Source organism: Ochotona curzoniae, unplaced genomic scaffold (assembly GCF_017591425.1).
Source record: "Ochotona curzoniae isolate NIBS_2020 unplaced genomic scaffold, NIBS_Ocur_1.0 contig_3432, whole genome shotgun sequence".
In the NCBI taxonomy this organism is placed as follows: domain Eukaryota; kingdom Metazoa; phylum Chordata; class Mammalia; order Lagomorpha; family Ochotonidae; genus Ochotona; species Ochotona curzoniae.
In genome coordinates this window covers 20,690,321-20,834,499 of record NW_024465859.1, presented here as the reverse complement: position 1 = coordinate 20,834,499, position 144,179 = coordinate 20,690,321, and the positions used below count along the sequence as shown (strand labels likewise).

General features: G+C 48.7%; 2 protein-coding genes across 3 annotated transcripts in view; one reads left to right on the top strand and one right to left on the bottom strand.

Annotated features, from left to right (window-relative positions):
- The first annotated feature begins 74,596 nt into the window (after positions 1-74,596).
- Positions 74,597-115,248, top strand: SYT13 (synaptotagmin 13). Its single transcript, XM_040980326.1, has 6 exons — positions 74,597-74,821; positions 104,575-104,800; positions 107,865-107,999; positions 109,045-109,346; positions 112,316-112,445; positions 114,916-115,248. Exons 1-6 carry the CDS (start codon positions 74,639-74,641, stop codon positions 115,218-115,220), a joined length of 1,281 nt encoding a protein of 426 aa, XP_040836260.1. The 5' UTR covers positions 74,597-74,638; the 3' UTR covers positions 115,221-115,248.
- Positions 115,249-128,955: 13,707 nt separating this feature from the next.
- The window catches only part of PRDM11 (PR/SET domain 11), a 77,387-nt gene continuing 62,163 nt past the window's right edge, over positions 128,956-144,179 (bottom strand). The window contains exons 6-8 of one of the 2 annotated variants that reach the window (XM_040980151.1): positions 136,884-137,071; positions 132,364-132,990; positions 128,956-131,262 (exon numbers count right to left, since the gene is read on the bottom strand). In XM_040980151.1, the coding sequence (XP_040836085.1) occupies positions 129,098-131,262; positions 132,364-132,990; positions 136,884-137,071 (2,980 nt within the window). In that variant the 3' untranslated portion in view covers positions 128,956-129,097. Of the gene's footprint in view, positions 131,263-132,363; positions 132,991-136,883; positions 137,072-141,375; positions 143,433-144,179 lie in introns of those variants that run through there. The other variant, XM_040980152.1, reaches the window with a different exon arrangement.

Sequence of the window (144,179 nt, the reverse complement as noted above, 5' to 3'; positions counted from 1 at the left end):
TACTGTTGTAGTAATGTGGGGAATATCAGTTGGGGGTTGGGAACTTGGTGGAGGAGAAATCACAGACCCTTTGGAATTGTACCATAAGACTCAAGATAAAAAAAATAGAAAATAGAATTTAAGAATAAGTTTATTTTGTTGCAAAAATATTTTTAAAGAAACAAACAAAAAAGGCAGTGTTACAGAGAGAAGATATAGACAGATCTTCCATTGCTGGTTTACTCCTCTAATGGCTACAACAATCAAAGTTGAGCTGATCTGAAGCCAGGAGCCAGAAATTTCTTCCAGGTCCCCCACATGAGTATAGGGACCCAAGGACTTGAATCGTCCTTCACTGCTTTCACAGGCCATAAGCAGGGAGCTAGATTGGAAGTGGAGCAGTGAGGACTTGAATCAGTGCCCACATGGAAAGTTGAGGCCCTAGGTAGAAGCTTAGGCCACTGTGCTACTGCACCAGCCCAAGGAGATGGGTCAGGTCAGATCACACATGAAGTACACAAGATCAGAATAAAGGAAGAGGCTTGCCCTGGGCCGCACGGGCTTCCAATTAGTCTGCCCCAAAGTGCTGAGCTGCGGTCAGCACCCAGGGTCTGTTTATTAAACATGTCCATGGTCTGCTTATTAAACATAGCTCTTCAACATACAGGCCAAGGCTGGGGGTGTAACAGGAAGGAGGAGGGAGAAAAGATCTAAAGGTGTCAAGTGGAGGCCAACCATAAGATGCACCTGCCACATGCTGGCTGCTCCACCTGGGGTTCTTAACTCAGCTGGGGGAGGGGGCATGGGGGCACGTACCACCGACAAAGGAAGAAAAGGAGGGTTGGTTACCACAAGTGCCGCAATCGCACTCAAGCTATGGGCTTTGCACTGCTTTAGGGTGGTGCCTCCCCAAGAGGCACAGAATCTAGGTTGGGTCTCAGCCTGAGGAGGCCAGTTCACGAGGCAGCAAACCCTGCTTTTTCAAAGGGGCTTCAAGAATAGCTTACAGCTTAAGTTTTTTAAATTTGTTTTTGTCTCTTCAGTTTCTTTTCTTTGAAAGAAAGCGTGACAGACAAGGAAGGAGGAGAATGAGAAGCAGGAGGAGGAGAAGCAGGAGGAGGAAGAGGAGAGACTGGTTCACTCCCCAAACATCTGCAACACTGGGTCAAAGCCAGAGGCCTAGAACTCGAGACAGGTCTCCTACGTGGATAGCAGGATCCAAAGTGCCTTAGCTCTCATCCAGCGCTTCCCACGTATGCTGGCAGGAAGCAGGACTGGAAAGAGTCTAGGCTCTGTTACAGGATGCAGACATCCAATACTGCTGCTAAGCTTCCTGACTCACAACGCCCACCCCAAGTTTATGATGCTTATTTATTTGAGAGTAGAAAAAGCGAAGCTTTAAGTTAAAAAAAAAAAAGCAAAAACTCTGAACAATATGATCAGAAGGAGCTGGTAGAAACCTGATCAAGCCCAACTTCGTGGATTTTTTTGTTTGTTTGTTTTGTTTTTGTCTTTTTCAAGATTTATTTGTTCCTATTGGAAAGGCAGAGTTAGGAGGGAGAGATCTTCCATCTGCTGGCTCATGCCCCAAATGGACCAGTCTGAAGCCAGAAGTTTCTCCTGTGTCTTCCATGTAGGTGCAGGGGCCCAAGCCTTTGGACACTTGGATCATCTTCTACTTTTGTCCCAGGTCATTAGCAGGGGACTGAATCACAAGTGAAGCAGCCAGGACTCAAACCAGTGCCTATATAGGATGCCGGCACCACAGATAGGGGCTTAACCCAATATATCCCCCAAGTATTTTGTATTTTAAAGTGACGGATAAGATGCTGGAATCCCTAGGCCTTGGAGATACCACTGGTAGGGCAGCTAAGGCAAGAGGGAAGAAGAGTATAAGGATGCAGCATAGGGGTGTAGGTGGGGCTCACTCCTAGGGATGAGTAGTGGATGGGGGTGCAGTAATGCAAGTGACACACACTGGAGGAGGGAGGTAATTAATCTGGCATGCCTCCTTCCCTCCCAGAGGCCAAGCACAGATCTGAGCAAGGGCCACTGCTGGGCCTTCGTGCTGAGAGAGCCACTGGCTGGCTGACGGCAGAGAGGACACAGCAGGACACCAGGACTGTCGTTACCACCTCACTGCCTCTCCTGTGGTTGAGCAATGAGACAGATTCCTTTGGGCTCTGAGAGCTGCAGCAAGGATGGGAGGCAGCTGGGAAGGGACCATGGGCAGGCCTCCCTGGTTCTCCCCTCTCCTCCCGGAAAGCTGCATGAAAGGAGGAGGCCTCCATTTCACGGCGTGCTAAGAGGCTGCTACAGTGAGGTGAGGCAGCACCTACTTAGCCTCACCTCTGGGGAGGCAGGAGCATCTGGCCTTAAAAGATTCTCATTTTAAAGCTTTCCCTGGCAATACATTCCAGCATTTGCTGATAATTCAGACGCTTTAGTGGCACATCCAGAAATTTGCCTAGTAAGCTGATTTGGATAAGTGGCCAGGTATAAAAATGTCGGTCTGAGGTCATGGGGATGGCACTACTCCTCCTGTTTCCCCATCCTCTGTCATCAAGACGCTCAGCCCCTACGCAACAGACCCTGGCTGGCTGGATACTTTTCCATCATAGTCTTCTGGGAGAATTGAGAACCAAATCATCATATTGTCTAGCCTGAAATAACATGGTAGGGGAGCAGTGCCTCTCCTCCTCCCTGCCCCACAACCGGGCCTCAGGACGGCTCTCTGGAGTGTGCACCGACAATAAGACAATGGACAAGTATACTGTCCACCTGACTGGGCCGTATTGCCCAGGTATATGCCCAGACCCCATTCTGGATATTTCTGTCATGTTGCCTTTGAATGTGATTTATGCTTCCCCTGGTGAGCTAGGTGTAAGGCAGACTGCCTACTATGATGTAGAAACAGGTGCACCTCCACCAATCAATGGAGGCTGCAGCAGCAGACAAGCCCGACCTCACTGGCAGCCTTTGAACCTGAGCCACAGCACTGGCTCCTTCTGGGTCTCCCATCTGCCAGCCCACTGTGCAGATTTGGGACGTGTCCGTCTGCAAAATGAGAAGCTGCGTCCTAGACGCAGGCAGTCTGAGCAAGGCTGTCAGTAAGAGGAGCCAGGCAAGGCAGCCTCTGTGTACCAGGAGCCACTGGATGCTGCAGAGGCACAGGGGAGGGGCCGAGTGCTGACCCTCAGGGAGATGTGGGTGAAGGGAGTTAGCAGTGGCTGATTGGAAGCACAGGCCTCAACCTGTCCAGACCCAGGAGGGGAGGAAGGGAGCTGGCAAGGAACGTGAGAAAAATACACAGAGACAAACCCACAGAGAGCAACTTCTGAATCACCAAAGGAACAAAAGGAGGGTGCCGGCAGGGAAGTTTCCTTAACTTTGAGACCCAAGTCCCCTGAGCCAGAGATACAGAGAGTGGTCATCCAGTGTGACCCCTGCCTCCCGAGATGACAGCTGGCAGCCCAGGCTGGTGAGATCCTTCTACTGGGAAGTATTTGGAAAGAATATCAGAAATGGAGGGACAGAGCATCTTGGTGACCGAGAGACCTTTGTCTTGGCATCTTTGGAGCATGTGCTGAGGGCTGGGCCCTGGGCCAAGGGTGCCCTGTACATTGCATTCATGTCTTTTACACACCAGCAATGACATGAAGTGGATGCTCTGCCTAGTCCCCCTTTATAAAGGAGAAAATGCAGGTGTTGGGAGAGGGAATGAAGTGTCCACTCCGAAGCCCTTGACTGCACCTGCTAAGGAAGGAGGGCAGTGGAGGGGTGGAAGCAGAGGGAAGGAGCACAGTCCCATCCTGTCACCAACAAGGAAGCAAGCTGGGGAGGATAAGGATGTTCTGTGGAGGGGTAGGGGTTGGGGGAGGCAGGAGCGAGGCTGGTAAAGGGTCCATGACCGATGGCTGCTGAGCTGGGCTTGGTCAACAGGTCCTGGAAGGAGTGGGCCCCTGGGAGAAGTGGGGACCAGTGGGATGTACCACTAGGAGGAGTGGACCCTGATGGGGTGGGTCTGCCAGCTTCAGCGAATGTGTTTTCAGGCCCTGGGGAAGGGTTCCTGCTAAAGCTCTCTGCTGGCAACCCAGGAAGTCTGCTCACTTTTGGCTTTCTTTTGGCTTTCCCTTTAAAGTCTGAACATGACAGGGTGGGCAACTCATTGAAGTTCAGCTTGAACATCTGCAGCAGGAATGTGCACCTGGCGACCTGTCAACTGGTGGTGGTGGGGTGACAAAAATTAGCATCCCCGGAGGCTGGTACCTGAGCTGAGGTATAGGGAACAAGATTGTGGGGACCCACAGGAAGAGCTGCCCACTGAAGGTGGAAGGCCTTCTAGGTATGCCATGAGGTTTCTCCCGGACTCCTGAGGTCAGCATTTCTTAAATCAAACATACTTCTGTTCCTCCTTGCACCTGCTTGTCTCAGGATGCTGAGATTCCAGAGGGCATCTTCCACTCTCCCTCCCCTGCACCCATCAATAGCCATGCTCCGCCCATTCCATCTCCACCTGAGACACAGATCTCTACGGCCATCACATAACCAAAGCCATCATCCCTCTCAGATGCTGCCACCTCCGAGAGAGAGAGAGAAGAGATCTTCTATCCACTTATTCATTCCTCAAATATCTGTAATGGCCAGAGCTGGGTCAGTCCAAAACCAGGAGTCAGGAACTTCCTCTGTGTCTGCCACACAGTTGCAGACATTCTCTGCAACTTTTCGAGGCACATTAGCAGCGAGCTGGATGGGAAATACAGCAGCCAGGACACAAATAGGCACTTAGAATGCTAGTATCACATGGCTTAATTCACTACACAAAAATGCCAACCCCTCAAGTCATCTTTTTAAAATACAAATTCTGTCACCTCTTTTCTTCTCTAGAAGCCTGTCCATGGAACCCCATTGCCTATAGGCAAAAAGTCCAAACCACTGAACAACACTTACCAGGTGTCCTGTGATGGGTCCTCCAACCCGCCTCCAATTCCTATATTGGCCCCAACACCCTCTGTTTGTTTCTCAGCTCCCTGGGGCTCCCTCTCTGAGGAGCCGCCTTCTGTACCCCCTTAGCTGTGCACATGCTGTTCCCCCTTTATGAACTGTTCCTCTCTTCTTACCCCCTTGCCCTCTGGGAAACATCCTTGACGACATTAGCCAGACATCATCACCTCTGGGATCCGCACCCACCCCACCTACAGACAGGTTCCCCCTGGGCCACAGCACATCCCTCCTAGGTATGCTGTAATTACTTGTTGTCTTGTCCATTGCTACTCCATAAGTAAGAGGAGGGATTGTATCCTTCTCATTACTGGTGACAGCTGCAGAGTTAAAGCTCAATATCTAAAACTATGATGAGAGGTATGGGAAGGTGGTGGCCTCAGGGAAGGGTCCTAAGGATTGGGTTGAAAATAAGGGTGGGAGAGCAAGAACTCTTGGGAACCCTGCCAAGTGCTTCTATAAACACATGATAGATACTGGCATGGCAGTTCAGCCCCAGGTCTGGGACTCAGCCTTGGCACCCAGGCTGGAGGGGCCTCTGACTTCTGCTTGCAGCCACGATAGTATTAGGGTGGGGGTGGTTCCTGCTTTCCCTTTGGGATCGATATGGACACCTGTTTTCTCTGACCAAATTCTCCAACACTGTGGTTCACTGCTGGTAGTTCCCGTTCCATTTTCTCCTTTTCTCTGCTATAGGGCCACAGCATTGTAAGCGGCCGGGATGGAACCAGAGCTTTGGGGTAAAATGGACACTTGCAAGGCTGTTGACTAGGCCTTCCCTGCTGCTCCCTGAGGTTCCTGTATTCTGCAGAGGCTAGGGAGGAACTGCGTTAAAGAAACCATTCAGATGTGTAGATGAGGTCTCTGTGATAATGAGAAACTTGAACAAGTGTTGTGAGAAACCCACCAACAAGAAGGTGTGTTTTCCTTCCACATTGGCTGGTGGCCTCCAACAAGCTGGCCTGGGGGTTATGGAGGCTCAGATAACACACGTGTGCTGCTGCGAACTGAACAATTGTCATGAACAGTTGGGATCATGTAGCCTGGCTACAGTCAGCATAGTTCGGTCCAGTACCAAGGCTGCCCTGATCCCCTGGGTACTGCTGGTGCCTGCAAGCCCGGGGACAGAAGACTTGCCTCAGTAGGCGGCTCTGTCTTGCTGTTGATATAGGGGTAAAAATAAAACACAGAACAAAATGAAACAAAACAAAAAAAGATTTAAGATGCAACTGTCAAGTGGGATACATTTTTAAAAAGATTTATTTATTTTGATTAGAAAGGCATATTTACAAAGAGAAGGAGACACAGGGAGAAAGATCTTCCAACTGCTGGTTCACTGCCCAAGTAATGCAATGGCCAGACCTGAGTTGATCCCAAGCCAGGAGCCAGGAGTCTTTCCCAGGTCTCCAATGCAGGTGCAGGGTCCCAAGGCTTTGGGCCATCCTCTACTACTTTCCCAGGACACAAGCAGGGAGCTGGATGGGAAGTGGAGCAGCCAGGGCATGAACTGGTTCCTAGATGGGATCCTGGAGTGTTCAAGGCGAGGATTTAGCCATTGAGCAATCATTCCAGGTTTTTGGGGGTACACCATTAAGTGAGTTTTGTGGGGTTGGGGGTGAATAAGGAGAACTCATTCATGGTTTCTGCCTGTCATTGTTGGGGGCTGTTGATGAAGAATGTGGGGGAAAAGCAGTGACCACAGGTAGCAGCCAGGTCCTCCTCCTCCTCAGTGCCCCCTCAGCAGCACACTCATTTGGGACCCAGCAGGAACTCCATGGGCAGAAGTTTGGGGGAGTAGACCTGGGCCTGACACTGTGCACAAGCGTGAGAACCCCTCCTTCCTTACAGCACCCCTACTGTCGTGGCTTGGGGACAACTTGGGGTGTCATCTCCTACAGGATGTCACTGACATGCAGAGAGAAAGCAGAGCCGACCTATGGCAATGACCTCTGGATATTCTATGTGCCCAAGGTCAGACTGCAAGAGAGTGACAGGTTAAAAGAGCAACAACAACAAAACAGCAGTGTGAATTGCTTCATGGTCCCTTTTAGGGAGCAGACATTGTGGTATAAGGGGGTCCTTTTGTTGCATGCAGATACCCACAGCCCAAGCAAACGGTTCCAGCACCGCTTCTGTTCCAGCTTCCTGCTAACATGACCTTTCACTGGGAGGCAGCAGGCGAGGGCTGTAGCACTCAAGTCCCCATGTCACCCACGTGGGAGTCCCTGGCTCCTGGCTTTGGCTGGGCCCAGTCCTGGTTCTTGTGGACAACTAGGTGAATGAATCAGTAGATGCAAGACCTCTGTCTCATATCACTCTACCTTTCAAGTACATCAAGATCCATAATCATCGGAAGCATCTTTGTCCTCAGGGGCAAAGTAGGGCTCAGTGACTGTTTCCTATTTTTCAGCCGCCAACCTCGGCTGTCTTGGGAGAAATCTAGGTCTTCTCAGGCCTGGACAGCCCCATGTGCTTCACCATCATCGCATGGCTGGCCAAGTTCTTCCTCAGCAGTCCCATCTTCCGTGTACCTGGGGGCTTAGAGATTATCCTGCACCCTGGACAGCTCTCTGGTCCTCCTTGCATGCCAAGCCCAGACTGGTCCCCAGGGATCTGACGTTGTCCTGGATGCAGCCAGAGGAGCCAAAAACCCTTGTTGCCATTCTGCAGGAAGTGCAGTACCTCTTCCAGTGTTTGGGCAAGGTGGGCAGATGCAGGGTGCCTGGGTCCGTGGCTCTGCGTGATCCTGCCACAGCCTCCTGTGGACTTTACCTTGACTATCTAAGAATGGGGTGTACCACTTAGGTATGGATTTAATGAACACAGTCTCTTTACAATTTGGATCTCAGGGGAGTCCTGACAGGCTTCCCACCCCCCCCCCCCCAACTAAGAAGTGTGTCTGGTGTCTGATGTGGCCGGGCTGGGCCTGAGAGGGAGGCAAGGGTTACATGGTATAAAGGGAGTGGGGAAAGCCTTGCTATGCCTTTCCTTCTTCCTTCCCCTGGCATTCTCTCCCCCAAATTGCTTGGGTTAGATGGCTCAGCCCAAACCCACGCCACCAGGAATGCAGAGAAGGCTGCCAAGAGAGCGGGGTGCAGTGGGGGACGCTTTGAAAAAGATCATGGGAATCCCAACAGGTGTAGAATCCCCAACAGCAGCTGAGGAGGAAGCTAAAGGTGCTGCACCCCAAATGTGACATGGCTCCTGATCCTGGCCTTCTGTGAGCCGCTGAAGGTAAGGTCCCCAAGAAACATGGGTTTAGGCCAGGCTGCACGCATGAGCCATTTACAATGGGCTTGCCTGCTGCTCCTGCCTTACAGGCAAGGACCCAAGAGAAAAACATAACTGCGAAACCGCGTGTAGAAGCGCAGGAGGCGGGGATCCCTTCACCTCTGCCGGCTTCTCCTTGGAGGCGGAAGACAGAGCCTGGAGCCACAGCGCCACCTTCAGGCATGATTCTGCGTTGCAGCTTCCCTTCCAACGCCCCCTTTCTGCACGTAACAGGCCTGGAGTGGGATCACATCCACTCCACTAAACCTGCCAGCTGTTGTGCTGCAGAGCGCTCAGATGAGTGCGGGATGGAGAGGAAGATGGTTGCTAACAGGCATATGGCAGCCAGGGTGTCTGGGCTCTGTGGCAGGCAGGAAACTGGCAGATCTTAGAGACTGGGAAATGGAGGCTGTCCTGCGATATGGGGAGTCTGCCACACAGATGTGACCTGACCCCAGGCTCTGGACTTCCACAGTGACACCTGCAGTGGGTCTGCAGCACACACCTAAGGGTGTTTGTCCTCCGGAGTATCTGAGCATGAGGCCGACTTTAGAAGCCTGGGCTCCGGAGGCATGGGGGGGGGGGGGGGGGGGCTGAGGATCAGCCCCTGTCTCAAGGTGGTTGAGAAGGGAGTCAGCGCAAGGATCGCCCTTCCTTCACACTCACGCGATCCCTCTGTATATTCTTACTCGCCCATCACAGCCCACTCGCACACTGTCTTGCGAGTGCATCTCTGACTTTTCCCCTTGTCAACATACCCTCTTGAGACATTGCTCATATGTGTGTCTATTTGTCTAGACAGAGAAGTCTGGCCAGAAGCCAGACTTAATTCTTTTCTGTGTCTCCAAGAGCCAGACACAGTGCTCAAAAAATGATCAATGATTGGCTGAGTGGCTGTGTGTGGACGGGGGAACGGGTGGTGAGCGGATGAGTGGACGGATATGTGGTGGGTGGATAGATGGATGGATGGATGGATGGATGGATGGATGGATGGATGGATGATGGATGAATGAGTAGGTGGATGGATGGATGGATGAATGGATGGATGGATAAATGGATGGATGGATGGATGGGTGAGTGGAAACGTAGATGAATGATGAAGGGATGAGTAGCAAATCAAGTAAGTCTAGAGAATGGAGAAACCCCCCCATAGAGCCCAGATGAGGATGACAGCTGTTTCTAAGGAGATGCACATCTCAGAGTACCAGTCTGCAAGCCACATGCTAAGGACATCGTACAGGGACTGTGCATGTGGAAGAGATTTTGCTGACCTCACCCTCTTCCTGCTGTCACTCTCCCCGGTGTTCAAGGAATGAGCTAGAAATCAGTGGTTCCTGGAGAGCCTGAAGGACTGTGGGCCTTTCCCTCAGAGATTCTGCCTCAGCCTGGGGACCTTAATTTAAAAAAAAATATTTTTTTGATTATTTATATAGGAAAGGCAGATTTACAGACAGAAGGAAAGACAGAGAGAAAGATGTTCCATCTGCTGGTTCACTCCCTAAGTGGTCACAACAGCCAGAGCTGAGCTGATCCAAAGCCAGGAGCCAGAAGCTTCTTTCGGGTCTCCCAAGTGGGTGCAGGGCTCTAAGGCTTTGGGACATCTTTGATTGCTTTCCCAGACCACAAGCAGGGAGCTGATGGGAAGTGGAGCAGCCAAAACACGAACTGGTGCCATATGGAATCTCGATGTTTGTGAGGTAAGGATTTAGCCTCTGAGTCGTTGTGCTGCATCTGGGACCTGACTCTTAATCAACAATCCACATGCCTGTGATGGCAGGGTGAGTGTGCCAACCACTGACAGAGAAGGATCAGCACATTGGGATGTGGTAGAGGTTGCCCTTGCTGATGCCCATCCCGAGAGGCTGAGCAATTGACCTAACAGCCTAGGATAACCAACGGTACCAAGCACAAATACCAAAGAGTCCTCAAACAGGAAATCCCAGAGGAAGACGAGGGATTCTGGTTCCCTCTTCCTACCCCATGCCTGCCCCGAGCCCCAGTCTCAGGGGCCTGGTCTGTTCCCTGGAAAACCAGACTTTCTCTAGCCTGCGAGGCCCCTGATGAGAAGGACCAGCCTTGTTACCTCCTCCCTGGTGAAGCCAGAGCAGCAGGGTTTCCTCTGTTGGCCTTGCAGAGACAGATGCCAGGAGCAGTCCTTGCTGCCCATTTCTGCCCACACAAGCTCGTGTTCTCGGGCACAGGCTTTGCCAGCCAGCTGCATCAGTCCTGGAACACAAGCCCTGGTCATGTTTGAGCTGGAAAGGGCTCAAAGATGGCAACAGGACCAGAGCATGGTCCTGGATCAGGGCACTGCCAAGCAGCCTGGCAAACATAAGTGTGTGAACGGCCCTCCCAGACCAGCTGGTGAGCTCCTGGCAGGGGGAGGAGGGGAGAGCCCAGGAGAGGAAGGAGTGGCCCAGGAGAAGAAAGGGGGGGCTTGAAGAGGGCAAAAGCAAGCACACAGATTCCCCAGTGCTGACTGGCCCCAGGGGTTGGAGACGCTGAACTCCTGCCACACTGGGTCTTCAGGTGAGCACCTACTACCTGCCAAGTCCCTCATTTGGCATCACCAGTTTGACAAATTCTCCCTTGTACATATTACATTTCATACTCAGCATTGTACTGGGAGATAGGTAACATCACTCTGCCCTTGCCATATATAAACAAACTAAAATTCAGAGAAGTAGGACAACTCTTCCAAACTCTGAGCTGATCACATCAGCTGCTGAGTCTGAATTGCAATTTAACATCTTTGCTTTTCCAGGCTCCCTTGCAGCTAGCATGCTATTCACCTGTCCCTGGTGGCCGCAGACATTGTCCCCTACCTGTTTCAGACCCACATCCTAGGCCATGTCTTTCCCCAAACCTCCCGGGATTCCCTCCCCTCTTGAAGAGAAGTTCAGTGGTACACTTGGTCCCCACTTTCAACTCACTCTCCACCTCCACCCATCCACCCCCTAGCCTTCATTTAGCAGGATCTCAGGGGAATGCCGTGGTGAAGTGTGCAAGTCCAAGACCATGTGTAGACTGAATCCTAATTAACTTGCCTCTCCCAGCCAGTGGCTGCCGGCCATGACCAATCTAAAGGAATAGAACTGGACTCTAAGGAGATCTGTTTCTGAACTCCATACACCATGAGGCCTTGGCCAAGCCTGGAAGTACCTTTGGACCTCAGGTGCCACCTGGAGAATAGGTGTGTAGAACAGATAGATGATCATCTCCCTGTCTTGGGGCTCTAGGGAGTATTTACCGTGCCTTGGATGGAGGCATCCTGAGTGGGCTTTGGTGTCTGAGCCGGGCAGTTTGGGGGTGCCTGCCTGGGGGAGACTGAGGCTGACTCAGAGCAGGGGATTAGATGGTGAAAAGGAGAAAGGGGTTGAGTGAGTCAGCTGAAGGGCCTTGGAGTTCAGCGAAGGGATGTGCAAACTGAATTAGTGTAGTGGGAATGGCATGGAAGGTGGGAAAGCAGGGATTTGGGAAGACTCTTCTGCCACTGATGGAGGGTGGGGGAGTGAGAACCCAGACCAGGCAGGCACCTGCCAATTACAAGATGAGGTCTGGGCCAAGCGTGTTTTGTCCAAGCAAGACTCTATGGGATTCCATGATGTCATTGTGTGGTAGTGGGCAGGAAGCAGACAGGATGGCTTCAGAGGATTGATCTGTTCATTGCTGAGTTATGGAGTGTGATGAATCCAGGGGCCAATGGAGAGAAGCAGGGAACTCACACAGGGGAAAGAGCTGGGGGCTGGTATCTCTTGTTGCCTTTCTCCTTGGACACATCAGCTCTACTTGGAGCTTGTCTGATCAGCGGGAAGCATAGCAAGCAAGTCCTGCCTGTGGGACAGGGATGCCATGGGGGTTCTGCTGAGCCGCCGGCACTGTGGCCTGTGCACAGGACGAGCCATACAAACAATGCCAATTGCCAGGGCTGCATGCTTCCAACCCACTTGTGGTGCACAATGTGACCCAAGCAATCACTGCATCTTGGTGGCCAGCCGGGCGCCAGGTCCTGTGATAAGGGATTTGCTTCTAGTGATGGATGAGCTGATGTCTTCCTCCCAAGAATTCTACAAGATTCCCTTTCATTTAGCATTGTAGATCAGAGAAATGGGGTGACTTGGCCTAGACCTGACAGCTGTTAATAAATATTTAATGGCATACATCAGCCTCTCCCCACACCCCATTGGGGAAGGACCCTGGAGGTCCTAGCTGAAACATGGCAGTAAGTAGGGATGGGGTGGATGAAAACCACTAGGTGTTGAACAAATGCACCCCTGGCTGGCTCTGCAGGTTGGGGAAGGGCTGCAGCACGGAGTCCCTGCTCCCCCAGCCTTTTCTCCAACTTGGCTGGGTGCTATTATTCAGCTCAAGCCATCACCAGGAGCTGCAAGGCAGTTAATTACACAAGGATAATCCCCTTCTTCACCAGCAGCTGATCTTCCAGGGTTGTGAGGAGATAAGATTTATGCCGCTTTCTCTTCCTTTCTTCTCTCATCAGCATAGATTCATATTTCAGTTTCCCACCTCCGAAAATGCACACACAAAAAAACGGGTGCCGGCTCAGCCCACCGCTGCCGGAGAGAGATAAATTAGGCGACTACAAAGAGCCAGTCCTCTAAACTCCATCTCTCTCCCTGCCTTTCATGTGGGTGATCATAAACAGAGTCAAGAGCAGCTGAAATATATCCTCTACCGCCTGCCTGCCTCGTCCCGCTCAAAGAACGGAGACAAACGCGCTGATAACAATGTGTGTGCAGTGTCAGTGCGCGAGAAAGGCACACGGGCCCCCCGCCGGCCATCGCCAGCCTGGAGAGCAGATCAGATAGAAAGGCCTTTGTCCAGAGCCATTCTCCAGTCACAAAACGGCTTCAAGAGGCCACCCGGAGCAGCCGGACGCCGGGCTGCTGCAAATGCTTTCATTTTCTGGATGGCAAAGTGTGTGATGCTATTTGCTCAAGAGAAAGAGCCTTTGGACTCCGTGGGCTGTGCAGCACGACCAAGCCACGTGGCCCTGGGCCAGCTTCTGAAGTGTGTGGACAGAGGTCACCTGCAGATCAGCCCACGGAGCCAGGCCAGGGTCAACCGGCCCAGTTGGAGCAGATTCTGGGCTCTTGGGAGAGATGGGTCCTCTGAGGTCATTGACATTAGCCTATCAAGGAACCAGTTTGGGGTGCTGAAGGCTACTGTTGCAGCACACTGGCTTTTGGTTACATTTTATGTGGAGAGGGAGGAGGCTTCACCGGAGTTCTCAATGGTAAAGAATTCGATTGGCACATGAGGAATGAGGGGACCCCAGAAAGAAACCAGTTTGCCTGAGGAAACAGAGCAAGTTGGCAGTAGACTTGGGAAGGGTGAAAGTCCTGGTGGATGCTGGCACCTGCCGAAAAGCGCTGGGCATGGTTGTCGATATCATTGCACCTGCTCATGACAGCTAAGGGGTCTCAAGGATCACCTGCAGCTCCCCACAGGAATGAGGAGTCAAGTTCAGAGGAGGTGGGACAAAGGCTAAGGGTCACACAGCTGGTGCCAGTTCCAAGCCTGCAGCACTCACCTTCCTGTGGTGCCACCTTTCCCAGGGACTCCTGCCTGCTATCCCAATTCAGAACTGGGGGAGGGGCAAATCTAATATTTGAAAATGGTGGTGAAGGGCAGAGGTGTATGTGAGACGAAAGCAAATACAAGAGCTGAGAGTGACCCCCGTAATACAATGTCATCCCCCAGGACGTGAGACAAGGGTCTTTAATGGACTTTGAGATTCAATTATCCCTTTTATATCTGCAGCCAGACTGGCGGCCTAAGTCATTCATTCACTGCAAACACACCCTAATTCACAAATCGAATGCCAAGCAAATCAGGTTTGAAAGTCGCCTTGCTTCTGAACCATCTGTTGTCAAAGTCGGGCACTCAGCAGTCCCTCCCAAGGGAAGAAGGCTAATCAAAGCCTTAGGCACCGTCTCTAGTTCAAGGCCTGGGGCTTGTCTCAGACATAACTCGGGCTGAGTGGAGCATTTCCACTCTGCAGCTTTTAAAGCAGGCCCCCCGCTCTCCTCCTGGGCCACCTCGAAGGGAATACCTCCTGACTTTCTGGATCACTTCACACCACGCCCCCTAACAAAGACTTTGCAAGTGTGTTATTTTAGGGGAGAGCCAGTGCGCTTGAGTTTTCTTATGGCTGCCGGGGAAAGGGCATGCCCAGCCCCACTCTCCTATGAGGCTGCTCCTCCCTATAGAGCCTGTGCCAACTTGGTTAAGAGGACAATCTGCCCTACACACACCCACTGTCATGAGCTCCACACTTCCCTCCTCTCTAGCACTTTTGAAAAGCTTTCTTCCTCTTTGTAGGTCACAAGAGTGACACGTGTTCATTGCAACGTATTCTTTGATAGAGAGGCATGAGTTTCCTCTACTTCCATCCCACACTATTGGGTGGGCAGATTCGGTTGCCGGCAGCCTGATATACGTCCTTCCACACATATCTTTTGCTTCACATGGCTACCAAATGCCTACTTTTTCTTTTTTTAACAGACAATGGATTAAAGCATATGTGTTCTTTCTTTCTTTTCTTTTTTTTTTTCAAGGTGCTCTTCTGGAATTGACAAAATATCACGGACATTTTTTTCAGGTCAGTGGAGACATCTAATTCATTCTTTGTAATGATGTTGCTTACATGATATCATGCAGTGTGACTGTGGTATAACTGCAAACCGCTCTGTCGCAGTTGGCCCTCCCAGACGTTATGTCACGCCTAACCACTCAGAACTATGAGTGTCACACTTTCCCTCCATCAATAAACTATCTGGGACAAGACCTTTTGCCAGTCTCCGTGACCCCTTCCCCCACACAATGCTTTTAAGAGCAGCCCCCGCCAAGGTGAGCTCGACCCTTTCAGCAGGACCCAGACAAACTTTCAAAAGCAGGTTTCACTGCTGGGAGATCTGATGTTCCTTTTTAATAAGGGATAATGAAAGTAAAGTGCAGCCAGTGCCCTACAACACCCGCAACAGGCACACTTTACAAATGGGAGATTTTACAAACACCAGATTTATTAAAATTTAAAAAAAAAAAGCATCTGCCAGACACACTTAAGAATTAACAAACCGAGGGAATACAGAAAGGGCTGATTGGGAAAGAGTGAGGTTGAGTGGGCCTGCGCTCTTTCAGAGAGGAGGGCCTGCTAGGTCGGGGTAGGCAGCCCGTGTCTGTGTTCAGTGAAACCCAAGGCTAAAACACTCCGGTCTGAAACACAGCAAAGCTGCACCGGAACTCTCCCAGGCACTCAGGCTTTCTGAGGCTCCTCCGTAAACTGGTATCCCAATTGAACAGGGTTTTTGTTGTTGTTGTTTAACATGAAATCAATCAACTAATTCGAAATTTACCAAATATTTTAAGTTGATATCCTTTAGAAATCATTATCCCAAGACTCTATGCTGCACAAATAATCAGCAATGTTGGCCAAGATGCACCTACCTGTAAGGATGTTGATCCCAGCATCACTTACAATGTTTGAATTACAATAAGCTACATGGGCTACAACAGGGAGTGTAATATTGTATGTCACTATTTAAAAAGATATTCAGAGAGCTGGTACAGTGGTACAGCAGGTTAGTTTTCTACCTATGGCACTGGCATCCTGTATGGGTTCAGGTTCATGTCCTGGCTGATGGCCTGGGAAAGCAGCTGAGGACAGCTCAAGCCCTTGAGCCCATGCACCCCTGTGGGAGACCTGGAAGTGGTTCCTGGCTCCAACCTTTGATTTGCCCAGCTCTGGTGTGGCAGCCATTTGGAGAATGAACCAGCAGATAAAAGATCTCTCTCTTTCTTTCCCTCTCTCTCTAATTCTGACTTTCAAGTAAAATAAAAAATATTTTATTCACAGTGTTGAATATCAAGATTAACCTACTCATATTATGATGTCAAACAAGAGAGAGATGAAACTATATTAAAATGACAAGAAAGCATACTTAGAAGCACGCTGAAAGGAAAAACAACAGTAGGTTAGTGGTGGTTTTCTCTGAGTGGTAGTGCCATTCAGTACTTTTCTTTTTTCTCTTTCACTTTTCTGTAATCTAAACATTTCTTCCAATGAACTTGTATTGCTTTTTGAATGATTAAACCATGCATGAAAGATGAAGTGGACTCTGCTAACTTTTTAAGACCATAGGATGATGTTTTTGTTTTGTTTTTGGTTTTTTTTTTTTTGCTTCCCAAATGTATTTTTTATTCAGGTTTTTTCATGGTGACAAGGGATGGGAAAATGTGTCTGAGATTTGACTGAACTTAGGAAGTGGAGAAAGGCTCTAAAACTGGACCTTGATGATATTACAACTTTATAATCCATTATATATTAATTGTACCATTATAGTTGGTGATGTTTAGCATAAGCATTATTATTTTCAAATGACAATAGGCTCTTTTTAAGTTAAATAAATTGTTTTAATTAATATATGGAGAAAATTTTCACGTAGTTGAAGTATACAATTCTAACAATGTGATACTTACTCCCTACTTCTGTGTATTGGTCAATTCTTCCCCTTTCTTTCTTAACTTCTGCAAAAACATATTTTTATTTTACTTCATGGTAAATGCTCCAATTGGATAAGTTCCAAATTTCCTCTTAAAGAAATAAAGAGCTGGAAAGTCATCATCATTTGTCTATACAGAAAAAAAGTTCAGCAAAGTGAAAACTGACAATTGTTGTTTGATTAACTAGAGAATTAAAGTTTCAAGGCAAAAATCACCCTGAGAACTAGAGAGGAATCATAGCCCACCAGGAATAGAAACTGCTAGAGCAAGCTGTTGGTTGAAACACTTAAATGAAGACTATGGGATGATGTTACAAGAAGAGTTGGGTAGGAATAAGACTAGGGGCTTTTTCAGGTAGGAGAGCATCAATGACAAAACTTCCTCACCCTTTGTTGTCTTTCAGGCTGGGGGACTCTATCATGCAATATCTTCTGCTTGGAAAATGACACACAACAATAATTAAATGGCACCATAGATCACATTGCACATGTATTCAATGCTGAGTATCCACTCACCATGGGCCAAACCGTAGGGCAGATGATCAACTCTGCATTCCACTTCATAAAAATGAGACTACACTATGACCCTGTTACTGAACTTGGCACACAGCACAACTCCCTCAAATGTCCTTCTGCTTTTCTCAGAAAGGTACACAAAGGGGAAAATGAACAAGCGGAGGCATGCAGTGGATGTCAGGTGAAAACACATTGGCAGTAGCCCCAGGATCTCTGCTAACAGAGTCTATTCTTCATGCGCACCTGCTCTGGGAAGAGCTGCTGACAGGCAGGCCACCATCACACCAAGATCTGAGATCTCTGCCATCTGTTCTGAAAGTTCTGGACCAGCGAGTGTTCTCAGCAGGACCAAGAGACAGTTATTAACCTATCTGTTTCGCAAACTCCTCCGGTGTGTCACATGCTTCAAGGAGCTGGAGTAACACAGGAGAACCAAGTGGAAGTCCTTGCATTCTATGGCAGGAGGTAGACCACACATAAACTACAAACTGATACCACCTAGGCCATGATCACTGCTATGAAACAAATGGCAATGAGACAGACCAAGGGGACAGAATCTCATGAGGTTCCTGCCTAGGTCCGAGAATGAAGAAGTCCTTAGGGCCCGGTGCTTAATCCTCCCCTTGTGAACACCAGGATCTCATATTCAAATGACTTACCCTTGAATCCTTGACTCTCTACCTGATCTGGAAGAAGCCAATCTAAGATAAAGGAATAAAGAACAACCTCCAATTCCTTACACCCTTTCCCTTTCCACATTCTTCTGGACACAGATGGCTCATCTCATCTCTTCACCATTCTGTCCGATGTCTTTCACCAGAGCAATAGTAGCACAGCCAAGACAATCAGTAAACCATGTGTGGTGGGAACCAAAGGAAATGAACTTAAGAACTCACCTTGCCAATAAATCTCTCCCAAATACCTGTATTTGCTTATCATCAGTTTCTTTTTATCTCAGCCACCCTGTGCACCTGCACCACCTTGCATGCATATTTCCCAAACAAAGAAGAACACAAGGATGATGAGGTGAAAGGATCTAACAGCAGCCAAAACTAGAAGTGGCAAGAGACTGAAGGACCCTTTCTGTCGCCTCCTGCACTGACAGCTCAGCAAATGCCTTGAGACAGGGAGGCCACACACTATCAGCAACTGCATCAAATGCTATATATTTTTTATTTTTAGTATTGACTCTGTGAGGAACTAAACCTTCTCATCAAAAGTCAGGGGACAAAGAAAACTGACATGCCATATGCTGCGTCTCTTAGGGCAGCATGCTTGTTTACACAGTAGCATTTTATATGTCACCGGTGATTCCGAATCATCACTTTTCATTTCTTCCTGCTGACATGGCCTACTGTAGAGGGAAGGGGTATATGAAAACAATAAAAGCTGCACAAACATCGTTTGGTTTAAGCAACACACTCACACACGCTTGGTTCAAATGAACTGCCATCAATATCCTTCAGACACTTGGTAAATATGATCATCCTTTCTACAAGCATGAAGGTAACAGGTGCACAGTCCCATCAACAGGAAGAATGCTGGAAGCTATACCTCTGACATATCACAGTGCTGAAGTCTGGGTCAGGCTTTGGAGTCAGTCCGAGCTGGGTCAAACTCCCATTGAGCCAGCCAGCAGCTGTGACATTGGGCATGCTGATCAGACTCCTTGGGCTTCATTTTCCCCTTGGCTTAGTGGAGATCATCCACCCACTTGTGGAGTAGCTGAGATGAATGGCGACCAGCAATGAACAGAGCAGGCTTTCCACAGATGATCATTTCCTTCTTTATTCCACTCCTCATAGCTGGAGGCCACCTAGCAAATCCATCCTGGTGTATTAGAAGTCGGAGAAAAACCAGTTTAGGGATTCTGGAGCTATAAGGAATTGTCACTGAGAGGTAAATAGTAGTACCCGTAAGTAAAAGTTCTCCCCTGTGCCTTCTATGCTTCTGGCAAAGACCTCTTAGTTGGAATATATATGAATCAGAACCATCCTTCTTAGTTTTGTCTTTAGCATGAATTGTAGGATCTGGCACACGCAGGCGAGCAAGGATGGTTCTGTGGAAATAACACACACTTTTGAGTGAGGTAGGTCTGAGTTCAAGTCCTAGTGGTGCCCCTTGCCTTTGAGCAACTCATTCCTTTGGACCTTGGTATTTTTAATCTATAAAATGGATAATTAACAGCTACTTTAGGGTGCTGTGAGGATGAACCGAGGGAGGAGAGGTGCACCCTAATACAGCACCTGCCACTCCTAGGCACTGGGAAAACATTACCTTTGTTTGATGCATATCTGCTGAGCGAATTCATGAATAAAGAGAACTCGATCCACTTGGCAACACACACCTTCGACCCCACCCACAACACAAACATCACATTTTCCTTTATGTGTGTCAACAAGTAGCTATTCCTGGTAACGGCAAGAGTTCTTCTGGTTCTGACTTTGTGCTAAACAGTCAGAGCGAGCTCTGGTTCAGATCTGGGATGGACAATACCAGTGGAGCCCCTGCTTGGTCCCCACTGCTACCCCAACACACATACATAACAAAACTCGGCATACAAGTAAAAGGAGGGTCCCAGCACCTATCCCCACTGCCATACTTTATGAACACACAAGGAATCCTCCTCCATCTGACTGTGGACAAGTCAGCCAGATGGTGCTCTAAGTTACTAGCACGAGTCACGCACATTGAGTACCCTGAGGAAATGCTCTTCTTAGTACCATTACTTCTAAGGTGTTCTTGCAAAAGCTTCTCAACTTCAGTATGGTTACAAGGGCTCATAGACCAAACCCGCATGAAGGATGGCCTACAGGGTAGCTGAGAAAGTAACTGTCCAGGTCCTGACAAGCAAGGAAAACAAAGATCTGTCGAAGATGGGAGCAAATAAAATCAAGTGCAATGTGGGATATTGAATGGGATCTCCATAAAACTTGCAATTTAGCTGAAAAAAAAAATGGTAGTCTCAGAGAGGAGAAAGATGGACAAGGTCTGGCCAAAGGATGTATGGGAAATGGACAGCCAATCCCAGGAGAGTCAATGATTTATTAGGGGTGAAAAAGATTTTCGAAATGATTCAAGCTTAACCCTCACCTCCTTCTTTCTCCATTTGATAAAACCTGAGCTCTGGTGGTATGTCTCTTTCATCCCCGGCCCTTCAAATCCAAATCCCAGTGAGACAGTAAACATGAGCCACTTCGTCATAGTCTCCCACAACAGGATTTGCTCCTGACACACCAGTTATCAATATAAATTTGGCATTAGTTCAGATGGCTTTTTAGACGAAACACATCGTGTAAGTGAGACCACCAAATTGAGATGCAGCCCCGTGCCTGGGTTTTCCTAAAAAGTAGGATAGAGAGGACCCCCAGGTCCAGTTTAAGTTAAGTCTGTATTTTACAGTTGCACAGAAGTTCAAGTAAACCTGCATTTGAAAACAAAAATTATTTATGTTTATTTATGTTTATTATTATTTATTTATAAAGATGCACAGAAAGAGAGATTTTCATCTGCTAGTTTGCTCCTTAAATGCCCACAGCAACCTGGGCTGGACATGTCACCTAGGTCTCCCATATGCTGGGCAGCAACCCAAGGAAGTGGGCATCTTCTGCTGCTTCCCAGGTTATTAGCAGGGAGCTGATCTGGAAACATGTGTAAGCAGGACTCAAACCAAGCAGTCCAAACCAGGGACTTTGATACTGGACTTGGATGTCCCAGATGGCATCGTTATCCCTAGGCCAAACACCTGCTCCACCTTTCACTTTGTATCCGAGGAAGTCTGGCAGCCAGGCAAGAAAAGTTGCTCAGTCTCACCCAATGCAGTGGTTAACAGATCCACAGCAGGAAGCCACCTGATTTCTCCCAGCTGCTAGCAGCTACAGCATCCCTGTGGTCTTGAGCAAGAAGGAGACACATGGACTCGCCCTGGACCTCTGTCTCAGTCAGACTCTCCACCAGGAGGTCACAATGTCCCTCCAAGGAAAAGCATTCTGGGGGGTTCAGAGCACACATTGAGGTTCACCGTTCCTCAGGCTGGGATATGAGCATGAGCGTACAGGCAATATGCTTATTCAAAGTTAAGATTTTTGGAACCTGTCGGTAGATTGCTTCATTGCCCTCTGCTCTCCACCACCAATGATTCTCTTGCCTCTCTCTATTATGTCTCTCAACTTCCGTTACTGCAGGGTGCATTCACATAGCATTTTATCCCAGTATTCCTATTTGAAGAGCAGTAGAATCTACTCACTCACCCCTTCATTTATTTGTCCTGCATGCAAACGTTGGAGGTCATTTGGGGCCTGGGGGATATAGGAACACACAAGTTCTTCACTTTAATGAAGCTTACATGTTAGCTGGGGGAGATGAGCAATAAGAAAAAAAAAAAGATATGTGAGTATGGCAATAGTGCCGACTGTTAGGAGTACATTGAATCAGGGTGATGACAAAGGCTCTAACGGCGCCCACATGGGATCCCGGGTGTGCAAGGTGAGGACCTTAACCATTTGTGCCACCGCGCCGGGCCCCAACACTTCAGTTTCAACCCCCACACCAGCCTGAAACTCAAATCCAGGATCAGCTCGGATCTGCGGGCTACTTTAGTCTGGAAAGACCATTTGAAGAGGTTACATTTAGGGTCAAGAGAAGGTCAGTCCTGAGGAAAGAGAATTCTGGGCAAGGGGCAGCACCCTGGTGCAGAAACCCTAAGGCAAGTGGAAGACAGGAAGAGCAGATGTGCAGGTCAGGCAGCAGAGAGCCGAGGGACAGCATGAGCCCCTGTTAAGACCAGGTCGCGTGGGGCCTTGAGGGGTACAGTAATTAACATGGGAAGACAACGTAGCAGGAGCAAGGAAGCGACAGAAGGTGTTCTGTGTTTGAAACAAATATGGCTACACTCTGTGGGGAGTGAGCTGGGATGGTGGCGACATGTCACAGGATCAGAAGGAGGAAGACCTCATGAAGAGAAGGTGGCAGCTAACCAGGTGAACGATGCTGGTTCCTGGCTTAGGGTGTGCAGCGGAAAAAAGAGAATGGAAGAAAACCTGATAGAACCAGCTAATGCATAAGCTATGATGGGATAAGGGGAGTGAGTCAAGACGGTTCTCAGCCTTTTGCACAGGGTGCACTCAGGAGCAGCGTCGTCTCTGGTTGAAACAAGGACTTCTGCATCCTCCCCCCGTATCGTCCCGCTTAAAGGAGGAATTGGGAGCAAGGGATGAAGTTTTACGAACCGACTACAGTTCCCACTGTATTATATATGTATCAGCAAAGGACTAGGAAATCCCAGATGTTGCCTTCCTTTTCAATTACTCGTTAAGCAAGAATAGACATGTGAGTAAAATACTGTGCTCTTCATAAAATACTCTTGCTTGCAGACGTTTGGCAGTAGAGCCACAGTTTTCCCAGGCAGGCCTAAGTAACCAATCCATCACCACATCACAGCAGGCAGCCATTCAGGGAGCAAACTCATTAAAAATGCAATCCTATGATTTTCATCTTAATCTCTTTTTCCCATTAGCTTTGATCAATGCCCACAAATACAATTTAGCATAACTTTTCATTTAGATGAATGACTGAGTGGGGTACCTAATTAGTCTGCTACAAGTTAATTGATAACTAAAATCGCTCTGGTAATTATGAGAAACCACATACAAATTCTGCAAACATTTTATTAGCATCACAGCCAGGTGACTGCTAAAGGCCCCATTCGCGGTATACCCGCCAAATGTTCAAAACTGTTTCTTTTGGTTTTTAGTTGTTAGGTGACAGAGTGCTGTATGGATTATAGGTCTGTATATAGGGAAATGGTTGCATATTCTGATCCCACACTATAACACAAGCACAGGTCAAAGTTGGGCCAATTCAGAGTCCATGAACTTCTCTATTATCCTGCAGTCTTCTGTTATATCCTGCCAAAAAAGAAAGTGAAGGAGGGAGGAAGAGAGAAAGACAGAGGAAGGAAGAGAGAGAGAGAGAGAGAGAGAGAGAGAGAGAGAGAGAGAGAGAATTAGGCTAGAACCTATGTGTAGTTAAGTAAAATTGAAAGTGGGTGCTGGTTTGGGCAAGGGCAATCTTTGCAGCCTGCTCCAAGGAGGGGGACCATGTCTCCACTTGCAAAGTTTATAAGTCAGGAGTTACACATGTGATGATTTTGATACCAACTCATCTTTCCTACCATCTATGAAGAAATTTCTATGGCTTTCAGGATCCAGAGCATTTCAAAACTCTTTGCACCTAATAAAGTCATCTATTACTTCCATTTTCTTCTTGTCCTTGTTGTTTCATCTTTTTTAGAGTTATATTAACTTATTTTTGAAAGGCAAGAGCGACTGAGATTTTCCATCCACCGATTATAACAAAGCATTTCCTTAGCACAAAAGCTATGTGACTGTTAGGAAACAAAACGTCCTTTTCAATTACATTCACCAATTCTTCAAAAACTGCTTCTCTTGATTCTTGGTAGTCAAGTGATAGCATGTTACATAAATCCAGGACAGGATGTAAAAGCTGGGCTAGGTGGAGCCACCCACCCTCCCACCCAGGAGCCAGGAGCTCCATCTAGGTCTGTCCTTGGGTGACAGTGACCTGTGCAACCAGCCATCATCTGTTCCCTGCAAGGGGATGCATTAGCAAAAGCTGGATAGGAAAGCAAAAGCCATCACTCCAATACGGTGGGTGGGCATCTCACCGGGTAGCTTAACATTTGCACCACAACTGCCTGGCCCTAAATTGATTGCTACATGCTTTTTAAAATATCCTCTTATTTGATTCCAACATCCTTGAGTTCTTTCAAATAATAGGCATCTTTAGTCAAAGCTCAAAATCAGTGGCCCTGACTCCTATTGATTTCACTGCCCCTGAACAGTGGGTTCTCCACTTGAGTTTTCAAAGCCATTCCAAGAGTGAAGAATCGTGCCCACCATTAATGATGATGATGATGATGATGATGATGATGACAACTATCCTCTAAAAAAGCCCCTCCTCATGGTCTCAAAAAGAGGGTGAAGATTAGAAGGGTTGGTGTGGGTGGTGGCGGTTGGGTCCGCTTCAGTGGGCAAACACCACAGAGCAAGGACCTGGGTTTCAGGCTGTCGAGGTCTTCCCGAGCATCACTATCTGTGCACACAGTGCACCTACCCAGTACCATTCGGGGACTGCCCTGCTTCCCAGCCTCTCTCCAAACCCAGATCAAGGCTCCTACCCTGGAGCCTGTTCACTATGAAGCAGATCAGCCTATGTTCATATTGCCTAGAGGTAGACATTAAGAATTCATCTCACAGGGTGCTAGTTGACTCCAGTTATGTAGATTAAGACTGAAAGAACATTGCTGGAGGTGGTGTTGGATTGCGCATGTAGCGACAGCTAGGCTCCTAGGCTGACTACCCACAAGAAAAAGCAGACTTGTGGGAACTGGTGACAGTTCCTTAAGCCTGTGGGACTTGCTAGCAGAGGTGCACGGCAAGCACATGGACATACATACCTGCTTGGGTTTCTTAGCCCAGAGGCCCAAACAAGCAACCTGTGTCTTAGATTCACGCAGATGGTTGAGGATGGAGCTGGAGCGTGGTGAAGAGAGCACCTTTTGAAAAACAGGTCCAGGACACAGTGTCATGAGGTCCTTTAGTTAAAGGAAAGAAATAAGAAGGACAGACAGCCCTAGCAGAAGATCCAAGGGATGTTCTGCAGAGGGCAAGAGAAGATTGCTACATGGCACTCTTGTCAGCTGCATCACTTTTTCTGATCAGTGACTGAGACGAGGAAGAGAGATGTCATGATAAATCAGGCATTGCTGCTCAGTGGAGAAAGTTTGTTGGAAAGATAGGTTAAGCCAGCTTGGGGTGGAACACGTAAGGGTGATGGTGAGAAATGGAGAAAAACCATAAACCTCCCAAGAAGTTGCCTGAGAGTAAATGAAGGTGATGTCCTAGGGCAATATTATTGTTCTCTACATTTGTAAAAATCAATATTTGATTTTGATATGTTTTGATAATGTTTGATTTTGATATTTTCCTGGGATAGTCATTCACTATCAATAGAGGCTGATTGGCTTCCCTTTAAAGATGCCTTTATGTTATACCACCCTGAATGGGTATCCTATTTCCAGTTCATGCAAACCTGTCTACCCTTCAGGACATGAAATGTGATTGAATTGGTCACTGTTGTTCAGTCATTATAAGACCCTCAGAAAGATAACCCCAAATATTCATTAAATAAAATAAAAATTAAATTAAATTTGGAGAAATATAGCTGGTTTAAAAATTGAACTAAGAGGGGCCAGCACAATATCCTAGCAAGCTAATTCTCTACCTGTTGTGCCAGCTTTCCATAGGGTGCTGGTTTATGTTTTGGCTATTCCACTTCTGATCCAGCTCCTTTCTTGAGACTGCGAGAAGCAGCAGAGGATGGCCCAAGTCCTTGGGTGCCTCCACCTATGTGGGACATCCAGAAGGAGCTCCTGGCTCCCAACTTCAGACCAATCCAATTCTGTCCTTTGCAGCCATTTGGGGAGTGATCCAGCAGATGGAAGATCTCTGCTTCTCCCTTTCTGTGTAGCTTATTTTCTAGTAAAATAAGTAAATCTCTTTTTTAAAAGATTTGATTCTTTTTATTGGAAAGACAGACTTATAGAGAGAAGGAGAAACAAAGATTCTGTCTGCTGGTTCACTTCCCAAGTGGTCGCAATGGCTAGAGTTGAGCTGATCCAAAGCCAGGAGCAAGGAGCTTCTTCTGGGTCTCCTACGCGGGTGCAGGGTCCCAAGGCTTTGGGCCATGCTCTGCTGCTTTCCCATGCCACAAGCAGGGAGCTGGATGGGAAGTGGAGCAGCTGGGACACAAACCAGTGCCCCTATGGGATCCTGGTGGATGCAAGCCACTGAGCCATTGCTCTGGGCCCAAAATAAATAAACCTTAAAAAAAAAAAAAGGTTGAACTAAGGAGCCAGGAGTTGTTTGCACAACCAGTCCTTGACCCACACCTTTGTGTCAATTCTTAGGAATGTAGGATTGATGAAGAAGGGGTGCAGAGTCCAGGTGAAGGGCTGACCCCAGTGACCTGAGAAAGGAAGATAGGATGTGGATGGGAACAGACAGATTTGGAGTCCAGGCTGTTGATAGGCTGTGTATTTACAAACCTCAGGACTGCTGTTCACTGTAACATCTACCCCTGAATCGTTACCATGACTGTTTCCTTGGAGATGGAGCAAGCAGCTTCAAGGAGACTGCTTTTCTAATTCACACAAAATAGCCATGGCAGCTGTGAGTGGAAGTTTGGTACTGTTAATTAAGCTACTTTCTATCTTAGGATGTAGTCTGTCTGAAAAAAAAAATGGGAGCTACACTCATTGAGGGAGGAGAAGATTTGAGAACAGCAGACAAAGGGTGCACAGTTGTTGGCGAGAGGGTGAAGAGCAGAGCAAGCAGCCATGTAGATCCCTATACAGGGACCTACAGTCACCTTTAAATGTGCACTCGGCAGAAAGACAGGGCACTACCCTCCTTACAGAAGAGGTGAAGAAAAACTAGATGGGGCTACCTTGTGGGTGAACAGAGACTTATCTGTAAGCCCAAGAGATTCAGGGATTCCTGGGCCCACCTGCGAGTTACAGATTGGGTTCCTGTCAACTGCATTTTAGTAAGTCTTAACCAGACACCTTCATTGCACTATAAAGTTTAGGGATGAATGGTGAACACTGGGAGCGGGAAGCAATGCATCCCTAGGGATAAAGTCCTCACCAGCACATGTCAGAGCGATGATGACTCTGACGTCTAGGCAAGGCATGAATCTTTCAGTGTTCACAACATCTCATTTTCTGGAGGCATTTATCATAAACTGAAAGAGCTTGCCTCTGGAATCCGATCTTAACAGTTTGGAGTTGTTGAAACTTCACTAATCATCTTGTGTCCCACTGAAAACTTCTTTTCCATGTCTCTTAAAAAATAGTAGAATGTTGGCTGTAGTCTGTAAGGAAATGTCTTTTTTATTTTTATTTTTGATGATTTTTACATAGTTAATCAGGGTGATAAGGGTCAAGGGCTACAGAAAGTGGGTGAGACCATTATTTCCACAGTCTCCTTTTTTCCTTCCTGTATCTGGAGAAAGAGGGGAGATAGGTGAAGAAGCCACACCCAGCCTCCCAAACGCCTCTGCAACCTGGGATGGAGGACGGCCCCCCGACAACACCCCAGGGTCTTCACTGTGGGGCATGCTCTGAAGATCCTGCTCAAGAGGTTTTGAGTGTTCAACAGTTTTGAATTACTGCTGATCTCGCCACTCCAAGCATAATGAAATCTCTTCAAAATCCACTGGTTGACACAGTTCACCTTAGAGTCTCCATTTGACCAGATATTCACTGCCAACAATTAGCTGGGAATATTGATTAATTTGTTCTGTCCTCTGTTATGGTACCAGGTGTCCTCTGCAGACTCCAATATCCTTCATGTGTACCTGGATATGCTGTCTACTGTTCCGTCTAAGCCACTGAGGAGGCCCACCTCTGACACATGTACTCCATGGTCAGACCATAGAACCTGCAATTTTCTCCATGGTTGGGTTTCTAAGTACAGCAATTCAATTGGGGGATCCCCAAAGAAACTTCATCTGAGGTGATCCCAGACCTGATTCTTGTGTGAGCTTGCCAATATGGGAACAGTCTGTGACCCCAATCAACTTATGCACATGCTGGTGGTTGCAATTACTAGATCAGTTCTGTTTCCAGCCCTATCTTCTACAGAAGCCAATGTGTGTTGCAGTCTTGCCCAATCCTGACCACCACACACTTAGCCCTCATGGACACCAGTGGGAGCTGTAGCCTAGTCAGAGTGACCCACAATAACCTCCACCAGGCCTGCCCCTTACCCGGGTTCCCATGCTTGCCAGTATGTTCAGCACACTGGTCCTGTCTGTCCCACATCCCATTCAGCTTTCATACATGTCAATGGGCATTGAAACCTAGTTCAATCCAAACAGCCCCACTCCAGCCCACTCACATGCTGCCGGGTGCCGTTGTGTCTAGCCATGCCTACCCCAGTCCTGGTTCTCATTCTCACTAGTCGGAGTCACAACCCAAGAGGGAAGTGCCCACTGTTTCCCTACTGGGCCCGCTCCCAGATCTTGCATTCTTCAGGTGGTTCTGCAGTTTAACTTGACAGAATTTGTACCCCAGCCCCTGTGCCAGCACCTGATAGCTGATGCTGTGGCAAAGCCCAATCAACCCACACCCACTCTGGCTTATGCATATACCAATAGGAATAGTCAACCCAGCCTGGCTTTCTCCTGATCCAGCTCACATGAGGCCAACAGGTGTTGTAGCCCTGTCTGGCCTGGTCTGCCCCCATTCCAACTCTCACACTCACCAATGGGAGTAGTGATCCAGCAGGGAAACCCCACACGGTCCCCCTTCTGGGTTCACCCCCCACCAGGACCCCATGTGTGCTGACTGGGTGCTGTGGCCTAGTCTGGCATGGCCCGCCTCACCTCGGCTTTTGCCAGTGAGTGCTGTAGCTTTGCCAGGCCCAGTCCACCCCCAATTCTGGCTCACGTTGGCGGGGGTTGGGGGCGCTACAGCCTAGCCCAGCCCAGCCAGCCCCAAGTCCAGGCCTTCATGTGAACTGGCTAGTATTGTGGCCCATCCCGGCCTGACCCACACTCCATTCTTGTGCTCAGATTTCCAGTGGGTAATGTGAACTGGCCCAGCCTGGTTCACCCTCGACTTGTGCCAAATGTGTGCTGATGGGTACTGTAACCTGACCTAGTCTGGGCTGCTCTCTATGATGGTTCTTGTTCTCACCTGCAGGGACTGCATCCTGACAGAGGAGTCACCCAACTTCCTCCATCAGATCCTCTCCCAGTGCCAGATCTCGCATATGCTGATGGGCCCATGGGCCAGCCCTAGTTAGTCCACCTCCTGTCCTAGCAGGAACAGTGGCCTTCCCTGACTGGCTATTCTGGTTTTTATTGTTGGGTGTTACAGCCCAGCCCAGCCTGATCCACACCCAGACACAGCTCATACATGGCTCAGCAGGGGCAGAATCCTAGCCTAGCCTGTCCTATACCTAATTTGTTCTCACGAGCACCAATGGGTGCTGGAGTCTAGCCCTGTCTGGCACACCTCAAATCTAGTCCACACTGGTGCCAAGGGACACTGCAGCCATGCCTAGACCAGATATCAGCTCCCATTCCGGCCCTTGCACTCACCAGTGGGAACCACAACCCAGCCAGGGTGTCCCCATTTCTTCCCAACCAGGCCTGTTCCCAGCCATAGGTCATGTGCATGCCAGTGGTTGCTCTGACCCAGCTTGGCATAATCCCTCACTTATCTTGGCCTTTGCCTTTGGATGCTGTAGCTTGGCCTAACCCAGCCTACCCCCATTCCAAACTGTTGCTGGTGGGTGCTAGAACCTGACCCTGCTCAGTCTGCTCCCATCCCTAGCTTATGCAAACCAGTAGGTGTGACAGCCTAGCCTGAGATGATCTGCACTCCATCCTGGTTTTTGCACTTTCCAGTGAGCTAAAGTTTGCTCAGCCTTGCCCAGTCTGCCCCCTTCCAAAACCAACTAACACATTTGCCAACAGTTGGCAATACCTTGCCCACACTGCCCAACCCCTAGGCCTGGACCATGTGCTCACCAGTGGGAGCTATGACCCACTAGGGGAGTTTCTCAAATTCCCCCACTTGACCCACCCCCAGGCCCAGATCTCATCAGTGGGATAGCATGCCAGTGGGTGCTAGGTCTTTGCCCAGCATAGCCTGCCTCTCAATCTTAGCCTCATATGAGCTGGTGAATATTGCAGCTTGGCCCACTCCACACTCTGTTTTAGGATACACATATGGGTGTTGCAGCCTGGACCTGCCACCCGTGAGTGTTGGCAGGTTCCATGGTCACACCTAGCTCAGCCAATCACCTCACCACCCCAACTCTTTTTTTTTTTTTAAAGATTTTTTTTAAAAGATTTATTTTTATTATTTTTATTGGAAAGGCGTATATACAGAGAGGAGAGACAAAGAGGAAGATCTTCCGTCCGATGAGTCACTCCCCAGGTGGCCGCAAAGGCCGACGCTATGCCGATCCGAAGCCAGGAGCCTCTTCCGGGTCTCCCACGCGGGTGCAGGGTCCCAAAGCTTTGAGCTGTCCTCAACTGCTTTCCTGGGCCACAGGCAGGGAGCTGGAAGGGAAGCAGGGCTGCTGGGATAGAACCAGCACCCATATGGGATCCCGGGGGTGCAAGGCGAGGACCTTAACCACTGTGCCACCTCGCCGGGCCCATCCACCCCAACTCTTGAGCTAACCAGCAGGACTTATATTTCCACGGAGAATGGCCCACATAACCCCCACAGAATCTACTTCTGAACCTGGTTCTCTCACATGCTAGTTAGTGTCATGGCCCTGCCTAACGTGACCCACCTCGTTCCAACATTCAGTCAGGTACTGGGATTTAGTCCTACTAGACAGGCCCTCAACCCTAACTTTTGCGTGGACTGGTGTGTGGTAATCAGCAATGTTCTGTGCTAACAAGCCTAACTCAGGACTCCCATGTGGGATGGTGCATCAGTCTGATCCATACAGCTCTTTCAGTCTCTCCCCTCCAAACCACTAGGTCTCAGTCCCCTTGCTTACCTGCAAATACAGTGGCCCTGTCATTGGATTCATTCCTCACCTACATATATAGAGGCCTTATCCATGGATGTCCCTAGGCAGTAATTTCACAGCCCCAAGACCCAAGATTTCATCGCCAGGCGGCCAGTGGGTGAAGTGAATGAGGAACTAGGATCCCCAACAGGATGCCTGACCTGGCACAGATTCCCCTAGCCTCAACCATGTGTCTGGGAGATCCAGACACCCGTGTCTTTGCCAAGACTTAGGAAATGTCTTTTATGAAGATAGAACCAGAGGTCAATTCAGCTTTTTAAGAATGTATCAACACTCTGCTCCTAGTAAGATGTAGTAAATGGACTTTGATGTTTTTATCACATAGCACAATGAAAACCCTCAGATATTACTTACAAAACAACCACTAGAAGATTATCAAAGGCAAAGAGAAGGAGTTGGCATGTTGGCAGTCAAGAGACACCATAATGGTAAATGCCCTGAGGGTTTTTTCCCTTGCATCAGATCTGAAGCTGAGGAATCCAGTGAACCTGAAATGATAAGAGTTGGAGAAAAAAAAGAAAGGGGGAGAGGAAAAAAGCTATATAACAGAAAAAGGGACAGTCTAGATAATATAGGAAATTTTTGACAACACTTGTTAACTTCAGCCAAAAACATGCAAATCAAAGACAATGCCTCTCCACCTGCTGATGTCCATCAAATGTTTGTGCAGAAAATAATAAATGGAAAAAGGTAAAGGATTGTACAGATAAAAGATAGTACAGTTTTTTACTTCACTCAAATTGGTTCAATGATGACATCGGTACAATGTAATATTAAGTATATGAAAATAAGATAGCAACACCAACCATTCTACTAGGTAAATAAACATACCTCCAAAACACTGTATATACATAAAAATACAGGAAACATGAAGACAAAAATAGAAACTAGAAACAAGGAACAAAACACAAAAGGACAGTCTTAAGACCTAAAATATCAGCAATTTCAATAAATGCAAATGGCCTAAATATACAAATTAACACACATAGACTGGCAGAGTAAATGAAAAACAAAATCATGTCTTAACTACATGTTATCTACAAGAAACTCACATCAAATACAAGAATAAAGGCATATTAAAAGTAAAATGATGGCCAAGTTATACATTCAAGATAAAGCAAGAGTGGCTATATTAGATTCAGATAAAGTAAGTTTCAGGACAAAATAAAAATATTGTGATCAAAGGATCAGTGTACCAAGAAGACTGGGTACATGAATAAAGTGAATGGAGAAACAAACTTGCATGCCTCTCTCAACCACTGACTGTGCAACTGGACGAAATTAGCAAGGACATGGAAGAATTCAATGACAGCACACTCCACAGCTTGTAATCTGCATTTATAGAACATTCCACTGTATAGCAGGCTTACGCTCCTATTCAATGCTCATGGCACCAACACAATGGTAGACATATCTTACACTGTAAAACAAGCCTCAACAAATTGAAAAGAATTGAAATCATGTACAGTGTGTTCTGTAATCTCAGTGATACCAAAGTGGAGATCAGCGAGAGACTAGGGACAAGGAGCCCCAAGATATCTGGGATCCAAGCAACACCCTTGTGAGTGTCCCATGAAGCAAAGAGAAAGTTTTACTGGAAATGAAAGAATAGATTGAACTGATAGAATAGATTGAACAATGAAATGAAATTGAATGAAAGAATAGATTGAACAATGAGCATATCAAAATCTGTGGGACAAAACTAATCAGCTCTGAAGGAAACTCACAGAATTTGGAATTTGGAAAAGGGAAATGAAATGTCCAGCAATAACCTTAGTTCCATCACTCCCACCTCAAACACCCAGGGGAAAAAAACAAGAAGAGTGAGTGAACCCATCACAGTTAGAAGAAAAGGGATGATGAAGAATAAAATCAGCGCAAGAGAAAATGAAACTAACAGGTAAGCAAGTGAAAGAAAAAGAACTGGTTCTTGGAAAAACAGTTCTCTTAAGGATAAATATGTAATGAGACTAATGAAAGAAAACAAGACGCAGCTGATATTAAGAATGAAACATGATACAGATTCCTCAACATTAGAAAGAGAAGAGAACGTGGAAAATAGCTCAACATTAATAAATTCAGCTACTTGGACAAAATGAACCAATTTCTTAAAAAAAAAAAAAAATAGCATGAACTACCACCCAAATGCAGCAATATGAAATAGATGACTTGAATTGCCCTGCAACTATTAAGGAAATTAAATTTTTAAATTTAGATCTCCAGAAAAGGAAATCTTTTTTGACGTTTTCCCACCCCCCCCCACTGGAGAAGTCTATGGAATGTTTAAAAAAGAATACCAATTTTTTATGACCTTTTTCTGAAAGTAGGACAGCTTCCCAATTTATTTTGTGAACTGAGTATTACTTCAATGTGAAAAAACCAGATTAAGTATTAAAGAAAACTACAGATTAATCTCCCTTATGGATACAGACACAAAGTTCTTCACCAAAGGTTAACCGATGGAAATCAGCTATATTTATTAGAATTATCTATCATGACCAAATGCAGTTTATTCAGAACTATATGCTTGCTTTGATACTGCAAAATCATTGCAATTCAACATCATAGCACTCAGAAATTTTTAAAAATTACATGATCATATCAGTCCATGCAGAAACATATTTGACAAAATTCAGTATCCATTCAGAAAAGTTTAAAAACTCACAAAAACTAGGATTAGAAGAAAATCTCTTCAACTTAAGAAAGACCATCCACAGAAACTCACAGTCAAATTTACACCCAATGAGGAGAGCCTGAATGTTTTCTTGCTTCCATTAGAACAAGGCAAGTGTGTCCATTCTTGAGGCCCTGAGCCGTGTAATAAGAAAAAAGTCACGCAGATCAAAAAGGAAGACACAAAACTAACTCTGTTAGTACATGTCGAGATTGTCTAGGTAGGAAATCCCAAGAAATCTATGAAAAAAAAAAAAAGCCCACCCAAGTGAGATTCATAAGTGAATTCAGAGTAAGATCAGAGGATATACAACAAACATGCAGAAGTCAACACAAAATGAACACATGGATGTTGAATAGAAGACACAACACCCTGTATAATTGCCTAAAAGTCTAAAGTTGATGTAGCACTGGCAAAATGTGGAGAATCTGTATGGCAAAAAGTAAAAAATACTGATGGAAGAAAGAAGTCAAAGAATAGAAATTAATGGAGGGACATATGTTTGTGAATTGTAAGATTCAACATACTAAAGATGGTGGTTTCCCCGATTGATATATATGCTTCATGTAATTCTAATTAAAATCCCAGCAAAAATTGTTTTATATATATGGACAAGATTATTCCAAAGTATTTAGAAAGAAATTGTAGAATAATTAATACAAATTGGAAAAGAAGAGAGTACTCAGCCTTCTTGATTTCAACATGATATTGGTATTGAGCAAATGGAAAAACACAGAGATCAGTAAACCACAGCAGAAAAGCAAGAAATAGATCAATGGGATTATCTTCAACTAATTTTTAGAAAGAATACAAAAGCCCATCAAGGGAAGAAGGGCACTCTTTCCAATAAATAGTGCTGGAGTAATTGAATATATCTGGGAAAAAAAAACAACAAAAATTTACCTTAAAACTCAAAAAGAGCTGCACAGTGCTGAAGAATGAACTTAAAATGAACCATGAGTTACAACACATAATAACACGAAGCTAAACATTTTAGGGAAAAACAGAAATTTTCCAGGCAGGGCTGTAGGAGAGAGATTTTGGATTTTATAGCAATCAATAAATTGGACTTCATCAAAATTGGAAGCTTTGGTTCTCAAAAAAAAAAAAAGGCATGAAAAGACAAAGTAGTAGCAACTTGGAGAAAATAGTTGTCAACCACACATCCAACAAAGACCCATTTATCATGGGTCATTAGGATAAAGTCTTTAAAAACCCCTTTGCCATGGGCATTTGTTTCACATCACCCACCCTCTGCCTGAATTCCTCCTAAACCCACTTCTCTGCATTTCCCAGTCATAAGCTCTAGAATACTGAATTTTATCTTTGTCTTTTTCTTGAATGACTTTTTATATCACATTTGTCTTTGCAAGCATTGATGAACAGCACTTTGTACCATTTAAGTTATCGTAATTGGAGTATATCAGTCTGTGATTCCCTCCCCCCTTTTTTCATAATAATAAGTTGTGTAATTGTAACAGCATTTTGAAGCAGGTATTTTGCCATTTTACAGACAGAAAAACAGATTCACCATGAGTAGGTGAACCATCTCAAGATGAGTGATGAAGCCAGGCTTGAACCAACTCTGAATTAAACCAAAGCCAGAGCTTCAAAATTTGAACACGGGAATCTTGGGGAGTGGGGAGATTTCCCTGTAGGGTTTGCAGGACTGTGTTTCTTGAGATTTCCATCAGCAGTGCCCTTCCAGGCTGTTTGCTCTCAGGATCTTCCTGGGCTTCTGAGCTGAATCAGACCTCTGTGTATCAAATCCCAAGCCACCTGTGCCAGGATCAAGTCCAACACCTGGACCCTGCCTTGCTTCTACACTTGTTCTCCTTTCCCCAAGCAAACCTTGACTGTTGTTGTCCAGCTAGGGGTTCTTAACTTCTTTCACACCAGGGGCCCCTGCGCCATAAAAGGGAAGCCTACAAGTACCTCATAAATATATTCCTTAAAATACAACTATACTAAGACACTGCTAAAGGAAAAGAGGACAGAGACAGAGAAAGAAAGAGATCCTCTATCTGTTAGCCCACTCCTCAGCAGCTTCCAAAACCTGGGCAGGGCCGGGCCAAAGCCGGGGGCTGGGAACTCAGTCCAGGTCTCCTCTGATGGGTGGTAGAAATCTAACTATTTACCATCAGCTGTCGCCTCTAGAGTGTACCTTAACAGAAAGCTGAAGTTGGGAGCATCCCTCGAGTCCAGGCTGCAGGAACCCCTCACTGCTGCTCTAAGCACTTGCCCTTCCAATATCTTATTTAAGATGTAATAGCAGGAGAGTGGGCATTAATCTTACTGATTAGGATGTCTGGGTTCCACATTAGTGCCCTGTTCTGATTCCTGACTTTAGCCTCCTACAAATGCAGACCTTGGGAGGCGGCAGTAATAGCCCAAGTACAGCTGGGTCCCTGCCACTTACATGGAAGCTCTGCATTGTGCTTCCAGCTCCCAGCATTGGCCTGGCCCAGCCTCGGTCACTGCAGGGTTCTGGGGAGTGAATTAGAGGATGCTGTTCTCTCTATAAGTCTCTGCCTCTCAGGTATGCAAGAAAAAAATTGATATATATTTTAAAAAGTAATAGAATAATGCTTGCCTTTCATTAACACCTTACATAGCAAGTTCTAGCAATGGTCTACTAGCCAATTTTAATGTGCAGATGAACATGAACTTGATGTCCGCATATCTGTGACAAATACAATGTGACATGAAAATACCTATGTTGTCTGTAAGTCACGGTAAGGGCCCATAATCTCACTATGATTTGTTGTCTACTTCCCCAACTAAAGTGCTAAGAGTTGGCTTAGTAGTTGGTGGATGTGGGGTTGGTGCAATAGCTCATCTGGCTAATACTCTACCTCCAAGTGAGTGCCAGTTGGTGTCCTGGCTGCTCCACTTCCCCTCCAGCTGCTGACTAGTGGCCTGGGAAAGCAGCTGAGAATGGCCCAGTGTCTTGGGGCCCTGCACCCCCATGGGAGACCTGGAGAAAGTTCCAGGCTCCTGGCTTCAGACCAGCCTAGCTCTGGCCATTGCGGCCATTTGGGGCGTGAACCATCGGACAGAGGATTTTTCTCTCTGTCTTTTCTTCTCTCTGTAAATCTGCCTTTCCAATGAAAATAAATCAATTTTAAAAAGAAAAATAGTGGATGTGAATGTGTTTTTTCACCTCCCCGTTCACGAATTTCCGCCAGGAACGCATTAGGGAGTCTGTGGATCCTGCAATAACAAACAAAGAAAACCTGTGGCTGCACCTCCTTCAGTATAAGAAGCATGGGGGGAGGAGCTTGAGGCAACTGGTTTGGAAGACGGAGAGAGAGCTGGCCTTTGGGCTCCATGCGTGCTCCTTGGGCAGGTGCCTGAAATGCAGCCTTGGTGCCCTGCTGACTAATAGAGGAGCTTAAAAACCAGGCACTCGGTGAGAGGGTACCCCGGAACCCTGAGACTCAAAGACCCGGGGAAAGCTTTGCAGATTTCTTTTTTTTAAAGATTTATTTTTATTATTTTTTCATTGGAAAGGCGGATATACAGAGAGGAGAGACAGAGAGGAAGATCTTCCGTCCGATGATTCACTCCCCAAGTGAGCGCAACGGGCCGATACTATGCCGATCCGAAGCCAGGAGCCTCTTCCGGGTCTCCCACGCGGGTGCAGGTTCCCAAAGCTTTGGGCCGTCCTCGACTGCTTTCCCAGGCCACAGGCAGGGAGCTGGAAGGGAAGCGGGGCTGCCGGGATTAGAACCGGCGCCCATATGGGATCCCGGGCGTGCAAGGCGAGGACCTTAACCACTTGCGCCACCGCGCCGGGCCCAGCTTTGCAGATTTCTGATCTTCAGTGATTCAGCGCCATTCTGCAGGGCACACATGACATACACATCTTTCTGAAGAGAATTGTCTTATAACTCACGATAAAGGTAACAGCCCCCACTCCACCCCTGCCAGTGCACTTGCCTTGCTTCCTGGCGGGGTCTCTCTCTACTTCCCAGCCTCAAATAATGACCTACAGTTTGGAGGGAAAAAACATCAGCCCCGGAGTCTACTTGACAAAGGCCAAGCATTGTACTTTGTCGTTCCGGAAGCTTGTCATGCTTGCAGTCCTGCTCTGTCTCTCCCTGTGGCTCAATGAGCTCCCACTCTCACAGGTAGCTGCTATATTATTTTACATGGGAATGCTGGCCTTTAAAGTTCAACCCAAGTTTTTGCTGCTGTTTTGGGTTCTTGGAAGAAGAAAGGAAAATCCTGCAACCCCATTCCTCCAGTCCCTCCATCCCCCACCAGCTTTCTGGGAAAATGTCGGTTCCCCACATCTTTGGCATTTGGTACTTCCCATCATTTTAACCTCAGCCATTCAGTTCTAAATTGCATTTCACATGCTTATTGCCCTCTGAGACATTGTTTGTTTGTTTGTTTTTTCTCAAATGTCTGTTTAAATCCTTCACCTGTTTTTCTGTTGGATTCTCTGTCTTTTTATTATTGGTTAGCAAGAACTTGTTACAGACCGCAGATACAAGTCCTTTGTTGGGTACATAAATTGCAAAATGTCTTTTTCAAATTGGTGATTTGGCCTTTTTCCTGCTTAATTTGAGAAGAAGAGAAGTAGACAGAATGACAGAGTGAACTCCTATTGGCTAGCTTTCTTCCCCATTCCTCCCCTACCCCAGCTGCTACCACCCCCTGCCCCCTCCACAGCCTGTAAAGGCCGGGATTGTGCCAGGCTGAAGTGGGGAGCCAGGAACTCAACCCAAGTTTCCAATGGAGGTGGTAGGAACCCAAATGCGTGTGCCCTCACTCCTGAACCCCCCCCCCAGGGTCCTCATTACCAAGAAGTTGTAGCCAGCAGCCAAAGCCCAGAATTGAACCAGACCTTCCGATGTAGGGCATGGGTACCTGAAGCTTTAGTTAACGTTTCACTACTGGATTAAATCTGCTGTTAAAACCCTCCAATATACACTTTTTTTCCTTTTGTAGTTGATGCTGCTGTTATGATTCTCCTTTTAAAGAGTCTGAAAAACCTCCCTGAATTTCACAAGCATTGGGACAGTGTTTCTTCTGCTTAACCTGTCTGGGAAAGAACTGACATCCACGGACTAGACCTGAGTGGGGCAGCGAGTGTACAGTGTAGAATAAGAGTGTCTCCCAAAATGGCTGCACACGCTACCACAGATGTAAGTTAAAACATTCCCATAGCCACACATGAAAGAAAAATGTAAAAAGTAACAGGTAAGGCCCAGCATGGTAGTCTAGTGGCTAAAGTCCTCGCCTTGTACGTGCCAGGATCCTATATGCGCATTGATCCTAGTAGTCCAAGCTGCCCTACTTCCCATCCAGCTCCGTGCTTGTGGCCTGGGAAAGCCACAAATGGAGAATGGCCCAAAGCCTTGAGTTGCTGTACCCACGTGGGAGACCTGGAAGAGGCTCCTGGTTCCTGGCTTTGAATCAACTCAGCTCCAGCTGTTGTGGCCACTTGGGGAGTGAACCAGCGGATGAAAGATCTCTCTCTCTGTATATCGGCCTTTCCAATAAAAATGAATAAATCTTTTTAAAAAGTGACAGGTAAAATTATATGTATATAAAAATTATTTATACCAAGATTGGAATTGATTAAAATTCACTTGTTTAGCTTTTCATGAAATTTTTGTATTTTTTATTATATCTTACTTATTTGAAAGTCAGAAAGATAGAGGGAAAGAGACAAAGAGATAGAGTGAATCTCATCCACAACAGCCAGGACTGGACTCCGCTGAAACTGGGAGCCAAGAAACCAACCCGGGACTCCCACATGGGAGGCAGGGATCTGAGTTCTGCTTCTCGGGATATGTGTTAAGAAAAGCTAGAATCAGCGGAGCAGGGACTCAGACCCAGGCACGCTGCCATGGGATGTGGGTATCCCAATAGGCAGCTTAACTGCTCCACCAAGCATCCACCCAGCCTCCTACCCAGCTTTCTTACCTCTCATGAAAGCAGTTTCATCGACATTTCATCATTAAATAAGATTGGTGGGAGTCCCTGGACTTGGGCTCAGCAACTATACCAGGCCTGGACAACCCAATCCATATTAACTTTAATTACAATGACCTGGTTTTTGTTGCAGGCCAAGATTAATTATAATGGCATATTTTATTTGACCAAATATATCCTGGTACTCAGGTCACTTCAATAGTTAAAAATTGATGAAACTTTAGTGCTTTTTACCTTAAATTTAATATTTTAAATATTTATTTTATTTTTATTGCCAAGTCAGATACACAGAGAAGAGGAGAGACAGAGAGGAAGATCTTTTGTCCAATGATTCACTCTCCAAGTGACTGCAAACGGCCGGTGCTGTGCCGATCTGAAGCCAGGATCCAGGAACTTCTTCCAGGTCGCTCATGAGGGTGCAGGGTCAAGGCTTTGGGCCGTCCTCTACTGCTTTCCCAGGCCACAAGCAGGGAGCTGGATGGGAATTGGGGCTGCTGAGATCAGAACTGGCGCCCATATGGCGTCCTGGTGCATTCAAGGCGAGGACTTTAGCTGCTAGGTCACCTCACTGGGCCCATTTTTTTTTTTTTACCTTCAATTTTAATTCCAACAGCCACACAGGTGCATGTTAGCCAGATTAGTCAGGTGGCTACCACATGGCATAGACAGGAGTGATTTAGAGGTTAACAATGAGTTCTGGGGATAGAAGTGATCTAATCTGGCTTTGTCACTTACAAACAATGGCTAACACCTAAGGACGACTTCCTGCTTAGATACTGAGAACCTTCAGCAAATCAGGGGCCATTCACGCGTGCTCCCATTAAATCCTCCACCCATGCCTATTGATTTTATACACCAACTTGTATTGGTGCCAAGTGGCTTGGTCAAATATCAGGCTAGAAATGGCCATGACGGTATTTTTATGTTGTATTTATTTATTTTTCAAAGTAGAGCCAGCAGAGAGGGAGATCTGTTCACACGTTCACTTCCCAAATGGCTGCCACAGTCAGATCTGGGCGTGGCTGAAGTCAGGAGTTCTATCTGACTCTCCAACGTGGGTGTCAGGGCTTCCAGCACTTGGGTCACCTTGCTCTGCCTTCCCAGGCACTATGGGAGGGAGTTAGATCAGACGTTGAACATTCTGGACTCAAACCTGGCACTCTTTTATGGGATGCTGGCTTCTGAAGCAGCAGCTTGCCCACTGCACTGCGACACCAGCCTCGTGTGAAGGGATTTTTAAGTATGTGGTTAGTGTTGAAATCAGTACACTTTGAGGAAAGTAAGTCACCTTCCATCAAATGAATAGGTCCCATCCTACTGGAAGGAGGTCATAGGAGAGAAGACAGATGGGAGAAGAATTTCTCCAAGGATGGGCAAGATTCTGCCTCCAGGACGCTGTATGATGCAGGACTATAACCTTCCTGTCTGCTGCAATTTCCAGGCTACCTGGGAGCCCTGCAAAGTTTACCCTTTCCAGCTGTCACAACTGCATGAATCGATTCATTCAAATAAATACCCACCTCTTTGCCCCTATTCCCCCATGCATGCATGCATGCACCCTGGAGAACCCTAACATACCATTCATCCTTACTCCCCTCCGTGGGGAAACTGAGGCAGGAAGACTTGTGGGCTCTCATCCTTACACTGCCTATGCTTTTTAGCCATTTGAAAAACTGTGTAATGTCTCTAGGTCCCAATCTTGTCACTGGGAAATGAAGACGAGCAAGAGCCCGGAGCTGATGGAGCTGTGGTGAGGACTTCTTGGGGTGGGGGAGGGGAAATCAAGCATCTAGCATGTGGTAAGTGTCCAATAAACATTATTGATGGGCGTCTTGCATCTCAGAACTGTGCAAGCAGAACCCATCGCTGCATCACCAGAGAGCGTCATCACAGGATTAGAGGCAAGGGCGAACCAAGTTTAGAGAAGTATCTTGCATTAGACAAATGGAGGATCTTTCTTACAGACAACTTTGTAAATAAATTTGTGCCATGTCCCGTGTCAATGAAATAAAACTCACTGTTTCTCAGTGCCTCTCCACCGTGCATCCAGCACTCAGATCCCACTGGTTCATGGTGTCCTTGCGTTAATATTGCTGTGGAAGTGTGATTGCCATTTCCCATTTTATAGATGACAAATTGAAAGCATGAGCAAATCGGAAACTCATTTACCCCAGCTTCTGGGTGGCGTCTTCCACCACCTTCTTATCACCAGCATCATCAGGTGATTAGTTTGCTGTAATAATCCTTGACAAAGCAGCTTGTAAGTGAATGGAAATGAGCACCGAGTCCTTGTGGAGAAATTGAAATCTGAATCGTTCCCTTCTCCCTCATTTTTCTCTGCAGCTGGGCGTGCACATTTGTAAGTCAGCTTTGAGGCTGTCATATAATCTTAGAAGGTGCTCTGCTTGGCGATTTTGCACAGGTAATCCAAAAGAGGATTTTTCATTTAATCGGGTGTGATTAAAATTGCATGTGGCTTGTAAAAAAAAAATGAATTGTTAATAACTGAGAGAGCCTTGTGTCCTTTGAAAATATTTATCGTTAAATGAAAGGAGACTTGGAATGTCAATACAGTTCATTTTGTTTGTTCCACCCCACCCCCTGCCTTCGCTCTAGTGTCTTCCCCCCCTACATTCCAAATTGCTGTAATCCACAGATTAATTCGAAGGTATTTCTCTTGGTTATGTTCATGAACGTCAGGTTTTATAGAAAGATTATTTTTTGCATGCTTCAATGCCTTTTTCTCCTTTACTCTCCTTTCTTTAATGTCAAGGATGAATAAATCCAGTTTAATACAGCTTTCATTGGGGAGATTTAACAAAGAAACCATTGGGAGCGAAGCCAAACCTCCTTCTGTTTTTCAATGATTATCTCTTTTACGTCAAAATGAACCAAGCCCTCTAGCCTGAGGATTTGGAAGAAATCAGCCTAAAAACAGTCCAAGTCCAGGCATAGGGGTCCAATGCAGATGGTTCTCAATACGCCTGTGTCTTCACACCCACACTCCTAGGAAGGCCTTTGCCTGAGTGGTTGCATTGGTCATGGAGGCAAGAGAATGTGTTCCAAGGGGTAAGTCCGTCCTGCTTCTTAGGAAGTTGATATTGTAATTTGTTCTACATGTGGTCTCTCTTACCTCTGGGCCTTGGCACTGCTGTGTACATGAGTTGGACTGGCACAGTGACATTGGGTAGTTTAAATAATTGGGACTCTAATTTATGCTGGAATAGAGCCATTCCTCTCTGGACCATTAACACCTGTTTCAGTGAAAGTGCCATGTAATGACCTACCGGATTATGAAATAACACACTCCCCTGAGACACTGTTGTTCTTCTCGTTCATGAGTTCTTACCGTTCTCTCACTTTTATGAGCCATTCTTTGCTCTGTCTCCTTGGGGGGAGCTAGCAGAAGATATGAGCAGAGCTGTGGAGAGCGTGCTCGCCAGAATCCGGATTTATTATACTCAAATTACAACCTGTCTTTGTGGTAAGTGCCGAGGTGTGCAGAGCTTTGCTCAGGCCCTGTGTCTGAAGGTCAGCAGCACAGGGGCCAGCATTGTGTCATGTAGGCTAAACCTTTGCTGCGACGCTGGCAATCCATCGGGGCTCTGGTCCCAGCTGCTCTACTTCCAATTCAGCTCCCTGCTAATGTGCCTGGGAGAGCAGCAGAAGATAGCTCAAGATCTTGTATCCCTGCACCCGCGTGGGAAACCTGGAAAATGCCCCAGGCTCCTCATTTCATATTGACCCAGCTCCCTGGGTCATTTGGGGAGCGAACCAGTGAATGGAAGCTGTCTCCCACTGTCTCTCCTTCTCTCTAAGTCTACCTTTCAAATAGAAATAAATTAATCTTTTTAAAATCAGCATTTACTATTCCAAGATTAGGTAAGCAAAGAGCATGAAAAATATACCTCCTTGGGGCTGGAATGGTGGCTTAACAGGTTAATCTTCCGTCCTTTGGCATCAGCATCGTATGTAAGTGCCGGTTTGTGTCTTGGCTGCTCCACTTCTTATCCAGTTCCCTGTTTACAACCTAAGAAAACAGAAGAGGATAGCTCAAATCGTTCCACCCCTGCACCTGTGTGGAAGATCCAGCGAAAGCTCCTGGCCCCTGGTTTCAGATTGGCTCAGCTCTGGCTGTTGTGGCCAGTGGATGGAAGATCTTCTCTGTCTCTCATCTCTTTCAAATAAAAACAAATACATATTGAAAACAAAATGCACTTCCCCTTTGAGCAGGTAAATCCACAATCTAGGAAAGCCATGGAGGATGTAGATAAATATGTATGTGAAAAGGATGTTCCTCCCAGCGGCTTAGAAGCATGAAAATTGGAAAACAGCCTAAATGTCTGATAGTAAGGCGTGTGAAAGCCCATCCAGTGGAACATTCTAATAACCATTCAAGCAGAATTATAAATGATTGCAATGAAAGGATATTACGGATATAACACCAAGTGGGGAGGAAAGGTCATTGTGGACGTGCAATGTATGATTCGGTTTTTACAAGTGAATACAGAGCTAGATTGAGCTCCGAGGCAGGAGCCAGACACTGAGCCGGTTGAAGCATGGAGTGGGCTTCTGCTGGGCGGTTGGTCCGTAGGTACATTCAGAGACTTTCTTTCTCATTGCATTTTCTGATTTTTTCTCCAGAGGCCAGCTATTGTCCTGGAAATTACAGTATTCTACAAAGGTCTTTTTTTTTTTTTTTTTGCTGAAAAGAAAAGAAGTAGGCCACTTCAGGGCAGCAGGCTGTGTAGGCAGGGCAGCAGGCTGTGTGGGCAGGGCCTGGTCTGGTGAGTTCAGTATCCACTGAGCCTGCTCCCGGCACTTGCCCATGACCCTCCAGCCTTCCCCATTCTGATCCCTAAGTCCTGCGCGTGGCTTTAGTTTCTGGCTTCAGAAAGCTACTCCATCCCTTTTTGCTCATTGCGAATTAAAGCACCACCAGTCTAACAGCTGCTTAGAGACACTGGGGCTGGCTTGTCTCTCTGGAAAAAAGATCATTTATTTATTTCAAAGTCGCAGAGGCAGAGAGGAAGATCTTCTATCTGTTGCTTCACTCACCAAATGGCCACAACAGCCATACCTGGGCCAGTGTGAAGCCAGGAGCCAGGAGCATCTTCCAGGTATCCCAAGGAAGTGGAAGCACCTAAGGTCTTAGACTATCTTCAGCTGCTTTCCCAGACCATTAGGAAAGAAAGCTGGATAGGAAGTGGATAGTAAGCTGAATAGGAAATGGAGCAGCTGGGACTTAAACTGGCACCTTTATGGGATGCTAACACTGCAGGTGGCAGCTCTACCCACTGAACCACAGCACCAGCCCCAAGGTTTCTCTTTCTGCAACATGAAGTCCAGCACCTTGGTGTGAGACTTGGGTCTTCTGGGCCTGGTACTTGGACGGACCTTTTGCGGGGCAGGTTTCCAGATGGAAAGCAATTCTGGGACCTGAACGTCAATAACTTTGGGGACACAGACCACAACAACCAGTCTATAATTTGAGCTCCTGGCCCTGTTGTCTATGGGAAAATGCCACTCCTAGGTCCTTAATATGCATGTATTACTGTCAGCAACACCTGTGAGTGCTTGCTAGCCTGTCTCTTTAGCACTTTCGTGTGTCATTCACCATGACAGGCACCTGACACAACTTTTCTAAGTCAGTCACTGCCATCCACCAGCACTTGTGGATCCTACATCTAGAGAGTCAACTGGTGATACATGGAAAATACGCTCCAGGAAGCCTCACACTGGGTCCACAAATTCCTTTTCTCCTGGCTCTTCCCTAAACAAACCAATAATTTGCCCAGCACTTAGGTTGGATCAGGTTTTAGATTCATCTACAGTAATAATTTCAAGTAAATGAGCCAATGCGTGCAAACACTAGGCCATTTCACCCAATAGACTTGAGCACCTGCAGACCTGGTCACCTATGGGAATTCCAGCAATCCATTCTGTGCAAATAAGACAACTGCATCCCTCACCAGACTCCAGGAAGCTGCCTCCTTATGATACCATTTCAGGAATGGAAACTGAGGCACAGAAATTCGTATCCAGTAAACAGCAGCATGAGAACACAGTGTTTTTGAGGCTGCAAGGTTTCCCCACCCTAACCACTGGGCTGTCCTGCCCCACAACCCCAGTACTGATCCTGCCCCACCAATACCAGCCCTGCTTACCGCCAGTGCCTGCCCTGCCCAGCTGCTGGCACTCCTGGAATAGTCTGGGATGTGTTCACCTCTTTGCCTTGGCTGAAGCTGCACTCTCATCTGGCCTTGCCTCACCCCACTCCAGCCCTGCGGAACATCTGGCTTCCTTTAAAACTCAGCTGTGTGTCCAGCAGCTCCTGGAACTTGATCTGACCCCCGGCTTGCTTCCGCTGCCTTCTCAATCCCACTTGCTTTCTGTACAGCCCAGTTCTGCTCTAGACCTATGATGTTTCCAGTCCCTTGGACAAGGAAACTCTCTCATTTATCTGTAACAGAAGCATGGAAATAAATTATGCATTTGCAATCTTTCTCTCCCATGGACAGAACACACACACACACACACACACACACACAGAATCCTCATGAACTTCTGCCAGAATACATCCTTTGCAAATTCACTCCATCCTTTTAAGGAAAGTGATCTGATACTTCCGTCTCCACCATGAAAGATTAGAGGTCAGGTTGCTCCAGCTGGTGCGTCCTGTGGCTGGACAGGAAGAGGAGCAGGGGAGCAGTACTAGGTGTGAGTCTGTCATCCTCACTCCTGGGGCACTGGGCTTCCTGGGGTGAACCTCGTGATTGGGTTAGTACCAGACATCCATGTCTAACCTGCCCATGGCCCATGTGGAAGGTACACTGAGTTTCCTGCCTTTTGACTTTGGACTTGGACTACACGACTTGGCTGTGGTCAAGGACCATGACATGATGCTGATCAGTGGACACAACAAGAGGAAACATGAACTGTGTTTGTGCCTCAGCTTGCCTTCTGTTCTAATGAGAGCCATGAAAAGACTCACGAGTGACCCTAAGCAGTCACTGTCCCTTCGCCTGGTCAACATCGTTGGGACACATAGGATAGACCAACTAGCCACTGATCCAAAGACGATAAAAGTTAGATGGAGCAGAGTTGGAGCCAGCCTACAACCTGGAAACACTGGAGCCTGGAGCTCTACCCAGCCCAGCCATGCTGCGGCTGGCCATGAACATGCAAATACTGTTACGCATCATTGAACAATGGGCACACTCCGAGAAGTGCGCCATTAAGCGTTGTCATTGCATAGATACGGAGTGCATTTGCAGCTACCACATTCCTGGACAGTGTAATCCTACTGGCGTTTCACATCAGGGCCTCTCTGCAGGGGCTCTGACTTGGCAGTGAGCTTCTATCTAGCCAGCCAGGTGGTCTCTGTGGAGGTTACCTTGACCTCATCACTCTTGCCTCCTGCACACCTGCAGTATCAGCATGATGTGGGCACCAAGGTGTGCAGCTGGCATGAGTTGCACCTGATCACGCTTGAACTACAGCTGAGCCCCGGAGTGCTTTTGCCAGCTGAACAGAGAAATGAATCTTAGGTGTCTCTGGGTAGTAAGCTTGAGAGAGAGAGAGAGAAAACCCTGGGGTTCCAGAAGGCAACTGTGGCCTGGAACATCTTAGCACATGGGATGGAAGAGGTGATTGCAAAGATATCCAATAGTCACACACACACACACACACACACACACACACACACACACACACACACACACACGTTGTACTGATACAAAGCCACCAGGTCCCTTTGCCAGCACTGATGGCTGTAGCAAGTGGTTTCTAAGATATAACTTCACAGGTCTTCCTTGTTCCTTCCCGGGCCAGGCTGTGAGTTTTCCAGCTCTTTCCAGCCTGTCTCCTTTGGCTCTCAGGTCTTATTATAAATTGGACGAAAAGCAGCCAATAAGACCCACGTTGGGGCCTGTGTATTTTGCTATTCATAAATTCTTTCCATCATCGCATCATTTTCTTGCAGACTCCCATAAGCTTTAGGGCAAGGCCATGATGAAGCCAAGGTCTTTGCAATAGCGTGCCAAGGGTGGTCTTTCCCATTTCTGATTGAATCCTCACATGTGTTGTGGACTGCTTCCCCAGTCTCCTCACCGAGTCCTCCCAAATGCCTACAGTGCTCCAGGCTCTTGCTGGCCTGCTTCTCCAAGTCCTTCCATCTCTGTCTGAAATCCGGTTGTTCTGAAGCCATTTGTACATTTGTTCGTTGCTAGCAACAATCCACTTCTGGTACTAACTTTCTGTATTAGTCCATTTGACATCACTGTAATGAAATGCCAGAGGCAGGTTACTGCACAGAGAAGAGAGATTTATTTTGGCTCCTGGTTCTGGAGTCTCAAGGTTGTGGGGGGCGGGGGGTAGCAAAGGGAGCAGGTGGGGGGTGCATCTGACAGTGGCCTTGATGCTAATGAGTCCCAGCGTGGTTCAAGGCATCATCTGGGAAGATGAAGAGAATGTACCTGTGTGGATGTCCTCTGATCCTTACAGACAGCGGTAGTCAATCCTGACCGCTCTTTCTGGTGATTGCATCTGACCCCATCCCTTCCCAAAGGCCCCCCATTAAACAGCACAATCGGGTTAGGTTTCCAGGCTTTTAGCACCTCACAGCAGGACACACTCACACCAAAACACTGCAGGAAACGCATAGGGCAACATGCAGCTAATGGGTCCTTCCACACTCAGAGATGTCACATGGAGAAATTGCCTGCCTGAAGCCACAGAGCCAGAAAGTAGCAGAGTTGGGCAGACAACCCAATGCAAGGGCCCTTGCTCATACCTGTCCAACCCCCAACATCTTGTGGAGAAGTGACTCCCAGCCTGCAGCTATGTGACCATGGAAAGAGTAACAGGTATAAAATGGAACATCAGCGGGCAGCCTGTCCTAGTCTCTGGTCTATAGGATTTGTCGCTTCCAACCTCACCTGGCTCTCTTTGCCCCCTTAGTGCTGGGAGGGGAGCTATTTTTCGCAATATTATTCTGTAGGGCAGTGGTTGCTCAGAGCCCTTCTGCAGGCCCTGGCTGTCTGGATGGCCCACAATTATATAAATGGTTTTCAGGTTTTTAAATAGGTGGAAAATAATCAGGAGAATGTTTGGCCTAAGAGCATGATATGCAATTTGGAACTTTTTTTTAAATTGACAAATTTTGAGAAATGCAAAATGCATAGAAAAATGAGTGGGCCGAACAGAGAATACCCTTCAATCCCCTCATCACCCCCAGCATCTTCCCAGCCTCTCTGAGCATGATCATCTTATGCTAATCTGGTGTACTGGTTACAGCCAATGAAGCAATACAGATCTCGAGCATGAACCAGCGTGGTATTATGTACTCTGTATGCATTCAAAGTTGCCTCCGTGCCTTTCTATGGCTTCATGGCTCATTTCTGTTTAGCACCAGATACAACCCATTGCCCAGCTATAATGCACTTGATTTATCCTGCACCTGTTTCTCTATTTGGGCGTTCATAAAATAAGGCCGCTGTGAATATCTGGGAGCAGGTTTTGTGTGAAGGTAAGTGTTCACTTCCTTTGGGTCATTTCCAAGGAATCAGCTTGCTGGATGGCACGAGCAGGGAATGCAAAGTTTGGCAAGAAACCACTCAAGTGGCTTTCTAAGAGGCTGTGTCATTCTGCAGACCCACCAGGAATAGCAGCCCTCTCGTCCACATCCCCAACAGCATTCCACACCCTTGGTGTTGTCCATTTCAGCTGCTTCTGGTTTTAACTTGCAATTAAGTGGTGATGACCTATGACTCGAGCCATCTTTTCTCTATATGCTTATCCCATTCTTGGGTGAGACATCTGTCCAGACCATTGGCAAAGTTTTACACTGATGACCGGGGTTTTTATTGTTGAGTTTAAAGTCACCTTTGTCCTTTGGGAGATGAGAGTCAGCATCGCTCTCCTCCCGGTCCAGTTTCCTTTTCAGTTTCCTGACGGATTCCTTCAGATCCCGTGGTCTGGTCCTAAAGTGCACTGGAGTCCAGGCATGCCCACCCAGTTACACACTGGCCAATTGCCCCTTTGCCAAGCCCAAGCACTGGCCAGCTGGGAGTCTTACTCAACTGTCCCTGTCCCAGATGCATGACAGCATCTCATTTCCTCCTTCACTCCTCCTCTGTCACTCCGGACCACAGTCACTGGGTCCTGAGTGCGAGTGTGTCTGTTCCTTGCCCAAACAACTTGTATGCTTTCTCTCTTTTCCTTCCTTCTCTTTCTCTCTTCCTCCTTTCTTCCCTCCTCTCCTCATCTCTGTTTGTTTTACAGTCCCCAAGAGCCTGGCTGAGCTCTCCAGCTCTGGGGTTCCACCTCCCACCCACCTCCCTGAACCTAACGCTTCTCATTTTCCCACGCCCCGCCCTGCAACCCCAACCTCGTGCTGCAGGGCGATCGCCCCCTAGAGGCGGGTCCCAGTCATTGCGCAGCCCAGCCCTCCCTCTTCACCGGTGTTTGGGAGATGTTCACACCTGGGCGATTCCTTCTGTCCCGTAAATATTGGTGGATGTCACTGTATTTCTCAATCTCCACATAACCGCCCTTCCTCCCACATTTCCTGCCTTTTGATTTTTAAAAAAATTTGTTTAACATTGAGTCCCAGATTTGTTTTGTTTTGATTTGATTTTTTTAATGAAAGGAATGCAAATCTAGAACATTGTGGGCAGCCTGACAGGCTCATGGATTTATATTTTAAGCTCTTAAAAATTATTTATTTGAGAAGCAGAAAGTCTGCACAGAGAACTCCCGTCTGTTGACTCACTAGCCAAATGTGTGCGGTGGCTAGGACTGGGTCAGGGCTGGGAATGTGGGTCAGGCCTCTCGCACCAGTGTCAGGAACCCGATCGTTGAAGTTAAATCAGGAGCCAGAACTGGGAATTGAACCCAGACATGGATGTCTTAACTACTGAGCTATAGGGTATTTTTTTAAGTGTATTTATTTAAATAGAAGACAGAGTTATGCAGAGAAAGAGGAAAAGACAGAGAGCGAGATCTTTGATTCTCTGGTTCATTCCCCAAACAGCCCAATGGCCAGGACTGGGCCAGGCGGACGCCAGGAGCCAGGAGTTTCACCTGGCTGAGCCAGGGAGTGCAGAGACCAAGTCCTTGGTCTCTCCTAGGCTCATTAGAAGGGAACTGGATTGGGAGTGGAACAGCCTGGGCTAGAACTGGTGCCCACATGGAGTGCTGATGTTGCATGTGGAGGCTTAACCCCCTGAGCCACAGCACCAACCCCTGTTCCTTGGGTTTTGACAAAAAGTATGTGTGTTAGAGTGTACTGAGCAGTCAACATGTGCTAGGGGCCGTCACACTGGGAGTGCTGAGAAGGAGCTGAGAGAGCCCTGTGTGTTAATACCAACCCTGGGCCAGGTGGATGAGAAACCTGAACTCTGACATCAGAAGGCCTGAGTTCAAATCCTGGCCCTTCCGCTCACCGACTGGGGAGCCTTGGCCATGGCACCTTCCTCTCTGGAGCCTCAGTGTTCCTGTCTTGTAAGGTGAAGATTCTCAAAGGCACACATCGCCCAGGCTTGCACTCAGTGATGCTGGAAGAGCCTGTGGACAGGTCCATGGCACATGGCGGCCCTGCTGGAGGGTGGGCATGGTCGCCCAGCTGCAAGGGGCAAGCCTGTGTCCATTAGGCTGTTGGTGAGGGCTACACCACTCTTCTACTCTCTGCCGAACCTGCTGGGTACTGAGCCTTCTGGTGCAAGGGGCATACCGGAAGCAACACACACACGCACACATATACTCATACACACATATGCACATACAAGCACACACGTGCACACATACACACTGGCACTCTGATCCTTCTAGGTTGATCTCAAAGTGTGGTCTCTTCTATAAAGCCCATTCAGTGACCCTAGGCATCCCCTCCATGTCCTGCCAGCACAGGCCAGCTCAGCGGCCCCCTCCTTCCATCCTCCTCCCTGTATCCAGATCAGTCCTCACTTGGCCATCTCCATCCCCGCTCAGTGCTCTCCTGAGCTGTCTTCTCCTGTGCTCCTGCCACCTGCCCGCCGCGTTAGGGATGAGTTTCTCACAGGCAGCTCACTTTGCCACCGAAGCTTGCCAAGGTTGAAGAAAATGCCTGGTGGCTATGTTTGCTCTCAGAGACCTACAGAGTCTGGCCCAGGCAGCCTGTAACGGTCACCTTTGCCCATTCTCTCTTACCATCCAGTGTACCTGCAGGCCGTTCCCATCCTTGACCATGACCAAGCCCAGCCTTTTGCCTTGGCCACTCCTGATCTCTATCCGTGGAATTTTTTTTGGTGTTCAGAGCCCACTTCAGGTGCCCACAGTTCCTTCTGATGTGTCTCACCTGGGTGTGCACCACCGTGGGACGATGCCCCCTGAATCAACTCATTTGAGCCTTTTGTCGCTTTTGGGAGCAGCTAACCACAGGATGTGCTGGGGAGGCAGACACCTGAGTTTCCAGCACGATTGGATGCTCCAATCTCTCCAGTCCTCTGTGCTTGGGCACTCCTGTCCCTCTTGCTTGCCTCATTGCTCCCAGAGTTGAGTTGGGTGCAAGGTGGGGCACACACAGACAAGCTGCTCTCTGCTCCGCACCCCAGGCAACTTCCTTGAAGTGGTGGTAGGGGGACCCATTCATGCTGAACTCTTACCATCTGCTATGCCTTGCCTCCAACGAATAGGAAATACACTCATTCATGGAAACTTACATAGGCACCAGAAGGCCAGTTCAACGTGCTCAGGCAAGCCATGCACGTGCAGCCCCGGGCGCAGGGAGCTGCAGTGGTGGGCAGCACACACGATGCACAGTGACCCAGCTCCCCAAGGACCCTCCCTGCCTCCATTGCCCCGTGGTATGTGCAGAGCCCAGCCACTGACTGACCCGTGGGGCTTCTGACGCATTCCCGGCACCCAGAACACAAGTAACTGTCCATCTGCCGTCCCCTGGTGCTCTTCCACCCAGCAGTGCCTGCCCTTAGCAGGTGGCCCCAAGAAGGCTTCCTGAACAAGATCTTAAACACACTTGGAAAAACCCCACGCCCTGTGTCTTGAAAATATTCTGCTAACACAATGAGTTAACGGCCTGGAAGGCTCGGAGCATGCATTTTATTCTAGACCACAGAGTAGAAAGGAACATTGGAAGGGTTAAAGAACAAGTTTCCTGCCCTCCAAGCTTACACTCAGGAGGTGAGTGGGAGGAGGAGTGTGTGACCAGAAGACAAGACAGGTGCTGGGCCTGCGGCAAGGTCTGGGGTCTGGGGAGGCTGGAGACACCTGGAGCTATGCCTCCTGGGCCAGGCAGAGCAGCGGTGGGCACAGAGCCACGAAGGGACTTGAGATCCATCCTGTCCTAAATCCTCACCTCGACATGGCTTGGGAGAGGATCTGAGAATTTCCCAGAACCCCAAGTGGCAGAGAGCTGGCTGGAGACCCTAGAGAAGGCTGACAGTTGTGGGGAGGGCATGAGGAATGACAATTTAGAGGACATAGCGGCAGCTGGAGTGACAGCAGTGGAGGTGGGGGCGAGACCCTCTGGTGTCTTGCAAAACCCAGGACAACTGCATCAGCCCTGGACACCCACAGGACATAGCCGGATGGGGAGAGGTGGGCTCCACTCATGGGAGGGCAGGTCAGAGGGTATGGGGGTGTAGAGAGGGACCTTAATTAACTGTACTTGAGAAGGCCTGACAGCCACCACTTGCACTATTTGGTTGTCACCTCCCAGGGGACAGAGGTTAGGAGAGTTCACTTCCGTGGGAGAGAAATTGATGGAATCCAAAGCCCGCACTTGCTGTGGCAGAGCCCGTGGCCCTTCTCTTTGTAGAATACTTGCATGTTCAGGCTGTTCCTTAACACAGGGAGGACCCACACGTGCTAGGCTCGGATGGGGCACTTGAACCTGGTCTACGACAAAGGTCTTGGTTGCAGGAAACACAGCCACAGCAAGTTCATGTGCAGAGAGATCTATTCAACTATGGATGAGACACTCCCAGGTTTCCCAGGAGGCCCAGGGACGCAAGCCTTAGTGGTGGACAACAGCCAATATATATGCTTTGAACACCCTCTCATCACAGGACTCTTCTTCCAGGCAGCCCTTGGGGATGGCACCTGCCATCCACACCTGTGAGCTGTGAGACTTCTCCCGGTTTCCCCAGAAGCATTTGAGCACATGCAGCTGACTGGAAGACCTAAGGTGCATGCCTGCAGTCTGCTCCCAGGGAACCGGGGCAACCTGCATTTCAACATTCCCCTTTCCAGAGGAAGGGGAAGAGAAGGGTACAGCCCTGAAGTGCTCGTGCCGCAGGGGAGGAACTAGGGTTCACAGCCCAGGTTTCGTCAGTGTATAAAGCAGCCCCTTGACCCATGCTACATAAGTGCCAAGACTCCCACTGGGTGCTGAAACAGCGGTCAGCACCAAACCTTACATGCCTGATGACTTTCCCTGTGTGTGTATAGCTACGCGGTGTGCCTCTGTTTGAAGTACAGGCACAGTGAAACCTCACCGAGAGCTATGGATGGGAAGGAGCCGTGGGAAGCATGCATGGCAATCGGGTCTGTGAATGTGTTCTCTCGTGAAAGAGTTGAGACAAATATTCATCCAGAGGCACTTGACCGAGGCTGTCGGGGACCTCAGCCAGGGGAACCCCGAATAAGCAGGTGCAGCTATCAAAGAGTCTCAGGTGTTGGAGACTCCTTCAGGGGTCCCGCCCAGCAATCAGGAAGAGGTCATGCCAGGGCCAAGGACATGCCTCCTTCTCGGGTTCTTGCCAGCCCCTCCCTGCGTTCTCTGGTGCCAGGCCTCTGCGTTCTGGACTGCAGGTGGTACAGGAGTTCACAGCTCTCCTGAGAGAGCTGACTCTATATTTTTTGTTTGTTGTGTGGGCTCTTTTGGCTTCCTTGCTGTTGGTGTGGCGTGTGTGTGTGTGCATGTGTGTGTGCATGTGTTCAACCCCCTATCTTTTTAACGAGCAGGCAATGATTCCTAACTGAAGTCACTTTAAATTGCTTTTGCATTCGCTTGTAGGATTATTTCCGTTTGGTGCTCAGAGCTCAGTTCCATCCTCTGCTGCCTCTGGTGGTGATTTTGCCACGAGCCAGCCCTGCGGTGACGGGGCCTGCGACACGCTCCTGTGTCCTGCCTGCCATTCCACCTTCTCCTGAGCGTGAAGGCAGAAGGGTCACCACTCAGGAGTCACCCCAACCTAGCAAAGCTGCAAGAAGGAAGGGCGGAGCAGAAGATTCCACCTGAAAAAAAAAATCCCTCCCGAGTACACCCTGAGTCCCGGAGAGCGGATCCGAGCCAGTGGAAGCCTTCAAGTTTTCTCAAGTTCCAGTTCTGAAATGGATCAGGCAACTGCAAACCAGGGGTGCCAGAAGTACGCCAGTCATGGTGATTTCTGCATATATGTGGTCCTCCGACCCTGTTCTTCCTCCTAACGGAACGCTGGTTTTGCTTGTTTGCAAAACATCCTGTCCTCTCAGCAAGGGCAGGTTCTCTGCAGCCACTTTGGGATAAGTGTACGAGAACCACCCCATCTCCGTGACTGGTCCATGGTTCACCATGTGACCTCACTCTGCCTAGGCTGGCTGGGGCAAGCCTCTTGCAGAGTTCATGGGGAGCATTTCTCTACTGGAAAAGAAAAAAAGTAAGAGTTTTACAAAGAAGTTCTCCTTTTCTGCTCCGTGCTTCCCATCTTGAAGGTGAACTGTGTGTAGACGTGACTCCCGGAACCCAGGCCGCCATCTTGTGACCAGGAGAAAAGGCTGAGACAGCTACAGGAATATTATGTGAGACAGCAAAATATCTTTATTGCTGAATTTAAAGCTCACACACATTCCTTGTCAAGAGCCAGAACTGGAGCCCAGCGCAGTGGCGCAAGTAGTTAAAGGTCCTCGCCTTGCAAGCCTGGGATCCCATATGAGCGCCGGTTCTAATCCCGGCAGCCCCGCTTCCCTTCCAGCTCCCTGCCTGTGGCCCAGGAAAGCAGTCGAGGACGGCCCAAAGCTTTGGGACCCTGCACCCGCGTGGGAGACCCGGAAGAGGCTCCTGGCTTTGGATCGGCATAGTATCGGCCGTTGCACTCACTTGGGGAGTGAATCATCGGACGGAAGATCTTCCTCTCTGTCTCTCCTCTCTGTATATCCGCCTTTCCAATAAAAAAAGAACATAATAAAAATAAATCTTTTTTAAAAAAAAACTGAGCCAGAACTGACAAGTGGGCCAAAGCCTGGGGACCCCTCTGCAGGGTCGCCGTCCAATGGGCTTGGCATACCTCGTGCCTTCGGGAAGATTCTGTCATCTGGCTCTCAGTTTCCTGGATAAGAAGGCAGAGGTGCCTGAGCAGTGACATGGCCTTCCCAAGGAGACACATCTCAGTCTATATCCCTAGCACCAAATTTGGAGAGTTCCCCAGGGTGTAGACAAACTTCCCCTCACAAGGGTACTACTAGCCTTTACAACGTTTCTAACCCGATTTAATTATCCATTAATTATTTCAACCTATAATTGGAGGATAAGACAATATTTACATTTTAAAAAAGTTATTTTCACTTTATTTAAAAGAGATGGAGACAGAGACCTTCCATCTACTGGCTCACTGCCCACATGCCTGTGAGAGCCCAGGTCAAAGGCAGGTGCCTGAACTCAGGCCAGGGCGCCCAGGCAGGTGGCAGGAATCCAAGCACTTGAGTCATCAGCTCCTGCCTCCCAGGGTACGTACAGGCAGGAAGCTGGAACTGGAAATAACCCCATGGACTCAAATCCTATAGGAGGCGGGAATTCCACGCATCATCTTAACCACTGAGCCAAACACCATCCAAGGTAGCTAGTGTCACGCCCACTTCATAGATGAGGAAATAAAGCCCTCAAGGGGAATGGGCCATGTTGAGGACTCCTGGGGAGTAGACGGCGGCCTCAGGACTGTAAAGAAGACGTGGCCCGTTGTCTTTGGCTGCTGAATACTCTCCTTTTTCGAGTCGTACTTAGATGTTCTGGACAGAGCTGGACGCGGTGAGATACCATTCACACACTTGTCCACCAGAGGGCAGCAAGAGGTCGCACTTCTGAAGCAGCCTGTTTCCATTCCTAACCTCTGAATGGATTTATTTACCAGCAGGTGCTGTGTGTGCAAATGGTCATCTCCTCCACATCCCAAGAGGCTAAGGGGAACCAGAATGTCACCCGTGTTGGAACCTGGAGGATCTGGTTGAGGTGGTGCGGTGGGGCCAGGTGGCTGGGTGAGGTCAGAGAAGAAAGGAGGGGCGAGATGGCTAATGAGGTCACAGGGACCATGCACCAGCCACGTGTGGTGTAGGGTGTACTGTCTCACCACATGTTCCTCACAAACCCTTGGCTCACGAGCCATTATCATCATCATCCTTCTACAACCTCAGAGAACTTGAGCCACTCCTCCTAATCCATGTAGCTGGCAAGAGGTCTCGCTGGAACTTGAACCTGGGTCTGTCTGGCTCCTGAACTCGAACTTGTCCTCACTACGCCAGCAAAGGTGGGCTAACCCCCCAGATCCCGAGCTTCATCCTTCGTTGGGCCAGAGCCAAGGCAGAAGTCAAACCACAGCAAAGGAAAAAGTGTGTTTGCCAGAGGGCAATTGCAAAAGGTCAGAAAGAGACTTCCGGAAACCCACAATGGACCCTTGCAGAGACAGGGCTCCACTCCCACAGCACAAAAGCAGATTTACAAGAACAGGAATCTCGTGGAACTGGCCATGCCTGTGTGATGCCACAAAGCTTAGAGGGGCCCATGGCTGGCATTCAGCATGGAGCTATCATTGCAGTGCAGGGGGCTCCTTACATATCTTTGGAATTTTCTGCACTAGCACCACCTGCCGCATACCTGGTCTACCTTGTAGTTCACTTCCGCTTCCTTCCTTTTCCCCCCCTCATTGCATTGGAAAGGTAGACAGGACAGAGAGATGATAAGGAGAATGTGTCCCTCTGCTGGTTCATTCTTTGGATGACTGCGAGAGCCAGGACCGGGTCAAGCCAGAATCAAGTATTTGGAAGTCTATTCAGGTTTCCCGTGAGGGTGGCAGGGATGCAAGGATTTGAGTCACTCCCCTCAGCACCTCCAGGATGTATATTAGCATAACAGAAACTGGAATAGTGGGTGTGGCCAGACCTTGGGTCAGGCGACCTGATAGGGATCCCATCCAGCATCCTGAGCGCTGTGCCGAGCATCTGCCTCATCTTATGATGCATGAGCCATGAAGAAGGCCGTGGAAGCACAGCCTGTCAGTGTGGCCGAGGCTTACCTGCAGTGCTGTGCTTCCTAAGCAGGCATCTGGAGGGCTTTCTGGAGGAGGCAAGATGCAGAGTAGATCTGGACCTCCCCCTAGCCCAGCCCTTGGACAATCCACACCGGGCATGGGTTCCTCTCCTTTGCCTTCCTTCACCTATCTACCCCCATTCCTCCCCCCTCCCCGCCCCACCAAGGCGGGAGCCCCACCATCCCAAAGTTGCCACCAGCACCTTCTCCAGTCCTCGTTGTGTCTCACTGCCCCCACCCTTTTGCTCTTCAGTCTGGATAAGAGTTGTGCACTCATTCAGCAGGAGAAAAACACAGGATTGCAAATTGGAAAGCCGGGGCGAGGGCCGGCTATATGACCCTGGGGTGATCCTGCAACTGCCCCGGTGGGATCGAGGCTGCCTGGGGGCAGTGGCAGTGGGTGAGCCCGCCCTACGGTCCAGGAGCTGGGGGGCCAACACTCACATCTGGAGAGTGGGCACCACCACAGCTTCTGGTGCCGCTGTTCACAGGCGCGCAGGTGAATCTGAATGTGCCATCCCAGTGCTCTGCCCCAGCAGCTCCTCCCAGTGGCCTGTTTCTTTATTGCAGGTGCAGAGCCGGGGAGCAGGCTGTAGCCAGGAGCAAGCTCCTAGGGCGGAGAGGGGTGAATTCCCACCCACGTTTTCTTCCTGGTGTTGCCTGTCTTGTCTCTGGGACCCCGAACAACCTCTCTGGGCTCTGTACCTCACCTGCAGTATGGAACAGATAACAGGACCGGCTGCCCCGTTAGGGGCCTGTCATAAGTCTTGTTCCAGAAACAATGGTTTTCAATAACAGGAACTGGCATGTCTGGGGCTCCAGGGCTGGCTGTGTGAGATGCCGGTGGCAGCAGGCAGGCCCTCGCTCCTGCTGCAGGCTCTCCAGGAGAAGCTGTCCTTTGTCTCTCCCGGCTCCCGGGGACTCTTGGCATTCCCCAGGCTGAGCCCCGCCTCCGGCTCCAGGTGGTCATCTTTTACAGGGACACCTGCTTTTCTACATCGGGCCCACCTGGATAAGCCAAAGTGCTCAGCACTCGCACTGCAGAGACTGTCTCCCCACGGGGATCAGCTTCTCCTGTGGGTCCCTAACTGTGGATATGGGCAAGACCGTATAAAAAGGGGCGGGGCCTGCATAGCTCTCACATGCTCCTCCAGCATGCTTCCTTCCACCTCTAGACTCCATCAGACCTGACATGCTGCCTGTGCTGTGTAAATGGGTACCATGCCACACAGCTTAGGGAATCGTGAGGAGAAAACACGCTTGCTTCTCCAAACTTTTTTTTTTTTTTTTTTTTTTGGACAGGCAGAGAGATAGACAGGGCCCAGTCCTGCAATAGTTCAGACTGGTCCAGGTTCAAGTTGGGAAGTACAAACTCGGCAGCCTTGTGTCAGAGACCCTGCATGCCTCCCAGCGTGCAGGGTGTGCGGCAGTGGTGAGCTGGAGCAGCAAGGGAAGCCAGCACAAAACATGGGCATCCATATTGTCAGCGTGGGCATCCCAACCACCAGAATTCAATCCACGGTTGGTTGACTCTGCCAGGCAGAAAGGCAGAACCCAGGGGAAAGGAGGGTCAATAGTATGGCCACATTGCTGGATTCCAGGAAGATGTGGACATTCTTTTGCTTTTCCAAAATCATGTGTTTATGCATTTGAAAGGTGGAGGGCCAGAGAAAGGGAGAGGAGACCTTCCATCTGCTGGTTCATTCCCCAAATACAGAAGCTGGGTCTGAGCTAGACCAAATCCAGGATCCTAGAGCTCCACCGTGGCTTCCCACGTGCTTAGTAGGAGTCCAAGGACTTGGGCCACCTTGCACTGCCTTTCCAGGAGCATCAGCAGGAAACTGGAGAGAGAGAGCAGAGTAGCCAGAAATCAAACTGGGATTCTGATATGTGGCCGTCCTGAGCAGTGGTTTAACCTACTTTGCCACAGCGCTGACCCTAAGGGGATAGCCTTTGGAGGTCACCCTCAGTCCATATCACACAGTGTAGAGCCCTGTATATGGAGACAGTGCCCAAAGTTCAGTGTGGCCACCACACAATAGGACCCCGAATGTAGACAGCGCCTCTCTCCTTGGAGCCTGACTTGTCTCTGCATTGCCCAGCGGGACCACGTTTGCTTTGGCTTTGAGATGTCCCGTGTTCTCTCTCTGCTCCAAGAAAGTTCTCGCATGAAGCCACTGTGATTGCAAAGGCTGTATTTGGCTTTGTTGAAATCTGCCCGGAGGTGACCCTCCCTCGGCCAGGGTGGGGGAGAGCAAGTGACACCAACAGGCAGAGGGACCACAGTCAAGGCCAAGGTCAACTAGGGCCTCATCAGCTGATTTCTGGCACCCGGTCTGAAAGTCGAGGTGATAGTGAATCAGTTTTGCGGCTGAGCTGGGTGAGATGACAGCAGTATTTCCTCCCTCTGCACAAAGCTGCTGCTGCGGAGGGGCCGGCCCTGGGCCCCCACCCAAGGCGGGAGGCTGTTATTACTGCTTTGGCTTCAGACACCTGCTCCCTTGAAGCCAACCTTGGCAGCCAGGACTTAACGTTAAGGCAGTAGTTGGCTTACCCGGCTGTGGGAAGAATCCTGAAGTTAAGAAGGAAGTGGAGGTGTGGTGTTTGGCTTAGCACTTTCAGGTCCCACATAGCAGGGCCGGCTCCGGTGCCTCGCAGTTATGATGGTGCAAGTAGCTCATTCCTGCTTGCTGTCACAGGAGACCTGGATTGCGTCCCTGGTCCTGGCTTTGTCATTGGCCCAGCCCTGGTCTTCAACACCAGGGAATGCCTACGACCAACAAAGCCGTAGGTGGTTTTACTCCTTTCTGATGTGTTTCCCTGATGGCTCTGGCTAGCACTTCTAGTGTGATATTGAACAACAGCGGCTGGGGCTAGTCCTGGCTGCTTTGTGCTTCTGACCCAGCTTTCCATTAATGCAACTCAAGGTGTGCTGCCTGGGTCCCTGCCACCCACGCGGGAGATTGCAATGGAGCCTAGGATCCTGACCCAGCCCTGGCTGCTGTGGGCATTTGATTAGTGAACCAGTAGCAGCTTTCTGAAAGGGTGCACTCTCTCTCTTCTTCCTTTCTCTGTCACTCTGCCTTTCAAATAAATATGAAAGAATAAACAAAATTCTTAGAATTGTAATAGAATTGGGATTCTAGAGGTAGACTAACGTGTTTATAATAAATTGATTTTCCATAAGGATTGGACATTAGGTGCATGTGTGAAGTTGGCCCTGACCTCACACTGTACACACAGATTAATTCAAAACAGACTAATGACCCAAATCTACACATGAAAACTACATAAAAAGACTGTGGAGCCACCAGGATCCTATATGGTTGTATGTTCCTGTCCCAGCTGCTCCACTTCGCACCCAGCACCTTGGCAAGCAACAGGTGATGGCTCAGCTGTCCGAGGTCCTGAAGCTGACGGGGGAGTTCTGGGGTCCTGGTGTTGGTCTGCCTGAGCCCCGGCTACTGTGAACATTTAAGGGGTGAGCTGGTGGGTAGAAGAGCTCTGCCACCCCACTCTCTCTTCCTCCCCTTGCCCACTTTCCTTTCCAAATATGTCTGTAAAGCTATAAAGTGTGACTTCGGGAAGATTGGGAAAATTTCAGTGTGTGCTTTATGTCGACGTTTCCCCCTGGGTATGGTGCTGATGAGGCGTTGGGGAAGTGTCTGTTCTCGGGAGATGCACGCGGAAGTGTTCAGGGGCTCAATGTTGTGGTGTTTGTGGCTTGATTTTCAGCCATTCGGCAAAACCGAGGCATGTGAATGCATCAACAGAGAGAGACGGAACCAACGAACGAAAGGCTAAAGGCTGGTGACTGTAGACGAAGAGATAACATGAAATTCTTTCAACTTCTTTTTTTAGGAGCTTGAGTTTTTTGCTAAAGGGAAGGAAATGTGTAAAATAAGTCAATAAAAATTGTGTGAAATAAAAAACAGTACAACTTAAAATAAGTTTTTCCAGTGGAAAATATCTGCTGTCTTTGTTCATTATTGAATTAGATGTCTCAGTCATTCAGTAATAAAAAAAAAAAAATAAATGAATAAAGGTTGAACAGAAGGGGGCCCAGCATGGTAGCCTAGTAGCTAGTCTTCGCCTTGCACCTGCCAGGATCTTATAAGGTTGTGTGTTCATGTCCAGGCTGCTCCACTTCCCATCCAGCTCACTGCTTATGGCCTGGGAAAGAGGTGGAGGATAGTCCAAAGCCTTGGGACCCTGCACCCACATGGGAGATCTGGAAGAGGCCCCTGGGTCCTGGCTTCAGATTGGCTCAGCTGCAACCATTCTGGCCACTTGGGGAGTGAATCAGTAGGCAGAATATATTTTTTTTCTGTCTTTCCTTTTTTCTGTAAATCTGACTTTGCAATAAAGAGAGAGAGAGAGAGAGAGAGAGAGAGAGAGAGAGAGAGAGAGAGAGATTGAATAGAGGGAAGCAAAATCATCTACAAACAAAACCTACCCCAAATCTGGAGACAGGTGTCACCTGGTATGTATGATCTTTAATAGCAAGCGACGACATTTTACTGCTAGACAGCCAAGAAGGCCACAGCCACGGAGAGGGGAGCTATGCCTGCAGGTGGAAGGTTTCAAAAATACATCAGTTTCTCCCCAAACCATTTAATTCCAATCCAAGTCCCCAACAGATTTTTCACAGATGCATGCATTCTTAAAACTCTATGTGGACCATGGGGGAAGGGCACGGGGAGGGGTTGGGGGAATCCCAGAGCCTATGAAACTGTGTCACATAATGCAGTGTAATTAATAATAATAATAATAATAATAACTATATGTGGAAGGAGCTGGCATGATGGATCAGCAAGCTAAACCTCCATGTGAGATATCAGAATCCGAGCGTGACATCAGGTGCCCCCTGCTCCCCGTCCAATCCAGCGAGGTGTCAGGGAGAGCAGCGGAAGGCAGATCAAGTGCTTGACTTGTTCACCTCATGTAGGTAACCAAGATGAAGCTCCTAGTCCGAGCCCAACTCTAGCCATTGCCAATGGAAGTCCCTCTCTTTCTGTCCCCCTCTCTGTAACTGCTTTTCGAAGAAGCAATCACACACAGACAGACCACCACCAACAATAACAAGAGAATTATGAAGTTAGAGCAGCTTCTCTTGGAAGGTATTAAGACTACATGCAGAGCACTTTTAAAAATTTTTAAAAGATTTATTTTACTTTTATTGGAAAGGCAGAAAGGCAGGTGCCAGCCACAAGGAAAAGCCTGAAAAAAGAGCTGAGGACAGCGCCTGGGAACTCCTTGGGATCCCTACAGGGGCATAAGAGCCCCTTAATGAAGGCCAAGAGCCCCAGTTCCTCCGTGGGCACTCACCCACTCCGTCACGAAACTTTCCTATCACCAGAGGGTCTCATTCACTTCGGCAGGTGTCCGGCTGGCCTCCAGGGGGCAGGCACTGGCTGACACCAGAGTGGGGTCAGCCTGAGTGTCCGGAGGACTGCCTTTGTCCTTGGCCTCCAACCTGGGGCAGACAGCAAGGGGTCAGGACTGAGTCTTGAGACTCGGTGCTGGGCTGGCGATGCCCAATGCGAGTCAGTACAACCCTTCTGGAAAATGGTGTGGAGGTTCTGAAAAGCCCTAGAAGAGAACTTCTGTACGATGCAGCAATCCCACTGGAAATGAAATGCGTCTAAGAGACACCTGCAAGTCACGTCCATTGCAGCTCTGTTCATGACAACCACGAAATAAAAACACTGTGAAGTGTTGAATGAAGAAAACATGGTACGTCTACACAACGGAACGTTACTCAGCCATAAAGACAGGTGAAAGAAACCCTGGCACCCACAGCAACACGCATGTAACCAGACCCCGTTAGGATGAGTGAAAAAAACAAAGCACAGGAAGATAAATACCATGTGTGGAGTCCAAAACGTAAGCGATCTCATTGAAATTAAAAACAAAAGGATGGTTCCCAGGGGCTGGGGAGGACCAGGAAAAGTGATGGATGCCAGATTACAGTGAGCTTGGAGTGAGACGTTCTGGGGTTGTGCTGCACAGCAGGGTGACTAAACAAAATGTTATTATGCTGTATGCTTCTCTATTCTTAAAAAACCTAGGGGCCCAGCGCGGTGGCCTAGCAGTTAAAGTCCTTGCCTTGAATGCACCAGGATCCCATATGAGTGCCTGTTCTAATCCCGGCAGCCCACTTCCCATCCAGCTCCCTGTTTGTGGCCTGGGAAAGCAGTCAAGGACAGCCCAAAGCTTTGGGACCCTGCACCCACATGGGAGACCTGGAGGAAGTTCCTGGCTCTTAGCTTAGGATCAGTGCAGCTCTGGCTATTGTGGTCACTTGGGGAGTGAATCATCGGATGGAAGATCTTCCTCTCTGCCTCTCCTCCTCTATACATATATCTGTCTTTGCAATACAAAATAAATAAATCTTTTTTTAAAAAAAAACCTAGAAGAAGGCTGGTATTTGGCTTTCAAGCGAATATTTTTTTGAAACAAAGTAGAAGAGATGATTTGGGATGTTTCCACTGTAAAGAAGTACCAGATGCTTGAAAAAACTACACAATATCCACATGTTGTCAATATCACATGGTACCTCATAAATAAGCAGTTTATATATGTTAGTAATCTTTAAAAATTAATGCAAGTCAAAAAATACAACTGCAATTCAAAACGTGTTCATCTAAATCATGGTTTGCATTACTTTGCTCACTGCTTGATGATCATAGCTATGTATCATCTTTCTTGACATTTATTAAATGCATTTGTACAAACAAAATGCCCAGAGCAGTCCCTGACACGTAGCAAGTCAGCCCCATTACCACTAGTGTATCCAATGGTGTCTCATTGGTGACTTCCAGTTTTACATTCTTCACAGAAGGAAGAACTTACACTTCTCTTGATCTGATGGGAGGTAGAATCCTTCCAGAATTTGATTACTTCCCCTCCTATCTTCTACAGATCCCTGGCTCATGTCCGTTCTAGTAGCCATCCTAAAGGCGGTGTGCCTTAAGGTCTTTGCAAAGCACTCACCTGCATCTACATAGAAGGAACATTTGTCATAATTCTATCTCATGAAGTGAGATATTGATTTATTAAATTTAGTGGTTAAAAATGATATCCACAGACTTAAATAGTTTTGGAGACAAATTCAGTTAGCAGAGCTTACAGTTCAACGGAGGGTGAGGCAGAGTGAGGGCAACCAGAACAGAGGCCTATGGATGATGCTTCTTCAGGCCGCGGGTTCAGGCAACAAGTTCCCAGGACAGGAGAGCCTTGGTTAACAGGGACATTGGCTATTGGAGATTGGCTCGGAGAGCTAACATTGCAGCCTTAATTAGCATTAAGATCTACAAGACTGATCTTTGCATAATTGTTACTGGGCTGATTTACTTATCAGTTATTGCTTTACAAGAACAAGAAATAATAATCCAAGGGGCTAGGATTGTGGTTTGCTAGTAAAACTGCCACCTGCGATGCTAGCATCCCATTTGGGAGCTGGTTTGAATCTCAGCTGCTCTGCTTCCAATCCAATGCCCTGCTAATGACCTGGTCAAAGTAGCAAAGGATGGCCAAGTGTTTGTCACCCACATGGGAGATATGGATTAAGTACCCTGTCACCAACAGCCTGTCTTAACTCTGGCCTTTGTGACCATCTGAGGAGTAGTTCAGCAGATGAAAGATGTGTGTGTGTGTGTGTGTGTGTGTGTTTTCCTCTCTGTAATTCTTTCAAATACATATGTAAATAAATCTTTAAAACAAAATATTCAAAGCCATTTATTGTGTAACTTTAATGAACCTTAATTTAGGGACAAATTTAATTAAAGAGATGAAATATTTCCACAATAAAAACTGCAAAATATTGATGAAATAAAGAAGGTATAAACAAATGGAAAGACATCTATGATCATAGTTTGGAAGAACCAATGCGATTAAAATGCTCGTACTACTCAAAGCAATTGACAGATTCAAGGCAATCCCCCTCACAATGCCAAGGACATTTTTCACAGATATAAGAATGCACCATTAAAATTTATATGGAATTCCAAAATACCCCACAAAGAACAAAACAGAAGGCATGACAATCCTTGACTTTAAAGTATATCACACAACTGCAATCATTAAAACAGCATGATATGAGATTATTGACAGACACACAGGAGCAGGCGTTTGGTCTGGCAACTAAGACATTGGCTAAGACACTTGCATCTCACGTGAAGCCTGGTTCTGCTCCTGATCTCAGCTTTCTGCTAACGCAGACCCTGGAAGCAGCAATAACTGGCCTGAGTAGTTGCATTCCTATAACTCAGTGGAAGGTGGGGGTTAAGTTCTTTCTGCCTCCAAGCTTTAACCTGGATCAGCCCTGGCCATTGCAGGAATTTTCAGAATGAAAATTCAAAAGAAGTCCAAACATAAACACCAATTTAAAAAAATAGAGGAATTGGAAGTAAACCCACATACATTTTCAGGCAACTGATCTTTGACAAAGGTGCCAAGAATATATATTGGAAACAGAGAATCTTCTTCATAAATGACTGTGAAAAATGATATCCACATATGGAAGAATGAAACTGACCCTTCCATCTCCCATACACTCAAATCAGGTCGAAGTGAACCAAAGGCCTAGATGTAAGGCTTGATACTTCTGGACCATTACAAGAAAATATGAGAGATACTTCAGAACATTGGTATTGGCAAGATTTTTTTTGGATCAGGCTCCAACAGCACAGGAAACAAAAATTTTTTAAAAATAGAGAAATTAGATTTTGTCAGCTTTAAGAATTTCTGTATAAGAGAAACAACCAACAGAATGAAACAAGGTAAGAATACCTGCAAGCCATACCTCTACGAAGAGTAAAAACCCGGATATCTAAGGAACTCAACAAATCGTTGTGAAAACAGAACAAAACAAAACAAATACTGAACTCCTAAATGGACATTTCTCAAAAGAAGAGATCTAAGTGGTCGATTGGCGCATGAAAACTGCTCGATCATGGATCATCAGGGAAATGCAAACCCCACCCACAGTGAGGGATCACCTCACCCCAGTCAGATTGACTATTATCAAAAAGACTACACAAGTGTAGGCAAGGACCCGAAGAAAAAGGAACAGTATGCATTGTCGGTGGGAGTGTAAATTAGGACAGCCATCGTGGAAAACATTATGGAAGTACCTCAAAAAAGCTAAAAATAGAACTACTGTATTATCCAGGCATCCCACGCCTGGGTATAGCTTCAAGGGAAACAAAACCCATCTGTTGAAGAGACATCCATTGGCTGTAGTACTAGTCACAACAGCTACGGAGTGGAAACAGCCCCAGGGGCCATCCACCTACAGACGGAGAATGACAATGCTTTGTGTCTACACGATGGAGTACTACTCGGCCACCAAGACTGGGATTTCATCATTTTCAACAAGGATGGACTTGGAGGTCATTTCATTAAGGGAACTAAGCAGACATAAGAAGACAAGTATCACAAGCTCTCTCTCGTGTGTGCCACCTAAAAACACTGGAAGTTAAGAGCGTAACAGTGGTCCCCAGAGCTTGAGGGCAGGAGGAGGAAGGAAAAGGAAAAGTTTATTGAATGGAGGCTGGGTTATGGCTGGGTTTAGTGGTCAGAAATTCTAGTGTTTTGGGTGACTCTAGTTAATGCTAGTGTTCTGTTCATCCTCTTAAAAGACTAGATGGGATTTTGAAAGTTTTCACCACAAAGGAACATTAGAAAACATGAATCCATTTACCCCAATTGAACATTGCCCAGTATACACATGTCTTGAAACATCACACGATATCTAATACATATGTATAATTTATGTGTGTCTGCCAAGAACAAAGAAAGTTATAAAAAAAATGAAACTGAATCAATACCATGCCCTTCAAGCTTATTATTCATTTGTAGTACAGATCTATGAATCAACAGAAAAACGAAACAGGGCATCTTCACAGGTTCATGGAAGATATTAAAAGTAGTTAAATCACAAACAGGGCTAAGTTAGTTCTCTGTTTTCAATCAAATGTCAATCCTTCCTTACTCAGAAAGTTTTTCTTGTAGCTTTCCAATGTAGCCATGTGTTTTGTTAAAGATTTATCTATTTGGAAGACATTATTACAGAGAGAGGGAGAGAAAGATCATCCACCTGCTACCTCACTCCCCAAATGTCTATGACATGTGAGGCTGGGCCAAGCCCAAGTCGGAGCCAGGAACTCCATCCTGGCTTCCCACATGGGTAAAGGAACTTAAGTACTTAGGTCATCACCTGCTACCTTCCCAAGATCATCAACAGGAAGCTGGATGGGAAGTGGAGCAGTGAGGACTGAAACTAACCGTTCACTATGGGATGCCATTATTTCAGGCCATGGCTTAACCCATTGTGCTACCAGGCCAGCCCCCAAACATAACATGGCTTACAATCCTATGGGTGTCAACCTGCTACAATGGCCCATCCCCCTGACACACACACCTGCTTTTGACAACTGCTTGCTGCTCCAGGAATCCGAGATGCACGACAGCTTCTGGCATGTATCTGTCCCCCATAACAATTCTTTAAATTCCATGAAGCGTAAGTCTTTTTAATCTCCACTTCAAGTTTAGGGAATTGAAAATCTGTGTTCAGTTTTTTAATAGCATAAACAATCAAAGTACACATGAATATTAGAGATTAGCTAGGTTAATCTACTTAGCGATGAATAAGTCAGGACTCTGAAAAGCTGATGCAGTTTCCAAAGTTCTTAGCAAAGTCTTAGTGGATCCAAGTAAAAAGCAATGAAGTGCCAGCAAAGTTGGGCTCCATAGATCTATTTCTCTGACAAAGCAAATCACCGGCTGTTTTCATGTAGCGGTATGCTTTAGGTCATTGGCATCATTTCCCCATACAAAAGAGGTGATGGTCCCATTTTACAGATAAGAAACACTGGGCCTCAGAAATGAAGGCTCAGTGGATCCCATGGCCTAGTGTACACGAGGTCAAAGGGCTTGAATCCATTTCTTCTGCTTTCAAGCCTGCTAGTCTTTCAATCATGCTGGAGTGCACGCAAATGAAGCAGATTGAACTAACGCGTCCATCCAGGGTTGCTTAATGGATTCTAGAAGGCATAGGTCCTTGAACAACTTAGGGCTGCACAAGAAACTTGAGCTAGACAGGTATATTTTATTCAAGCCATTTTCTAGGAAAATAGAAATAGCTTTCATTAGATTTGCAAGTTATTCTATAATCCCCATAAAGCAAAACCATGCCATTGCTTTTCAAGATTTGTTTATTTTTGTTTGAAAGGCAGATTTTATCAAGAGAGAAAGAGATTCGCTGGTTCATGCCCCAAATGGCTGCAAAGGCTAGAGCTGAGCCAATCCTAAGCTAGGAGCTTCTTCGGAATATCCCAAACGAGTACAGGGTCCCAAGAACTTGGGCCACCCTCTGCTGATTTCCCATGCCATAAGCAAGGAGCTGGATGGGAAGGGGAGCAGACAGGACATGAACTGGAGCCCACATGGGGTGTCAGTACAACAGGCAGAGGATTAGCTGGCTAGGCCCCCTAGCATGCCATTTCTGAAAGTCCCAAGCCCCCTCCCTGCTGGGCAGCCAAGGCCCACCTGAGGTCATGGTATTAGGGCCAGCCACAGGAGGTCTCCTTCCTGGGCTTGGTGTGAGCCAATCTAATCACTCCCTGCTTTCTCCACAGCCACAGGTAACTCTCTTGAGTTCTTCCAGGTCCTGTTAGGGGGCCCCAAAACTCCTGCTTTCTTTTGCACATCCCACCCACCCTTGACAGGGACTTTAAGCTGGGAAACTTTCAGTTAGCAGTGGTCCAGCTTAAAGGTCCACCAAGCCATTGAATGACAGAGCTAATAGCACAGAGTTGACCATTGGAGTGTCAGAAAGGAACAGCAGCTGGCTCACATTGCACCTGCCCTCTCCTGTGCCAGTAATGATGCTAGCCTACCCAGCGTCTGCACGCATATGCAAGGAAGCTTTATATTCCCTCCTCCACACACCTGCTGTGACTTCCCTTTAGCCTATCACATCCATGGTGCTCTATCCTCAATCACTACATTAGCCCTCGGTAACCAGGGGCTCCACATGTGCAGGGTCAACTAAGCTGGGATATGTATAGATATATATACATACATACACACACACACATATATGTACATATTTTAAATTGCATGTGAACTGAACATTCCTTGATCATTATTCTCTAAACACAATGGTGTATCCACTGAGTTAGCATTGATATTGTACTAGGCAGTACAAATGACCTGGAGATGATTTATTGTATACAGAAAAACATGATCAGGCACTAGCAAACACGATGCTATTTGATAGAAGGGACTTGGATCAACCAATCCCCACAGGTGCAGGTGCAGTATAGCTGGAGATTCGTTTTCAAATCATAAGTCTGATCCCATTAAGCGGTCTTCCCTAAACTCATCCAGTGGCTTCCCACCAAAGCAGACAAACCCTGTTGTCTGTCCCCGACTACCTCTCCCTGGTCCCTTCCCCACCAGGATCATTATTCACTAAGTTTCTCCCACCTATGTGATGGAGCTGGCTCCCACCTGCGCATAAGGCACTAACAGACAAATATTCTGGAATTTTTGTAAGTAGAAATCAGCCAGGGTGAGAGTATACTACAACAGAGGAATCAGCAAGTGTTAAAAATCAGATTTTTGTTTTACCAAGGGCCAATTAGTCCTGTGTCCACCTTGTCTATTGTGCAGAAGATCTTTGCACATGCCTGTTTGTGATTTCCCACAAGTGATGGATAAGACTTGTCTGTCTTCCCTATGGAAAGGAAACCTCCCAGAACACAGGCACCAGGCCTGTCTTTGTTCGTTATCTCTGTTCTATCACCAGGAACAGTGCCTGGAAGTGGACATATGTGGAGATATGGGCACTTGACTTGGAGCCCTAAGCTTTGTTTCTGCAGCAGAAGCTACTTTTGCCTGTGTGCCTCCCTTTTTTCCTGTGCATTTCCCAGCCTCCCTTGTGGCATGCTTCTTCTGTAACCAAATCCCGGTCCATGCAATGAGATTCTAGTCATGACCTCTAAAATGCCTCACGTGGTCTTCAATGCACTTTCTCTCCTCCCCTGAAGGCTGGAAAAGGGAAAGAAAGCCCAGCTCCCTGAGGCATTGATTGGAGTGGATCTATCCAGGTGAGTTAACCTGAGACTCTCTGAGCTCAGTAGGAGGAAGAGGCATCTTTATTGAGAGAATCCCTGAAATTCTGAGCTTCTGCTTTGCTCTTTTCCCAAACTCCTACTTGACTGCCATTGACTCCAAACTTCAGGGCAAGCCACAGTGTCTTGGACCCCAATTTCACAAGATGCTCCCTGAAATCCTTCTAGGATCAAAACCCACCTGCTCTGCTTGTTTGGTTGTGTTACTCCTGCCTAGCATTGTCTGTAGACACCACAGCCGTTTACTTCCTTAGAGACTCATCCACACAGTCATGGGCCCCGTGATGACAAACCACCTACACAGTGGTGGTCCTGAGAGCTTTTCTTTTTAAAAGGTCTGAAAAGATTTTCCTGCTGGTCGATGACTTTGTAAACCACTACAGCATCACAGTGCAAGGTTAGCAAGTTATTTGTGTTGACGTTACCTTACACATCTGCCAGTTGCATGAAACCATGGTGCTTAGCACGATATTCGAGTTCCCAGCTGGTTCATTTATTTAGTAAAAGGCAGTCTGAAGATCAACCGGAGTATGGCTTATGTATTTATAGAGCTATACTTTTTTACTGGCTTTTGTTTTTACTATGTTACCCCTTTTGTGGTTATTCAAAAGTGTGCTGTCTCTATCTGTATCAAAAGGTTGGCTGTCAGAAGGGTGTAGGTTACACCATTATAACCTCCTGCCTCTCACAGTTACCTGGTTTCTTGATTCCCTCTAGAGGGTCTGTGTGAAGCTGGCCACCCCTCCCATGCTATTCTGCATCTGGGTACTCTGTGATGGTCACGTAACACGGACACACATCCCAGCACGTCTTCATTATTAAGCCGCGCACGACTGTGTGGAATTTAAAACTTCCACGGAAAGCATTTTTAATATCTTAGCCACTCCAAGTGATTCCTTTGAATATTTAAGCACTCAAAAGGTACAATGTCAATCAAAACGGCAGCTCATCAAGAGCCTGGGGAGTCTGCAGGAATCCGTCCCCCCTCTCTCACCCCACATCTTGCACCACTTGCCCTCAGCATGCCAGCAGCCTCAACCTGCCCCATGATTTGCATGCTGCATCCTCAGACGGTTCTGCTTGGGTGACTCTGTGAATCACCTTTTTTTTTTTTTTAATAGACGTGACCTGGTTTTCCCACAGGCATCCAGCAATGCCTTTTCTTAGTTGTTATGGAGGCTGCCTGGTGAACCAACCTCAGCCCAGAGTCCTGCTCATTTCATTGGTTTCTCTTCCTGGCTCTCCCATAGGGATATTATGTGTGGGATAGGTCAAGGGCTGAGGTCTCTCTTCCTGTTGTAAATGAAGGCCACTGCCGTGGCTCTCATCCTAGTAACCATGGTAACCACACACCACATGACAGGTGTCTGATTCTCATCAGACCTTTTCAGATAGGAAGAGTTTTTTGTCCTTCCTGCCACCCCGACCCTGGATCCTACTCAGCGTGGGGGCATCCAGGATCACCAGGGAAACAACTCAGGCCCAGAAGATCTGGAGCTGCAGCTTTAATTAAATCTCCAGTTTCCCCAGAACATTCTGTATTGCCAAGCCTGGGAGTCAAGGAAGTCTCCCAGGAAAGCTTTTATAAGAAAGATCTGAGGCACTTCTGCTCCACAGCTGGCAGCAAATGGGGCTCAGTAGGAAAATATGCCTGGCATACAGTGGACACACAATTAATACCTTTAGACAAGTTCATTTAATAAAATGGAGCTTATACAATAAACGAGATCCCTCCCAAGCCTGAGGAATGCCTGCATGGGATGGCCATGTGAACCATGCCACGGTTATTGAGTGCCTGCTGTATGCACCTGCGAGAGATTCCACAGAGGCCCTGAAGTCAGCTTGCTGACTGAATCCCAGCTCCCTGGGTGGCTGGAGGGCATGTGGGGATTATGTGGGGAGAGAAGTGTGGAGGGGCTTGGAGGGACCACCTCACAGAGGGCTGGAGCCCCTGGCCCTTTGAATTTATTCCTGGAGAAACTTTGATGGAAGCTGGTTGGCATGTGGCTGACAGGATCCGCTTTGCATTTCAGAATCACATCTCTGATGCCCTTAAGAGAAGAAATTAGGGGGAAACTATTGCTTTGACCAAAGACATGATGTTCTAGAACTTCTGGACCTAGGACTGACTATGTTGTGTCCTTCCTCTTGGAATCTGGTCAGCAAGAGTGGAGAGACGCTGCAGCCTGTGAGGGAGACCATGTGGAGGACCAAAGTGCACCTGCTGATGGTCCAGGTGTGTTCCCAGAAGTAGTCAGCCCTGACCACTAACCCTGTGAACTCCCAGCTGGTGCTAAGTAAATAAATAAATAAATCTCAGAAGACAGCACACGGAGCACCCAGGTGAAGCCAGTCAGTTCCCGTGGTCATGCTGTGCAGAGATCTAAGCTGTGAGTTTTACGTAGGGATCCGAAAACCTGGGCATTTGACACCAGGCTGTGGTCACTTCTAGTCCTGCTGGGAGGCCATGGACTTGGGATTCTATGAGCAATTTCACAGGAATTTGAAAGCCCAGTTGTGGGTAAACTCCGCACACCCCTTCTCACACATGTGTGCAGCACACCTACTGTCAGTTGGGGGTGAGCAAATGTTGACCGAATTTAATCGAAACGCTGCACACAATGAAAAGCATCGTGGAGGCTGGGGAATCACCATTTGCTTCATCTAAGAGAGCCTTCCTGGTGCCTGGGGTTTTCAGTGTCCTCTCCCTCTAAGCGTACTCCTTTCATTCCTCCTCACTTCCATCCACCCCCCTGTTCAGGAAGGGTAGTCGCAGCTACTGCAGGTGACCCTCGAGGTGCTGCTGCAGAATGAAGTTCTTCTTTTGAAAACAGACTCAAAATCTGAGCTACAAACTTGACCTCGAGGGCAGGAGGATGATTTTTTTCTAGCTACTCTCAGATCAGATCAGCCTTAGCGTCTTGGTGTTTATTCAGGGAGAACAAATGGCAAACGATAAGGTGCGGGAGATGAGCCCCTGGGCAGGCTGCAGACGCGCACAGAAACCACTGTGGTCATCTTCACTGGGCCAGCGGAGGCCCCCGCCACTGAGGGCTCCATCTGCTAGTCTTCTGTAGAAGATACACCACCCAGCTTACCGAGATGGCAATCTTCAGCCTTGCCTGACTGCCGGACAAGCTCTCGGAGGTCTCACGTCCCTGGCCTCTGTGCGCAGCCCCCAGGAAGAGAGAGAGAGAGAGAGTAAGCCAAGGGTTAATAACCTGCCCGGGAGAAGGACCCGGTGTCTCAGGCCTGAGTCCCAGCCACTGTTTACCTGCTAAGGGAGTGTGTAACCACCGCGGGGGAGCCCCTACAGTCCGTGTGTGTGTGTGTGTGTGTGTGTGTGTGTGTGTGTGTGTGTGTGTGTGTGTGTGTGTGTGCCAAGCAAGGAGAACCGTCTGAGAGAGCCCTCAGATCCCTGGTGCACGGGTGGGGACGCTGGCCTTGTCACGTGCCGGCCGAGTGGGGGTTGCTGGGTGACAGCCACTGGGGCCAGCCACCTCCCTCCTCCTCTGACGTCCTCGCAGCCGTGCCCCCGCCTTCGCTCACTCCCCGCCCCTCGCCCGGATCCCGCGAGCTGCCTGGCGGCAGAGGCGGCGGGAGGCTGGCCCAACCGCGGCAGGTGCACGGCTGCCCGGACCGAGTCGCCGCGGGCAGCCGGCATCATGGTGCTGTCGGTGCCGGTGATCGCGCTGGGCGCCACGCTGGGCACTGCCACCAGCATCCTCGCGCTGTGCGGTGTCACCTGCCTGTGCAGACACCTGCACCCCAAGAAGGGACTGCTGTCACGGGACCAGGATCCTGACCCGGAGAAGGCAAAACCCGGTGTGCTCCAGCCAGTCCAACAGGTGAGCTACTGTACCTGCCATCGCCTGGGGGGTCTCGGGGCTACAGTGTTGGGGGAAGTGGAGATGTGGCTAGGGTCTCCTTTGCAAGACAGAGCTTCTCTGTCTCTCTCGGAGGAAAACCACGGACGTGCTTGAGGGATAGGGGAAGCCTGGTGGGGGCGGGGGAGATACGCTGGGAGATGGACAAGAAGGCTCATTGTGGGCTGGGGACATTGCAGGGCCTGCAAAAGAACTGGGGGCATCCACAGGGAGGGTTAACAGGGAAGGGATGGGAGGTGAACAGGAATAGAAGCTGGGAGGGAGACTGGGAAGGGGGACAGATAACCAAGCAAGTACTGAATGGGGCTTCAGGAAACCAGGGGTGGTGGCACTGGGCGAGGAATTGTGGAAAATGAGAAGCCTGCAGAAGTAAGGGGGACAAAAAGAAGACAGTGAGGGGGGGACAATTGGGGGGCTGATGCAGGATAAACTGTGCCACAGCTGAGAAGGAGGTGTCTCCTGGAACCGGGGCGGAGATGGCTGCTGTCCCCCATGGAAGCTGGGGAGTGGGGTATATGTGGGAGTGGCATTTGAACAGGGGACATTGAACATCTGGTCCCCTCCCCAACCCATGCAGCTCCCAGCTGCAGCCAGTCACAGTGGGCTGCTGAGGTCACCCCCAAAGGTCCCCGAAGCCGTCCCTGGACCCCAGAGAGCTTTTTACCTCTTCTGGTAGTATCTGCTATCCTCCAGAGCTCCCTGGGGGAGCCAGGGTGGTCACTCCCCCCTTTGCAGGGAGCAGCAGAAGGCTGGGGGGCTGCTGCCCCCCTGCATAAGCTAGGACCCCTGGGGTACATTCCCAAGGTGGGAGGGGTGCATATTGGGGTCTGGAACCTATGGGGAACAGCATTCTTGGCACCTGAAGGGGGAAGCAACCTATCTCCCTCCCTGCCCCAAGGGACAAGTTGAATGGCATCTTTAGGCCTCCGGATGCCTTCTGGCTCATGATGCCTCTTCCTCCTCCCCTCATCAATTATTCAAAAGCTCCTAGGACTGGGTACCTGGGGAGAGGAGGGAGGCAGAGGCTGTGTGCATGGCTGCTGTCTTTAAGCACCTTTAAGAAAAGTGACATTGACACAGGCTCGGCAGGAGCCAACTGGGCAGCAGGACGTAGGGCCGGGAACCATCTGGAAGTGGGAGGAGTGGGCTCGCTGCTGCGGCGGGGTTGGACGAGTGCTTCTCCGGAAGCCAGGGCCAGTTGCCTCCTCCTTCCTCAGTGCACCTGAGGACAGCTACTCTGCCTTCCACGGTGACTCTCCAGGTCCCTCCATCCCCTGAGAGAACCCCTGTCGTAAGTGACCCCTGGGCTATTTCCCAATTCTTGGTCTTACTGACAAACAGGAGCCCACCTCCCTGCTGGTGATCTGTGAAAGATCAACCAGGTTGCATCTCTCTCCTGCTTGCAATCCTCCATCATTGGCCACGGGAAGAAGCCCTAACAAACACTGATCTGGTCCATAATCTGTACCAGAGTTTGTCCTAAGAGCTTCATATTCATTGTGGCATTAACCAGCCAGGTGAAGGATCCAGAGGCGTATTCAACATCAAGATGAGGAGACCAAAGCCCAGCGAGGCTAACTCGCTCAAGTCCACACAGCTGGAGAAGTCTGTGCACCTTTCACTGAGCTGGTTGGATTCTCTATCTGTGCCCTCACTAAGTTCCTTCCTGCCACTAACACCTGCTCCATCTGGCTGGTGTCTGCTCTGCAGCCAAGTTCATGTCCTCATCCCTACACTCTCTCCTCCCCTGATTTGTGATCATTCTTAAAAGATGCCACACAACCTTTTTTCTTGCTCCCCTTCTGGATCTTGCCTTTTCTCACAGACGGCTCTTTCTTGCCCTTTAGATCTCTTTGTTGAAACATCAGGGAAGATTTTGCCTCCTGCACAGGAAATAAGTCCACGCCCCATTCAGCCAGTGCTTCCTCCCGCATGGCTCTTTTCAAACTCTTACAGCACTTGTTACAAATAGATGTGATTCTGTACAGCCACTTGGATGGATCCCTAGTGCCTGGTCAGTATCAAGTCACTGCCAGGTGCCCAGTGAAATTGATGGACAAGGACCCCGTAATCCAGCCAGTTGGGTTATTGTCTAAGATTTTTCTGCAGATGTGGGTGCGTGCACTGTGTGTGTCTTTTCAAGCCAGGCATATGCTTGGGAGGAGACCATGTTGATACATGGCACCTAGCCATTCACAAGCCCTTGCTAGGTTCCCATGGGTTGGGGGAGGCATAGGATCTTGGACATGGTGGGGCGCGCTGAGGGTGCAGGGGTGAATGTGGGGAGGCTGGGTCCTTTCATTGCCCTAGCTGTCCTCGTGTTTAGAGGCGTTTGGCTGCTGACTCAGAGAAAGTCAACAGAGCAAGGGCAACATTACTGACATTTCAGAAGGAGGAAAGGACGTGATGTTCTCGGTGGCAGATGACAGCAGGAGGGCATGTGCGGCACAGGTTGGCCAGAAGAACAACAGTTAGAGAGCTTGCTGAAGATGCCCCCTAAATAGAGAGGGCACAGGAAAGGAGAAGAAGGGTCCAGCTCTCTACAGAATCCCGAAGAGGTTTCCGAGGCTCATGGCATCCCACTGAGAACTGACTGGCACATGGCTTGGACAGTCCTGGCCTGGGCCTGGTTAAGATGGTTGAAAAAATCCCTTGGGTTCATAGACTGTACTTGGGGATCTGATGAATGAAGTTGAAGTTCCCAGTGAGAGAGTTTTAAGAGCTTTATGGTCCTGGGTAAGGAAATAGTCTAGCTTTGCTTTTACCAACCTCTAACTAAAGCTTATCATTTCTTGTAGCATTTCCCACACCCGTAGTTCTGTTTCCCAGAGGAAGCCCGGGTCGTTTCCTCGTACCCCACGGCCGCTGCACTCTGCAATCACATTTGCACGCATCTCTCGTTCTGAATGATGAGTTGTTTATGAGGTTGGCTGCTAGATCCCGTTACTTAATGAACAAAGAAAGCAGCACACACACACACACACACACACACACACACACACACACACACACACACATCCCTAGGTGTTTTTATAAATTCAGTTCAGTCAACTGCTCCTTGGCACTCTCTTGTCTTGTATTTCCTCCTGCTTTGCACACTCTGGGGGAAGTATCCCTAGACTTTTGGGAAGCTAAGGGAGTCCCAGAACAACAAGGTCAAGGGTCCTTGCCAAGTGAGAACTGGCAGAGGATGGAAGCTCTTGTCACCTACCCTCTTTTGCGCCCCCAGCCAGCTTCCACACCCACTCCCCCTGGGCTTTTCTAGCCCCTTCTTTCTCCAGCTCCCAGGCACTTAGCCTTCCTAAACCCACCACTCCTGCTCTGCCAGGATCTGCTGGGAACCCCATTTTGGCCAGCCCAGCCCTGAGCTCTGTTATCACCCAGTGACCTGGAAGCAGAGCCAGGAGGTAGAGTAGGGAGGGTAACGGTGTACACACACTGTTCCTGTGCAGCAGCCAGACAGATGGGTTCCTCACCTCCTGAATGTTCTTTTCATGCCTGGCAGCACAGGTGCTCCCCAGTCCTTCCTGGGTTCTTCTAGAACAGATTTCTTTTTGCCCAGCCCAGAGAACAGTTGAGTTAGCAGTGACCCCAGGGCTCAGTGCCTCTCTCACTCAGCACTTAGCGGGAGACCACCCTGCTTTCCCAGAACTTCCGTTTTGAGCATCCTCTTGTTCTCCTTAAAGACCCCAGTGCTGTCCCTTCAAACTAACCTGTGGTCTGAGCCTTTCGAGTAAAACTACTCAGACCTCAGCAGTGGTGCCCAGGTCCCCACCCCCCCACCCCCCACCCCCGTCCCTCTGCCTCCTACCATACAGCACTGCCATGTTAGAAAACCCCATTCTCCTTCCAGAGATGTTGGGAGTCCCAATGCTGTGTTTGATGGAACCCTGGTAGAATGAGTTCCAGCTGCTATGAAATCGTGTAAGTGCTGTGTGTCAACACTCAGATGCATGGTGGAATATTTTCTCTCCCAAGGTCAGTAGTAGGCTGTCCGTTTTCTTTGGGCCCCTGACAATGTCTGATTGTGCTGGGCACCACGTGAGAGTGCTCTAGTGTTTATTTTGAGTTAGTCATCTGGTACCTAACACAAAATATGAGATGCAGGGAAGCTGTGAATCCATGCACAGAAGCCTGAAGCCAAGTCCAATTTATAGAAGCTGCTGCTCTGGGTTGGGGGTGAGGTAAAACAGGGAATGATTGGGAGTGTGAAAGGGGCAGCTTGGCTTCTGTTCCTGCCCACGTAGGTGCTGCTTGTACGTGTGTGTGTGTATGTGTGTGCTGGCTTTACAAAATTGCATCCAGCTCCACATTTATGACTGGTTTACTTTCCTGTTTATAACCATTCAACCAGTAAGGTTCTTATTAAAATGTGTCATTTTGTAATATTAGGTTTGTTTTCATTACTGGGAGAACCAGGAACTATGGTTGTCCTTGCTGTGGCCTGTGATGAGCCACTTGGCTAACTACCTGCTTCCTGCTCTGGTCCTGTGGCTGCTTCCTTCTTGCCCTTTTGGGTCGGGGCCTCCACACCATCAGTAGTGCCCTATTAACCCTCCTGCTGGCTTCCTCTTCCTTAGACCTCCAGCACCACACCCTGTGCCCTCTGAGATGGATTATCTTCATCTGCACCTGTAGGTGTGAGGGTGGACCAGGGATACAGGTATCATATTTCACCAGCTAATGGATTTATGCATCTAAGGTTCAGGAGCACGTGTTGGGCACACTGATACAGCAGTGGAATAGACAGACATATGCCCTTGATGAGGGAGGAGACAATAAAACTGGTCCCCCTCAGAAGTGCAGAGATAGACCCTCCGGGAGGCTTGGGACAGCTTGGGAGGGCATTCCTGCCTTCACCCCAAAATAGATCTTTCTCCAATTGAAGCTAGCCGGTCTTCTGCATTCTCCCCTGCAGCCCACTGACCACATGAGGGCTCCCAGTGTTTGACCCCACTCCTAGGACTGATTTGATTCTGTCTGGGCTGCTGGAAAGTCTGATCTTTGTGGGTTCTCAGGCTAAAGCCTTCAGAGGGATTCCTTTTTTAGCTCACGGTTAGTTGGTCCCCTGGCTAATGAACTCTCCCACTCAGATGAACCACAACTAAAGATACACAGAGTAATCAATAGCACTGACAGAATAGCTAGCACCTATCAGATTCTTGTACTTGTGTCAGTCACAATCCTAAGTATTTAAGTATCTGCCGGGCTCTTGTACTTGTGTCAATCACTGTCCTAAGTACTTAGGCTACCATATTAGTTCTCATTCTCACAATAGCCCTAAGAAATATGCATGGTTATTATTGCCATTTTACAGATCAGAAAAATGAAGCAAGGGGCACTTAAGTCCCCTGTGTAGCAGCAGAGATGGAATTGATTTTTGCTGGTCTGGTACCAGATGCCACACTTGTGATTACAGGGCTGGAAAGGGGCAGAAAATGAGTCAACTTTTCTTTTTAAGCCACTGTGCCTCCCCAGACAAGGCCTGCAGGTGTTTGTGAATGGACCTGCATCTTTGTGGGTTCATAAGAAATACCTTTCCCAGGGCTTCTGGTTGCTTCCTCATCTCTTACTTCCATCACACTTCCAGGCTTTGGGTGCAACCCAGGCCCCTTCAAGAAATTTTTACACAGTAAACATGTTTGGGCTGGTTGCTTAGCAACATGGAAGACAGTATGAATTTTTCATCAAGGAATTAGCATAGATTATTTCAGGGAGCTAAGCACTCACCCGCTGGAAACAGCCCTTGGAAGCCATCACAGCAGAGATCTCTGTGAGTGTGTCCGTCTCGCCTTCCCCAAGCACGTGTCTCCACCTGTCACTGCTCCTACCTTTCCCAGGGTCTCCATGTAGGTGACTCAAGCTCATAGCTCTTGTCTGTATGGAACTGACTATTCATTAGCACCTGTTGTTAATGCCAGCAGAAAACACGGCTGTGTGTGTTTTTCCAGGTTTTCAGACAGTGACTGGGTTATGATCAACTTTTTGGGTGCAGGGAGAGGAATAGAGATGCAATTAGTTCATGATGGAGGAAATGTGTGTTCTTCCAGGCATCAGGGGCAGTTCCCTTTCCACCTCTGCCAGAGCAATACTGTACTCGGCACCTCCAGACTTTGCTGTGGCTGGCAATGTGGGAGAACCCTCGTCAGTGGAGGGATAAGAAGGTTTTCTTGGAGCCAAGTGTTAAGAACTATGGATTTTGTACACATACATGTATGCCTAGGAAGGGCCCCCATCATCAATTTGGTAAGAAATCATGGGTCTGTAGATTTTTAGAAGAAAAATAGCTGACAAATGCATGATGCCTTCTCCCCTCCCCATCCCTGTAAATGGACAGGGTGCCTCCAGTGACACAGTGACCCTCACGCATCTCACAGTGTAACTGGGAGGAAAGCTACCTTAACCGAAGAGCACAAATAAAGAAGATACACAATGGTAAGTGACTCGAAGAAACAGTTCTGGTACCACAGAGTACAAAGGCTATCTCATCTACCCAGGGAGGTCAGGAAAAGCTTTGCTGGGGAGAGTGGTGACTGAGCTGGGAGCTGGAGCTGGAGAGTAAGTGAGTTAGGGTGCTGAGAGGTGTTTCAGCAGCTCCACAATGAGAGAAAGGGGCATATGCAAAGGCCCTGCTGTAGGAGGAAGCCCAGGACCCAAGAGGCCCCAGGAAGAGGCCCACGCGCCTGAGGAACAGAAGGTCAGGATGCCCAGAGAACACTGAGGCCTGGGAGGTGGGTGGGGCCTGTGCAGACAGGGCTGTGCGCAGTAGCTTTGTTTGTTCATTCACGCAGCAACCATGAATGTGCACGTGAGGGGCACTGATTGCAGTTGTTTTCAAAGCTTTCATTGAGATGAAATTGACATCAAACGAACCGTTTCAAAGTGTGTGAGTCAGCGCCATTTAGTACGTTCACGGCGATGTGCAGCTGCCACCTCCATCTAGTGCTCAACCACTTTCCTCCCCCAGAATAAAGTCCTGTATCTATTATCCAGTCACTTGCTATAGAACTCTCCTTTCGGTCCCTGGCAACCAGCAATCTGTTTTCTGTCTTCATTGCCTATTCTAGACAATTCCATTCAATGAAATGACACAATAGATGGTCCTTGTGACTGGCTCCTTCCGCTTAGCATAATACATCCCAAGGTGGTCCTCATGGTAGAAGATATTAGTACCGTGTTTAATTTTTTTGAAGATTTACTTAGTACTGTGTTTATTTTTAAGGCTGTAAATACGTCACTTTTGATACACTTCATTCTGTGTACCACTCATCAGATGGTGGACATTTTGGCTCTCATGTATACTGCTGCTCTGCTCATTCCTGCACACACACTTGTCTGGATAGCTCTGTTAAGTTATTTTTTTATTTATTTTAAAACTTAAGTTGAAAAGCAGAGTGGCAGAGAGAGAAAGACAGATTTTTCTATCTACTGTTTCATTCCCCAGATGCAAGCATTAGCCAGGGCTAGGCCAGGCAGAAGCCAGGAGCCTGGTATTTAATCCAGGTCTCCAACATGGATGACGGGGACCCAAGTGCTGGAGCCAACACCTACTGCCTCCTAGGATGCATTAGCAGGAAGCAGAGTAGCCAGGATTTAGATCCAGGCCCTCTAACAGAGGATGTCAACACCCCAATTGGTGGCTTGACTCACAGCATCATGGAATCTATCCCTTCTGTATTGAGTTATGACATGGATATATGTAGGAGTGAAATTCCTGGATGATAAGGTAGTCCTGTACTCACAGGAGTGAGGATCCGCTGTGCCACTGTCCACAGGGGCAGCCCATTCCTGCCAGCAGTCCACAAAGGTTCTGGGTATCCCCTTCTCTGCCCACAGTTTTTCTTTTGCCTTTCCCTTGTTCGAGCTGTCTTTGTGGGTGCAAAGTGATTCTTCACTGAGGTATTTCATAAACTCTTAATTATGAAAAGAAATCTGAATTCTGCTCTTCAAAATGTCCATCAGTAACTGGCAGGTGTGTAGCAACCATCGACTGTGTGCTGGGTACCCATTTCAGGGGGGCCACATGGGCACCACAGTGGACGCATTCCGTGGTGCATGGAAAGTGTGGCCCTCTCGTGGAGAGCCTTGGCTCCTCTCCTCTCCTCTCCCAGCAAGCTGGCACCTGCCCCATCTTTCTCTCCCAAGCATGGACCCCTCCTAGGTCCCAATCTGCTTCCCTAGGATGCCTGGGGACCTTGCAATCCTGGGCCAACTGATATCCTTTGGTCTTACTTCCTCGTGTGTTGACATCACTGGGCCAGTGTGATGCTGGAGGATGGGGAACTCTGAGTGGTGAGGTGTGATGAACACACAAGGCTTTACACCCAGGTACTGGCTGGAGGCTGACTCCATAAGTGTAGGACATTATCAATGCTTTATAACATGGAAAAGTCCTGAGGATTTTTCACACATGGCCAAAGGGTATTACAATGATACTTGGGGGAGTTGATTGAACTGTACACTCGGAATTCCTTATCATTTTCCCCATTACCCTCAGTCTAACTTCTTGCTTTCTGAGATGCACTAGCCAGCATGTTTCTGGACCTAGACAGAGTCAACTAATGAGGGGCAATTGTATAGATGAATATGAATGAGGAAGACAGAAGTGCGGGGGCCAATGAAAATTCTGCAAAATGGAGGCATTAGTCCTCGTGGCCCAGACCGTTGGGAACTTTGACACATCTCATTGACTTCCTCCATCTCCAGATCCATCCGTGTAGTCCGAGGTAGATTTCACTCTCTTAGCAAGTGTAGCAAGGTGAGATGATAGCAGAAGTGAGGGGGAATGCAGACTGAATGAGGGTGAGTGGCTGGGCAGGTGAGTGAGCAGGAGCGGATTCCTGGTGCCTCCACCTCTAGCTGCAGCCAAAAGGAAAACTCCAGGCCAGGGAAGCGGGGCAGGGCATGACTCGGCTAAAGGATGCCTCTGCGTGCCTCTGGTGATGAGAGGAATGAGGTGATATTGGTGTGATATTCACTTATTTACTTACATATTTGAAAGGCAGACACAGAAAAAGAGCTTCCATCTACTGGTTTGCTCCCCAAATGCTTTGCAAGAACCAGGACTGGATCAGGCTGAAGCTAAGACCCCAGAGTTCATTCTGCATCTCCCACCTTGAGCCATCACCCACTGCTTCCCAACTGCAGCTACAGGAAGCTGGAATAGAGTGGAGCCAGAACCTGAACCCCAACATTCTGGTAATGGAATGTGCACCTCCCCCTGCGGTATCTTGGCTGCTGCACCCACTGCTTGTTCCAAAATTGTCAGTTTCTATTGGCTTCCCTCTCTGCAGGTGTCTGTCTACTTTTTTAGCACTGGGGAGAGCTGCAGGCAGGTGGTCTTAGCTGCAAGGCAATGGGGCAATGTCCTCCTCCATGCCCCACAGCCCCCCCACACACACACCAGAGGCCAGGATTTAGTTGGAAATGTGTTGTGGACCACACAGTTGAACTAGCTGCTCAGAAGGCTGGAGCTGAGACGCTGGGTGGGGAAGGAAGAAGACTTCTTGAGTGGTTTGAAGGAGAAGGTGAGGCTGGGCCAGGTGGCTTGGTGGGGCAGTGGAAAAGCTGCATGCACAGAGTGTCTCCTGTGGACTTTGAGCTTGCCCTGTGTTCCAGATGCCCTCCACTCCCTGCCCTGTCACAGTCACATCGAGGAAGGGCCAGAGGAAGGCAGGCAAGGAAGTGATATCATGCCACATGTTACTATCCGGTGCTCTGGTGGACCCTGTGCTCATTTCCTGCAGTCATGTCATTTAATGAGCTTATCACTGCCTGATGGAACAGGTGCCTCAGGCAGCAGCACCATGACTACGATTTCAGGCACAGTAGTCTCAATGCTGGATACGTGGAAGCAAACAATGGAAAGATGTGAACACAGGATCATGGATCTTAGCCAAATCTGGCCGTGCTCTGGCCTTGCAATTCATATTGGCTTCTTGCTTAAATCAGCTTTGGGTAACCAGCTTGAAGAGCACCTAGAAGCAAGGTCTCAGAATGAAAAATGCTCATTTTGTGCTCAAGATTCTGAGCTAGAATTGAGAAGCAGGTGAGTGAGACTTATAAACCTGAACCTGAACTCAGACACTGGTATTTTCAGGTTAGATGGGCGTGGCCATTGTGAATCCCTGCTCCCCCTTGGTAACACCTGTGCAATCCAAATTTCTAAGTGGATGAAGAAGATGAATGCCCCGAAACTGCTCTTCATGAGTCAGTTAGGGGTTAAGCTGCCAGTTGCGATGCTGGCATCCCATATGGGTGCTGATTCATGTCCCAATTGTTTGACTTCTGATACAGCTCCCTGACAATGGCTTGAGAAAAGCAGCAGGAAGTAGCCCAAGTGTTTGAGTCCCTGTATCCATGAGGGAGGCCCAGAAGAAGCTTCTGGCTCCTGGCTGTTGTTCTAACCTAGTCCTGGCCATTGGGACCATTTGGGAAGTGAACTAACGAATGGAGGTGCACTCTCCCTCTATCTCCAACTTTGAATTTCAAATAAATAACTAACTTTTAAAAAAAATAAATAAGAAGTACCCCACAGGGCCTGGTGCAATGGCCTAGTGGCTAAAGTCCTCACCTTGAATGCACCAGGATCCCGGCATCTAATGCATCTAATTCCGGCAGCTCCACTTTCCATCCAACTCCCTGTTTGTGGCCTGGGAGAGCAGTTGAGGACAGCCCAAAGCCTTGGGACCCTGCACCCACATGGGAGACCTGGAAGAAGTTCGTGGCTCCTGGCTTCAGATCAGCACAGCACCGGCTGTTGCAGTCACATGGGGAGTGAATCATCAGATGGAAGATCTTCCTCTCTGTCTCTCCTCCTCTCTGTATATCTGCCTTTCCAATAAAAATAAATAAATCTTTTAAAAAAATAAAAAAAGAAAAGCACCAGGCCATGGCATCTTTCAATCATTGATCTTGCCCAGGTGAAGCTCCCATGGCTGTGCTGTAAAGCCTGCAGACTCCACAGCCCCGTGCCTGGGTTCAATTCTTACTCTGCATCTTCAATCACACATCAGATGTTGCTTCTCTGTGCTTCAGTTTCCCCCTCTGGAAAGTAAGCCTAACAGCCATGCCTTCCTTATAATGGCAAAATGCATGGACCTATATCTGACATGTGGTTAATCCTGATTACAATTTGCCATTCTTCCAAATCTGCACTCGGGATGCCTTTCATGACCCTCAAATTGTTGGTGAACACAGCTTTCCTCCTACCTACCGGCTCCCATCTGTCATGGTCTGAATAGTATTTACTGCCTCTCAAGCAGACTTTCAGGGTCTGCTGGTCCCTTGTTCGCTCACTCTTGGGAAATGTTGTCTTCATGAGGAAGACAGTTGAACACTGTTGTGCCTGCAGCAGGCCAGTTCTGCAGCTTTTATAATCGCTGGATAAATGCTTGAATCAATGGCTTACCACACAGGAAGGGCTAGTGCCAGGGCTTACTGCTGTTCCTAGTTGTGTCTCATTCTTGCTGGATTGGAAGAGGTGCATTTACTGGGTTGATGGCAGGGCTAACCCACCATCACATCTCCTATTTTGTCACCCTAGATATCAGTTATGGGTCAAGGAGTAGGCTGCATCAACCACGCTCCCTATGGTTAGCTTTCACTTTTAAAATAGCCATAGAAGGAAACAAGAAGAGGAAACAGCAAATCTCTTAGAGAAATGGGGTTGGAGAAAAGATTGAGGACACATACTTGATATAAACAGAAGAGAGGATGTTGGAAGGGATAACAAAAGATAATGCTGGGGAAGCATTGCCATGGAAACACTGTGTGGTGCCTGGACCAGAAGACAATACTGCAGTTTCAAAGTCAAGTTCAACTTCACAGTTTGAAATCCATCACCTGCTTGGGACCTGGCCCTGTGGATTGGTTTTCTAAGCTGTCACAAAGGAGGGGATCCTGGTACTGGCAGCTTCTTAGAAGAGGGGGGAGGGCAAGCTATCAGACTGACAGATTTAAGTAAACTCAACTGACAGAGGAGGGAGGGGATGTGCTGATGAGTGGCTCCTCATACAAAAGACACTCTGAGATCTGCTTGACCAGGCTGTCGGGGGTCTCCTGTGACCAGGATGTTCCTCAGTGAGCTGTGGATCTAGCCTCATTATGGGGACCCTGGAAAGCTTCTTAGATACACAGATTCTCCAGGAGCCACCTAAACTCGGTGCAGTCCAACCTCTAGGGGCCTGGGACTCTGAAATCTCCAGGTGAAAAGGGTGCACATCAAAGGATAGGATCAGCACAGAGAACATTGTTCTCCCTGATGGAAGGACTGCAGGAGGCAGAGCAGAGGGTGCTGGGACCAGGCAGTGACCCGGACATCGATCTAGGTGGACAAGTGATCAAGTCCACCTGGAGTGTGAGGCAGTAAATGAAGCAGATGGGAGGCAGCATGGCCAAGTGGAACAGCACAGGACTCTGTAGTCAGCCAATTTGGTTTGAATGGTGTCTACGGCTCTCTGGCAGGCTGCAACTGTGGGTCAGACACTGACCTCTCCTACAATCTCAATGATTTCTTTTGTAACATGAAATTGATTGCAACAGTGCTTCCTGAAGGGTTATTAGGATTCCATGAGTTTGCATGGGAACACTGCGTAATACAGGTGGGCAGGGACCCAAGTTAGAAGAGGTTGGGACCTTGTGTTTGAAGAGGAGCCAGCTAACTGATTTTGAACTTGAAGAGTCTCCTTTTATTGCCTTCAGCCCCTGAGGTTTGAGAGCTGTTTGTTACATGGCAGCTGGATTTCCCTGACTGATATAAGGCTGTGCACTAGAGGTTGCTGGTCATAAAGTAACCACCTATTGTAAGTGTGTGCAAGGACAAGTTGGCAGGCGTGCCTTCACCCACAAAAGAATTGGGCAGAGACATCCAGGCTAAGGAGTGGTTAATAACTCCTATGGCTGCACCGCAAGTTTTCTCCAGGGGTTGGGAAAAAATCTGGAGAAGATTCCAAGATGTCCTCCAGGGACAGCGTGGGCTGTTCTCTGTCCAGACTTGGTCTCCAGAAGTTGAGTCTCCTATGGAAGCAAGATGATTGGCTCTCGGCTACTTCTAGCTGGACCACATGAACTTCATGTTTGTTGTTTGGACATTAGGGGGAGAGTCATATTTTCCGATGGAAAAAGAGATTGAGGCAGAGGACAGACAGCATGGTACCCACCAGTATGACCCAAATCAGAAATAAAACAAGAGAAAGTCTTCCATCCTGGTGGTAACTTGAAACATTTAACGCTAAAACCATCATATGGAACCAAGTGACAAAAAAACACACATAATTGGAGATTTTCAGGGCAGGGTGGGGTGGCGGAGCACTTGTGTCAGATTACTTCCTATTCCCTAAAGTACACATTACCTTCCTCTGCTTCCAGAGAAGAAAGGCTGAGAAATGCTAGTTCAGAAATGGCTGCTCCTCAAATGCAGGTCCAGACTGATTCTGGTTAAGATGTATCCAGGAATCACTTAGGAAGACTCCTGTAGCAGCTCATCACCCCTGGCTGTGATAACTCAGAATGTCTTCAGATTCTGCCAATGTCCAGTGTCCCTGAGGGCCAAAACTGCCCCTGGCTGAAAACCACTGGTAGATAAATTCATGGGGTATTCATAAGGGGACTCTAGAAAGTTCATGGATTGGGCTGGTATGATGTCTCAACTGGTTAATCCTCTCCCTGCAAATGCTAGCTTTTGTCCTGGTTGTTCCACTTCTCATCCAATTTCCCTGCTTGTGACCTGGGATAGCAATAGAAGATGGCCCAAAACCTTGGGACTCTGCACCCACATCGGAGACACAGAACTCCTGGCTTCTCACCCCTGTCTTTGCACTGACTTAGCTCTAGTTGTTGTAGCTATTTGGGGAGTGAACCAATAGATGGAAGATCTTTGTCTCTCCTTCGGGCTGTAAATCTGCCTTTTCAATAAAAATGAATAATCTTTTTTGAGGTTAATGCATTAAAAAACTTATGCTATGAAAAAGTCATGCGTTTCAAAATACATGAACCACTGCATGAGCCATCCTGCCAGGCCCAAGAAGCAGCCTTTAAGGTGAAAAATTAGTTGTCACAAAAAGGGTTGCCTAGCATCTCTAACAAGGTTAAGCATTTGTTCACAGGTCATTAACTGCAAAATTAATTTCTGTCTTCCTAACATAAACTCCATAGGGAAAAGACAGCATCTGCTTTGTTCATGCCTTTGTTTCTAACACACACATAGGACCAGCCAAAAGACAAGCTCAATAAATATTTGTTGATTAAAGAAATGTTTAGGGGGAGGAATCAAGACAGCAGAATAGGATAAGGACACGTTTAAACAGACAGAAAAACATTAGTTAGGGTGAAGCAGAGAGGGCACACTCCAGGAAATAGGAGAGGACAGAACGATAGCAGAGGGGCACCTGAAAACTGACAGACACGGAAAAGCAGCAAACACAACGGTGTGGTGTTGCAGTGACCAATAACCCACCATCATTCAGAGAGCAGTGATCTGAACTGCACCAGTTGCTGGAATTCCACCAGCAACAATGTGGGAGGGGACGTTCACTGGGAGATGAACCAAGACAAAGAACTGCCCCTCCTGCTGATCTGTTTGATTTGATCAGGAGTAGAGACAGAATGGCAGGTCCCAGATGCATAGTGGGGGAACTGGGTGGATTTTACAGCCCAGTCTGTCCCCTAGAGTCAAATTGGGCACCATTTTGTGTAGGGAGGCAACAACTATGAGACAGGACTGTGCATGCACTGAGCTGCAAGTGAACTCATTTCTGACTCAGTGAACTGCAACAGCATGGCATCCTACAGGTTCCACCCAGGATAGGTCCAGGTAGCTCTCAGACATGATGGCCAGCTGATCAAGAACTCTAGTGGGAGCATATCAGACACCATTTTGTACAGTGTGGCAAAAGCTTTAAGACTGCAGGGATAACAGTTAGCTGCGCATGCACTGAGCTGGGAGTGAACGCACTAAGCTTAGTGCATTGCACTGGTCCCACAGGAAAATAATACCTACTTTGGCTTCATAAAGGTGAAATAGGTCCATGTGGCCATCAGACCTAATGGCCAACAGGTTCTGGAAAGATTAGCACCACTAACAACCTAGTTATATAAGACACCTGGTGTCTCCATAAACCTGAGAATTGCTCTGACAGAAGTGGGAGAAAGGCTGTGCAGACAACGGTGCAGCCTCAGCATGGTATCACAAGAGGTGGAGACTGGTGAGACAGGAGCTGGGTCTATGGAGACCATGGTGGAAATCTATCATAAGAACCCAGACATGGAATTCACTGGAGGGAGTGGCACAAGTGAATGCAAACAAAAAGCATGTACCAACCACAATAAGTAAAGCTGAACTGTAGACCTGTGGGTGACACAGCTTAGAAAACTGCCCCAAAGAGAAGAATCTGATAACCAGAAGTAAAATGACCGAGAGCAGAAGAAGAGACAGAGGCACAATGAATATTACTGAAGACTTCCCTGCAAAGGGGCAAAACCCTATGCCAACCTCACAGTTAACTGAGGAAGACATGTAGAAAATGGGGGATACAGAATTCGAAACACTTGTTATAAAACTTCTTATCAACAACGAGAAGCACATAAAGCAAGCATTCAAGAAATTTAAGGAATATGTCGCACAGGAAATGAATCAAATGAAAGCTGATATATCAGAAATGAAGAATACAGTGGAGCAAATTAAAAGTACCATGGAGAGTATCCAAAATAAAATGCAGGAGTCAGAAGAAAGAATCTCAGAATTGAAAGTTATTTCCTGTCACCAGGGGGAAACAAACAAAAAGCTGGTAGCAGAGCTGGGTCAAGCTAAAGAAAGTATTCAGGAATTAAGAGATACTATTAAAAGGCCAAATATAAGAGTTATGGGAGTCCCAAAAGCTGCAGAAAGAGGAGCTGAGTTTACAAATGTATTTAATGAAATAATAAAGGAAAATTTCCCTAATCTGGAGAAAAAATTGAGAAACAACATTCAGGAGGGGCACAGAACTCCCAACAGGCTTGATCAAAAGCGATCTTCACCAAGACACATGATCATCAAGCTCTCTTCAATCAAACATAAGGAAAAGATCCTCAGATGTGCACATGAAAAACATCAATTGACATATAAAGGAATGCCAATTAAACTCACAGGAGATCTCTCACAGGAAACTCTACAGGCCAGAAGAGAATGGAGCAACATAATCCAGATTCTAAAAGCAAAATATTGTTGGTCCAGGATAACATGTACAGCAAAACTTTCCTTTCTCTTTGAAAATGAAATAAAATTCTTCCACAGTTAAGAAAAATTAAAAGAATTTGCCTCTTCCAAACCCCCCCTATAAATGATACTTAAAGGTATTCTCTTGACAGAGAAGAGGATTAGCACCCACCAAAACCAAAGGCAAATGTGAAGAATATCCCAGTAAAATAACAGAAGAATAAATCAATGAACAACTCATTGTTAAAATGACAGGATCAAATTACCACCCAAACATATTAACCCTGAATGTAAATGGCTTAAATTCAGCAATCAAACATCACAGATTAGTAGACTGGATTAAAAAAAAATAAAACCCCTCTTGTTGTTGCTTACAGGAGACATATCTCACCAACAAAGATCAACAGATATTATATCTCATGGATTTTGACTTTTTTAGTTTCATCTCTTCAAAACTCTCTCATTAAATTCTTCACTGATTCATAGGTCATACATTAGCATCATTTTCTTCAGAAGGTTCTTGATTTTCTTTTTCATTTCTTCAGCGACACACTAGTCGTTCAGTAGCATGTTATTTATTTTCATGGTATTTTTAATTTCTTTTTTTTTCCTTCCTTTTGTTGATTTTGTATTGTGGCTTTTCATTTAAGGGGATGTAACTGTGTAATGAAGACTATCATATCCAGATGTGAGGATACAATGCAGTATGCATCTTTTCTTCCAGGTCAAAGATAGACTCCCAATGAAAATGTTAACTATATCTTGGCAATAGGATGCTCTGCTCTCTGTCATTGTCCTGGCACAATGATGGACATATGACTGTGTATGAAGAACTATACTGTAGTAATAATATAGGGGAACTCAGTGGGGGGAGGGGCTTGAGAAGGGGGAAAGGGAAATCCTAAGGTCTGTGGAATCCTAGGGTCTATCACCAAATGATAATAATAATTCAAAAAGAGGTAAAAAAAAAATGTTCAGGGCCAGCACAATGGCTCAGCTCTGCTCATCATGGCCATTTGAGGAGTGAAACAGAAAATAAGAGATCCTCTCTTTGTTTCTCCTTCCCTCTGTAAATCTGCCTTTCCAATAAAAATAATCTTTTAAAATTACTAAGATCATTAACTTCTTATGCAGATTTCCCCCAGATGGGCTAAAACTGTTCTATCATATCCAGGAGAAGGATATGCATATTTGGGGGTGGAAAGAAGAAAACAAAAGGAAATGCTCACCCTCCCCACCTCCTGCCATGTCTAGCCTTTTTCATGGGAAACGGACTCCGCGATCACCACCACTTGGCATGTAGTATCACTATTGGGCCTCCAGGTGACATCTTCCAAATGACAGCTGTCCGAGTACTGAGGAGGAAGGAGAATTTACATTGGTTTTGTTGTTTAAGCTTTTTAAAAAATTATTCGAAAGGTAGATTTAAAGAGACAAAAGGAAAGACAGACAGATCTTCCATTCACTGGTTCAATTCTCAAATTGCCACAATAGCTGAAGTTTAGTTGATCATAAGCCAGGAGCTTGGAGCCAGGAGCTTATTCTGGGTGTCCCATGTAAGTGCAGGGATCCAAGACCTTGAGCCATCCTCCATTGCTTTCCCAGGCAATAAGTATGGGTCTTGATCAGAAGTGGACACTGTGACTTCATCTGGCACCCATGTGGGGAACTGGTACAGCAGAGGCTTAGCCTGTGACACCATAGTGCTGACACTGAGAGTTTTGTTTTCTGGCTTCCTGCCCCAAGGAATCAAACTCTACCACATAGACATGCTGGTGGCTGTTTTTTTCCCCAATTGATTCTCCCTATAGTAAATCCAAAGAGCATCCGAGTTACCACCTCAACCGTATGTGTTTAGCTCCAGAGTAGTAAATGCATTCCTAATTCCCCACCATCTGTCTCCAGATCTCTCTTCCTCTAGCAGAAGTGAAGCTCTGTACCAGGAACCACAGCTCCCCACTTGCTTCTGGCATTCTCTGTCCTCTTGATTCTAACCATTCGGCAGATGGTATCACAAGGCATTGGTCCTTTTGTAACTGACTTACTGTGCTTAGTTGCAGCGGGTGTAGTGGAATACTCCTCTCCTTAAGGCTGATGTGCATTCCCCTGCATGCTTGCAAGAGCTTGCCTACCTACTGATGGCCACTTGGGCTGCTTCCACACTGTGGCTGCTGCAATCAGTCCTGCTATGAACTGTGGAACACAGCTATCTCTTCAACGACTCTGCTGTCACGTCCGGTCTATACCCAGAAGTAGGATTGCAAGATTGTGTGTGCTAGATCCATTTATGATCTGCTTAGGAACAGTCATGCTGTTTTCTCTAGCAGCTGCACCATCTAAATTCTCCCATCATGCCCAGGGTTCCACTTTCTCCCCATCTTCACCAATATTTGCGATTTTTTGCTTTAATGTTTTGTTGGTAGCCATTCTTAGTGAGTATGAGGTGGTCTCTGTTGTGGCTGGCTTTGGATTTCCTCATTTTGAACATGTTGAGCATCCTTTCATGTGTACATTGTCATTTGTGTGTCTGTGGTGAAGTTTCTGTTTGAGTCACTTGCTTGTTTTGAGCTGCATTGACTTACTGTTGTCATTGGGTCTTTGCAGCTCTGGGCTGCTGTTGAGTGGACAGAGTGTTCCTGTGTCTCAGCAACACAGGAAAGCCACTGGACAGGAGAAAGAGGTGTGGCATGGGCACAACTTTAGGTCCCCTGGGGATGTGCCTCCTCTGTGAAAGGATCTGTGTAGAGCTGTCCACACTGGAAGGAACAAGTAAGCAGAAGCCTAGAGATGGGGGAGACTGGAAGAGCCAGGGGCAGCATGTCAGGGAGCCTGAGGGTATGCCAAGGGCACCCTTCCCCCACCCTCACAGGACATCTACCCTGATTCATCCTGCACCCACATTTCCCAGGTCCTATCCCAAGGTATGTCAACAGGAAGTGCTGATTCTAAGCTCTGCTCCTGCTGCATTCCTGGAGTGAGGCTTCTTGAACCCAGGTCTTTCTATTTGACCTTGCTTCCCTGAGCAACTGCTTCCTACTAGGTGTCCATCCCAAACTTCTCCCATGTTCCCTCCTTAAACTCCTAAGCCTCTTTTCTGTTTCCAGTTTTGGCTATTTAAGTGGAAACATAGATACATCTAAAAGATGTGGTGTAACCAGGCTTTTGAAAGGCAATAAATAAGATTTTACAGGAGAATGAGTTGGGAAATCAGCTGATGTTTTTTCCTCTTGAAGAGACTCATGTAGCTGTCATCAGCTCTACTCTGTCTGGGCAAGGGCCATAAATCATTTGCCATCCAGGCAAGGCTACACAGCTGAGAATGCTTCTGGTCAAGTTCCTCTACCCCACAGTCATGGTCTTCAACAACTCATGTTAAAATGTGGTACACCCCTGTAGGGCACTCGTAACCACGGGCACCAAAGCACCCAATTCAGAGCAGCTTAAACAGTAAGCACAGGGCTGCTTGTGGGGCTGAAATGCAAAGACAGGATGGACTTCAGGGTTGGACGACTCACTGGCTTTATGACATCATCATCACCAGGGATGTAGGTCCTTTGCATCTCTCCAATTTGCTGCTTGTTTAGTTAGCTTTGTCTTCAGGCTGACTCATTCTGCAGTCACAAGATAGAGGTACGCACTTCCTTTCAGAGTGGGAAGAGGACTTCTACCACCAGGGAGCACAAATCTTTCCATTCCATCCCTTGGGTCTCCCCAGGACAAGGGATGATCTTTGAGCCAGGAATAGTCACCAAGATAATGCCTCAGAGGAAGCCAGAAAAACTGCGCGCACACACACACACACACACACACACACACACACACACACACACACACACAAGACCCAGGGATCCAGTAGCCAGGTGGATCCTAGACAACCTGGTGATGAGCAGGGAAGACAGAGAAAAGGGCTGTGAGTTGGTGATCACCTAGAAAAACTGATCTAATACCAGAAGCATGCATTTTCAGCACCAGAGACAGCTCCTGAGGTTCAAGGGCACACACCCTGACCCCTTAGGATGGAGCAGTGCAGACTTGGGCCCCTTGGTGATTTAAACCATGTTGAGTGAACCTGACTCCCAGGTCAGCCCAGGGATGACATCCCCACTGAATTTGCAACATCAGCCAAGCCAGATCAAACTGGGAATTCAATACCCACAGTTCAAAAGATACATATAAACACAAAAATCCCCTCCCCCTCCCAGCCCCCAGGACTTCCTGAACAGCCTTAATTTCAGTCCCAAAAAATGACAAAGCAGTTGACACTGAGCCAGGGTGGTCTGTAAGAGATGAGCAGGAGGGAACTGCGGAATCTGATCCTGGCATGTGGTGATGGTCAGGTAAAGCCCAATTTGAGACCTGCAGCAGCAGCTGTAGGGCAGTGGAAATGATTTAGATCAACTGAAGTCCTGGAGGCTCCACTATCCATACTGATCATCAGTTGTGTGATTGTGAATTTCACTGTGCTTGGTAACAACACATGTTGTAAAGACTTATGTGAAGGCGGACCTAACTTTGTGGCAGATAAAAGAACATGGGACCTTAATCTTTGCTCTGAGTGCTTCCTTGCAAGGCCTTTGGCTATCCTGTATTGGGGACACAGCCTTTCTCCCTTCCCCTCCATTTTCCTCCCAAACCTCCTCTCCCTCAAGGCACTGCCTCTTTCCTGAAGTCCTGGCTGGTCTCCCAGAGCCCTCCCATTGCACCCTCGGGGTGTTGATGTCTTCCCCAGTGGTAAAGAGAACACAATGCCCTTGGCCCACTGCACTGTGATCCTGTAGCCCTGCCCAATGGACTGTAAGAGGCCTCCGTGGAGAGGGTCTCCCCAGTTCACCTGTGGCCTAAAGTATAGCATGGAGTCTCCCCTCACTTTGCAGCTCAGAATGGTGAGTGGGATAAGTCTAAAATTCACTTGTCACTTAAGGTGACAATCAAGCAAAGTGAAATGGCTGTCCAAAGTCACCCCACCCCAGGTACAGAGTGGGAACTGGAAACCAGGTCCCTGGATGCCCACTGACACTCTCCATGAGGTGGAGGTGTGAAAGGGACCTCGTGCCATAAGTTGTGCCAGTTACTCCAATGGTTTAAAAAGGTAATGACAAAAGTTGCTAACAGGCAGGTCCAGGCCTGGGAGAGAAATGCACTGTGAACCTGCTCGCTCCAGGGTACATTTCACTGACCAGGTTAGTTTGCTTGCAACCAAGCTTGTTTGACTCGGTTTGTTTTATGGCCTAATGGGTGAAATTTCTGAGAAGAGACTGGGACTGTTCTATTCCCATCTGAGCTTTATTTTGCCATCTCTACAAGAGGAATGACCTGTACGCCTTAAAAATGTACATCTTAACAATTCTATAGTGGCCAACATTGTGGCCACCACTTGCTATGTTGGCATCCTGTACTGAAGCACTGATTTGGATATTGGCTGCTCCACTTTTATTCCAGCTCCCTGCTAATGCATCTGAGAAGTCAGTGGAAGAAGGCTCAAATGTCTGGGCTCCTACACTCACGTGGGAGACCCACATGGAGTTCCAGGCTGCTTGCTTCTACCTGAAGCATCTCTGCCCTTTGTTGCTTTTTGGGAAGTGAACCAATGGATAAGAAGCTTTTTTTTTTTTTATCCTTCTCTCTTACTCTCTCTCTCTCTCTCTCTTGCTCATGCTATTTCTCTTTCTCTTGCTCTCATTCATTCTCACTCACTCTGTCACTCTGCCTTTCAAATACATAACATAAATCTTAAGAAAAGAATATACCTGCATGCAGGGCCAACGACTAGAGTCCGACAGGAAGTGGACATTCAGGAGAGGACGGGCTGCTGCTTCCATCCCTTAGCGCTCTGCCCTGCCTTTTTGTGCACACCTAAGCATTTGTCCAGTGGATGGGATAATAAAGGAATGTCCCTGTCACTCAGGCCCAGGCTGCGACAGTGATGTGCAGGGACAGAGTGCCCATCGGAGCAGAACATGGAGGATTTCTCCTGGGGCAATTCAATGTCAAAGTGCAGACCACAGAAATATAAGCAATGAAACGGTCAAGTAAGGCCAGCAGTTGAACACCATCCCTCTCCTGTAGACCATATCCGTGTCACACTGTCTGCCCCTGGGTCACTCTTGGCACTGGGTAGAAAACCTTGACCACCACAGAAAGGTGAGGGGCAGGAGGGCCAGTGTGAGACTCTGCTATATCACCTGTTTGCGTTAACTTCATGGTCATCTGGTGGCTTGTCTTCCCTGGAAGCCAGGATTGAAGCGGTAATTCCATTATCTCCCATCATCAATTTACAGTTTCCTGGGACCTGTTACTGCTGCCTGCTATGTATCTTTGCATGTTTTTTTTTTTTAAGGATCCGTTTATTGATGTCTTTGGGCAAAGTGGCAGTGGAGAGACAGAAAAGGAGCTCTTCATTCCCAAATGGGCACCAGGCCAAAGCGAGAAACCTATCCAAGTCTCCCACATAAATGACAGGGATCCAAGTACATGAACCATCTTCCACTCCTTGCCTATGTCCCTAGCAAACTGTATTGAAAGTGAAACCGAAGAGGGAGAGAAGATGGCCGACGTAGGAGGAAGGCTGTGAGAGAGCGTCCAGTGAAAGAGGATAGATGTCAGAAGCAGAAAGGTGGAACAGCGGAATCGCAGGGAGAGGTCCGTGAGGCTCCCTGGGACAGTGTGGAGCAAAAAAGATCCACACAACTTGAAGACAGCGAGTACGGGCGGGAAAAGGTTTAGAGAAAAACGACATCCATCCAGACTGCTGAGTCCACTTTTGAAAGCGGCTCTGAACGGGAGACACGGAAGCCGGAGGCGGGGAGATGGGCGGACGTCGCCGGCGGGAGGCGGAGCAGACTGCAGCGGCGGGGAGTTTCGTGAGCGGGGGGTTGACGTGGTATAGGCCTCGCATTCTTGACCTACTGAGGTCAGCTCTGAGAACGGGGGCAGAGTGAATGAAGCTGTCGGGTTTAATGCATTGGGAATAGCAGTGGTGTTGGGGCTGAGGGGGCACAGGAAGGCGCCTCGGATGTTCCTACATGAGAGGGCCAGTGCGTCTATGTGCGCAGAGGTGCGGTGGGATCTGGAAGTCCTCCACATCCTGCCTGGTGAAGCGCGATAACATGGGATGACCATTTGGTCGCTGCGCCGAGCGGATAGGCGGACCCGCCTGAGCAGCCGAAGGGATTGTCGAGGCGCCTGCAGCTAGCGAGCAGGACTAGGCGGCCCGCTGCAGCAGCCGCTCCCCCCCAACCAAAAAAGGGCGCTGGTGTCCAGATGTCAGGGGAGCTTGATTAATTGGGAAGTGGAGGTTGTGTGTCCCGCACGGCAGGTACCACTCCATAGGGTGAACTGCTCACCTCGCTCACACCCGCAGTTCTGAGGAGTGGGCGACCCACAGGAGTGCTATGAAACTCTGATCACACTTGACACGAGTGCGAAACTGCCGTGAAAGTAAAAACAGGGCGTGGGCACTCCGCTAAGGCGGTGTGAGGAGGCCACACAGGAACAGGGGCTCTGAACCCACACACCACGGTGGTGGATGTCAATGCCCAAGAGCAGACTGAAGTGTTCACCAAGTCCCGTGTGTGGGAGACGCACCAGGTGGGCTTGAAAAACCTTGCAGTCCTGACCGGGAGAACGAAGGGAGAAAGCAATAAAACCTTCTAAGTCTGTGGATTCCTGCAGGGGGAAACACAGAGAGCGCTCATCCCTCCACGGGGCACTAGGGGTGTCACACCGTTAAAGAGGTGAGAGTTGCCTGGGATCAACTGGGCCCCAAGGTGGTGCTATCCGCACGAGGGCCTGAGAAAGCACCAACGGTGCCTGAAATTGACCACGCGGCAACACAGCTGCAGGCTCAATTGACAGGAAGCACTGACAGCCCTCAACACACGGGTTCATTTGCCCCACCAGATACACCAACGCAATGGGAAAAACCACCAGAAGGCTGTGCTCCAGATGAAAGAGCAGCACACCAAACATGGGCCAAAAAGCTTTATTCACTATCGGCGATGCGAGATGAAGAATGGACGTGTTACCAGCAAAGGTATGTGAAAACTAATGTAAATTTCTCAGAGACGTGGACCAAAGTGGAAGACTACCAGAACGCATAATCACCGAAAATACAACAAATCAAAAAACCAAAGGGATGCCAAGAGATAGATTGAAAGCTCATCAACAGAATAAATGGGCAGAGGGAAATGATCTCTGAAAACAGAGAAACACAAAATGAAAGTGACAGCGAATTAAAAGGCTGGAGACAAACTCAGCAAAACTAATAAAATGATGCAAGAGATGAAGGATTACTTTAGAAGACTGAATATTCGGATCATCGGGCCTCCCGGAGGGCGTAGAAGAGAATATGGGATGAAGCAGTGCTTGATGAACTTATACGGGAAAACTCCAAATCATTGGAACAGAATCCACCTCATACAGGGTGGACAGAGAATCCAACCAAGACATTTGATCAAAGAGATCATCACCCGGACTCACGGTGCTCAGGTTTATCCAAGGAAGGACAAAGAAGGAATCCTGAGACAGCACAAGTAGGAAAAGATCACATACAGGGGGGTGGAGAACCATCAGAATCATGCTGACTTCTCCGAAGAGACCTAACAAAGCAGGAGAGAATGGACAAAGATTTCCTAGTCCGGAACAAATACAACTGTCAACAAAAAATAATCTACCTGCAAAGATTATTTGTATTTGAGAGAAAATCAGAATCAAATAGCAAGAATAACTAGATAGAATATGTATCACAAAACCAGCTCTGCAAAAGTTCTTAGAAATGCATAGTCCGGACAAAAATGTGGCAAATCACAAACAAAAGCAGGCAAATAGAGTCTCCAAACTAATAGTGCACATCAAGACAACTTAAATTGGATACAACACGAAACAAACAATCACTGTGAGGGCAAAATGCAAAACTCTCAATTTTAATTCATCACAATTGGTCTTAAATTCACCATCAAAGACAGAGATTAATAGATTGGTCATCAAACAAGACAACATCTAGTTGCCTACAAGAAACGCAGCTAACCAGAACGGATGCAAGAAACTGAAAGTGATGGGATGGAAAAAAGATTTTTCACGCAATAGACGAGAAAAAAGTGGGGTAGAAAAAAACTATCTAATTTCAGATGGAAAAGATTTCATTCAATTATCAAAAGAGACAGGGGAGGATTTTATACTGGTGAAAGGATGTTCCATAGAAGCAATCACCATCATTATTGTTTATGACGAATCTTAATGCACCTAGTTTCGTTTAAGCAATTACTTACAGACTTAAAGGAAGACATAGGACACGCACAATTCTTGTAGGCGATTCAACACCTCTAACAAAATGGGACCTGTCAGAAAACAAAAAAATCAACAAGAAAACAGAGCTCACACAAACAATAGAAAATATATTAGTAGACAAATATGAATTTTTATCTAAGGCACAGGACTTATTACATTTTCGCAGCGGTGCATGGCACTTTCCAGAATCGATCACATGATGGACATAAAGCGCATTAACCAATTCCTAAAACATTGTATCGTGTACCTGTACCCTTCAGACCCCAGGAGTGAAACTGGAAATCAACAACTCAAAATCAGGGAGTTTAGGCACTCTTGGAAATGAAACATATGCTATTGAAGAACAATGGGTAAAGAAGAAATTAAAGATGAGATCAAAAATTCTTGGAAACAACGAAAACTCTGATTAAACATTCCAAAACTTGTGGGCACCGAAAGCAGTGTAAGAGGTGATTTCATTGCATCTGAGCGCTTGTCAGGCCCCAAGGAAAGACGTCAAATACAGGAAAACTAACCACACACTCCAGGAACTGGAAAAACAGCAGCAGAAGAGTCCACGCACAATAGGAACAAGATATCATTCAAAACAAGGAGAGGAGGTAAACAAATCGAAATCAAAAAACTTTAACCTAAATCAACAAATCAAAAAAGTTGGTTTTTTGAGAAAATAAACAAAAATAGGAATCCACTGGCCGATTGACAAAAAAAAAACAAGAGAAAGTGAAATAATAGCATTAAAGATGAAAAAGGCAACATTAACAACAGACACTGCAATATTAAGATAATAAATTAGTAATTATACAAAGAAAACTTGTACTCAAAATTGAGGACACAAGAAATAGAAAAAGTTCCTGGACTCCACACTTACAAAATCAGTCGGAGGCAACTTGCAGAATTAAAAATAAACCATAACGAGGAGAGAATTGAAACATCATTCAAGGATCTCCCCAATGAAAAACGACAGGCCAGACGATTCACTACAGAATTCTACAAACATTGAAAGAACTAACCCAATTCCTCTACAAGCTCTTCAAATACAATAGAGGAGGAGCAAACCTCCCAATATTCTATGAAGCAACATCACTTAATCCAAAACCGGACAGAGAGCATCAGAGAAGGAAAACTTAAGACTATCTCTTGATGAAATTGATGCTAAATTTTCAACAAAAATCTAGCCAATAGAAATCAAAAAATTCATCGACAGATCATTCATTCGGATATCAAGTAGGTTTCATCCCTGGAATGCAGGGATGGTTCACATTCGGAAATCCTTAAATGTTATAAAAACCATATCCAAAAACTGAAAAACAAGAACCACATAATAGTTTCAATAGAAAAAAAATGCAGATAGAATAAAAGCTTTCGGGAAAAATCAAACACTCTTCATTGGTAAAAACTTAGCATGTAGGGCATAGATGGGAAAATCCAAAACATAGTTTAAGATATTTATGAAAACCCAACCGCCAGTATCATATGATGGATGAAAAGTAGAACCTTCCCACTGAGATCTGGAACAAGAAGGGTTCCCGCGATCAATGTATTCAAATAGTCTAGAGGTACTTGCAGAGGGATAAGAAATGAAATAGAAATCAAAGCATAGTATAGGAAACGAAGAAGTCAACGCTTCACTATATGCAGATGGACATAATCCTTACTAGACAAACCAGGAGAAGCAATTACAGAAGCTGCTAGCACGTTTACGGAGTGTGCAGAGTGGCGGGGTCAAATTAACGAAGATAATAACAAGCCATAGTGTACGCACATAAACAGATGGAAGGAGAACTAAAAACAGCGATTACCATTTCAAAATAGCAGAGAGAAGTATGATGTATTGGAATAATTCTAACAAAAAGCGTAGGACGTAGGAGACTATTCGAAGAAAACTAAAAACTATTTTAAAAAGGGGAAGGAAATTGAACAACCTCAAAAGCTGGAATAACATCCCGTGCTTTCCCCTGCGATAGGCATATTATTTCATTAAAATTTTATACTACACAGCAATATACATTTTCAGCAATTCAGTCCAAATTGCCAAAATTCTTCACGAACTGGATTACATGAATTAAATGTTCACTGGAAAACACAAAAAATCCTCGATAGCTAGAACATCTGAAAAATAAGTGATTAGCAGGGGGATCACCAATCCGGCTTGGACATACTATTGAGCAGTGTTTCAAAAAAGTGGTTACTGGAACTAAGACAGGAAAAGGAAGATAATGGAATAGAATAGAAGCAAAAAGGGAACCAACAAATACAGCCAATTAATTTTGACAAAAGACCAATGACAGTAAGCAAGTGGGAGAAGGCTTTTTGTAAATGTTGTTGGACAATGGCTGTGATAGCTGTTAGAAACAATAGGATAGACCAATCTATCCCATACACTAAGATCAATCTACTGATTAAAAGACCTAAACTACATCAGAAACCCTCAAACTCTTGTCAAGAAGAAAATGTAGGAAATAACTGCAAGACTAGGAGTAGGTTCGATTTCTAAGAAGGACACAAAAGCAATGCAGTTGAGAACAGAATAACAAATGGGACTCATCAACTAAGAAGCTTCGTACAGCAAGGGGAATACAATAACCAAAGTAAAAAAAGCAACCCAGAGTGGTGGAGAAGATCTTTGGAAATGATATAGGCGAGAGGGGGCTACTTTCCAGGATATACAAAGATTTAAAAAACAAAAAAAACAAAACAAAAGCAACTCACGAAATGGGCAAGGGAAAATGGGAACATTTCACAAACGGAGCAAGTCCAAAATGCAAACAAACATATGAAAAAATGTTCGTCTAGAATTAAGGGGAAAATCAACTTAAATGATGAGGTACACTAAACCAGTAAGATTGGCCAATAAACAAGAACAACGACGTTGTGGCGAGGATTGCGGGGAAAAGGGAACCTACTCCTATGCTGGTGGAGACTGCAAATTGGTACAGTTATATGGAAGGAAATCAGTCTGGTGGAGAAAACTAAATAACTTCGAAATGCATTCCATTTGACAGCAATAGCTCCTAGGAATAATCAAAAAACACTGTTTTACGACAAACCAATGCATCCCATGTCATTGCAGACAATCAGGAATGCAAAACATGGAAGCACCGAATGCCATACTAGAGATTGGATAAGATAGCTTTGGTTAATTTACCAATGGAATACTACTCAGATGGTTAAAAACAAAAGAGTTCTTTGTGGTTAATGGGCACAACTGGAAAACTATAATGCTAAGGGAAATGGAGTGAATCCCTGCAAAAGATTAGATACGCAGGTTCGGTTGATTTAACTGTAAGTTATTGTCTTGGTTGTTTGTTATTTTTTGAAGTGTCATTGATGCTGTTCAACCCAGATGTTTGCGAAGGGAAGAATGGAAACTTGCATTATTTTTAACATTATTGTTTACCAATACTATGTCAATTAATTCTAATGTTGTAATGATACTGAGTCTTGTTGGGGCTTTTTAACCGACGGATCTTATATTCTGTTAGATACTTGACCATAGAAGGTGTCAGGAGGCACCTGAACTTATTGGACAATAGAAGATGAACTTTTGCTAGGCATGTGTATTTGCAAGCAATGTAATTCAACTGAACTTGAATATGGTTATGCAACATGGTGGAGGAAATCCACATGGGGGGGGGGGGGGTATGGGGGGGGTGGGGGGAATCCAGGCCTATAAAACTGTACTAACCAATCGTTTAAGCAACAATAAAAAAAAAAAAAAAAAAAAAAGAAAGTGAAACCACTGGGATTCGAACCAGTAGTCCAGTGTGAGAAGCTAGTGTTATTGCAGATAATCACTTAACTTGCTGAGCCACCGTGCAGAACCCTGTTGTGTAACTTTGCATCCACCAGGTGGAAGGGAGTTCAGTTCCTGATGGAGGTCAAAGATGAAAGAGTTTACATCTCTTTCTGAATCCTCCCCACCTTCATAAGGCTTGACAAGCAGGCAGGTAGGGAAGGAGAGGAAGAGTGAGAGATGAATGAGAGAGGGTAAAGAAGCCGGGAACACCAATGACATTGGCAGAAAGAGGTCCACTGTGATAGACCTGAGCACAGCTGTGGGCACAATCCTGGGACAGGTGCGTTGATGGATAAAGCAACAGCCCTGCCTCACGAGGGATCCCCCAACACCCCTGATGTTGTGATTCTGCTGGTCCCGGCCTCTCACTTCTGGGTGTGGGCACCAGACAGGAAGTATTAACAGGCAGCCACTAACCAGAGGATTCTGTGTTTGCAGTTCAATGTGAAGAAATCCACAGAGCCCGTCCAGCCCCGGGCCCTGCTCAAGTTCCCAGACATGTACGGCCCCAGGCCGAATGTGACCACTCCAGAGGTCATCAACTATGCAGACTACACGCTGAGAACCACAGAGGAGCAGCCAGCACCTGCCAGCCCCCAGGCCTCGCATGATAGTCGCCTCAAGCACCAGGTCACGGAGGAGTTGTTCATCCTTCCTCAGAATGGTAGGTGTCTCCTGTAACCCTCCCTTCATGAATGGCACACAGTGGAGGGGGTGGTGGTGGAGGAGGGGTGTTACCATATGTGTGGCCTGGTTGGGAGCTGTCCAGGAACCCCATGCTGTGGCGTTTGCTCTGGGTGAGCAGGTAGTCCAAGGTTTGGGGATGTCAGTCCTGTAATCCTGCTTACGGGCTATAGGTTGTTTCTGCTTGAGGTGTCCAGCTGTTGTCGTTATAGACAGACAGACCACCAAGAATCACAGTGAAAAGCATGGGCCCTTATCTACAGCAAGTGTAGCATGAGTCATGATGCAATTCTTTCTGGGTCCTTGTCTCCTCATCATAAAGTGGAATCACACTATCACCTGCCTAACATGGTTATTATAAAATCCAAATAGAATAATGCAGAGAAAATGCCTAGCTCAGGGCCTGGCATGAAGACCATCTATACAAGAGGTGTATTTATTGCTTCCATTCTCCTTTTCTCCAGCCTCTGTATTCTGAATGCAGCCCTTTTATGCTTATAGAGCTGGTGCTGGATGCAGGGGCAGGCAGGAAGGGCAGAGACCCTCGTCCCTTACCCAATGGGGCATGGAAGCTTCATAGGAAGCCAAGCATCAAAGCAGGAGGATAGACTGCTGTATGTTCTGGGGTTTCCTTCTGTGTGGTTGGCGAGGAAGACAGTGAGATAAGAAGGAACCTCACGACTTTGACATTGGCAGTTCTCTCAGTGTATCTTCTTGCTCACACCAGTCCAGAACCATAGTGATAAGCCTGGAATTTAAAGAATAAACAGTCTGATTAACTCCTGGTTGGCTTTCGTACTCCAGGTTTTCCCATCCATGTGTTAACCACATTGACATCAGACCCATTCAACAACTCAGCACTCATAGTTACGGCACCATTTCAGACCTGTGTGTCCCTTCGATGTGCCCGGGTTCTACAGCTGCCTCTGACTTCTGAGTACAGCTTCCAGCTAATGCAGACCCTGGCAGGCAGTAGTTGTGTCCCTGCCACCCAGTGGAAAACCTGGATTGCATTCCTAGCTCGTGGCTTTGACCTGATCCAGCCCTGGTTGTTGTGAGAATACAGGAAGTAAATCATGGGAGGGAATGCTCTTTCTCTCTCTCTCTCTCTCTCTCTCTCTCTCTGTGTGTGCACGCGCACCTTCCTCTCAATAACTTTTTAAATTTAAACTTGCTTAATACTTGAGAGCTTACTATTGGGTGGGAATGATTTATATGAGGGCCCTTGTGAGTGGTCATTATCATCATCATAATCATAGCAGGGGGTTATCATCATCATCATTACGCTGCTCATCATCATCATCATAGCAGGGGTGCCCTTTCCTGTGACCCCCAATTTCTCAAAGCTCAGATGAAGGCATAATTGGACCCTCTCTGGTAAGGAGAGTAGAACCGGTTCATGCTGGATCTGGGAAGAATTCAGGACACTTCCGTTAATGGCCTACCTTTTGTGGTTCTCACCCCCACCCCAAAAGGCAACAGCCTGCTTCTGATTTCATAGAAACCTACCAAGAGTTCCTGGTTCCTATAACCTGACGACAGGCAAGGGTGTGTACAGGATCCAGGTGGTTTATTCTTGACCCCCTAATGTGCCAGATGTGTCTGCTCTCCCAGCCACTCTCCTCACCATTCATTGTACAGCACAAGCACCCATTCCTGAAGCCCCATCTGCTGCTACTGCCTGGCCTTGCCTGCACCCCACTGAGAACAGCAGCAGAGTCAATTTGCTCTTGTTGCACCTGAGCCAAACCCCCCTAGATAAGGGTGGGGGCTCTAAACTTCTTTCTTTCAATTCCTGAATGCTTTAAAATAGCTGATGCTGGGTCTGATCAAAAGCCAGGAGCCAGGGACACAACCCAGGTCTCTCATGTGGGTGACAAGGATTCAACCGCTTGAGCCATCATTCACTGCCTCACAGGGTGCGCATTCACAGGAAACTGGAAGGCTGGAATGCAGGCAGGACTCGAACCTGGGAACCTGATCCTATACGGGATATTCTCTTCTTCGCTGTTGGATCAGATGCCCTGCCTGGGGTTGGTGTTGATGTTGAAGGCTAAAACAACCTTTGAGTTGAGTCAGGCTTATCCCTTCTCACATTGGCATTACTGCCATAGCCTGTGAATGTCTCTGGGGGCCACACGGATCCTGTGCAGCCACAAATCCAGTTTCATGCATATCACTCCTGATCTGTCTGTCCCTCCTTAGATTCCCAGGAGACATTTTTCACACTTGCAGAGACTTCATAATGAACCATTTAGCAGCTGATTAGCCCTCTAGATGTCTATCCTTGCAATGCATTCTGAGAATCAGACATTTAATTCTAGTTTGCTAAAAGTGGAGTGTGCTGCAGCTGCTGGGTCCTTTTAGTGTATATACCGCCTCTGCCTGGTGAGAGTGTTTCCAGATGGCGGGCTGCTCCATGCAAGCAGCGTGAGGAGGGAGAGCAATGCTTTTAGAAATTTCTGAGCTAATGTTGATGAACACACTCAGCAAAGAGACACTGCGCTGCACTCCACTCCAGTCAAGTGCCCTTCTCCTGACCTTGCCCCCAACATCTTCTCCTGACTTAATTCTAAGCTTGCCTCTGGCTTCTGCCCGCAAGGACACAGGGACTGTATGGGCTGCTGTGTGACGGGTTCTGTGATGGGCTGCTGCTGATGGTTAGTCTCTCCAAGGGAGCTCACTGGGGACCAGGCCCTGAACTGAAAAGATTGTCCGCCTTATTTCATAGCCCTCAGTGAGCCTAGGAGACACTGCTGCCATGCCCATCATCAAGATAAAGAAACTGAGGCTCAAGAGGTCCAGTAACTTGTTCAAAGACACCAGCTACTATGCTGGCCCCAAAGCTCACAACCTGACTTCCAGTCCATGATAACCCCTTGACGTGTCATGCCCACTGTCAGTGGTGTCACCCCTATGTAGCCATGGTGTGTGTGTGGCTAAAGGCTTTGGGTTTGGGTTAATGACATAGAGATGGGAAAGGGGAGATGGGGGCTGCAAGGCCACAACCTGGGTGGCTGCTATGGCTTTGTCTCTTGTTATAGGTGTGGTGGAGGATGTCTGTGTGACTGAGACCTGGAACCCAGAGAAGGCTGCTAGCTGGAATCAGGCCCCCAAACTTCACTATTGCCTGGACTATGACCGGCAGAAGGCTGAGCTGTTTGTGACGCGCCTGGAAGGTACTGCTCTTGTCCGACGCCCATGGGGCAGAGGGTAATGGGAGCATCCACAGCTGGAGGCACACTGGGCTTGCATCCCCCAAACAGATCCCCCAACATATGACAGTCATACACAGACTCCTTTCTCTGTCCCTTGTAACAAGCCCAGCTGAGGACTCTGTGGTTAGATGCCTCTTGAATCAAGTCTCTTCCAGCCTCAGTGGCTCTGAAATCTCCTTGGCTCCCTTGTCTCCCGCCTCTAGCAAGTGGAAGGGACTGAGACCAAGGAGTACACAACTCTTCCTTAATAGCCTGCACCTGACCTTGCCAGGCCTTTTGTCTCACATCCCATGGGCTGTAGCCATGTGGCCTCACCTCCTCGCTGGTGATCTAGCCAGATGCCTGGGAAAAAGTGGAAATGAGTTCTTAGTGAAGTCAGCTGTCTGCCAGAGGCTGGGCTTTGTGCGAGACACCAAGAGGTGTTGTGAACAGTTAGCAAAGTGTCTACCTTCCAAAGCGTCGGGGACTGGAGGAGTCAGGAAGCCCTCCTTCTCCCTGACCTGGAAGTTTGCTTTAGCCTCTGCAACCAAAGCTAAGACTGCAAAATAATCTGGAGCAGCGATGAGGCCAGATCCATTCTGAGTGACTGTTTTTCCCCTTTTCATTGTCTTTTGATGCTTCTAAGCCCTTTCATACACTTCATTTTGTTTCATCTTCACAATAGCCCCATTTTACAGATGAGGGAACTGAGGTTTAGCAGTTGTTACGACTTGTCCAGTGCCCCTCTACCCATGGCAGAGCTGGGGCTGAAACTCCCCTAGCCTCAACGGAAGGGCCCTGGGGCCACCATGTGTTGGTCCCTGTTCTCCCAGGCAATCCAGCTGAAACTGACCCCTTGAGACCTTCCAGCTCTCAGGGCCTCCCTGCCTGGCCAGTCCACTGTGTCCCAGGTGGTCAGCCTTGGGGTCTATCACACGTCCACGGTCATGACTACAACCCTCCACAGGATCAGGTGTCTCCCCTCCTCTTGTCCCCAGTGCCAATCTGTGCTGCTTTGTCTTTGCAGCAATGACCAATGGCCACGATGGAGGCTGTGACTGCTATGTCCAGGGCAGTGTGGCCAACAGGACCGGCTCTGTGGAAGCCCAGACAGCGCTGAAGAAGCGGCAGCTACACACCACGTGGGAGGAGGGACTGGCACTCCCTCTGGCAGAGGAGGAGCTGCCCACAGCCACCCTGACCCTGACTCTGAGGACCTGTGATCGCTTCTCTCGTCACAGTGTGGCTGGGGAGCTCCGCCTCGGCCTGGATGGTGTGGCCGTGCCTCTAGGGGCTGCCCAGTGGGGTGAGCTGAAGACTTCCGATAAGGTAGGCATTCCTCTGTGCCAGGATGGGTGAAACATCTGGCTCCTGGTGAGGTCTCCCTTGGCTCTATCACAACAAGAAAGAGCTCGGGGCATGAGGAGGTCTCACTTAATGACTCCACTCCCCCCCATGACTAAGTCACTCTGAGAAAATCCATCTTAATCCCTTCCAAGAGCAGTGTGGTTCATGAGCTAATGAGTTGGGTCTGGGGTGTACCACCACATGGGGAGCTTGGCTTCCAGCACATGAACAAAACACATGCAAACGGCAGTGCTTCCTGAATCATCCACGAGAGAGAGACAGAGAGAGGACTATTCCATCTACAGACCAGGAGCTGAGTCTTACAGCAGCATGGTTTGCTTCACAGGGTCCCCTAGCCAGGACACCACCAACTCTACCGAGTAAAACCTGCTGGTACAAATCACAGGTGCACCCGATGGAACCAGATTGTTCTAAGGCAGTGTGTGATTTGAGGTGGTGCTGGAATCACAGATGGAACTTGGGGAGAGGGACCCAACACTTGGCTTCTAAGGCAACTTCCTCTAGAGATGCATGGACTCCCCCACTTTGAAGCTCTGGTCCAGCCCTCAAAGGGCTTAAATCTGCCCATCTAGTCCCACTACCATCCCCTATCCCAATACAAACAGAAATTATCAACTTACTCTTCAAGCACCTTGACCAGCTTCTACAGTGTCCTGGGCCTTGTGGAGCCAGGAGCTCGAGTCCTGGCCATAGCAGTAATGAACACAATCCTCAGGGTTTGTCCATCCTGCCAGTCAGTCCATTCACTGCAGCTGCACCTGCTCCATAGGTACCCTCTCACTCATGCTTGGACCATTCAGTGCACCTGGGCGCCATCTCAGAGCATGTGGCATGGAGTCACAAGTTGGAGGTAACCCTGTGGTGGTGATCATGCCAGGGAACCCCTCATCCAGGTGGGAGTGTGGGCAAGTTGGTGCCAGCTGGGTGGAGCCTAAACACATGGCAGCCCAGGTGCTTTTTCTCTGGGCAAGTATGGGTTAACAGAGGTGGCAGTGGTGCCCGCCCCACCTCGGTCCCCTCCTCCTCCTCACACCAGTCCTGGCTGGAAGACGCTCAGCAGAAAGTAGCAGCCAAAAGTGGCTCATGCGTCACCAGGGGCCACAGTGCAACCCACTGAGAGTGCAGCCTTGAATGATTCATTGAGAACCTTGGGGAAGGAGGGAGAGTGAGAGAAGAAGCCAGAAAGAGAGAGGATTTTGGTCAGCAGCTGTTTAAAGTGGCAGTGCTGATGTATGTCAAATACTTCTGTTTCTCCTAAAAAATCTCTCCATACTCCTGTTTCTGGTCATTTTTATCACAGTAATGAAAGTATCTGAGAATAAAAAAAAAATAAAAAAATAAAGTGGCAGTGCTAAGAAGGGGCAGGGACTGTTGCCTCCCCTGTAGGGACTCTGACCTGTCCTCATAGAGCCCAAATCTGATTGTTGAGCAGCTCCAGCACAGGCCATTCCTGTACCTTCGAGAAATGATCTTGAGTCCAACCCAGCTCTGCTGTCACCCTGCTGGCTGCCAGGAACAGATCACTGTGAAATGAGAGGCAGAGGCAGACAGCACTGGGAAGGGATTGGAGAACAGCAGATTCAGGCCCTGGGCTTTGGCTCTGGTTGAAACCTCTATCCAGGTCTCAGTCACTGGCTGGGGAAACTCAGACGTGGAGAGGTAGGTCCCTGAGAGTGAAAGGTGCCGAGACCTCAAGTGGGAGCCCCGTTAGGATACTTGTCAAGACAAAAATAAAATGGCCAGCTTTTTTTTTTTTTCCTTTCACAAATTTCTGCCAAAAGTTCATGGGGAAAAAAAGGAAATGAAAAAGAACTGAAGAATATAATATTTATTGGAATGTAGAAAACTTTGAAATCTATCCGCAGTTTTTCTATAAAACACAATTCCACAAATCCTTTGAAGACTGAGTGCATGGATTTTAAAATCTTAAATATCAAAAAGAAATGGGCTTCTTTTTAAATCCCATTTTCCATGAACTTTTGGAAGTACCTCGTGAATTATGAAGCACCTGCTATGTGCAGGGGCAGGTGATGCTTGCTGTGTTCAGTCTTCTGTGGAGTGACAGTCCGGAGGTATATACAATGGAATCGTGCCCCGCATGGAAGAGGTGTGTGAGGAGGTATGATTAGCTGGAATCTTTCATGTCCTTGCCAAGGATCCTCAAAGCTCCTGAACCACCAGGCTGGGTGAACACCTTGGCTCATATCAGAGACATCTTTCTTGGATGCGAGTTGTAAATCCAAGGCAGGACAGGAGTGGGGACGTGGCTACCCATCACTTTCAACCAGCCTCATTCCCCAAGTCCAGAAAAAATGCTCCCCACTTTAATAAGCTCATGAAAAAGCTGGTGCCCTTCCTTGATGTTGGTGACCACAGTACCATGGTTCCTAGTAATGTATGCAGGACACTCTTCTTAAATACGTACATCATTCCTTGCATTGTTACAACAACCGCATATGGTGAAGGTACCAACAAAGGCTCTCAGAGTAGCTAAGTTCAACTCCCCACTGACCCCCAGAAACCTGACGGTCAAGTAGTGATCCTCACCTGGAATGCCCTGGAGCATCCCAGGAGCTTGGAGGGACAGACAGGGGGCAGTAAAGGAGGAAACGACTTCTGGCTGACTGCCTCTGCCACGCCCTGACTGGCATCTCTTTGCTCTGTTTTATGTGCTGGGTTTGAATGGACAATCAGAAAGTCACTTACATTCACCAGCTAATTGCTATGGCTGGCAAATGTCCACGGAGAGCTCCTTGGTATCTGGCTCCCATTGGGTGGTGAGGATGGAGAACACAGCACTGATGGGCAAATGGTTTCTAGGATGCTTGTTAGGTGGAGGCCCAGCGTGACCCCAATCTCAATGTCAGTGGGTGGGACAGAAGCCCCCTTCCCAGTGCATGGTCTCCTGTGTGTCTCTTTTTGCATTTCAGGAGTCTTCTGCAGGGAGCGGAGAGATTCTTTTGTCTATCAGTTACCTGCCAGCTGCCAACCGCCTCCTGGTGGTGCTGATTAAAGCCAAGAACCTCCACTCTCACCAGTCCAAGGAGCTCCTGGGCAAGGGTGAGTGAGGTGCCAGGACAGAGAGCCAGGACATGTGTGCAGAGGGAGCAGCCCCTGGGAGGACATGGACACAGTTAAGCAGGGAAATGACAGGTGCGTGTGCATAAGGAGTCACTCTCAGCAGGGTCCTCTGGCCTAGGCCCACAACTCACTCAAAATGCTGCACCAAGATCCAGGCAGGAGATCCCTGGACTTTCTAACCTTGAAGAGCGACTTGGAGAACCATTTGCCCTAACCATCATTCTAACAGAAGCCAAGAGCCAGGCAATAGCCAGGGTGTGGAGGGACCTGGGCTACAGGGCAAACTGGACCCTGTCCTTATCACCCAACTCTGGCTGGGCCACCTCAGACAGGTGTCAGGAAGCCCAGCCTCCCCTCATCCCAAGGTCTCTGCTAGCTGCCACCCCTACCCCGGACTCCTCTCTTTTCTCAGCAGCTGGGGTGTGGGTGACAGCAGACGGTGTGTAGGCCCTGGAGCCAGGGCCTGCGGCTTCAGGCGTCTGTGCCCCATATACCCAAATAAGTTCCTCGGCACCATTTCAGAAGCCCTGGGCACAGCTCCCAAGTCCAGGGACCAAGGAAGGAAAGCAGCTTCAGCTCACTAGGTAGTACCTGGCCTGCCAACTAAGTGGTCATACCAGGTTAGCAAGTCATCTCTATTTATAGCAACACACAAATAGAGAACGGCTGCTGTGCTCAGCAGCCTGGAGTCCATGATTTGGGGTGAATGCAATTAGAAGTTCATCCAACTAGCAGATTAAGTGCCCCCTTTGCAGCCCCTCTGGACAACTCCGTACCTTTCTCATGGGAATTATTCTGACTCTCTGTAATCTCCGTTGACAAAACCAATGATGCACCCTGGGCTGGCTGTGATACCACTTGGTGCAAAGTCACCAGCCCTCCTGCTGGAGCTTGGGGAACCTGGACTAATGAAAAAGTGTTCAAGTCTTTCCCAGACTTTGTTGTGAAATGAAAGTGCCTCTAGGAACACATCTGTAGGCTTCTGAGGGAGAGGAGTGGGCAGCTGTAATGGTGCTAAAGGGATAATGTATTTATTTGTGGATTTTAAAAGAAGAGAGAGAAAGGGAGAGAGAGAGAGAGAGAGAGAGAGAGAAATTTCTATGTGCTGATTCATCCTCCAAGCAACTCAAGCAGCTGGAGTTGGGCCAATCTGAAACCAGGATCCTTAACTCCATCTGAGATTCTCATGTATGTGGCAGACCCCAAACACTTGGACAATTTTTCCACTGCTTTCTGGTACAGGAGCAGAAAGCTGGGTTGGAGGTGGAATGGCTGGGACAGGAACTGATACTGAAATACTAGAGTCCAGGCAGTGGCTTAACCTGCTTGGACACAAGGCAGGTCCCAAGAGGAGCCTGATAATAGACACAAACTCTGGAAGGGGAGGGTTAATGAAGATGAATATATGAGGATGTCATGATTTCCTGGTCTGAGTTGAAAATCAAGCGATAGGACATCTGAGCTGTCATGTGTTCTTGCTTTAATCTAGAGTTAGGAAGCTCCCAGGAAGGGTTCATGGCAGGGGTGGCTTCAACACGTGCCACCCAGCAGCTCATGCTACATATCATGGGAAAAATTGAGTAACCCTTACCCAAAACTGTGCCATCTGAAGACTCCAAACTCCAAAGCTATTTGACCATTGATGGAACACCACAGGCAGAAACTTTCACAGCCTGGAAATTTGCTTGGTGATCAAAATAATCAGAAAAAAAAATATTGTATGGAATTACTTTCAGTGTATCTTCTAACATGTATCTGAAACATGAGTGATTTCTGTATTCAGACTTAGGTATCGCACCCAAGGTAACTCATGAGGGACACACAGCAATCTCTTCAAATGTGTAAACTCCCCAAATTCAAAAATGTTTTTGGAGAAGTGATAATGGACTAATACTGTCCATTTCCCACAACTGAGTGTGAGTTCTGTCGTGTATATTTTTAGCTCCAGGACACTTCCACATGGCAAGCATTTAACAATTATTGCAGGTCTAGCACTATGACATAGTGAGTTAAGTCTCTGATTGGGGGTGCTGGCATCCCATATGGGCACTGGATTGGGGCCAGACTGTTCCACCTCCAATCTAGTTCCCTGTTAATGCATGTGAGAAAGCAATAGAGTACACCCTAAGTCCATGGGCCCCTGCACCTACATGGGAGACCCAGAAGAAACTGTTGACTCCTGGCTTAAATCAGGCCCAACTCCAGTCATTGTGACCATTTGGGGAATGAGCTAGTTGATGAGAAGGTCTTCTCTGCTTCTCCCTATCTTTCTCTCTCTTTCCATGTGACACAGCCTTTCAAGTAAATAAATAAATCTTTTAAAAAAATGTTGGATGACATATAGTTCAGTGCTGACATGGGTGGGCATGGAGGATAGGTACTGTCCTAAGCCCTAGAAGTTACTTTTTGCCTTCTAGTCTATCTCATGTCTCCTCGCCTTCTTCCTTAGATGTCTCGGTCAAGGTGACTTTGAAGCACCAGGCTCAGAAGCTGAAGAAGAAGCAGACAAAACGGGCCAAGCATAAGATCAACCCAGTGTGGAATGAGATGATCATGTTTGAGTTGCCAGATGACCTGCTGCAGGCCTCCAGCGTGGAGCTGGAGGTGCTAGGCCAGGATGAGGAGGGTCAGAGCTGTGCGCTCGGGTGTTGCAGCCTGGGCCTGCATGCCTCCGGCTCTGAGCGCAGCCACTGGGAGGAGATGCTCAAAAACCCACGCCGCCAGATTGCCATGTGGCACAGGCTGCACCTGTAAACCGCCTCCTCGCTACCATCCTGCTTGGGCATTGCCCCATTCTCTGGTCCCCGCTGTCCTCTGCAGTCTCGTGTTCGTGCCCTGTCCTCTATCTGACACCCAGAAGACAGGACCTGCTTCTTAAATCATCGCATTCCCATCTTGAAAACATCAGCAAGGCAGGACATTGGCATTTCACTGAGAAATACCCTCTGCCATCAAGCAAGACTCTTGTCACCTACACCTCATGAGCAGGCGTTATAGGTGGGCCTAGACCAGATGTGGAAATGCTTCAGTTGTGGAATCTGGGTGTGATGGACAATAATGGAGTTTCTAACAGGAGCCCTTCAAAAGTGATGACAGAGTTAAAGTCACCTGGAAGTTGGGACTGTCTGGGTGGCGGGAAACCTTAGCCAGCATTCAACCAAGCCCTGAACAGTCACCCCAGCACAGTTCTCAAGCTTCTGCGTGTGAGAGATCACCAGCAGCTCCTGGGGCCCCCAGAGCAGATGCCCCAAATCAATTCCCCTGGCCCAAGCCCAGGAGCACTTTTTTTTGTTTCTTTAGCAAGCACCAGGAGATTCTGAGTTAGAGGTTGGGCCACTGCACTTGGAGGATCCCTTCTGCTACACTCCAGGAAGCTTTCCAGCCACACCCATGGTTAAGGTTCCAGCACCAGTTCCATTGCTGGACATATGGGCCATCAGTGGGACATTTGGAGCTTTAAAATGCAATTGTTTTCATGTTTCGTGTTTGAACTTGTACTTTTGAGATCCTGCTTTTGGAGCAGATGTTGTGCTGCTTTTTCTTGAAGAGCTTTATGGTTTTGTGTTATCACCATCAGCCTCTATTCTTCTTGGGGCTGAGAAGCCCCTTTGCTCATTGGGTGGGATTCTGAATGCCCAGTGTCAAGACCACCAGCTTCACCATGGGACCCTCTGAAACATACCTGGTAGCTGCTTCTTGACTCACCAGCCATTTCAGAAGGAAATTTCATGTTTGATTTGTTCTGTTGTGCCTGCCTCCATGGATACAGACATGGGAAAGAACTTCACATAGTAGGAATTTTATAACCATTCCTCCCTCCCTCCGTGTCCAGAACTTAGTATTTTAATCACTGTATAGCAAACAAACAAAAATGCATCCATTCTATTTCAAATGCCTACTTTATTATTCCAAATAGATGCCCCACATTATTGATTCAATCTAAATCTTGAGCCTTATTGAGTGAACAGTGCTCACCTATGAGCCAGAACTCCAGGGGCATTGGCCCACTAGAGCCTCAGTCTGGCCATCTGTAAAAATGAGACCAATGACTCTGGAGCCTGCCTGTGAACTCTCAGATGGATGGCATAGTGTTCACACGCTGTTAGGTGCTCCATGGCTAAGCACAAGTATCAAGTCCACTTACTGCTCATCATTCAGTTAAGGTATTATGTTGAACTTCAAGTTGGTGACTGAGAATGTCCAGAAAGTGCCAGAACCTTCCAGATCCTTCCAGGACCACAGACTCTATATTTGGGCTTTGGGTTAAAAAAAAATGGTTTCAAAAGTTGGTGGAAAGATTATATGAGTTTCTCACAAACTCTTGGATGCCTCCTACACTATTATTCAATAGTGTAGCTCTTCGGATGTCAGCTCAGACCCCTGGTCTAAGGAGGAAGTTCTGGGCAAGATCAGCCAAGTCTCCCCTCCTCCAACAAGGCAGGTCCTTCCTGGCTCTCCCTGGGAATCTGAGCCAGAACCTTAGAACCACATTTCATCATTTTTCCTTTCTGTACAGAAATAGAAGACCCTTAGTAATAACTTCAGCCCACTCTGAAGAAACAGAAAAAAAAATCCATCTCTGTTTTAGCTAATCAGAAACTTTGATCTCTAGGGTTGAAGAGCCCTTGCCAGGTTCCTTTTCTCCCACTCCTTTCACAAGTGAAACACTGGTTAGTGGCTTCTTAGAAAGTGTCTCTTGGATTCCCAGCTCTTCTTTTTTGTATAGCTTGATACCAAGAGGACGAATAGTCCCCATGTGAGTCAACCAGCATTCTCTTCTTGGCAACATCTGCTAGTCTAGTCTAGAAGAGTTGGGATTCTGGATATCAAACCTTTTGACTTGAAGTATTTAGGTCGAATCTATGTACTTCTTCCTAATAAACTTGCGATCCTGCTTGATAGTCTCACCACCAAAGGACATTTGAGGTAAGCTGGGCAGGATTCTGGATCCTAGGGTATCAAGTCCTTCCGGTCATTCCATCACAAGACATCCATTTCTTTGGATCTCAATATCTTTGTCTTCCAGAATCCAAGCTTGAGGATTGGGCCATCACCTCACCTGGCAAGGATGTACAGAGTAAGCAGGCTTTGTAGAGGGTTTGACTCTGTATTCATTTGGTTATTCCAAGCCTGGGAGAGACCTGTCTCGTGGGTGTTCGATAAATACATGTTGAATGCACAAGGGATGGATGGGGTGCTGAGTAGAAGAAGCCACTTGAAATGATAGAGAGTTGAGCTGAGCTCTCAGTAGTAAAGACATCAGTCGGACACCATAGTGGTTGGCCTAGAAATGTGTGACGTAAGTCTCAATCAAAAGTGAATCTAAGCACATCAAAGCTATCCTGGTAGATATTGTGAACAAAATAAGGGAGGGAAATTGTACTTTTCCACCGAAACTCTGTCTTTGTGTGTTTTCAATTACTCAGAGATGTCAAATTGCCAAATGGGAAACTTCACTAATCCACACCAAGTTCCCATGTATCAGACAGACACACTTGTGATTTACTAGCAAAGGAGAGTAATTGGGCTGGTGTGACCACACTAGAGCATTAATGAGGGCTGGTGTGACTACACCAGATCATTGTTGAGAGGAATGCCTTGTAGTTGGTCAGGGAAAAGCATGTGACAGAGGTGAAAATACAATAAGAGACCATCTCAGACTGAGCAGTTGTCCTGAAGGTGACTTGATCCCTTCATAGGCATGAATATGGGGTTCATGCATTCATTCATCTGGGCCTCCACATCCTGCATCCAGTCAGATCATTTGTGTTGAGTGCCTCTGGCTCAAACTCTTCGACCTCATTTCCATTGGACACATGACCTTGCCCTAAACGACAAGTCTTCCACCCATGCAGTAAGACCAGGAAAGCAGGTTGGGAGAGCGAGCGTTCAGATCCATCCTTTTGGGCTGTGGAAGAGTCCTGGATGGAAGGTGGCTGTAGCCGAACCTTAGGAAGAGAGACCTCGTCCTTGTAATTTGTACCCGTGATTTGTTTCCTGTTGTCAAATGTCAAGTGTGTGCTTGTTTTGTAGTCATGAACTGAAGCACAAAAAACTGCATGAGACATCATAGTCATTGTCTGGTGCCACACTTTGGAGTAAAAATTCTTGCAGTGGCAAATAAATAATTTCCAACAGGGTCAGCTGCCTGTTGTTTTGTGTTCTTCCATTTTCTTAGTAGTTCACACATATAAAATGCAGAAGAAACTTCCAAGATCACACATGAACCACTGCTAACCTTGACAAGACCTGATAATTGGAGGCCCCTTCAGTGCATTTTGTCTGGGGTATCATGATCTTGAATGTGGGATTTATCATACCAAACATTTCTTTATGTTTTGATTACATGTATACTACAACACTGTTGCCTTTTTTTTTTAATTTTGCACTCACAGGATGCATTCTACACAGGTATCCTTGCGTGAGCTTCTCTTAAACATAAAACAGAAGTGAGTAGAATTGCTGGATCATAGAGTGAGTATGCACAGGAGACATGTCTGCATGTACTGTGGCCTTGCCTGGGGACTAGATCTAGGGGATTACATGTAGTTGGGAATGCAGGGATTGATGAAGACCTCTTTGCCCTCACTCCTGAGAAGAAAAACGAAGCAAAAATAATGACGATCTGAAACACTCCCAACCCACATACTGTCAGTGTAGTGGTCAGTGCTATTGCTGAACTCCAGATGGTGTGCAGGGACAGGGACACCCCATGTCTTCTTCGCGGTTTCTGCAATCTTGGGCCCAGGAAGAAGAGACCCCGATGTTGAGGTGGGGGTTGGGGACAAGGCTTGACTTTCACAGTCACTAGGAAATCTGTCAGGCCATGTAGAATCAAAGTCAAAGGCTCCTAAGTAGGACAAAGCAGCCATAAACAAAGTGCTGAGACAGCTTAGCTTTCCAGGTCTGTGTATATACTGTCTCACCCTAAGTACACAGACATTGATTTTAACAACATGAATAGTTCTTATCCTACAGAGCCAAATATCATGGAGATGATATATATCCACAGGTGATTAGGGGTTTGGCTTACCTGGGCCTCAAATGCCTATGGAGGAGTCTGGATTTATGTAAAAGAGGATTGGAAGGAGGGAGAAGAGTTCAATCATCACCTGACACAGGGCTTTCCGATGAAGTGCCTTCTATAACAGACTCAGATCCTGCAAGTGACACTCAATACACTTCCAGCACACTGCCCCAGGACCCAACAGCCTGCATGCAATCAGACCCAGCTGGGCTGGGTCTGTTTCCCTATCTATCAAGTTTTAATTCTGAGTAAATAATGCTCCAAGGCCTTCTCTCGAGTGAGTTGTCCGTGATTCTCCAATGCAGATCGACAGCCCCAAATGCATCACACACACCTCTGGCTTCCTATCTTTTACATATAAAGACATGCTCATGTGCCAGGTGTCCTGGCAGCTCCTGCTAATGGTCACCCACTCCGCTAAACAAGAAGCAAGGGCACATTGGGCCTGGGGCTGCAGCATCTTGTTCACTTCATCACCAGTGGGGCTATTGGTATTTTTTCCAACAGCGAGTTTCTGGGTGCTCAGAGGCATGGAGAAGCCTCCCTATTTTGGGACTCAACTCTAGCATCTGTTCTGTGTTCCTTTTGGGGCAGGAGCCTGGCAAAGATGAAACTACAGGACATGGTTGTGATGCATACAGGAGGTTGAGTATTAGCACAGGTGTTGGAAAACTGCCCCCACCCTTCCTGCATTGGTTTCCTGCAGAAGAGCCAGCAGCTTTCCCAAGCCACAGATGGAGGCGTCTACCTGGCAAGAGGATGGAAGGAAGCCAGTACTAGCACTAAAGCCAGATGTTGCCATTGAAAGCTGTTTAAAGGGAGCCACCTTGGGAGCAAGATCCTGAGGTTCTTGCTCCGTGCTGCCCAGGTGAGGCCATAGGTCCCCTACCCGGTGCCTCTAAGTTCCATCTTGCTGTTTCTGCATGGCCAGTGGGCAAAGGTGGATGGCAGAAATCCTGTTTCAGAAACCAGGGACTCAAGCCAGGACAACACTTGCCCACAACCAACACAGCCAAAGCCTCTGCAGTCTGTCCCCTACCCAGGGCTCAGAAGGACAAACTGTCAGAAACAGAAGATGCCTGAGGGTCTCCTCAAAGAGGGGCGGGATCTTCACACAGGGGCAGGTGTCATTGGCTCTGCATTCAAAGCCACAGGCAGTTCTGGCCCAAGAAACCTGGGGAGAAGACAGGGAGGAAACCCCAGGACACTCGAGCACCCAGCTCGTCTAAGCTAAGAGGCCATCACCATGATGAGAAACCATCAGTACACAGGAAGTCCGGAGCTCCACGAAGACACTGAAGACACCCACCAGGATATGTGAGTGGAAGTGTTGTGATTTGAACTCTGGAGCCCAGGCTCTGAGGCGCAGCCAGTAACTGAGTGTCTTAGTCATCCCTGAGTAGTCCTTTGGATATATCAGCTACAAAATGCAACATGGAGTCCAAAAATCACTGAGCAGAGAAAAGTTCTTTTGCACTGGGACACCTGGCTGGATGGGGTGGGTGGGGAATTGTTCAAAGGGCAAGTGTAGATTGAAGTGGAAATCAGCTCAAGGACAATCTTCGGCTTTATGGTCAAGGGCAGATGGAGCTTGAGGTCAGGTGCAATGTCACTTAGGTCCAGTAAGGAAATAGGATGTGGGAGAAGCCAAGGGTTCAGCTGCCACCCAGAGGGCAAAGCTGGAACAGCATTGCCACGAGGTGCTGCCAACTCTCATCCATCCCTGGTTCAAAGGCTCCGTGGCAAGTGCAGCCCAGTGCTGCTATGGAGCCCCCACTTTCCCTTGTGGGCACTCTACCCTGCAGGAGACAGAGAGGAAGCCATCACACACACACACACACACACACACACACACATGCAAACACAGCGGCAGAGCAGCAGTGCCTGGGGGTAGCTGGTTGGAGAGAAGGGATCATGTCAGACTTTGGCTAAGAAGTGGGCATTTTCGCTAAGATCTGGAATAGGGAAAAAACTCAGCACGCAGCCATCCTGGGGGAAAGTTGGCTTAAGACAAAAGCTCAAGTGGAAAAGAACGTGTTAACTGGGAGGCCAGCGTGGTGAAGTGCCAACTCCCTGCTGATGAGCCTGGGAAAGCAGCAGAGGATGGCCCAAGTGCTTGGGCTCCTGTGCCCATGTGGAGAACCAGAAAAGAGACTGCCTTCTGGCTTTGTTTTGGTCCCTGCTGCCATTAGGGGAGTGAACCAGCAAATGCAAACATCCCTCCTCTCTCTCTCTCTCTCTCTCTCTCTCTCTCTCTCTCTTCCTCTCTTTCTAACTCTGTCATCCAAATACTACATTTAAAAAATAAATCTTAAAGGGCCTGGCGTGGTAGCCTAGCAGCTAAAGTCCTCACCTTGAATGTGCCAGGATCCCATATAGGCACTAGCTCTAATCCCAGTGGCCCTGCTTCCCATCCAGTTCCCTGCTTGTGGCCTGGGAAAGCAGTTGAGCACAGCCCAAAGCCTTGGAATCCTGCAACCCATGTGGGAGATAGAGAAGAGGCTCTGGGCTCCTAGCTTCAGATTGGCTCAGTTCCAACCGTTGCAGCCGCTTGGGGAGTAAATCAATGAACAGAAGATCTTCCTCTGTGTCTCTCCTCCTCTCTGTATATTTGACTTTGCAATAAAAATAAATAAATCTTAAAAAGAAAGAAAATCACCCTTGAAATGGTCACATGACAACCGTTCAGGTCCTCGGGATGCCAGCCAGCTTCCAGAGTGTTCTCGGGTGAACACAACATGCCCTTGAACCTTGGAGAGGAGCACTGGGGAGAATAGAGCAGGAAGGGTGCAGGGCAGCCCTTATCCTGTGAAACCGTCCCAGCCCGATTCATGGCCAAGTGCAGATGGTGGTGCTCATTTCCTCGGGATGACATCATTAGCCTGCTGAAAATGCTGCTGCAGCACGTGTGGGTCCATGGGGGCTGCTCTGTGGGGTGTGTGTCAGTGTGGGGCAGAGATGTCCCAGTCCACTTGGGCTGCTGGTCAGACATGGACTTGTGGGCCCTTTGCTCCTCCCGCCTCTGCCCTCTTCCTGGGAGGAAGAGAACTGGAACTGGCCAGGGGAACTGAAGAGTGGCTTTGACCGTGGAAAGTAGTAAAAGTGATTAGCTGTGGCAAACGCAGGGGCCCCAGGGGGGCTGGCAGGAAGCCCGCAGAGAGGGGAAGGCACAGGCTCCAAGTCCAGCATTCTGCTAACGCAAACCCAGGGAAGCATCGGGGATGACTCCAAGGCTCCTGGGGCATTCTCACCTCCCTCATTGGGGGGACCTGGATTACAGGAGCCCCCTCCCACTGCCCCGCATTATGGGGGGACCCTGAAAGTGTTCCTGGCTCTAGGCTCCAGCTGTTGTAATTTGGGAGGATGCATCAAAAAGGGGTGGGGGAGACCCATTTTGCACCCTCTGGATGCCAGGCCTAAGAGAGAGACACACAGGCGGGTGCGGAGCACCGTGTGAGCAAATTTAAATGCTTTTATTAACAATCTTCTTACATGACAAGGATAATATGACAAAGGAGAGTCCGCGTACAGATTATGATAAACCAACATAGCTCTATTTGTATCCAGTGTTCTAGGTCCCGCCACACAGGTACTATAAAGCGTAGTCTGAAAAATAATAACATCAAGGGTCTTTATTGTTTCAGAAAGAAAGTATTAACACATGCCTAGGTATGTGATAAAGAGACTCCTGGGTGTCCCCCCCACCCCCACTTCATTTTTCTTTTGTGATCCAAATGAAAACACAGCAGCGTGGGGGCGGAGAGAAGGAGAGAGACAGGGGCGGACCCGGGTCCATCAGGCTGAGATGGGTCCCCGGGAAGAGGTGCACGCGTGGAGACGCAGGGTGCCCAGGGCAGCCTGGCCTTCGTCCTTGCGTGAACCCCCTAAACGCCCCATGGCACACTCTCTCTGAGGTACAGTGCATTGTGGGATTGCTACCTGGAGGGGGTACGGGATGCCCATCCCTCCTGACCGGGGGTGTCTGAGCCACTGCAGTGGGAGGAAGGCTCGGTGGGGGCCCCTCGTGAGCCAGGCTCTAGAGGGTATTCCAAGAGCCAGGCTGGCAGCAAGTTGTGGCTCAGGGTGAGGAGTGGCCATTGGCAGAGCAGACCCCAAGGAGTCTGCCGGAGACTGAGGTACATGGTAAGATGGTGAGGAAGAACTGGACAGTGGTTGGGGAGAAACGCCGAAGGGGAGCAGGCTGTGACCCCCCTTGTGCCCCACCCCTGATTCCTGCTTCCAGAGTAAAGAAATGAGACCAAGAAGACTGGAGGTGAATGGGCTTCGGTACTCCCCGTCAGGGCTGGGCGGCCCTCCGTCAAACCTTCAGTGGCAGAGGGGCCCGTCTATTCCCTATCCCCACCTTACTCCCCTCCAAAGCGCCCCGCCCCCGTTCGCATCAGGACACAGGCTGAGGACGGTGGGGAGAGGGTGGCAGAGTAGGGTCAGGACACAGCCTCTGCCTCGGGTCACAGAACCAGAACAATGTACATAAACTCAACCTGCCTGTGAGGGCAGCGGCAAAGTGAGGGGGCCGCCGGCCTCTTGGCGCACGCAGGAAGAGCAGGGACAGCGTTGTCCTGAGTACGGCCAGAGCCCTGCTGCGGAACGTGGGTTGCTGTGGGGTCTGTGCGGACAGGTCTCTCCCACCTTTGCCTGGTGCCGATGCTGTAGCCAGAGAGAAAGCTTCTCCTGCTGCCTGCTTCTCTGACAGTTGACTGAGCAGGTGAGGGTGGGGGACGGCTGGACTCCTGGGGCACGGCCTCTGGGGGTGGGGAGGCGGCAGCTGGAGAGGTCTGTGCACCTTACCTGGCGCCCTCCCCGAGCTGCTGCAAGGTACTGGGGGAGTTTGTGCAATGAGTCCTCCCACCAGGGGGGCAGAGGCCATGTCCTACTGCCAAACAGCTGGGGCCACCTAAGCATAGGCTGAGGTTGCAGAGTGGGGAGCAGGGGGCACTTCAGCTGGAGCTGGGGGCGGGAGGTATCTCCTTCCAGCCTCGGACCAAGCCTGTGGAAAGGAGAGCAAAGTGCACACGGAGAGGGCCGGGACCCAGCTCCTCTCCCCTCTAGCACCAGGTCGGGGAGTCCCACAGTGACCAGCACTTCCGGCTGTCCACTTCATTCCCTCCCCTTCCTGCACACAACCTGCCATTCCCCCCATCCCGTTGCTCTTCCAGCTCTGTAGACTCTATTTATATCTGTTTAAAACATAGAAATGTATAAATATATAGCATATTATTTATAGATATATAGATGTGATTTACTCTTACTCTGCGTGTATACGTACTATGTCCATATATACAACATGTATGCTGTAGCATTTGCACAGCCCTGCGTCCATGCATGGTCTCCTCGGGAGACTGGATTGCATAGGTGTTTCCAGGGCGATACCACTTGAAGGGACGGGGTGAAGAGGGTAAGGGAGCGCCAGATGGGCGAGGAGGGCCGTACCATTTTTTCCTCCCCGGGGGCCACTTTTCCTCCCTCTGGCTAACATGCAAAGCTCACCACCTAACAGCTGCTTAAAATACCACAGCTTCCTTAACGTTGCTGAAGCCATGCACAAGGGAAAGGGACCAGGGGACCAAGGGTCTGGGGTGTCTCATTCATACCGGCCTTCCCCTTCCTTCCCCAGCAGCTTGGCTTCTGCAGTGGGCACTCCCAGGCCACTGCACATTCCTTCTCTTCTCAGTCGGCTCTGGCCACTTGGCCCAGCTGGGAGTCTGCTGCCCAGACTGCAGCTATAGAGACCAAGTGGAAGCACGATTCTCCTTGGACATCAACCCAGACCCTAATCCCAGAGCAAATCTCCACACAGAATTCCTTTCCCTAAAGGGGGAGAAGGGCGCCCCTAGAGGGCATAAGTGGTATTTCAACCACCCAGGCCACCTCCTGGACCTATCCTGCTCCAGGTGGGCCAGTTCTGGAGCCCCTTTTGCTCCACTGCTGTGCTCAGCCATCTACTTCTTTCCCCCATTTCCTCCTCATCATCACCTCCAAACAAATGGGAAATAAACCCCACCTTCAACAAGAGCCTTTCTCCAAACTGAATGGTTACACAGCATGTTTAGGGGAGGAGGCACAGTAAAACCACCCATCTTACAAACACAGAGAAAAGCTGAGGCTAGTGGCAACCAAGTACCCAGCACTGAACTTGGCTGCCAAGAGCCCTGGGGACCAAGCCCGCTGTCATCCTCAAGTAAAGATGGGGGGGGGGCGATAAAGATGTTCCAGAGACCCACACCACTCCCCATGGAGTGGGCAAGATTTGGGGACCCTAATGTGGGAAGAGGAACACACAGGGCCATCCTGCTTCAGATGACCTGCCAAGGAAGAGCACATTGTTGGCACCCCAAGGGCTTCAGACCCCCAGGCCCTACAGCGGGTCTGCCTGGCACAGCTGGCCACAAACTTGGCCCTCCAGGGTTGACTTCGCTTCCCACACTCCTCCCTGAGCCAAACAAAGTCACCCATCAGCCAGCCCCATGAGGACAAGTCTCAGGTCAGAGTCAACATTTTATTCAAAGCCCATAGTGATCATTCCCAAGCTGTGGTTGGAGCAAAAGGCGTCTGCCTCAATTGGAGTGACTACACTGGGGACGCACGACAGCAGGTCCACGGTTTTTTACGCCCATGCAAGGCCATCAGGCTGGGGTGGACCTTGAGGGTCCTGTCCTCTAGGAGGCTGAGGGTGGCCACGCAGAAACCACAGGAGAGAGGAGCCTGTGCCAGCTACAGGGGTGTGTCACTCTGGCTTCCTGGTAACACCCTGTCTCAAGGCAAAGTGGCTTGCAGAATGCTGACCTGGCTGAAGGCTTAGAGGCACTTGCCCAACTTCCAGACTGCCCTGGGAGCTCAGCTTTTCCCCAGCCAGCAGATGAGTTCCTACCACCGCACAGACTGTCAGAGACAACTCCTGGCTCTCTATGGAGACTGAGGCCAGACACTGGCACCACTGGCCTGAAGGACTTTAAGATCTGAGCTCAAGTTTGGCCATGACTTGGAAACAAGACACAGCCCTGACCGGTTGTTCAGGCAGGTCAGGATTCTCTCCTCTTGACTTTGACATGAGTGGTCAAGGGACACTCCCCACGGGAGAGGGTCCCCCTGGAGGAGGAAGAGGAGGAGAAGATGTAAGGCAACAGTCAACAAAAAGAAAGAATCCCAGCCTGCTGTTTCTATCCCAACTCACCAGCTACCTCTATCCATGACCCATTTAGGTCTCTCTGAGAGTCACACAGAACCTTCTCAGACACAAGGAGGGAAGAAGTCCCAGGTGGGAGCTGGGAGAGGTGGGCCATTGTGCTTTGGGAACCTCAAAGTCCCACCTGACCCTAGGTGGACTTTCTGGCCCAGGTGGGAGAGGCAGGGGCAGGCGTCAGTTCATGGTGGGAGCAGGGAACAAGGCTGGGGATGTCACAGCATCAGAGAGGGGCCTGTGGATCTTTCCTTGCCAGCTCCTGCTAACTCTCCTGGCTCAGAGGAGGGTGTGGAAGCAAGTGCGAGACTGGTGGGGGTAGGGAGTGACAGAGAAGGGAGTGATGTCACCAGGCAAGGGTGCATTGATCTGTTGAGGAAGGCAGCATATTGAAGCCTGGCAGTGGGACAGTTGAAGGAACCTGGAATTTTGTTTCATGTTGTTTTAACATGCTACATCACTGTTGAAAATAAACAAGAATGTTTCAAAAATAATATAATATATATATATAATATATTTATATCATGAAAAGCTATTGACTAGCAGCAATGATTCTAAAGTTTTCTTAGCACCAAGACCACGGGGGTGAGGGAAAAGTGATCTCTGGGGTGGGGGTGGGGGGGTTCAGTGTTGATGACATCTGATGGTGGCATGAGGCCTCGCACATGAGCTACGCCAAGAAGGAAGGAAGCCACCAGCGCCTGATGGTGTCTGAGCCAAGCAGCTGCGTTGGGGTCCCATTGGTGGCCAGTTTGGCTACACCCTCTGCCAATGACAGGGGCTGCTTGTGGCAGAACCAACCAACTGAGGGAAACACCAAGACTGGTTCACCTGCCCCCAAACCCAACCTGCATCCCCGTTAGAGGGTCTCCGCATCTCAAATGCACATGGATTGGATGCAGAAAAACATAAACACGAATTTTCAAACAGCTCACGCACAGGTTTCAGAAACTCCCTTGCGAGGTATACCGGTAGTTCAATGAATGAAAAAGAGCAGTGACCTGACTCCTTTAGCTTAAACCACTCCTTGCCCCAGGGAGTAGGCAAGTGGCTATTTCTAAAGCTTATATCATGGTTGTGTGTGTGTGTGTGTGTGTGTGTGTGTGTGTGTGTGTGTAGGCTGTATTTTCTTTCCCTTTCCTTAGGACATTTCTACCCTGTTCCACGAGAGAAGAGTCCACAGGCATAGAGGCATGTCCTACTTTCCCATGCCCTTCCTACCAGGCTGTGGCATGCCACCAACCTTGTCACCAAAGAGGGTTCTATCTGTTGCCCGCTGGTATCAATGTCTCCTGTCGGTGAACTTTTTTTCTTCTTCTTTTGCAGGCATCTCTGGAATACTAAAGGAAAAAGAAAAACTTCCCCTCTCCCAACACGTTGTCTGACTGGAAAGACAGTACATCAATATAGTTCATGGAGAGTGAACAGTTACTTGGACTTGTTTTTAGCCAAGAACTGCCATTTTTGGGAGGGTGGGTGGGGAGGGGTTAGGCTTCTTGGCTCTTCTCACCCCTCACCTCCCAGCCCCAGCCCTGGATCTGGATGGAATTAAGTTGTTTTCCATGCACCATGGAAAACTGGGAATGCACAGAGCTTTCTCTCCCCCACACTCTCCATTCCTGATGGAGGGAGATTCATCCCCCAGGGTTGCCATCCAGGGGCTGAAACTCAGGGGTGAGTAGAGCGACAGAGGGAGGAGAGGTGGGGTCACTGTTTGATCCCACCATTTGGTTTTACATGACAGTGAGGGGATTTTCACTGGGAAATAAATTTTAAGAAGCCAAAAAAAGAAAAAAAAATGAAGTCACGTGGGGGAGAGAGAAAACATCAGACATTGCAACCCAGATAAACCACCCCGTTCCCACCCCTGCCAGTGGAAATTAAAGATTTCAACAACAGAAGGTCAGTGAGGAATGCCATGAAATCCCTCCCTTGTTGAACCAAACGGAAAAAAATAAGACAGGCGAGAATCCAATGAATCGGAAGACTCGAACCCAGTGTGCCACCTAAGGTGGCGATGGAGGACCCTAGTTGCTTCAGCTTGGGCTGGCATGGGCAGCCGTGGAAGGCCATGGACAGCCAGGTGGGAACACCTGTGGCTCCCAGCACATGTTTCTAGGAGGGATGATAAGTTATCACATACGTTGCAGCTGCCAAAGGTTTTGACGTGATATCGAACCAGCGTCCGCCATTATTCCTCTCTGAAAGCTTGCAGCTTCCTGTGGATGCGTCACCTTGGTTTTTTGTTTTGTTTTTTTTGTTTTGTTTTTAAAAACTTTCAGTGTGCGTTTATAGATATTTATATATAATATAATATAATATATACTTATATAATATATCAAAGCTTAGGAGTATAGATTAAAAAAATATTCACCAGCTTAGCGAACTCTGCAGCATGAGGCTCCCTTACATGTCTGGGTAAAAGTCGGGCCCGTGGTCCAGGGGCTGGAGCACCGGCTTCTGCTCCAGGGCAGACATCCTGCTGAGGACCTCAGCTGACAGCGTGTAGCTGTTGCCGGATTTCTCCTCGAACCAGCTGTCCAGAGCCCGCTTGGCATCGAAGTTGGCGATGGGCGGCCCGTTCACGGCGATAGTCAGCAGGTCGCTGAGCTGCTCCAGGGTGAGGCGAGAGCGGTGGTTCTTGCGCACGCGCTGGAGGGCGTTGCGGCCCTTCTCACAGCAAGCCGTGGATGTGGGCAGGACCTTGAGGACCTGGATGATCTTGTTCAAGAGTGGGAACCTCTGCTTGTACTTGCCGATGTGACTGAGCAGGTCTTTAAAGCCATTCTTGGCGTAGTAATCAGCTTTGAGCTCCCGCCACTCCATGAGCAGGGTGCCCCGGGGGTCCAACCCTTCCCGGCAGATGTCGCGTGAGAAGGCTGGGATGGCTTCCAGGTGATCAAATATCTGTACCATGTCCTCCTTGCCATAGCTCACCAGCTCCTCGCTGCTCCGGGGCCAGGCAGCCAAGTCGAACACCTGGCAGGCCTTCACAAAGAGGCGGCTGCGGGAATCGAACCTCTGGGCCAGGATGACCTGGGTCTTCTGACAGATTTTCTCCCGGATGGATTGGAACTTGGCTTCGGCCACTCTGAGGTTCTTCATGGCGATGCCATTGAAGCTCTCGCGGAAGTTCTCCTCGAACTCCTGCAGGTACTCACCGGGGGAGTCGGCCAGCCGGCTGATCTCCTGGATGGCCTCCTCCATCCTGTCATCTACCTGCGACACCAGCAGGTACTCACCCTGGAAGACGTAAGCCAGGCGCGACAGCACGGCGATGACGTCCAGCAGGAAGTAGATGAGCTTGATGGACTGGTAGTCCATGAGGAACTGCAGCAGGGCCAGGGCAATGGCAGAGGCGTCCGCCCGCTGGGTCTGGCTGCTGATGTCCTTAAGGTGTGCCACCACCTCCAGGTAATCCTTGATGAGGGCATTGAGGACATTCTGCTCGCCGATGATCCACCTCACAGCCCGGATGTCCCCCAGGAACTCGGTCTCCTCACATAGGGTGGCGGCTGTGGACCGCAGCTCACCCAGCAGGCGTGGTGAGTAGCGGTAGAAGCTCAGCAGCTGCTTCAGATTGCTTTCCAACTCCTCCAGACAGGGCAGCTCCTTGCCGCTGATGGCATCCAGGATCTCCAGGTGGGGCCGGTGCACCATGAAGGGCAGGCACAGCAGCCAGGGCAGTGTCTTGCGGATGGTCATGAACATGCTGGCACGCAGGCTGGCCGTGATGTTGGCCCCGTCCACGCTCAGGCCGACGGTTGGCTTCTCATCCTGCAGCCGGATGCCCAGGCTGGCAAAGGCCCGATCCAGGGCCTGCAGATAGCTTTCTGTGCTAGAGAAGGCCAGCTCCTGCAGGGACAGGAACTCTGTGGCTGGGGGCCCATCACTGCTGGTGTACTGTACGTAGACAGCCACCGTATCGGCCAGCAGGTCGTCGCTCTGCCCATCTAGGATGATGCCAAGGCAGGGCGACTGGCGGATGCGCTCCACCAGATCTTCCCGCAGTGCCCGGGCAATGTGGTGGATGAGGATTTGGCAGTCGCCTTCATTCATGTACTGGTCCACCACCTTGAGCTCGCACTTCCTTAGCAGCTCAGCCAGTGGCCGGAAGTCCAGGTAAGGTCTGCCTTCAAGTGCCAGGTGGTAGGCGGTATTGAAGAGCAGGGTCATGTTGCGACACATCTCCTCCGTCTTCTCAGGGTGCATGCGGAGCTTGTACAGCTGCAGGCACTTCTTGTGCAGGTTGCTCTGACTGTGCAGCTTGATGGTGTGGATCTTGAACTGCTTGGAGCCGATGATGAAGGCCGAGGTGCGGGATGATTGCACTGTGTACTGGCGGCACACATGGCACCACATTTCATTGAGGGTGGGCGAGTACCGCAGGAACCAGAACTTCTTCAGCCACTCCTGCTTGAAGCGCCGAATCCGGCGCCCTGTGGCAGCCGACAGCTTGGAGGGCTCATCGGCCGCGGCCGTCATGTCATTGGAGACAGACTCATCTGCCGAGTCCAGCTCCTGGTCATCGTCCTCCAGGACAGTGGGACCGCAGACCATGCTCTCGGAGGCTGGAAAACAAATGAGAAAGAAATGTTTACACTGGCAGGGGAACACCAATTTTTATTCCAGAAACAGTGCCAAAAGACAGGTGCATGCTATCCAAACCCAAGGTCCACTGAAACCTACGATGGACTGAATCCTGGCCCAGAAGTCAGGCATGAGCACTGCTGTGCTCCATGCATGAGAACACACTGTGTGTCTGATGAGCCGCTGTGGCCTTCTGTCACCTCTCACCGTGCTCTAGGGCTGATGTCCCCACCCTCCTTTGTGGGAGCTCAAGGCATGGAAAGGGTCCACATCCACTAGCAGCACAAACCAAGGGAGTAGCTCTCACAAAGGGAGGAAAAGCACCCACAGGTGTGCAAGTTAAGACACTCAGGACTCGGAACTCCTTTGCATACTACCAAATCTCAGATGCTGGCTCTAAGTACCTGAAATACTTCATTGGGAGCTAGAGGGAGGCGGAAGTCCAGGGAAGGCCCACGGGACTCTGCTGTGGGCATGCACTCAAACCTCTCCCAAGAAGTTAATCAATGCTGTAAGATCAAGGTGGCCAGCAGCAATGGACACAGCATACAAACCAGGATGTCTTGGGCCTCCCTGCCTCTCCGATATTGGTAGAAACTCCAGGCAGGAGAACCAGGGGCCATGTACGGGCAGGTCAGACATTCAGAAAGACAAGGACACAATGGTGCTTCTGAACTGAGTTTGGGGAGCTGTGTGATTCCTTCCACTTGGGATGGGGCAGCAATGGGGAAATGGGAGAACCTCACAGAGACTGCCTTGAGAAACTAGGCTTCAGGGTCAGATAGCAGGAGGATCTACCAGAGCAAAGCATGGGTCAAGAACACAGCACACACTCCTTCTGCAGTGGAACTTCCTTTATTGACAAGGAGGGTACAAGGGTGACAGGTGAAGCCTCCCCGCTCCCATCCCAAGTAAACCCAAGCATGTGGGCTGCCTCTCATAGAGGTTGCCACTCGGTGTGCCACTCTTCTGCCCTTCCCACCCCCACAAAGGGGAGTCCAGCAGAGGGCTGCAGGCACCCCCACTATATGGCCCACTGTGTGCTCGGCCCGCTGACAACAGCCTCATCCACCCCAACTTACCTGCAGGGTCTGAGAACTCTGGGAGCTCCAGCCCCGGGGGTGGCAGGACAGGGGGTTCGGGAAGCTTCCCAGACTTAAGCATGTCTAGTTCTGCCTGCAGTTCTCGGACCTTCTTCTTTAAGCGTATACAGTTAGGGCAAAAGGATGTGGTGGGGAGTTCATGAGGGTCAGACGCAAGGGAGGCCTCAGCAGGACTGTCGGCCTTGAATGACGAAGGCTCTTCTTCTTCATCCTCCAGTGGGCCTGGCTCCTTGGAAGCCCCTGGGGGCATCCTCCAGTGCCCTTCCCGCTGGGTCCGGCTGAGATTCTGCACACCGTGCATCATGGTTGTGGCACAGTGGCTGTAGGCACCATCCTGGTACTTGGGGACCTTCCTGATGACCAGCGAGGTGGTCAGGACCGGCTGGTGGGCTTCGACCTTGGCAGACTCTAGCGAGGCCTCCAGCACGTCCTTGAATATGAGGTCAATCTTCTTCTTCTTGGCATGGGGCTGCACATCCCCCTCATCCAAGCCACGCTTGTAGGGACTTTTGCCCTGTCTCAACACGGGGAGCTGATTGGGACCCCTCAGGTCTTCTGGGCTATCCAGAGCCTGCTCAGCCTTCTCCCTCTGCAACCTCTTCTCTCCTAGGAAGGAAAACCATGGTGTAAGGAAGTGGGGCAAACCCCCAAGTGGAGAAACCCACAGAGAACAAAGCAAGCCTGCTGGAGAAAGTTCGCCTGACATGTCCCTCGGGGTCTGGCCGTGGTCCTGGGGAAGGTGCGACAAGATCTTGGGAGCTGCGGGTCATGGCTGGAACCAGAGAACTGGAAAAGTGGGAAGACCTCTCTAAAGACAGTTGCAAAGACAGTTTATGTACATACATGTATATTCAGACAGCAATAGGCCAGGGTAATGGACTGGCCAGCCTCCAGCCTGGGGAGGTTCCGTCACATGCAGTCTAACTGGGTGAATGATAACACAGCTCTGGGCTGAGTGGGTGTCAATTCCCCTGACGTCTGAGCTTTCCCTCCAGTCCAAGCAACCAGGAGATGACTGCTTAGACTTGGAAAAGGTATGCACGAGACACCACGAGTTACACTCCTTTTCCCGTGACTGCTCAGGAAGACAGCTCACATATGAAAAAGTCCCGTCTTTGCAAACTCTTTCTGATTCTTCAAGGGAAAGATGAGCAACATGTGACAGAGCACACTCAGAACTTTGTTGGTTCTCACTGATCACCGAGGCACCCCCCCAGAAGGGAAGTTGGGGATGGCTCCACCCACTGTAGCCTCCAAGACCATAGGCTCTAATTCAACCTCAAAGAGAAGGTAGCCACAATGACACAACGTGGTCTCAAATACAGCTGTGTGTCCTTACCTGCTACTTCAAAAGACAACTCCTGTTTCTCTTTCTGTCAGTGAATAAATTCACCTTGAGTCTCTCTGCATGACTTCAAAGACTTGGGGTGAGCGCTCTGTAACAAAGACTGCTTCAGCTATTCTTAAACTGACCAACATGGTTTCAGAAACTGCTACAGAAGTGCTAGTCCCTCTGCAGAAGCAAGAAGCTGGCCAGGCAAGCAGGGGAATCCCTGAGTCCTCAAAGAGGCCTGGCAGCAGCCGAGGGGGGACTTAGGGATCTCGGGGACTTCCTAGAGCAGGCCATTTGTGCATCTGAGCAATGACTTGGTCTGCAAGCAAGTTTTACGAGGCTTCCAGGAGCCACATCTCCTAAAGGCCCAAGGTTTGCATAAGCAATTGGATCTTCCCTGCATGGCTTTCCACAGCTGTCTAGCATGAGACACGGTGCCCTGCCTTCCTCAGGCACGTTTCCTGCTTTCCTACAGTTCATTGCACAAAAGGGAATCACTGATTCAGGATTCCTCCTTTCAGTCCTCACAGGAGTATATGCAGGAGGAGGCTTCTAGAACTCGGGCAGCTCTCCCCAGCCTGCCTCTAAGTAATCTCCCAATGGCAGGAAGAGGCCAGATCAAGCGAACTTTGCAACAATTCAATGTGTTTGTGGAACAAATCAGATATCGAAACTCAGAATCTCTTAAACATCAACGCCCACCCTTCCCCCTTCCCCCAGGCCCAATCAGTCCCACATGTCATTGGAGACAGACTTGTCTGTTGAGTCCATCCCTTGGCAGACAGCAGATATAGAGAGGTCAAGGCTATGCATGGCCGAGGATGCCTCCAGTCATCCAAATTTCCTAGCATGGACAGGAAACCTTTCTATCTTATGACTTCTGGAAAAAAAAATTAAAGAGCACATGAGCTTTGAGCATTCTGAATTTGATGGCAGCGCCCCTTTGAACTATGAGGAGGAAAAAAAAAACACTTCAAAAAACACCAGTGACTCAACATGGCTCTAATGACACAAAAACATTTCAGGGGCCAGCGTGGTAGAGTAATCTTGCGCCTGCAGTGCTGGCATCCCATATAGATATCAGTTCAAGTCCCAGCTGCACCACTTCCTGATCCAGCTCCCTGTTAATGGTCTGGGAAAGCATTGGAGGATGGTTCAAGTTCTTGGGTCCCTGTATCCGTGTGGGAGACCCTGAAGCTCCTGTCTCCTGGCTTTGAACCAGCCCAGCTCCAGCAATTGTAGTCATTCGCTATGTGAACTAGCAGATGGAAGATCTCGCTCTGTCTACCGCTTCTCACCCTCCTCCCCGCTCACACACCATGACTCTGTTTTTAATTAAGTAAATAAATCTTAAAATATTTGAGTGCAAGCATCAGATACATCCTGTGTTTCCAAGATAAGCAGCAAAGACTAATCTACACCCTCTGCAAGAAGTAGGCCTTGGCCTCAGCCAATGTCTCCACTGCACAGAGTCCAGGGTGCCAGTCTCCAATAACAAAGATGCCTCCTTCCATGTGAGACCTAAGGGATGGGCAGAAGGGGCCTCCTTGCCATCTGAGCCACCTCCAGAGGGGCCCAGCAGGTACTAAAGGGGAAGGCCACAGAGACAGACACATAGCCAAATGTCACTGTACTCCACAGCTGCTCCCAAGGACTGCAGGGACAAGGCCACCCACAGTTTTGCCACTGCTTCCCTGTGGCTTTCCACTTCCTTCCTGTCTCCTGTTGCTCAGCCTGGCCAGGAACAGATACCCGTTTCTCCCGTGTCCTCCCTGGGCAGGTGCTAACCAGTCCCCTCTCCTTTGAGTGGGCTTAAAAGCCCACCCCCTTCTCTGAGCAGGGTCCGTGGGCCTCAGGGATCTAAAATGATGCTCTGGAGAAGACACTGGGGAGGGCGTGAAGGAAGGAAATGACAGATCCAGAAGACTTCCAGAAGCTTCTAACCAAGGGATGGAACTTTGGTCCTCAGAGATGACTTCTTTCAGTTCTCTCTTCTGTGGGATGATTCTTTCTGAAAGTCTTGATTATCTTCATTTATTTCTTCTTGTATCCATGCAACCAAGGCTTCGAGCACACACCACACATCGGGCACTGCCACAAGGTATCTCCCAAGGTCAAGCAAAGACCACCATCATGTCGTCTTGCTAGTGTGCCTTCTTGCATGAAAGCAACACAAGTCTCACTGGGTTCCAAAGAGGACAAGCTGGAAGTCTATCCACTGGGACCACCCAGTTGCTCAGGCACCTTTTATCAAGCCAGGCAGCAGCTGTATATTCCATATCCACAACTGGCTTTGCTCTGTTGTCATTCCTGGGTCACTTCCATCCCTCTTTTAGTCTGCCCAACTCATACCCCAAATAAAGCTCTATGTGCTACATATAGACTGGACAGGAAGAATCCAAGATGGTAGGGCTTGAGCAAAGACTTGGTTTTGGTGACCAGATGGACTCTGGGTTACTGGAACTGAGGCCACACACATCCAAGTAACCCAGTGGATGCAATAAAAGTGTTCTCCTCAAGCCTTGATAAACCCTGGCAGATGTAGGACAATATCTAGCTATGCCTACCCAGCCATGTATGGCTGGAGCTATCAAATGCCCAATTTGTACATTTGCAGCATGGGGCTGATGATTCCCACAGGATCAGAACTATGGCCGGTTGAGAGCTTACCACACTCAAGGCAGACACGGGTCAATGTAACAGGTGCATTAGTCCCTCTAGCCTCATGGCACTGCTCACACAGTCTATACCACTATGGTGGTGATGACATGGAAACAGGTGGAAACTTACTGAGTGCGTGTTAATGAAGCACTCAGTGAACAGTTCCCATCACTGTACCATCCTGGAGGCCACTGCAGTGTGCAACAGGATTTCATCCATTGGCCAGGAGAAACTGCCAACAAAATTCCTTTGCTTGGCTCTGGGATCTTGTCTCTCCCTGACACTCTGAGATGGACATGGTAAGGGTGTCTCAAATCTCTTCTAGAGTAAGGAGAACACAACGGGGTGGCCACTGCCTGGTATGTAGCTGCTGTTCCCACTCGAGTCATTAGCTCCCACAAGGTACTCTGGGTTTTCCATGGCTGAGGACTGCACTGCTCACTGACTTGGTGAGGTGGTCCCTAGAGAAGCCACTGGCTGCGGCCCCGAGCATGAGCACACTCACCTCTGGCCAGGTTGCGGTGGATGGTCTCCTGGGACATGCTGTGTAGCCGCTTCATGTAGTCCTCGCTGTACCAGACCCGCAGGCGCTCCCCAGGCCGGATGTCCCGGCACGCCCGGAAGTAGATGCGCTCGCTGTGCTGGAAGGCCAAGAGGTTCTGCTCCCGCTCCTCCCGGGAGATGACCACGTACCTGGGGGGCAAGGTGGGGACAAGTGAGAATGCATGGGCTACTCCAGCTGGTGCTGGGCATGGGACAGAAGTACCAGCTTGAGCCAGTCCCTGTTCTTTCGTCACTGCTGTGTGTGATCCCGAGATGGTCTCTGCTATTGTCTGAGAATGGCAATGACACCCTGTCTCCTTCATAAGTTATAGGGAAGTTAAGGTTCAACAGCAGGTAGAAAGGTAACTGACAACTAGTCCACTCCTCACCCTTGGAACTACAGCCATGGCCTACATTTTCAGGCTTTTGGTGGCCTAAAGGTAGAGTCCCTGGCTTGGTTCCATGATTCACAGAGCCCAGTGGAAACAAACCATACGACAAGAGTATCCACGACATCAAAGAGCATGTGTCCAAGATTAACACCTGTAAAAATGAGGGGTCTTCTGGGGACAGAGGAAAGGAAAGCATTGGTTATGCTAACGAAATGACTTAAGGTGAAGATTTGGAGGCTCAGAAAGGCAAAGTGACTTGTCCAAGGTCACGCAGTTGAAAAATGAGAGCTGGACAATGGTGGCCCAAAGCTCTTCCCTTAGTGACTCATAGCTCTCACTGGGCAGAGAAAGCAGTAACTCAGCAATACCCAGCCCGCCCGTCAAGTTTGATCAAGTTCCCCAAACACACAGTTTTTACTCCTTCTCTCTAGCACAACATTTCTAGCATGCACCCTGTCCCCTGGGAGATAGGTGAACAGGTGACACCTGCTGAGAAGTAGAGGTGCACATAGAACAAAAGGGAGGGGAAGTCACTTGGAGCTTCACGGAGTTACAAGCATCTAGGCTGGGACAGGGTGAAGTCAGGAGCACTGTGTGTTGCAGCCATTTGGGGAGTGAACCAGTAAATGGAAGATCTCTTTTTCTATCTCTCCTTCCCCACGTAATGCTGCCTTTCAAATAAAAATAAATAAATAATTTAAAAAAATAATGCTGTGGGGCCTAGTGTGGCAGCCTAGTTGTTAAAAGTCCTCGCCTTGCACGTGCTGGGATCCCATATGGTGCCAGTTCCAATCTGGACAGCCCCGTTTCCCATCTGGCTCCCTGCTTGTGGTCTGGGAAAGCTGTTGAGGATGGCCCAAAGCCTTGGGACCCTGCACCTGCTTGAGAGACCCAGAAAAGGCTCTGGGCTCCTGGCTTCGGATCGGAGCAGCTCTGGCCATTGTGGCTGCTTGGGAAATGAATCAACGGACTGAAGATCTTCCTTTCTGTCTCTCCTCCTCTCTGTATATCTGACTTACCAGTAAAAATAAAATACATCCTTAAAAAAAAAATGCTGTAACAACAAGCTTTGTTCAAGTACCTGGAGAAAGCATTATGAGCATTTTACCAGTGACTTCCCAAGACAGGTGAATCATCTCTGTGGCTTCCTGATCTTCCCCAGTTTTCTCCAGTAAGGAGTTATCATTGTTATTCACCCTCCCACACAAACAAACAAGAAACACACCAACGCCAATCCCATCATGAGGTGGCAGAGACAGCAATCACGGCGGCCAGCAGCACGGAGCAGTGAGGTTGGAGATGCCCAGGGGGTAGTGCCAGCTATCTTTCCCCACCCCCATCCATCCCACCCTTCTCACATGGGCAGTCCCTTGTGGAGTCTGCTCCGCTCAGCCTTGGAAGGGTGGCAGGTGGAGACTACCGGAACCTGGGGGATCGCTCCATTGTGCAAGAAGGAGGGAGACCAGAGCCCAGCATGGGGAAGAACCAGAGGGACAGGGAGCATACAGTAGCTCTGGCCACTTTCTTCTTTTAAAGAGGCAAGCTCCACTCTGTGGATGTGTCACTTGCAAAGTCCATCATGCTCAGCACCCCGGAATGTGCCATCTGGTCCAGGATGCAGCCCCACATGGGAGCTCTATGATCCAATCAACACCTGATCCAAATATTGGTCTCCCTGAGCTGTGACCTCAATAGGGCGATGACCTTGTTGGGAAATAACTTCAAGGTGATGGATGGGGCAAGAGAAGAGCATCTCAGGTTCACACAAGTCATTCCACATTTCCACCACACAAATCCCAACTCTTCCCAACCCTCCAACCACAGTCTACTTTTTCTCCACCTCTGAATGTGTGTTTTCCAAAACCCAAATGCAAGAGAGCGTCTGGGCTCCAACATCCAAGAGTCACCCTAACAGTAGCAGCGTGGAACAGAATTGAGGCAGTCCCAGCTTCCCCGATCCCAGATATGCAAAACAAACCCTTCCATCATCCACTCCTCCCCAAGAGTCACTCTCAGAGGACATAATAACACAGTGCCATCTCCACCCTGTCCCTCGGTTGTCAAGCAGCTGACCATCCAGCTCTCAAAGCCAGGAGATGCGTTCAAAGAGAAGCAGGTGGCTGAGGAGCACATGACAGCTAAAGGTTTAGAAAGATTCTAGCCGACTCTGTATCTCTCCTCCATCCTCTGATGCTGTCCTCCACTACAGGAAAGGGAGCCCCCAACACAGTCTCTGCACAGACCACAGGATCTTGCACAGTAGATCAGAACGTTAGGCAACTCGCTATGTTTGGATGTTCGGAAACTTGGCATTTGAAACACCACACGGCTGCACACATACATCACAATCAATCCATTTCCCTGTTAGTTGTTCCTGATGCTAAATGAAGCCAGTTAAGCAAACCCCAACACCCAGGCCTGCCAGTTTGGTCTCTTTTCACATGCTGACTAGACCCACTCCTGGGATATTCCTGCTTCCCTCCCTCGCTCATCCATGGCAACCCCTTTAGGAAGAGTCACAACTGTCCCATTACAGGGATGGAGGTACACAAGCTCACCCTCAAATGCGAAACACATCCAGGGAGTGAAACACCTGTGTGATCACAGCAGCTGGGCAGTTGTGTGCAAGGCCACAGGAGTTACCAGACCCTCACCTCTCTGAGCAGAAGGCCACGAGTATGTGCAAAGAGAGCTAGCTTATCTGATCACCCTTCATACCCAGCCAATGGAAGTGGGGACCTCAGGCACCATCAAGGGGATGGGGGCAGTGGGGTCAAGACAGGTCCTGGACCCAGCCTTCCATAATGCTAATATATTGTCTGTAGGTTAAACTCTGACAGGGTTCCTGTATACACACAGACACGCACACTCACAGGTTTTTATCAGGAGTGCCACATGTGCCAGCTGCGTCTGGAAGTGACTCTCAGTCCACCCAGGGTGCACCTGTTTTCATTGCAAGGGACAAAGCAAGGCCAGGTGCCACTCATACCTGACTGATAGAAGGACTCAAGGAGGCAGAAACAGGAAGAGATGGATGAGAAGTAGTTGAGCTTTGTCCTCACAGGCTAAACAGTGAGGTCTCTGGAGTGGGAGGGTGTTTGGGTCATACATCCATGCCCCAGCTACTCAGCTGGCCTCCAATAGCTCTGGACATGGCTGGAGGGCCCCTTTACTGGGTTTCCATTTATCTCCACCCACCAGTTTTGCCTTTTCTTCCTGCTTCAATCCACTGGCCCCACTACCCCACGGAAGCCCAGTGGCAGCAACTACAAGTCTCTTGGCCTCACCATCCTTTTTGTTCTACTTCTGTCCCTTTTATAGCCTCCAACTTGGCCCCTTATCTCCTTAGAACTCAAACTGAGAAGCTGGTCAGGAGCTGCCAAGCCCACTGCCCTACACCTCCTGGAATGTTGATGGTTCTGGTTTCCACAGCCAAGAATTGTAGAGAGCACCCTAGATTCTAAGAGGTGACAGGAAGGATAGAACCTTCTGGAAAGAAGATCTATGGTCAAGACTCAAGGGTTCCCTGCCTGGGAGAAGCTCTCTGGGAGGCTGGTCATGGGCTGCAACACTGCCCAGGTGGGGATGATCCTTCTCTGCAGTCATCAACAGCCTCAGCCCTGAGTAGGCAAGGGCATGTCTGTGACAGGCAGTGTCAGGCAGGTATCCCAACAATGCCCCCATTGCAGGTGTTCCCTGGAGCATACCAGGTCACGGGCAGTCCCTGACCTGCCTGGGAGTTCCCTGCCAGAAAAGTTGATGATTCCCTCCCACCCCAAGTTAAGCCAAGGCAGAATTCACGGGCAGCCTGCCATTGGTGATGCACAGAGGGGCAGCTGCTTTGCTTCCTGCCTCTCCTCTCCTGCAGCCACTTGGCACAGCGCCGGATGCAGGTACCCACCTGCGAGCTCATGGCATCCAGGCAACACGAGGGGCACCTGAGCCCTTCATCCCAGCATACCTCTTCCTACTCATCTAACCCCAGTTTTGATGGGCCCTTGAGGGGGTCTCATGGGCACGAAGAAACAGAAGACACACCAAAGAAAGATCCTGGAGCCTGGGTGTGTTCAAAGTGTGAGACTTGAGTTCTTTTTATTGCCATCTTCACAAAAAGGGAAAAAAAAAAATTACTTAGGAAGGTAATCTTGGATTCCAGCAGAGGAAGAGGGGTTAGTTCTGGGCAAGAATCAAGCCCTCAGGCTACTGAACAAGACAGTGTTCAGACTGGGGGAGCAGGAAAGGCCCCCCCACCCCAACCAAAGAAGCACACAATCCAGGACAGGAAGCCAGAGGCATCAGGATGTTGCGGTGGCCTGTGGTACCCGCTATGGAGCACAAAGCTTGGCCAGGCTCATGAGCAGCTCAGCAGGTCCGCCCACAGCAGGTCTCTAGCCCTTGCCACAGATGCGGGAGGGCAAGATGAGAAGAGGAAGTTCTGCTGGGGTCAGCCTCCGCCTGGCAAGCCAAGAGGTCACAGCTAAGCTCGCACCTGCTTTCTGGAATCTCCCTCCCTAATGCTAATAGCCCAGTCCTGTCCTCATCCCCTGAAACGAAGCCTGAAGCTAGAGGTACATATGTGTGTCGCCAGTGCGGATGCAGCCCAAGCAAGCGGAGGCAAGGCATGCTGGAACCCAGAACAGGACACAAGCCCTGCTGCGCACTGGGTTCTTTCCAAAGCCAGAGGAGAGGATGCCTTTCTGTTTCCCAAGACCTGAGTGCTGGCCTTTCCCCAGCCACTGGCCAGGAGCCTTCAGGCCAGTGTGAAAGACTAGAGTCACCTGCTAAGGGCTTCTGCTATTGCCTTGCATTTCCACCTGAGACAGCTGAGGCAGGGGCCAGACAAGGAACAACACCCCTCCTTCCTGCCACTCTATCATCTGGTCTCTGACGAGGGAGCTGGACAACTCCACTGTCTTGGCCCCATGGCTAACTGGCTGTGCCACTGGACACTTAAGGAATGCAAACGATGACAACATTAGTGATCCCAATCACGCCCCATCTGACTGCCTCACTGGTGGTCCTGAAGATCCACTCAGATCACGTATCCGCCCAGTACAGCACCGATGCTCGGAGGGAAAGAAACGGCTTCCTCCGCGTGCTGCCCTCCTTCTGGCTTTCCCCCACAAGCACAGCAAGCAGAGCATACGCAGGAGGAGCGCAAGCCATGGGTGCGCCACCCAGGGGAGGCCTCCAAGCCTTGGGGGAGGGGAGAAAAGTCCCTCCGGCAAAGTCTGAGCTCGCCCTTTGCCTGTGCCTTGTCCCTGCCATAAGAAGCAGGGCTCTATTGGCACATCCTCCCGCCACTGTCCCACCTGCCTGCTCCCTCGGGCTACAGACCGTGGGAGGCTGAATTTCCAGGCCAAGCAAGCATCAAGCAGGCAGCTCTGCTTGCATTGGGAGCTCCTGCCAAGGGAGAGGGGAGCACGGTGTGCTGGGAGCCCAGGGCAGCCGGCTGCATCTTCCGAGGAGATGACTGGCCCCCCATGTCCTTCTCCTTCCGGTCCCGCTCCTGGACATAGAAGCTGGCTCCCACTCTTGCAACCATCTTCATCCTAATGCAGACCAGCCAGGTTAGAAATTGTGCTTTCTCTTCCGCGATCTGGTAGTCCGAGCTGGGGCTGGTATCGGGAATGCCTGTGGGGGCTCCAGTGGGGGTGCCTGGGCTTGGAGGGTACAGCCCGTGGGGGCTGCCCCATCCGGTGCCCGTTGCGATGCCTGAATGCCATCTCGGATCTCAGCTAGCGTCTGGCACATCTGACTGACACGGCTGCTCAGCTCGGCCATGGCCTGGCCAAGGACATGCATGCTGCGGGCCATGTCCTGGTGCACGGTCACCAGCTCCTGGCAGAACTGCTGGAAGACCTCAGTCTGCTGCGTGTGCATGTGGAGGAGCTGCCAGTCAAGGCCTGTGGTGGGTGGGCTGGGGTGCGGCCGGGGGGTCCTGCACGTGGCCTGGGGTGAGGACCGGGGCACAGCCTCGGGCTTGGGGCCCACCGACTCAGATTGGTCTGAGGAGGAGGAGGAGCAGAGCAGGGCAGGCCTGGCCAGGTGAGCCTCTTCCTGCAGTGACTGCTGTAGGGGCTGCCGCGAGGGCCCTGGTGCCTCGTCCTCTTCGTCATCTGAGTAAGAGAGACACAGAAGGAGCATTGGTTACTAGGGATAGGAGGGGACAGCCCTGGGCTCAGAAACGATCCTAGCCAGCAACACCCCCTACCCTGCCTCAAGTGAAGTCCATGCTCCCTCAAACCCTGAGGTGCATGGGCCCTGGGGGACAGGGAACCCCAATTGCTCCCAGTTTCCCTGCTCTGCATACCAGGAGGTGACAGCTGCAACTGGGAACCGGGAGATTCCAGGGCTGGTGATGGCTGTGTCAGCCCAGGGGTCTGCAGCACGTGAGCCCCCTGCTCCCCTCCACCACGAGGGCATGTGGCAAGGCTGACAGGGACCTGGATGCTCTCAATGGACAGCTGTGGGGCACCCTGGTCTCCAAGCTCAGCTCCAGACCCAAGAGGGTTGGGCAGGCCGGGGGAGGGCAGGGGGGAAGGAGGGAAAACCGACCAATCCTGGCTACTTGGAGCCACCTTGTGGCCTTGTTGGAATCTGCACCTCAACACTGCCACGAAGGGACAGCCGCAGGCAAGGGAAGACTGGCAGGCCAAGCACCTCTGCCCTCACCCACAAGCACCTGACCAAAAGCAGGATAGTGGGAGGGGTGCAGCCCGCATAGGGTGGAGCTCCGCCTTCCAGGGGAGGAGCCAATTTCCCAGGGTAGGAAGAAAAATGCTGGCAATGTTCACCACTGGGGCAGTAACAGGAACCACAGGTTTGCCAGGCCGGTCTCTCAGGGTCTCATCTAGGCCAGCACG

Bases quoted from the DNA above. Each gene is read 5' to 3' on its own strand.
- SYT13 (XM_040980326.1), top strand. From the start codon at position 74,639: ATGGTGCTGTCGGTGCCGGTGATCGCGCTGGGCGCCACGCTGGGCACT. The intron at 104,801-107,864 runs GTAGGTGTCTCC...CTCTTGTTATAG, and splicing joins GTTCATCCTTCCTCAGAATG to GTGTGGTGGAGGATGTCTGT. The intron at 108,000-109,044 runs GTACTGCTCTTG...TTGTCTTTGCAG, and splicing joins GTTTGTGACGCGCCTGGAAG to CAATGACCAATGGCCACGAT.